This window comes from Ranitomeya variabilis, chromosome 5 (genome assembly GCF_051348905.1).
Source record: "Ranitomeya variabilis isolate aRanVar5 chromosome 5, aRanVar5.hap1, whole genome shotgun sequence".
Taxonomy (NCBI): domain Eukaryota; kingdom Metazoa; phylum Chordata; class Amphibia; order Anura; family Dendrobatidae; genus Ranitomeya; species Ranitomeya variabilis.
The window spans coordinates 81,319,655-81,439,143 of NC_135236.1; the positions used below are offsets into that span (position 1 = coordinate 81,319,655).

Genomic DNA, 119,489 nt, shown 5'->3' on the forward strand with positions numbered 1-119,489 from the left:
CAGCTTCAAGTCTCCTAAGTGGACTATTAAATATAGTAGAAAGGGAAAAAAAAATTTAGGAAATATTTAAAAAATTAGCAAAACACAAATGTTCAAATCACCCCCTTTTGCCCCATTGAAAATAAAACAAAAATATCCATGTTTGGTATCACCGCGTTCAGAAACGTCCGATCTATCAAAATATAAAGTCATTTAATCCAAATAGTAAACGGTGGAACCAGAAAAAAATAAAAATGCCAGAAGTATGTTCTTTTGCTGCCGTAACAAGAGGCAATCAAAATCATCATATGTACCCCAAAATGGCATCAGTAACAAACATCAGCCCAGGGCACAAAATATAAGCCCTCACCCAGCCCCAGATCCTGAAAAAAAGAGAATGTTACGGGTCTCAAAAATGCAGGCAAAATCAACATTTTTTTTTTTAACAAATTTCTGTTTTTTTTCACCACTTAAATAAATAAAAAAACTATACATGTTTGATATCTGCGTACTCGGAATGACCCAGGGAATCATATTGTCAGGTCACTTTTACCATATAGTGAACATAGTCAATAAGAAGCCCAAAAACCAATTGAGGAATTGCACTTTGTTGCAATTTTGCCGCGCTGTTATTTTTTTTTACAGTCCACTATGTGGCACAATTAATGGTGTCATTAAAACATACAACTCGTCCTGCAAAAAAACAAGCCCTCATATGGCCATATGGCCAGAAAAATAAAAAAGTTATGGCTCTTTGGTAGAAGGGGAGGAAAAAAAACAAAAACTGGGAAAATGCCCGGGGGTGAAGGGGTTAAAGCATGACACAGCAAAAAGTGAAAAAAAACGCAGCATCAAAAACGCTCTAAAAGAACAAAAAAAGCAGATTTTTTAGATATGCATTTTTTTTCCAACTATGAGACTTCAACTTGCAATGCTGAGATATAGGGCAGAGATGAAATAACATAGGGCGCCCCCTCTTGCCATACTCCTTATGTGCAGCGACCTTGACTGACCGTGGTTTCTAAGGGTTAAACGGCTTAGCACTAAATGGCTTATTCCCTGGCAGAACCTTCCCCTTAGGTCAGTATCACACGTTCAGATAATTCCGGTACCGGAGAAATCGGTACCAGAGTTATCCGTGTCCGTGTGCTCACGTGGCACATCAGTGTGGCACACATGCGGCAGCCGTGTGCCGCCCGTGTACCGACTGAGGACCACACGGACCGTGCGGGAGACAGTGCTACAGTTAAGCGCTGTCTCCTGCTTTTGGTGCTGAAGCCGGCATTCATTCCTTCTCCCCAGCAGTGTTCGCTGGAGAGTAGGAATGAAAAATCAAGGGTTTTTTAATTTTTTTTTTGTTTAAAATAAAGTTCGGGGTCACCTCCCACCTCCCACCCCCTGTGCGCCCGCCCGCTTGCATTGAAATACTCACCCAGCTCCCGCGATGCCTCCTCTCAGGGCCGGCAGCTTGTCCTGTGTGAGCGGTCACGAGGTACCGCTCATTACAGTGATGAATATGCGGCTTCACCCGGACTGGCTCGCTGCCCAAATGTGGGTGTTTGTGTGTTTTTCATTAGTAAGTGGATTGGCGCTTAAATGTCCTTATTTTGTTTTTTGGAATATTGGTCCTTTTATAGTATAGAACACCTCAAAATTAAAGGCGGTGATTTACTTCTTGACTGCAACAATATTCTTGCCAAGGTCTTAAAGGGGTTGTTTTACTTTGGAGATTTTTTCTAACCTTAATTGTATGTATTTTGTGTTTGGGCCTAAACATTATATTTGTAGTTGGGTTTCATGCTTAGTTAACTCATTCTGCGCCGAAGCATTAGAAGGCAAACTGTTGCAAAAAAATGTTATGAAACCAAATTGCCAACATTTTGCCAGATAAATGTGCGTTCAAGTAAGAAAATGTATCCCATAGTTGGAGATCCCCCTTAATTTGGAGTTTAATTCTAGAAATGAGACATCTAGGGCTTCAGTAGGCTGACATCTGCTTGGCATCGTCATCAAAGCCACCTCATCTGCCCCGTCTTTGTGATGGCAGCTGACAGGCTTAAAAAATAAACTTTAGCTGTAGAAATAAAGGAAGTTCTATATATCGAATGCAGTTGCTCCGAGATGACAGAAAACGACAGAGCTCAGTATTTCCTGTGTGCAGATTGTGTCACAGCCGGTGAGGAAACACTTCCTACCACAGACGCCGTGATGTGGAGCTCTCCGTGCCTCCCCGACACTTGTAAACAGCCTCAGAAGAAAGGATCAGTTCTCCATATTGCTGATATCTAGTTTAGTTGCTATCAAAGACCTATCCTGAAGTTCTGGAGCAAATCCTGCACTAAGGCCCCCACCTACTATGTGCCATTTGTAAGATCCTGGTGTCTTCCTGTGTCACAGGCTTTTAGGCCTTCTCAGGCTCCATTATCTTTGCACCTGCATCTTGCCAAACATTCTGGGTAGAGTTACCCTTTAAAAGAGTATTCCCATCTCCAAGATCCTATCCCAATATGTAGTAGGTGTAATAATAATAAACTTAGCAGACACCTCCAGTTAGAAATGTAGTATAGTTCTCCTGATTCACTATGTCGCTTATCCCATGTGTAAGGCATGCAGTAGCTTAGGTATCCATGGTTACGACGACCACTAACAGCTAACTAACTGTCACTATATGAGTGGTCGTAACCCAGGATACCTAAGCTACTGCTAAGCTTTTACGTTTTAGATTGTTATTGCACGAAAACCACTGACTTTTTGCAATATTATCACTATAACTAAAATTTACTACAGATGAGCAAGTCGATTTGATGCAAATGGAATTTGTGTTGAACTTTACCAGTAACTTTGAACTTTTTTTTTATTTAATTCATTCTAATACTACAAAATAAAATGCCCAACTTCATTTTGCACAAAAGTGAAGATTGCATGTCCAAGAGAAAGCTTATAAGACCATGTGGGCTTCCTCATAATGTTTTGCAGTTATCACATGGTACAGCACAGCCAATCAGGAGGAACAATTGTAGACTGAATAAAAGCCATTGCTGGGAATGCAGCAGTCATTTTAGGGAGAATCTGGATAGTGAGAGGATGTCATGGCTCATAGATTAGCTGTAGATGATAGGAGAGAAAGCTTTAAAACACTGAAGGAACATGACAGTGAAAAACAGCAACAATTCTTTTACCCATAGCCATATACAATCATGGCTGAAAGTATTGGCACCCTTGAAATTGTTCTAGAAAATGAAGTATTTCTCCTAAAAAATTACTTCAATTAGACATGTATTGTTATACACATGTTTCCTTTCTTTGTTTGTATTGGAACAACACAAAAAAATGAGAAAAAAAGGCAAATTGGTCATAATTTCATAAAAACTTACAACTCTCAACTGGAATTGTGGACCACTCTTTATTTGCAAACTGCTCCAGGTCTCTCATATTTGAAGGCGCCTTCCCCAACAGCAACTTTGAGATCTCTCCACAGAGGTTCAGTGGGATTTACATCTGGACTCATTGCTGCCACTTCAGAACTCTTCAGCACTTTGTATCCTTCAATTTCCAGGTGCTTCTTGAATGATGTTTGGGGTTATTGTCCTGCTGTAAGACCCATGACCTAGGACACAAACCCAGCTTTCTGACACTGGGCACTACATGGCGACCGAAAATCCTTTGGTAATCTTCAGATTTCATGATGCATTTCACACAGTCAAGACACCCAGTGCCAGAAGCAGCAAAACAACCCCAAAACATATTTGAACAACCACCATATTTGACTGTAGGTACTGTGTTCTTTTCTTTACAAGCTTCATTACATTTTCAGTAAACAGTAGAATTATGTGCTTTACCAAAAAGCTCTATCTTGGTTTCATCTTTCACAAGACTGATTCCCAGATGAATTTTTTATGTCTCTGTGTCAGCGGTGGGGTCCTCCTGAGTCTCCTGTTATAGCATTTAATTTCATTCAAATGTTGAGGGATAGTTGGTGCTAACACTGATTCACCATGAGCCTACAGGGTAGATGGAATTTCTTTGGAACTTGATTGAAGCTGCTTGTTCACCATCCAGACTATCCTGCATTGCAACCTTTCATCAATTTTTCTCTGCCATCCATGTTCAGGAAGGTTAGCTCCTGTGCCATGGGTTGTAATCTTCTTGATTATGTTGTGCTCCGTGGACAAAAGTACATCAAGATCTCTGGAGATGGACCTGTAACCTTGAGATTGTTGATATTTTTCAACAATTTTTTGGGTCTCAAGTCTTCAGTTTCCTTCTCCTCTTTCTGTTTTCCATGCTTAGTGTCTCTGCAAGAGAAATAGACATGCTGCAGTCTGGAAAGACGTGCCACATGTGCGTCTCCGCAGGTAAGCCGCCGGCGTCTGTGCACGCATAGTGGACATGGTATTTCTTGAAATCCCATCCACTATGCTGTAGTAACATCTGGCCGCTGCAGGTTGGATGCTGCGGATGTATGTAGCGTCCAACCTGCAGCGTTTACTGACCGTGAGAACATACCCTTACGTGTCATGGGTGAGTTTAAATAAGCGTCACATGCTTTAAACAAAGTTGGTTACCAACAATCCAGTCCATTTTGGGGGTTTTGTGTGAAATTATGTCCAATTTGCCTTTTTTTCCTGTTTTTTTTTTTTTTTTGTGTTCTTCCAATACAAACAAATGAATTAAATATATCTATAAAAAGCATGTGTAATTGCAATAATTTTCTGGGAGAAATACTTTATTGTCTGGATCAATTTTAAAGGACCAACACTCTCAATTCTAACTGTATATTTAAGTCACTTTGGCCTCGATTTATCATGTGCGGGTTTTAAATCACCTTTATCAACCCCTTCACGACCTTTGACGTACGTGCCCCTAACTTTGATGCTGGTTCGCATGCCGAGCCTACATCTTTCCTGGCAGATGATAGCTGATTTAATCAGAAATCATGTGCCTTTAAAAGCCACAAGTGGAGCAGAGCTTTTATCCTGTTAAATGCCACTTTCAGTCTATGACAGCGGCATTTAACACTTGCCGGCAAAGGTTACATCATTCCACTCGCCCATCTGGTTGCCATGACAGCTGGGGGTCTGCTAATGACCCTCTTGCCTGATCAAGGTTGCCATCGGGGCATTACTGCCATAACTGTTGTAGGGGGCCCAGTGAGCAGAAGCAAGGTGAATCCTGTGCTGCACTGAGCAGGGGGTTAAACACGATGACCCTTGAGGTATCTTCCAACTCATTCTATGCTAAGGTCTGGCCCCCCTCTTTTTGCTTCTGTTCACTGGGCCCCAGGGGCAGGATTCTGCAGATTTAGTAATTTAACGCGCGGCCTCAGAAATCTATTGCCCTGCAAGAAGCTGGTTTAGTATCTGCGTACTCGTACTGACCTGGACAATCATATTTCGAGGTCAGTATTACCATATAGTGAACATGATAAATAAAAAAAAAAAAAAAAAACAATTGTGAAATTTGACTTTTGTTGCAGTTTCAACGCTTTCTAAATAAAATAAATGGTGTCATTCAAAAGAATACCTCGTTTTGCAAAAAAAAAGGAAAAAGCCCTCATATATGTGTATAGAAAATTTTAAAAAATTATGGCTATTGGCCTTCTTTTTATCTTAATAAAGACCTTTTAAAAACTGCATTTTGTGATTACTTGTGTTATTTTTGTCTAATATTTACATTTGTTTGTTGATCTCAAACATTTAAGTGTGACAAACATGCAAAAGAAGAGGAAATTTCTTTTTCACACAACTGTATATAAAATCAGTTTGCGCAAACATTTAGTGATTGATAAATCAGGAGTAAATACATGGCAAGTAAATAAGAAAAATTACATTAAAAAAGCGCAAATAATATGTGTCAAACCAAAAAACAGGCAAAAAACACACAGAACTAGACATGACAAAAGGTGCCAAAGCAATGATGAATATGCCTTTAGGAGATTACTAAACCTGTGTTCATGTTAAAAAGCTTAATAAAGTCCTAGGAGACCTCGGAGCATTGTGTGTTTTCAAGGTATTTGCGATTCACAGCAAATTAAATTGCAGAAAAGAAATTGATTAATTCAAAACTTCAAAAATCTTGTTCATCTCTAGTATTTACTAGATAAAATTAGTATTTACTGTGCAATAAGAGGGTGGTAAATACATGTGTGGGTTATCTGAGTTTCTGCGTGTGATATTCTGCATATAGACCACTGCTGCAGTCAGTACCATGGACAGTAGGTGGGGGCTTGGTGGGTTTTACAGGGTGTAATTTTGTAATTTAGGAATGAGATATAGGTAAAGGGAACACTCAAATAACATATCCTAGATCTGAATGAATTAAATATTCTCATTGAATATTTTGTTCTGTACAAAGTTGAATGTGCTGGCAAAAAATCACACAAAAATCAATGGAAATCAGATTTATTAACCAATGGAGGTCTGCATTTGGAATCCCACTCAAAATCAAAGAGGAAAATCCAATTACAGGCTGATCCATCTTCAATAGAAATGCCTCAAGACATGGAAATGATGCTCAGTAGTGTGTGTGGCCTCCATGTGCCTGTATGACCTCCCTACAATGTGCAGGCATTCTCCTGAGGGATCTCCTCCCAGCCTGGACTAAAGCATCCACCAACTCCTGGACAGTCTGTGGTGCAACGTGACGTTGGTGGATGGTGCGAGACAGGATGTCCCAGATGTGTTCAATCGGATTCAGGTCTGGGGGACAGGCGGGCCAGTCTATAGCTTCAATGCCTTCATCTTGCAGGAACTGCTGACACACTCCAGCCACATGAGGTCTGGCATTGTCCTGCATTAGGAGGAACCCAGGGACAATTGCATCAGCATATGGTCTTACAAGGGGTCTGAGGATCTCATCTCGGTACCTAATGGCAGTCAGGCTACCTCTGGCGAGCACATGGAGGGCTGTGCGGCCCTCCAAAGAAATGCCACCCCACACCATTACTGACCCACTGCCAAACCAGTCATGCTGAAGGATGTTGCAGGCAGCAGATCGCTCTCCACTGCGTCTCCAGACTCTGTCACATCTGTCACATGTGCTCAGTGTGAAACTGCTTTCTTCTGTGAAGAGCACAGGGTGTCAGTGGCGAATTTGCCAATCCTGGTGTTCTGTGGCAAATGCCAAGCGTCCTGCACGGTGTTGGACTGTGAGCACAACCCCCATCTGTGGACGTCGGGCCCTCAGACCATCCTCATGGAGTCAGTTACTAACCATTTGTGCAGACACATGCACATTTGTGGCCTGCTTGAGGCCATTTAGCAGGGCTCTAGCAGTGCTCCTCCTGTTCCTCCTTGCACAAAGGCTGAGGTAGCGGTCCTGCTGTTGGGTTGTTGCCCTCCTACGGCCCCCTCCACGTCTCCTGGTGTACTGGCCTGTCTCCTGGTAGCTCCTCCAGCCTCTGGACATTACACTGACAGACACAGCAAACCTTCTTGCCACAGCTCGCATTGATGTGCCATCCTGGATGAGCTGCACTACCTGAGCCACTTGTGTGGGTTGTAGAGTCCGTCTCATGCTACCACAATCAACATTCAAAAGTTACCAAAACATTAGCCAGAAAGCATTGGTACTGATCCGTGGTCCCCACCTGCAGAACCACTCCTTTATTGAGTGTGTCTTGATAATTGCCAATAATTTCCATCTGTTGTCTATTCCATTTGCACAGCAGCATGTGAAATTGATTGTCAATCAGTGTTGCTTCCTAAGTGGACAGTTTGATTTCACAGAAATTTAACTTGCTTGGAGTTATATTCTGTTGTTTAAGTGTTCCCTTTATTTTTGTGAGCAGTATATACTGTATATATATATGCCGTATATATATATATATATATATATATATATATATATATATATATATATATATATATATATATATATATATATATACACAATACTGCTCACCATTATTGGTACCCCTTAATCTTTTTCATAGGCTGTACAATATCTTCTGAAATAAATGGAAATGTGCCAAAGTTATATCCTCAGGATTTTTTAATTAGTGATCCTAAGTAATACAACAATAAAACATTGTTTTTCAACTTTTACGTTGCAATTTCAAAGAAGAAATAGAATAAACAGCAAGTGCAGCAATAATGGCGCCTCTAATTAATACTTGGTAGCACACCATTTGGCATTGATGACATTCTCTAAACATTTCTTGTAGCCATAAATAAGCTTCTTGCACTTCTCAGCTGGTATTTTCTCCCACTCTTTCTTTGCAGTTTGTTCAAGCTCTTGAATTTTTGCAGGATTCTTTTTCCCAATGGCAGATTTCAGATCACACCAAAGATTTTTAATGGGATTGAGGTCAGGACTTATTGCTGGCCATTTTGAAACAGTCCATTTTTTCTTTTTCAATCATTCTTGTTCACTTTTGGATGTGTGCTTTGGGTCATTGTCTTGCTGGAGGACCCATGATCTTCAACTCAAGCCAAGTTTTCTTTCACTGGGTAGGACATTTTGCTTTAAAATCTCTTGATAATTTTCTAATTTCATGATTCCTGTGATACAATCAAGGTCTCCATTACCAGATGCAGCAAAGCAACCCCACAGCATTATGAAACCTTAATCATGCTTAACTGTAGGTAGGGTGTTCTTTTCCTTATGAGCTTCATTGCACCGTCTGTTGCTATTGCTTTGCATTGCCAAAAAACTCAATTTTTGTTTCATCTGTCCACAGAACATTTTTCCAGAAGGATTGTGGTTTGTCAAGGTAGTCTTTGGCAAAGATCAGTCATTCCTTTTTATGTCTTTTCTTCAGCAATGATTTCTTCCTTGGCCTTCACCCATAAAGCTCTGCTCGGTTTAGTGTTCGGCGTAAGGTACTTGTTGAAACCATGACCCCAATCTGTTCCAGGTTGGCCTTCAGGTCTTTGGATGTTTGACGTGGTGTTTTTTCCACTATTCACACCAACCTTCGAAGATATCTCTTGTCAATTTTCCTTTTCCCCCACATCCAGGGAGGCTCTTGATGGTTCCATGCTTGTCAAACTTCTTAATAACTTTGTGCATTTCTGAAACTGTGATACCAAGGTCTTTGTAGATGGCCTTATGCCCTTTGGGAGTCTTATGTTTGCTAATAGTTGCAGTTCTGATGTCCTCAGTCAGCTCCTTTGTCGTCACATTTTTGACATGCGGACATCCTCCTCCCCTATCACCTCTCCTTCCATTTCATCTCTGTTCCCATGCTTTGCCCTCCCCTCCCACGATGGACCATAGTTAATGGGAGAATAAAGAATGGTTCGGGTTTGTTATTTCTTTTATGAGACGTCTGTGTTTAATTCCCCCAGTTATGATAACCAGAGTTATTTGGAGTCACAGCTGGTTGTACGTTAACAAATTGCTCTCTGGTGGGAGCATTGAAGGCGGACATACCCCCTGGAGTCGGGCGGCCGGCATATCGCTTTAAAAAGGAGAAAAAGTTTGTCATTCATATTTTAATGAAGATGGTTAATAAATGCAGACCTCCATTCAGCAAAAGGTTAATGAATGATGTCAGTGCCTTATTTACACGAGGGATTCGGGGAAGTATGACCAGGGGTCTCCACAACATCCATTTTTTTTCTAAAACTTTTGTCAGTAATAGCAATATCCTCAATAATAAAAAAAAACTTGAGTACCGGTCACTGTCTCTCACAAGTCCAGCACACTCATCTTCCGCAGTAACCATTTCCACCATCTCCTCATCTATAGATTGCCCTATTTCCATCCACTTCATGACCCTGCTACTCTCCTTCCTGAATAACATGAGTGGACAAGTCACTGGCTTCCGCAAAATCAACACATTCCACTTCTAGTGCTGTAAAAATTCTCATGGTCTCCTACACAATATATGTCGGAATGGATCCAGTTGACTGTAGACGGTTTGTCATTGTCATCTGTTCTGCCTCCTGTCTTCTGTTAAGGGCACTGGTTAATATGGATCTACGGGAGCGGTTAAGGGCAGGTCTGTCTCCCTTTTCCTGCAGAGCAGGTTACCTGCAATTAGTGGGATAATTAAAATCGCCAGCGCACACACCTGTCACAGGAATTTAACCCTTAATGGAAAAAATTTGCAAATATATACTAAACCTGATTTTCCCCCTAAAGTCAATTACTGGATCAAACTCTCCAGCTGAATATATGGAGAAATGTAACTCTACACATGTCAGGACAGTGGTACCATGTCCAGCCTCGTCTGGTATCATGTCTCATAGACCATACATGTTTATCCAGCAGTGATAGAGTCATTAGGGAGTTTCCTTTTCTCAACCACATTAATATAATTTCCTCGGTATCCAGAAACCAGATTTGGACATATTGAGCATCACTTCTTTAGCAGATAGATGGAGAATGTCAGGCAGCGTAAAGATACTGGCTTAAGGGAAGTTATAGATAAGGGGGATCAGTTACTGGGGCAAGTGTCAGCTCTTGTGTCCCAGTTTCGGAGGTTGAGATGCCTTAATTGAAGACGATGACTTACGTTCTTTCTTTCCGTATATAAAGCTATACGTAGAATGTCAGCTCTCCAGCCCAGTCATTCATTACTGAAGCAAGAACAGTGTGGGAAGCTAGGATAGAGGCATGATGAGTGTCTCCTCCATCCATATAGGACATATTTGACCTTGGTGAGTGAAACCTTCCCAATTAATTCAGACATGAATTGTGCCAGGGGAGTTCAGGCTACGCCAAGGTGCCTTGTAGGTGAGTGCTACCTGTCAGCTCTCTTTCACTCATCATTATTGGAGAGACATGAAGCCCCAGTGGAGTCTCCACAATTGATCCAGTTCTGCTCTCGGCTGAGGCAAGTTGACCAGAAGCTTCAGGAGATGAGAGATGTCTACCAAGGTTCAGGTGAGAGAAAACCTATAGCGTGGATAGTATGTGGTTGGGATCAGTATGACATAGAAAATAAGTAATGGATCTGAATTGGTCCTTGACCTTAAATTCAATGGGGTTTTGTATGATAGTATCTTCTGACTTGTGACTTTTATGGTGGCCCTAGGGTCTCGTCATGAACAAAAGTACAAAGACCAATTTATTGAAATCTCCAGTTCTTAAGGAGTTGTCATGAATGTTCCTAGGCTAATTGGTCAAGGACTGTTGATCATTAGTGAATACCAAAATGTACTTTTCAGGTGCTCTTGGATTTGTACGCCATAACCCAACTTTATGTTATAGTCCTACAGATGCTCTATAGAGGGTTTATCTGAATGCCCAGCCTTGTGTAAAATTCCAGACATTTCTCTAATGTCTATGGGCAACTTTAGAGGTAAAAAACATAACAGGGGGGTGGTGAGTGTGATGATCATTATGGTCAATGACTTCATGACGGTCAATGACTTCCTATAATTAGGTCAATATGTAATGTCTTCCCCGTCTATACATTTTTATTTGCCGTAATTAGCTAGATGCACATTTCATTGGTCACTAATGAGTATTTAGGGGGATTTTATGTCCTATATTATAATAAATGGAAAGTGTAGATTGGCTGATGCCTAACTACAAGACATGTAGCTACTGGTGGCTAAAGTAGTCATCACACATGACCCCCAGTGCCTAGCATGACCTTAAGGTTGTATAAGTAGATACATGTATTATATATGGGAAATGGCATTTAGGAGCCCTGTTATTATTTTCTGTCAGGGCTCAAGAGCCTCAGTCTGTGTCTCTGCTCACTGTACTCTAATGGTGTACCAATGAATTTAATCGGAAAATGGCTTCTAAATTCTGGCATTTATTTTCCACTTGTTGCCAATTCTCTCCCAGGTCCTCCTTCTTGTGACTACGTTGAGCTCAAGTTATCCGAATTACTTCAATCAGTTGTATTTCTGCTCTTCAAATATCCAGCACTAAAATCTCACTGTGTACGAGAGGTGATGACCAACCTCATCAACAGAGTGCGAGGTATGAGCCAACGTGCCATGTACGCACTGGTGGCTTATCGACAGCCACTACAATTATTTACATTCCACTGTACTACTTTGTGATATACTTTCCTCCAGTACATCAGTATCCCCACTATCATTAATTTATCCGTTCTCTACAGTAATGTATTGCCCTCTGATGTAATACTTTATATCTTATCCTTTGCTCTATACTATAAAGTGTTACTAATGCTGTACCATTCTACGTATTAGTAGACATTGTTATAGATGGACTCTTATACCCTTATACACTGCTCTTTACTCAACTGCTCCAATATTTGGTGGTCTACTATATCATTATTTATCAGATTATGAAGTGTTTTGTAGCATATTGTTATATACAGCCTCTACTACTATATGTTATTATACATTTTATTGTACATTTTTCTGTGTTATTTTCATATCTACTATACCAGGGATGAGCAATTAATTTTCCTTAGGGGCTACATGAGAGACTGTGAATTTTATGGAGGACTAAATAAATAGGCTGAAATTAATTCATGTCGATATTAATATTAACATATTAATTAGAATTCTTATTTTACAGTATATTAACGTTGGGCATAATAATATGCCCATGTCGGTAAGCATGAGTTAAATGCCACTGTCAGAGATTGACAGCGGCATTTATCTAGTTAGCAGCTGTGGGTGGATCGCGATTCCACCCGAGGCTGTTGCGGGCACATGTCAGCTGACATGTGCCCATTTGGTGCGGGCTCGGCGCCGGAGCCTGCACCTTTCCGGGTACATGTCAGCTGATCGATACAGCTGACATGGGCCTGCAACAGCCGCGGGTGGAATCGTGATCCACACGCGGTTGTTAACTAGTTAAATGCCGCTGTCAATCTCTGACTTCAGCATTTAAATTGCACTTACCGGAATCGCGTCATGAATCCCGCCCATTGGTGACCCGTCACATGATCACGGGTCACTCATGGGTTTGCATGACAACTAGAGGTCTGAAGCAGACCTCTATGGTTCTCATTGCCAGATTGTGATGAGCGCTGCCCGGAGGTTGGTGCTTATAGCAAGTGAGCATTTCTGCTACACACAGACGATCTGATCATCACCTGTGTGTAGCGGAGGCAATTGAAGTAGTGCAGCTTCTAGTCTCCCATGGAGACTATTGAAGCATGCAAAAAGTAAAGAAAATAGTTTTTAAAAATATTACAAAAATAAAAAATATGTAAAGTTCAAATCACTCTCCTTTCAACCCTTTAAAAAAAAAAATAATAAAAAAATAAAACATACACATATTTGGTGTCTCCACGTTTAGAATCGCCCGATCTGTCAATATAAAAAAGGATTAACCCGATCGCTAAACAGAGTAACGAGAAAAAAGTAAAAACGTCAGAATTATGTTTTTGGTTGCGGCAACATTGCATTAAAATGCAACAACGGGCGATCATAAGAACGTATCTGCACCGAAATGGTATCAATAAAAATGTCAGCTAGGTACGCAAAAAGATAAGCAATCAACTGACCCCAGATCACGAAAAATGGAGATTGTATGGGTATCGGAAAATGTCGCAATTTTTTTTTCACAAACTTTGGATTTTTTTTTCACCACTTAAATAAAAAAGAACCTAGACATGTTTGGTGTCTATGAACTCGTACTGACCTGGAGAATCATATTAGCAGGTCAGTTTTAGCATTTAGTGAACATGGTAAAAATAAAAAAAAATCTGTGGAATTGCACTTTTTTGCAATTTCACCACACTTGGAATTTTTATCCTGTTTTCCGTTACACGATATGTTAAAACCAATGGTGTTTTTCAAAAGTACAACTTGTCCTGGAAATAACAAACCCACACATAGCCATATTGACTGAAAAATAAAAATGTTATGGCACTGGGAATTAGGAGAGCAAAAAAAGGAAAATGAAAACGAAAATAAACTTGGTCATTAAGGGGTTAAGAAATTGTATCACTTAATATTGAGCAGAATTAAGTATGCTGACATCCCCTTGTATACCGTATGAGCACCTACACAGCCCCCCAATATGAAGTATGACAGCATGCACCCCCTATATACAGCATGAGCACCCCTATGTACATTGTGAGCCCATACATAGCCCCCATAGCCCCCTATATATTGTATGAGCCCCCACAAGCCCTCCTATATACAGAATGCACCTGCACACAGCCCGCTATATACTGTACAGTATGAGCACCCATATATACAGTATAAGTCGCCACACACAGCCACCTATATACAGCATGAACCCCCACAGTCCCCCTACATACAGTAAGAGCCACCATATAGTCATTACATCTGCTGTCTTAGGTGCACAAGCTGATTGGTGGAAGAAAGAGCTGGCGGATCCATCCTCCATCAAAATATTCACCGCTATCTGCATCCTAAGGATTGGGATGCGGGAGTTGATGGTGGGTATGGTGCGGCACCTAGAGGAAACTGTTTTCAGGCCTTCAGCTGTCTTGGTCCGTGGGCTGCACTGGAATAGCCAGAGGGCCGGCTGTGGCCCGCAGACTGCACTTTGCCCAGGTCTGTACCATACTGTATCATTATACACTACTTTACTATATTGTTATAAACTTGAGAACACAGAGGCATGAGGACCCTGCGCTTTGTAACTCTCAGAGTCGTAGTCACAATGGGGATATGTGTTGTAGTTGGTACCAAAATTCCAACTAAGCACACGCCTGTGTTTGACAGAAGCAGTTCAGAGTTAGTGACGCAGCTGCAGAGAAAGATGGCTGAATTAATTATGTGCCCATTGCAGAATGACTAAAAATGTATGAGTGCGCTGGAAAAGAGGCAGTGACAAGAAAGACATTAGCAGGTAGTAAGGAGTCATCCCCTGTTGTGGAGGAGCCAAGCCAAGGGGAGATTACCAAAGCCAATGAGGTGCCATCTGAGTGAGCCATGCTGATATCGGTTGGATTGTTCTTAAATGTTGAAGTGTTGTGACTTTTCGCGCCTTTTTCTGACTTCTACGACCACGATGGGCAGGACCTTTCTGCTGTTCTGTGATACTGATCGCCATTACAGAGTCCATGTTCAGCACCATCTTAGACCACATAACGGTCGCCATCCTCCACGTAACTTGAGTATTCCCCTCATCACTCTGCTGTTCTAGCTGCGAGACTCGTTCCTGCCGACCACACCAAGTGCAACGTGATGCAAGGCGATAGCCGTGGACAAGTATGGCAGGTGTTTATCTTCTCTCTTTATCTGATACTATGGAACTCCCACTCGGGGCACTCTCTTCGTCTTACGTACTCTGTCCCATCTAGGTGTCCTCTCCCAGGACCTAGTTGTGGTAATTAACTCTGTCTCTCAGTCACTTTCTCATTTTCTGCTCCTCATCACGTTATTCTTTTTTTCCTGTCTCCTCTCATGGCAAGGGGACACCCACAAGCTGCTGCACTGCTCACCCTGGACCTTGAGTCTTCTTACGACGTACTCTGGGCCCTTTCTGTCTTCCTGACAGGAACCTGTGCCTCTCTCTTCAATCTAGCCCATTACACTCTGTGCTAGTCCCAGGCACTAACTCTCGCTCTCCATACTTGCGAGTATCACACAATAAGAACATTACTAATGCATGTTACAGTTCACATTACACACTATAACAATTTACATGTTTTCCAAGGGGGAATGTGTGCAATATGTCCATCTCCTTGCACTATATATATCTCTGAAGACAATTGAGGGGGATTTTAACTTCTCACCTGAAACTCCTAACAATGCTGCCTGTTATTATTGGAATACAACCACAACTAAAGGAAGCCAGTCCAATAATAACAATTTGTCAGAGCGTCGGTAGCATGTTCCTTATTGTGGTTCCAAAGAACTCACTGTACAAGGTTCTGCCCTGAAGAATGGTGAGAACCGTACTCACTGAAGATGGTGTGGTTCCAAAGCAGGACATGAGGCATTATATGTGTTTCAGGTCCATCCTGTTACTCAAGAACCCTGGACTTTGTTTGTTTAAGGGGATTAAAGGAGAATAACACTGGGAAAAATGGGACAATGTTATCCCACCAAGCAGTGGTTTGCATGCAGAATCTGTTTTGGCATCTCCATAACTTTTATAGACTTCAGTGAAGGAAGACATGCAGATGTTCAGCCGTTAACCCTTTATGTGACTATGGTAGAAGGTTGGGTAGGATTTGTTCCAGTGATGAGATGGGGACTCCATCAATCCATCTGTGCTCTTAATGCTTCTCTCTACCTTTTTTTGGTTACTACTACTATGTCATCTAAGGAACTTGTCTCAGCTTCTGGACATTTCTTAAAGTCCAGTAATAAATGTCAGAACAATTGGACGTCATTACTATCAACCGAAATCATACCAGAATGATAAATGCCACTCATGAACTAGGTTATCGCAGGTTAATCCATTGTAATTATCTCTGAAGGCTTTTCATCCATTCATGTTATGTGTGAGCTTGGCATTCCAGGTTACACCAGTCATACATGTGTTATGACATTGATGGATTTGTGGAAGGCGTTTAGTACTTGGCTAAAAATAATAGCGCAAAGCAGCGAGCTACACGGGCGATGCCAAGTATGAACCTACTGCTCGTATAAACTGTGACCTGAAGTCTTATCGAGTCCATAGCCTTATGTCAGATGTCAAGTTAAATAGACCAATTTAGGAAGTGTGATCTCTTTACAATCACCCCTTCTAAGAAACTAGATCCAAGCCTTAGCCTGATTTAGGAGATACCACTGATTTTAGAAAAAGGGTAAATGCCCTGTGGTCTTCATCATCTCGATGCCTCCTCTACCCCCTACAGAGTATAAACATTGCATGACATTATTACTAGGGCACTGTATGGCCTTATTGTTTATTCATTATTTAGTTCGGTATTTTTATCATTGAGGTTGCGTAATTTGAGTATTGTATTGTGATACTATATGGGCACTTTATAGCAGTATTATTTGGGCCATGTATGGTGTTATTATATAGGCATTGTACTGTATAACGTAATTGTTTTTGGCATTATATGTTTTATTTACAACTGTGACCACATAATATTGGCATTGTACTGTGTATTGTATTCTGATAATTATGGTTGTATATTTGGGCATTGTATGGTGGTGATACATGGTTACTATATGGTGCTATTATTTGTGCATTGCATGGTGGTATAATAAAGGAACTCTATAACCATATTGTTCTAGGATTATTCTGGTTGTTTTTGTGGCTGCTTAATTTTAGTATTATATGGTGGTATTATATTTGCACTATATGATGTATTATTTGGGATATGTCTTTTGGTTTTATTTAAACTTATTGTTTTGACATTATATACGGTACTTTTTGGGGGGCAGAAACTGTGGTCACATAATTTGGGCATTGTAGAGTAGTAGGGTGGTCTTATTTAGGCTATATATGCAGGGCTGGTTTTAGGCAAAGTGGGGCCCTAGGCAAAAGTTTAAAATGGGGCCCCAAATGCTGACATATTGCACATCACACAGAAGCATTTATGTTGTATTTACATGTGATGAGTTCAGGCCACTAAACGAGTGTGATCAACAATATTGAAGTCGTTCGCTTGTTTCCCGGCCTCTTTAAACCAACTGAGAAAGAATGATGGGAAAAGAACAATCACTATCAGATCAATCTGTCCCCATACAGTATCATGTTATCAGCAGCACATCTAAAGTTTACACCGGCGATGTGCTGCTGAGAACAAGGATTTCTGTTCCGGCATAAACATTCCAATCACTTGATGAATATGCAGCATTTTGCTTGTTTAGTATAATACACCCCATAGTCCTCCATATAATATAATGTGCCCTATAGTCCTCCATATAGTATAATACACTCCCTATAGTCCTTCATATAGTATAATACACTCCCTATAGTCCTCCATATATTAAAATACACTCCTCAGTCCTCCATATAGTATAATACACTCCTCATAGTCCTCATATATTAAAATACACTGCTCAGTCCTCCATATAGAATAATAATCACCTCATAGAGCTCTTTATAGTATAATACACTCCTCAGTCCTCCATATAGTATAATACACTCTTCATAGTCCTCCATATAGTATAATACACTCCTCGTAGTCCTCCATATATTAAAATACACTCAGTCCTCCATATAGTATAATACACTCCTCATAGTCCTCCATATATTAAAATACACTGCTCAGTCCTCCATATAGTATAATACTCTCCTCATAGTGCTCCATATAGTATAATGCACTGCCATAGTCATCCATGTAGTACAATTCACTTCCCATAGTATAATGCACACCATAGTTCTTCATATAGTGTAATGTATTCCCATAGTATAGTACAGTATAATGCAGCCCACATATAGTATAATGCTGCCACCCCACAGAGTATAATGCAGCCACCCCACAGAATATAATGTAACCCCCTGAGTATAATGCAGCCCCGCCATACAAAATAACGTAACCCCCATGGAATATAATGCAGCCCCCTCATATAGTATAATGCAGCCCCTCCATAGAATATATGGTAGCCCCCTCATAGAGTATAATGCAGCTCAGCATAGAATATAATGCAGCCCCTCACAGAATATAATGTAGCCCCTCCATGGAATACAATGTAGCCCTCTTCATATAGTATAATGCAGCCCCATAGAATATAATGTAGCCCCATCAAAGAGTATGATGCAATCCTCCCTCATAAAATCTAATACAGCCCTCCCCCATAGAATATAATGTAGCCCCCCCCCCCGAGAATGGCCCGACAGTCCAGTACTCACTCATTCATATATTTAAAAAAAAACACACAATCCTCACCTCTCCTCGTGCCCTGCGCTGCTCTCGGCTTGGCTCCGGTCTCAGTGGCTGCAGTCTGTCGGGTACGGGATGAAGTGACGTCAACGTGCACCCGCAGTGTCAGAGGCAGAGGGGAATGATGGGAGAGGGAGCATCAGCTGATGCTCTCTCCTCCATCATTGCTTTGAATTGTAGTTGAATAGTTGAATGCGATGGCGCTGGCGTGGGGCAGTCGGCGCTGGCAGCAGGCAACTGACTGGGGGCCACTGGGGGAGCGGGGGCCCTAGGCAGCTGCCTGGTGTGCCTGCCGCTAACGCCGTCCCTGTACATATGGTGGTATTATTTGGGCACTATATAAAGCTATTGTTTTGACATGATATAGTTTTGTTTTTTGGGACTTGTGGTCACATAAATTTGGCATTGTACAGTGGTATCATTTGGGTACTCTTTTGCGGTATTATTTTGCTCTGTATAGCCTTATTGATCTGGCCACACATGACTTATCACCTACCACTACTGAATCAGTCACCATTAGCCTTTTTGGCCAAGACACCTATAGCTTACAAACCTGGTGCCACATCTGCTGCCCATACAGGCTTCTTCACACGTTTTAGTTAAATTCCCAGTTGTAGGGAATTGGACAGTGATATTTAACAAATTCTCTAGTTTATGGGCACTACATGGCACACTATATAGAGGGGCACAATGCCAGTCTGGTTACGTCTCTGTTAATTTTGAAGTAACGATTTAGGTGTGTCATAATAAAATAAATTATGAATTAAATTATTTTCTACTTCATTTTTATTTTGATCATATTGCACAGATTTTTAAAAACCTTGACTTAAAGGAAAGATATCATCACAAAATGATCTACTGTTTAAATAATTTTTTTTGCTTTTTGTAATTTTTTTTTTGTTCATTTCACAATCTGTATTTAAAAAATGAAAAAAAAAAAACCTTGCAATTTTCATATTGGCCACTGGGGCTTTTTTGTTTTTGTTTCAGGAAATAACAAATGTACATTAGTGGCAATGATCAGACCCTATCTTTTGTAGTGAGGTGTGTAATGAGCCTGTGCAAAGGACAATGTGACAGGAGGGGGAGAAAGTCAGCCGTGACATCATTGTGATTGGGGCATCCTGTGTAATCAGCTCTGTATACACTGTGTTCCAAATTATTATGCACAAAGAGTTTATGAGTGATAAGGTTAGAATTTTTTTGTTTGTCATTTAAACTCATTGATGGTGATGTGTGTCAGGGCTCTTTATATCACTGAAAGCAATTGCAGATACCTGTGCACATTAGTTTGGCCGGTGTGTCCAAATAAAGGCAACTACTTAAAGGGAACCTGTCACCCCCTAGGCATTTGAAACTAAAAGAGCCACCTTGTGCAGCAGTAATGCTGCATTCTGACGAGGTGGCTCTTTTAGTTCTGGGAGCTGTAACTGCCGAAATAATCAGTTTTATAATTTGTCCAAAACACCTGCTCCTCAGTCAAGTGGGCCGGAGCAGTGAGCGCTGCCCGTCTGTCCTCATATGCAGTCCAGCTGACTGCGCCTGCACCGCCGCCCTGCCTGTGAATCCCAGCCCCGCAATGTGAATAAATCAGAAGACACTGCGGGGCTGGGATTCACAAGCAGGGCGGCCGCACAGGCGCAGTCACCGAGACTGCATATGAGGAAAGACGGGCAGCGCTCACTGCGCCTGCCCAAGGCAGGAGAAAAGAGCGCAGGCGCCGGCTATTTTCAAAACAGCGGTGAGGAGGCGGCGCCCGGCGCCAAGAAGATTTGAGTGACGGCTGTGTTGCGTCTGCTGCATGGGGGGAAACGCCGGCCTCCTTGACTGAAGACAAGGTATTTTGGACAAATTATAACACTGATTATTTCGGCAGTTACAGCACCCAGAACTAAAAGAGCCACCTTGTCAGAATGCAGCATTACTGCTGCACAAGGTGGCTCTTTTAGTTAAAAACGCCTGGAGGGGGGGTGACAGGTTCCCTTTAAGAAGGCTGTTCCACATTATTAAGCAGCCTACATTTTTTGCCAAAATGGGAAAGAAAAAGGATGTGTCGGCTGCTGAGAAGCAACAAATTGTGGAGTATTTAGGTCAAGGCATGACTACAATCAACATTGCCAAGACACTTCATCATGATCATCGCACAATCAAGAAGTATGTAGCTGATTCCCAGCACACACGTGTGCGTGCTGATAAGGAAAAATTGAGGACTCTTTCCAACAGGCAATTGGGTAAGGTTAAAAGAGCAGCTGCAAAAATGCCTTGTCATAGCAGCAGACAGTTTTTGAAGCTGCTGGTGCCTCCAACGTCCCCAGAACAACGAGATGCAGGGTCCTTCAGAGGTGCGTAAGCCATCCTGTTGACCACCTCTATCCACTGCACACAAGCAGAAACGGCTCCAGTGGGCCAAACGATACATGAAGACTGACTTCCAAACTGTTTTGTTCACCGATGAGTGCCGTGCAACGCTCGATGGTCCAGATGGATGGAGTGGAGGATGGCTGGTTGATGGACACCCCATGAAAACACGGCTAAGGCGCCAACAAGGAGGAGGTGGAGTAATGTTTTGGGCTGGAATCATGGGGAGAGAGATTGTCGGCCCCTTTATGATCCCTGAAGGGGTAAAGATGAACTCCATAATCTATGTGGAGTTTCTAAAACAACACTTCCTGCCATGGTTCAAGAGGAACCGTGCTTTCCGCAGCAAGATCATTTTCATGCATGATAATGCACCGTCTCATGCTGCAAAAAACACATCTGCATCTCTGGCTGCTATGGGCATAAAAGAGGACAAACTTATGGTGTGGCCACCATCTTCTCCTGACCTCAACCCCAGTGAGAACCTCTGGAGCATCATCAAAAGGAGTGTCTATGATGGCGGGAGGCAGTTCACATCTAAGCAACAGCTCTGGGAGGGGATTCTGTCCACATGCAAAACAATTGAAGCAGAAACCATCCAAAAACTGACAAATTCAATGGACGAGAGAGTTCAGAAGCTTCTTTCCAACAAGGGGTCCTATGTGCAAATGTAACATCACCTAGAATAAAGTTTTCACTTGAAAACTGTTTGATTTCATTTTGTAATAAGCTGATAATGCTTATAACTTCACAATTTACCATTTTTTTGTTCAAAATAATAAAAAAAAAGGTTGAAAACTCTGCTGTGCGTAATAATTTGGAACATGCATTTTGAGTGTTTATTTTTTTTTAAAAGATACTGTTTCCATAGGCAGTTAGTTCCAAAACATTGCAATTATACTAGAATAGTAGATGACTGAAAAATAACAATGACTGCAATTCAGAAAGGTAATTTAGAGAAAATATGAGGAAATGTTATTTGCATAATAATTTGGAACACAGTGTAGATATGTTACTAGTCATTATAATCCTGCCTCTTCTGATAAGGAACCCGCTGAAAACGCTTAGTGGAAGGACAAGAAGTATGTAAAATAGCCCTAGTGGCCAGTGTGAGAATTGCAAGATTACCATTTTATTTTATTAATAAAGATCGTAATATGGATAAAATAAACATTGTCAATTTTGTAAACTGATTTAAATAATAGGTCATATTGTGATTATTTAAAAAATAAAGTTTTAAATAATAAGGTTTTTATTTTTTCTTTTGTTTTTATTTGATCAGCTCTGTTAAAAGGGATTAAAAAAAACCAGACGATAGCGTGAATACTTTTCAATGCGCTACTTGTATTTGGAAATTCCCAGCCAAATAGGATGCACAGTTTTAATTTGCAGGCGGTAGAGTATTGGTCTCGACGCTAGATGCAGAGCACACACGCCTATGAGGGTGACTGCCGTGCTCAGCACTCTCACTCTGCACTTCCTGATGTGATGACTGCTGCCAGGAAGCTGCGGGTCTTTGTCACTACATCAGTAAAACCCGGGTTCCACAATTGGCAGTGGCGTCCACTCCAGCTGGGCCTGGGAAAATGGCGTCAGGCAGAGGAGGGGGTAAGAAACTGCGGCCTGCCCCCCATTCTTTATTCTGCTGTCTCTTTCCCTCGCTTATGGCTCCTGTGGTCTTATCTATGATTTCATGTATAACTTCGTGCTTCTTGCTGCAACCTGTTCCCCTCGGCTATTCACAATTTCGTACCCGTGCATTGTGTATCTATATATATATATATATATATATATATATATATATATATATATATATATATATATATATATATATATATATATATATTCTTTTTTGTATATATATATATTTTTTTTATATATATATATATATATATATATATATATTTATATAGCCTTTACTATGCTGAAAACTAGTGCATAGGTGAATATGTACAGTATAAGGGGGGCTTAGGCCACTTAAATGCAGGTGCATTTTGGTACCGTATTATGGCCACAGTACCCAGCAACCCATGAGTACCACGCACCGGTCATAGTACAATGTACTATATATGTCCTATAGATACATGGGTCTGTACTAGCAGTATACAGACAGACAGATGTATATTGCGTTACTATATGCAATGGCTACCACTTCCTATCTGACTTTTGGCCTGACATACGACGTATGTAAAGGGGTATTGTGCACATCGCTGCGATTACACCTCGTATCTATATTCTCAGGCTTATATCATATTCACGGTACGTGTCGTTGTCAGACTTTACAGGGTTACATCTCCTCTTAGTGATGTTTTAACCACATCCTGCTTTCGGCGTAATCTGACAGGTCAGTGACTTTATTTCTGTCTGTAGGGGACAGGATTAGAAATGTGTCTAAGCACCGGAGAGATTGACACCAAAGATATCCAGAGAGGATATAGGATTTAAAGAGGATTTATCACCAGATCAAAAGTGGGCAGTTTTTGCTCATTTTTTATTCCCACTGTTCCCGTGAGTATTCTGTTTTTTGTTTTTTATAAATCTACCATACGGTTCCTAAGATATGAGGCCATTTTGTTTAGTTCTAATTGTTTTGGTCTTTACATAAGGGGCGTGGCTGACAGGATTAGCCTCCCTTGGTAAGGCTCATGAAAATTAACAATAAATAAAAAGGCCCTATATCTCCAGAACCATACGTCGGATTTAAAAAAAAACAAAAAATGGAATACTCAGGGGAGCAGCGGGAATACAATTTGAGCAAAACACTGTCCATTTTTGAACTAGTGATAGGTCCCCTTTAAGGATTTTATGTAAAAAATTGTAGCTGTCATTGCACTATGCAGAGATTTATAGCTAATTGATGTGTCTCCTGCTGGCAAAGTGGCAAATACAGTGGTTTCGGGGTCAAGGAGAATTTTATATGTCGTGCTCTATACACTTAGTAGGAGAAGAGGATCATCATCGCGCTGCCGCCAGAAGAATTCCAGGAATAGTAAAGGTTCAACGTGGTTTATTCAACGCGTTTCAGGGTTCAGACGACCCCTTCGTCAGGACATACCACTTACAATAACGATATTCCCCTGAATAGTTGGCATCATGGCAAGGAAAACATTGGCCTGGGAAGTCTTCCTGTAGTCCAGGTGGTCTAATTTTTTTTCCGGCAGTCTCATGGACACTCTGAAAGACTTTGTCAATTGTGCATTTTTGGTATATTCCTTCAGGTCCTCAATTAACATGAGTCACACATCCCCATGTACCGTAACTTTAGAGCAGATTACAGCTGTGAAGAACATTAGAGTTAAAGAGAGACCATACTGTCAATGAAAATAGCATCCTTTATATTGCATATATACCATGGCCGACCACTACTCCTTATTGCTCCTCATTACCATGGACATCCTGGTGGGTAGGGATGATAGACTGGGCCCAGTCTTCTAGTCACTGGTGGGTCCAAGCGGTCAGAAGCCCAATGATTGAACATTTATCTTCCATACAGTGGTTATGTAATGACTCGTCAGAAGAGATTCACCTTGGAAAGGTTCTTCCATAGAAATATTAATCAATTGACAGCCCATATCATGGACTCCAGGCCTACTTAAAAATGTAGCACCAACCTAGACTATGTCTTGATAAATAACAATAGTATGCAATAAAAAAAAAATACAAAGACTAATAACGGAATTTAGTCTAGAATAGAAAATTATACATTATATTTAGGTCTCAATCTATCACAGATAAGATGAAAATTACTCAGGATTAAACAAAAGTCCATGTCCAGTCACAGCAACGTCTTCTCCTGATGAAGCTTATTAACACAGCGAAACGCGCGTCGCATACAGTCATTATTACCATATCTGTCTATGATGTCGTGGGGTAAGCTATTATTACCATATATTTTAAAAGTATATTTCATATCTATGTAACACAGGTAATTGAATGCAGCGACACAGAGGCACAGAGCAAGGGATAACAGGGGTAAACAGATGTTTGATTTAATTGTTACAGGGAGAAGTCTCCTCGCAGGGGTTAAATCAGATTAATGCTATGGATTTCAACAGAACAGAGTAACTTAAGGTGACAGTTTAGATGTGAGTCTATTTCACTTAGCGTGAGTCCGATGCTTGTCACTTCTTCTGGGATGAATGCTGGATGCCGGCTGAGGTCTTCCGGCTTCCCTGCCTATCAAATCAGTCTCCTCTCTTCTGGCGGCAGCGGGCGGTCACTGTTATGACCCGCTGAGCCCCTAGTCCGTTACGCTGCTCTGCAGCCAAGAGTCCTTCACAGCAATCTCCTGCTCGGCGTTCACTCCGCTGCACTCCTGACGACATTCCTGTGTCCTTTTTGCACCCGATCCTTATCACTGCCACGCTGCCTATATATACTCGAGGCACAGTGCAGGTCCTCACTCTCCCTTCTCTCCGGCGGGAATCCCCTCTCTCTTCCCGTCCAAACCCCCTTATACTCCTCTGGCTAACCATGCCCCCTCTCTGTTGGTCATGGGTCTCCTCCGTCCTCAATTTCTTTCCCCCCTGCAGCAATAGGCTCACCCCCAGCAATTCCCGGTGCCGTCAGCACCCACAGCCCAGTCTTCTCCCTTACAGTGCCTTGCGAAAGTATTCGGCCCCCTGGAGCTTTTTAACATTTTCCCACATATTATGCTTCAAACATAAAGATACCAAATGTAAATTTTTGGTGAAGAATCAACAACAACTGGAACACAATTGTGAAGTCGAACGAAATTTATTGGTTATTTTAAATTTTTGTGGAAATTTCAAAACTGAAAAGTGGGGTGTACAAGCTCACTCCAGAATTTCATTGTGGATCTCTGAATGATCCAATGTTGTCCTAAATGCCTAATGATGATAAATATAATCCACCTGTGTGTAATCAAGTCTCCGTATAAATGCACCTGCTCTGTGATAGTCTCAGGGTTCTGTTTGACGCACAGAGAGCATCATGAAGACCAAGGAACACAACAGGCAGGTCTGTGATACTGTTGTGGAGAAGTTTAAAGCCGGATTGGGATACAAAATGATTTCCAAAACTTTAAACATCCCAAGGAGCATTGTGCAAGTGATCATATTGAAATGGAAGGAGTATCATACCACTGCAAATCTACCAAGACCCAGCCGTCCCTCTAAACTTTCACCTCAAACAAGGGGAAGACTGATGAGAGATGCAGCCAAGAGGCCCATGATCACTCTGGATGAACTGCAGAGATCTACAGCTGAGGTGGGACAATCTGTCCATAGGACAACAATCACTCGTACACTGCACAAATCTGGCCTTTATGGAAGAGTGGCAAGAAGAAAGCCATTTCTCCAAGATATCCATAAAAAGTGTCATTTAAAGTTTGCTACAAGACAAGCCTGGGAGACACACCAAACATGTGGAAGAAGGTGCTCTGGTCAGATGAAACCAAAATCGAACATTTTGGCAACAATGCCAAACGATATGTTTGGCGTAAAGGCATCACAGCTCATCACCCTGATCACACTATCCCCACTGTCAAACATGGTGGTGGCAGCATCATGGTTTGGGCCTGCTTTTCTTCAAAAGGGACAGGGAAGATGGTTAAAATTGATGGGAAGATGGATGGAGCCAAATACAGGACCATTCTTGAAGAAAACCTGTTGGAGTCTGCAAAAGACCTGAGACTGGGACGAAGATTTGTCTTCCAACAAGACAATGATCCCAAACATAAAGCAAAATCTACATGGAATGGTTCACAAATAAACGTATCCAGGTGTTAGAATGGCCAAGTCTAAGTCCAGACCTCAATCCAATCGAGAATCTGTGGAAAGATCTGAAAACTGCAGTTCACAAACGATCTCCATCACACCTCACTGAGCTCGAGCTGTTTGCCAAGGAAGAATGGGCAAGAATTTCAGTCTCTCGATGTACAAAACTGATAGAGACATACCCCAAGCGACTTGCAGCTGTAATCGCAGTAAAAGGTGGTGGAGCGCCCCCACACCGCCGCAGGGCCGAGGGGTACCCGGAGCCGGGCCTCTAGGTCTCAGTCCTGGGGTTGTCACGGTGGCTAGACCCGGTCCGTGGCCCTGTCTGTCAGTGGGGGACGTCCGGTGCAATAAGTGATGTTGTAGCGGTGCAGTTGTGGGGTGCAGGTCGCGGTAAATAACGAGGACACCAGGTTGCAGTCTCTTTACCTCTTTATTGAAGCTCTCTGGGTCCTCAGTCCGGAATACGGCTCACCAGGCTGCGCAAGTCCGGCCGGTCCAATGGCACTTCCAGAGCTCTCCTTGCAGGTGGAAATCGGTGCCTTCCTTCTAGCGCTATGTGTTGCAGTCCTTCCCTGCTGTGCTTACGGAAAGTACCCCACAACTGTTGTGTCTGTTTCTCGTGTTCCCTCACAACAACTTAATTCGCAATGATCTTCCTCGTCCCTCCAGATACTATGGTAGGAACGCACCCGTATGACGGGGAGGCTCGGAGATCTTCCGGGACTCTATCTGCGCCCCTCTCCTGTTGGTACCCCCCTTTTGCCTTCCTGGGTGATGCGTGAGACAGTCCGCCTCAAGCTAACTGCCCTGCCGTAGGTCTGAGGTATGGCTTGAAACTCTTTACCTCCTCGGCGTTCCGGCCACCGGTAGTGCGCCTCAGTAAGGTGCTGCCTCTTTCAGCACAACCCTCACTGGTATCTCCTTTCGCTTGATTTCGTTTCTCACTCAGCACAATCTATCTCGCTTCTAGTCCTTTCTTGAGTCCCGCCGCTTCCAGGAGCCTGCGCGGACCCGTTACGTTCTTTCAATGCCAAGCCTCTGCCAGGATCCCACCCCTGGCAGAGACCCTACAGTCTCTCCCTTCACAACACCCCCTGCCACAGGGTGTTGCTCCGTTCAATCCCGTCAGCGTTCTCTCTCTAACTTCCTGCCTGACCCCCAGTTTACCCACTATGGTGGGGAGTGGCCTAATGAATAGCACCCTTAGCTCCCCCCGGAGGCCCAGCTGTGAAATGTATTGGTGACTGTGATACCTGCTCAGAGAACTCCTTCCGTGCCATCGAACGCAGCATGGCCCCCCTTAGTGGCTGAACCATGCTACTGCAACGACCAGGACTCTGGGGCGCTGCACTCCCCCCTGGTTAAACACAGTACTCCGGGACTGGGAAGAAAAACAACAATACAGGTTAGCAAAAAGACATACAATTTTGTTGAGTGCAATTAACAGTAAGTATACTTAAGTAGGCTTCCCTTTATGGGAGGTGAGGACACTTTTAACGTTACAAACATAATCAACATTATAAATTACAGAGCATAAATAACTTCTGTTACCCAACCGGGTATTCTACTTAGTGCAATTTTTGGAACAATAACTTAACATTGCCTTTAAGAAACTCACACTCTTAGTCTATCAAAGGCCTTCCTATAATCACATTATAAGGCATTTCAACTTTACATTCTCCTTCTTGTGAACCTGCAGGACCGCCTGTCCCTACGGCACCAGACCTACTGCCTCTCCTTTCTTTTACAGGACCGCCCTGTTCAGCCAGGGCCTACTGCCTTTCGCTACTATACACAGTATAGACATAACATTCCTTTCAGTTGAAGAACTCTGAGCCAGCTCTACTCGGCCCCTTTAAGGACTCACTCTCTAACCCCTACGGGTTCACTCTCTGTCCTTAGCAATAAAGTAACTTTTCAATGGGGACGCAGGGTTTACCTTCTATCCTCACCCTCATTATTACTTCTCTTACTTTCAACTATGCAGACCTCTACATCTACCCCTACGGGCTCTCTGCATCTTTCCTTTCTACAAAACATTATTCAGATTTCACATTTCAACAACTTCAACACATATAACTCGGCATGTAAAACAGTTACATTTTCTTTTTCAAGGCATCATTATCACATTACTGTTCGGTAACAGTATCTCTTTCAAATTTACTTCGTCACATCCCCTTTAAGAGGGGACCAAGTCTTTCTGAGGTAGCTCGTCTTCTCAGCCTACCAGTCTTATGCAAAGTTCCAGCCCGGGATCTTCACAAAGTGTCTTTAACTAGGACTAGTAGGAAAGGTTTCTTCGCAAAGTGTCTTTAACTAAAACCAGTAGAGAAGGAATCTTCGCAAAGTGTCTTTTGGCTCAAACCAATAGGGCAAATATCTTCGCAAAGTGTCTTTGGCTAAAACCAGTAGGGAGCACCTTTAAGAAGGTGCAAACTATTTACAAGGGAAGTTCGAATCATGCACAGTCCATGATTTCTGCAGTTCTTTTTTTTTTTTCTTTAAACTTGTGCAAAACTTTGAGAACAACAATAGTGGCCCCGGATCAACAAGGGGTCACCTTTAACCCTAGACGGGTTTAGTAGCAAACAGGAACAGTTAAAGGAATGAACAGTTAACTATTTACATTTTCCATCCAATGATAGTACTTTCAAAACTTTCCACGAGGCACCACCCGGCAGGTGGATCCCTGCAGTTCAGGGTTCAGATCCACTCCTACTGCCAGGTACACCCCATGTGTTCGGGTCTGTTGTATGACCAGATCGTGCGCAGCGATGAAGGTCTGGGTTCCCACTGCTCTCTGCGCTGGCTCCTCAGGAGTCTCAACCACCCGAAGAGGCACTCCCTTGGCCACTGCTGTGGTGGCGGTGATCAACCTGCGGGCTCCAGGTTCCGCAGCCAGGCAGGTGGAGGCGACCGGAGTGGCTTCAGATCGATCACACGGTGACACCTTGGCTACAGGGGCTGGCCTCTCCTGCTTGTACACATTCAGAGCAAACCACCCCTTCTCTCCAAAGTGCCGGGTGTAGGTAACGCTGTCCCCCGGGTAGAGGTCCCGATCCGGGTGACCTTCTCTGAGGTGCGACTCCACATCCCGGCGATTGACAAAGACCTCCGCATACAGCCCCGGTTCCTTGATAAAGCCCCAGCCTCCTCGGAGCTTGAAGATGGTGACAATGCCCTGCCTGCGCGGGGCCTGATGGGTGGTGGGGTCCTTGCGGGCCCGATCCTTAACCGCCAAATCTTTTTGATGGTAGGCCTCCCGTTTGGCCTGATGTATTCTCTCTTCCTCTTGCCACCGCTGTTCTAGCTGGGTCTGATATTCTTCCCAGCTTAGGGCCTGTACCATTTCTCCCTTCTGGGTCTCCACCCCGGGGAACCCCATGAGATTGGATCCAGGGTTCACCCAGCGGCACACCGTGCGCTCCGCACTGACCTCACACGGCAAGGGAGTAGGGGTGATAGGGGCTCGCATACGGTGTTCCATGCCCGTGGCTTCCTCCCATGGTAACAGGCGCTGAAGTCTATGGGTCCCCGGGAGAGGCGGTGCTGCTACGGGACCCACTAACACACCCTCGGCTGGTGGGGCAGGACCGGAGGACTCACCCACCGGTACGAATCCACTTTCCGCAACAGGTCCCGCTGGTTCCTCCGATGTCCGGGAACCCGCTGCCGGCACCGCCTGATGCGGGGCCTGGATTCTCACATTCAGTTGGAGGAGCCGGGTATATAAATCCTCCATCTCGGCTCTCAGGAATTTGGTGTTATCCACAGAGGACAGGTTGCTGGGCTCGTCCGGGTAGTCAGGGGAGACTTCCACTTCAACCCCGCTGTCGGGTTCGGAGCTGCTGGCCATAGCGTCCTCCACGTGGGTCGCTTCCTGGTCTTTTTCCCGTTCTCTCCTGCGTGAGCAGTTTCGTTTTCTCTGCCTCCGCCCCCCATTAAGGATCAGGAGGCGGATCTCTGCTGCTGACGGACACGTCCTCACTGCACAGAAATATTTAGACTGGGCGGCCATTACTGTTCGCGCTCTCCAGCTCGGCTACGCCCACTCCACGCCCCTCTTCTCTTCCTGCGCTCTCCTCAGCGCTGCAATGGCGGCGGATTTTGGCGGCAAATGGCACAGCACACAGTCTTGCAATAAAGTACAGTCCAAGCACAGTAAATCACAGTCTCTAGGCACACATGACCTGATTCTTCAGGCTTAAGTAGATCCTGTTCGTGACGCCAAGTTGGAGCGCCCCCACACCGCCGCAGGGCCGAGGGGTACCCGGAGCCGGGCCTCTAGGTCTCAGTCCTGGGGTTGTCACGGTGGCTAGACCCGGTCCGTGGCCCTGTCTGTCAGTGGGGGACGTCCGGTGCAATAAGTGATGTTGTAGCGGTGCAGTTGTGGGGTGCAGGTCGCGGTAAATAACGAGGACACCAGGTTGCAGTCTCTTTACCTCTTTACTGAAGCTCTCTGGGTCCTCAGTCCGGAATACGGCTCACCAGGCTGCGCAAGTCCGGCCGGTCCAATGGCACTTCCAGAGCTCTCCTTGCAGGTGGAAATCGGTGCCTTCCTTCTAGCGCTATGTGTTGCAGTCCTTCCCTGCTGTGCTTACGGAAAGTACCCCACAACTGTTGTGTCTGTTTCTCGTGTTCCCTCACAACAACTTAATTCGCAATGATCTTCCTCGTCCCTCCAGATACTATGGTAGGAACGCACCCGTATGACGGGGAGGCTCGGAGATCTTCCGGGACTCTATCTGCGCCCCTCTCCTGTTGGTACCCCCCTTTTGCCTTCCTGGGTGATGCGTGAGACAGTCCGCCTCAAGCTAACTGCCCTGCCGTAGGTCTGAGGTATGGCTTGAAACTCTTTACCTCCTCGGCGTTCCGGCCACCGGTAGTGCGCCTCAGTAAGGTGCTGCCTCTTTCAGCACAACCCTCACTGGTATCTCCTTTCGCTTGATTTCGTTTCTCACTCAGCACAATCTATCTCGCTTCTAGTCCTTTCTTGAGTCCCGCCGCTTCCAGGAGCCTGCGCGGACCCGTTACGTTCTTTCAATGCCAAGCCTCTGCCAGGATCCCACCCCTGGCAGAGACCCTACAGTCTCTCCCTTCACAACACCCCCTGCCACAGGGTGTTGCTCCGTTCAATCCCGTCAGCGTTCTCTCTCTAACTTCCTGCCTGACCCCCAGTTTACCCACTATGGTGGGGAGTGGCCTAATGAATAGCACCCTTAGCTCCCCCCGGAGGCCCAGCTGTGAAATGTATTGGTGACTGTGATACCTGCTCAGAGAACTCCTTCCGTGCCATCGAACGCAGCATGGCCCCCCTTAGTGGCTGAACCATGCTACTGCAACGACCAGGACTCTGGGGCGCTGCAGTGGCGCAACAAAGTATTAAAGGGGCCGAATAATATTGCACACTCCACTTTTCAGTTTTTGAATTTGCACAAAAATGTAAAGTAACCAATAAATTTTGTTCAACTTCACAATTGTGTTCCACTTGTTGTTGATTCTTCACCAAAAATTTATATTTGGTATCTTTATGCACGAAGCATGATATGTGGGAAAAGGTTGAAAAGTTCCAGGGGGCCGAATACTTTCACAAGGCACTGTATAGCTATGCACTCTATTTCAGAGATATGTTCCCTTTTGAGGTTCATAAGTGTGTTTTTTCTTGTTGGTCACATTTATCCAGTACAACATGTAATCCACATTATTGCTTGGTGGATACCAAAAATAATAAATAACACCTGAACAAGACTGAGGTGACATGGTCTGACTAGTAGAAATGTTTCTTTGGGCCCCTTCTCTTGACTATACAGAATATGTTTTTGTCCTATGTACGGTATCTCATACAAGATATGTATAAAAGTCATGCAGCGGTTGGGGTTGATCCTCGTTATTGTGTAATACCTGGAGCAAGCCATATTTTGGTCTTCTAGTAGGCCAGTCTAACCATGAATGTCCCATTCGATTTATTCCTTTACTTTATTCTTCATCCCAAAAATTATGTGTGGGAAAAACGGACCATTTGTGGTACCTTGCCTAGCACCTCCCGAGTCTGTCTACTACCTTTATCTTGATAACAGTATTAATTTTTTTGTGTCTTCTATAGATGTTAACGCACAGATTGGTCCTCCAGAGGGTCGGAAAAGATTTAGTGAAATATTTAAAGATCTAGATGCCCTGGAGATCAGCCTTGGGAATGAGTGAGTATGAACAGTACATTTCTGCCAAAGATTAAAATTTTTGCTTATTTCGATGGAATAGAGAATGAAATTACTAGTTTTGCTGATGCAAATGAATAAGAATTTTTGTTGATTTTGAAGCAGTTTATTAAGTGGATTGTGAAGTGGTTCTGCTTCAAATCCAAGCTAAAAATCTCTTTATGAGCATACCCCTATTTCTCAATTTCTGAATTATTTTCTTATCTAATATTTTTTTTACTAAATGTTGAGCTTTGATTTGATCATAAATTGTTCAGAAGATGAGAGCTAGGCATTACAGACTGTACTTACTGTCAGATTCACTGGTAACTCTTCAGGAGATTGCTATGTACAGTGAAGCATAGAGGCTGTAGAAGCCAAACAGTCCAAATTTTAATGAATCCCTAAAGTAATAGAAGTTCTTTTTAGCCCCAAAATACATGCATTTAGGAAGTAAAAGGTGTTCATATGTGTTAATACTGTATAATGCATGCCTTTCATGGTCAAAATGGGAATAAGTGCTTCTAAGTCACAACAACCAGAAATGTGGTTACAAGAACAGCCGAGCACAGCTGCACTACCCTGTTTGTGTAAGGCCTCATTCAGATGTCCAATATTCTCATTTTTCACGGATACCTGTGATAGCCTATGAGGCCATTCACTTGTCTGTAATTTTTTGCGAACCAATCGGTCCGCAGATGTTCATGGACACAAGTCTGACTTTGATCCAAGCATCAGATCAAAGTCGGCAATGCAAGTCTATGAGTCCGATTTTCCCAGACTGTCACTGGAGAAGGTGGAGAAACTTTTTTTCTTCTTCATGTACGAGAAAAACTGATCAAAATAATCAGTCCATTTTTCTTGTACATGAGAGGCCTAATTGGCATAACATCATGTTCCTTTAGGCAAGGATGGCCATGGAAAGCAGATGATCCAAGAGCAGTTTATAGGCACATGCCCTCTAATAGCTCATCATAGATTACCCCCATAAACTTTCTATGCAGTATAGTAAAAATATGGTGCTCATATCTACTTTTATGGTGGCAGTGGCACCATTGCTTACAGGGCACTTGTGTAGCATCCATGTTGTCTATATACTACTGTAAGTCCATCCATCTCTGGAAAAATGCTCTCCATGCTGCAAAATCAGACCCAACCTATGGACAGTTTGGACACTGTTTTTTTAAGAGATCAGACATGTTTTTCTAAACCTGGACATTTTCTTTAACTGCCTGTACCAATGAAAATGAAAAGATTTAGGGTTGTCTATCCCTCCCATGGACTAAATAGATATAGGTGTGTTTGAGTTTTCCTAGCACATATCTTTTTCCAACATTGATTAATTATCATATGACCATGTTTATCCCATTTAGGACCGTGGACATGTTCTTGAATGATTCCGGGCTTACAAACTCCGAGATGCAACAGGATGAAGAAGAACCACTGGTGAGACACGGAAATACTTGTCTGTTTTCTTTGTGGTACAGGAGGGCAAGGGAAGATATTTCCTTTCATGCGGTGCCATCATTGAAGGGATCAGACACGGAGGCCACAACTATTTGGTTACTTTACTTGATACGCTAACAGGCTGGCACTGTTAATGCACCTAATCACTCTACCCACTGGTAATGGTCTTTTGTAATGCTGTATTTATGTGATGTAGGTTGGCACTGTCATTAGTAGCACTATGACTGTATGTCTTATTGTGTGATATTATCATTAGGTGTCTGAGGGAGGAGTCGGCACATTCTTTAGTATGGTGGTCACATTGGATACGCTGATAAGTGATAGTAATTTGTGTTATGGGCAGGGGCTTATATATCATTGGTACAACCTGTGCAGCTGAGGTAAGGGGGCCCATTTCCACCTCCGAAGCAGGTGGAATTGTGCATTATGATGAGCTATTGTACTGCAAAGATTCCATATGTTGTTCTTTCACAGGGGTCCTTTTTGTCTGTGTTCACCGGTGGGTCACGTGGATACTGCATAAAATTAAAGAGAAGGTTTGGTCAGTGCTGAAGTGCATAGTCTATACAAGTCACCAACGCTCTGCTGATTCAATAACTGCAGAGTCCAAACCTCCTCTGGTATTAACATCAGCACAAAAACTGTGCCTCCATTGGTAGCTTCATAGCATGACTGTACGCGAGCATCAACATGCAACCCTTTGTCAAAAAACACAATGCCAATGTAATGCCAATTGTAGTCACTACTCATGGACAAGCCGTGAGGCTTAGTAGTCAAGAGGTCCATGGTCAAAAGCCAGTAGGGTACATCATAGACAGAGGGGTGAGACAAAGGCGTAGTCAGGTAACAGTCCAATGTCAGAATTTAAAGTACTAGCGAATCAAGACAAAAGGGGCTTGGCAAACGGATGGTCAAGGCAAATTCAAGGTTGAGCAGCAAAGATCAGAATACAAGACTAGGAGCATGGAACAAACACACACCTCTTGAGCAAAGCTACAATTGACAGCAGTCTAAGGCAGAGAGCTGGCTAAATAGACAGGTAATTACTCTGAACAGGTGACACATGAATGAAGCCCCGGCACTCCCTGCTCCTGTCACTTCAGACCTTTACAGCTCATTATGCCCCAGCATCCGATTGGACAACTGAGCTATCAATCACCATACTGACAGCGCAGCATGCAGCAGAACTGTCATCCACTGCATCCAAACATACTGATAGGAGGAATCGTGATAGCCAAGCAGCGGATGGAGTGATTTAAAGCAGCCACCATTGCATTTTAGAGCAGTGGTCTTTTGACATGTTTCAGTCCCAGAGTATAATTAAACAAATAAGACCATGACCTGAAGGAATCTATGGGTCTATGCATAATTCACTCACAAAGGCACCATATAGTCTCAGGGAGAGCTTATATACAGTACAGATATATATATATATATATTCTTATATCTCTATAATGTTGACTTCATTACTGTTTTGCATACAATTTCTTACCTTTTTTACGGTCCCGCCATGGGGTCTCACTCTATGCCCTTACCACATAATTCTGCATCTTGGAGACATTCTTTCAAGGGATCAAAATTCATGGTCAGAATTGTAACTTTTCATGTAGAGAGTGAAGAGTCATCATTTACCAACAGCTGTATCCTGGACTGCAGGAACTGTGAGGGAGCAAGACAGGTTGTGTATGTTTACCACAGACTGTGCTATAACTATGTATTTGTGCAAAGTTTACACACATATGTCCATGCATGAGCGTCAATAATTGTATCTATCCATAAAATTTGGGGAAGCAGTGGTCTGAACAGTAAAGTGAAAGCCCCACAGCAATAATCAAAATTGGTTCCTCATAATGTTGCCTGGTTTTCCCTTGTATGCCTGTTATATGCCCCCAAGTTCTCCTTCTCTTGCTTCCAATGCAGTTTCTCTGGAGAAGAAATTTGTGGTTTATTACCACTTGATATCAAAGTATATTAGATCAGCTAGGGCTGAGTCCCTGTCTACTAATACCCCTTGAGTTCCTCTCCCATGTATGTCTGTTCTTTGCCCCAAAAATCTCCTTCTGTTTCTTCCAATGCAGTTTCTCTGGAGAAGAAAGTGATTTGTGGTTTATTACCACTTGATAGCAAAGTATATTATATCAGCTAGGGCTGAGTCCCTGTCTACTAATACCCCTTACCTGCTGCATGGGCAACCTCTTTATTATGTACCCCTTTGTATAAACAAGAACTTCATGATCATACAGTCCTCATTTATATACATATATACCTTGCAAACATTTCAAAGTTAAATTGGATGCTATTTGAGTGTTATTTTGCTAAGTTATAATAAACTGAAGATTATTATATGATAACTAGGTGCGGTTATGATTAATATATACATCACATACAACTGACTTACTCAACTTCCTCTTCCCATTGGCCCCACTTTGATCTGATCTTATCAGTACAGTACAGGCCTGATAATTATTGACTGGATCACACTGCATCAGAGTAATCATTGTAGAAAGGATTATTTGACAGGAGCTTGTGAATGTGAACCTAAATGCACCACTGACCCCATTTATTAAACAAGCTGTGGTAGATAAGGCTAGGGCTACACATCGAAAGCAGTTCTGACAAGTTGTGCGATAAAAATGTTTGTCTGCGTTTTGCTGTTGCAGGACTATTTTCGAGCTCTAATTCTGCTGTTAATAAAACAGAAAATAATCGACTGCTTGTCGTGTGTGACTTGCATTGAAGTGTGTCGCGCGTGACCAGTGACAAAAAAATCCAACTCTTTTGGAAACATTTGTGATGCTGTGTTGCGGACGCAAAAGGTTGCAGATTACATTGGGACTGCATAAGCTATCATTAAATGCCATGTCAGAATCAAACAGTTTCAGTGTTGTGCTACATATAGTGGGAAAATAAGTATTTGATACACCGCCAATTTTGCATGTTTTCCCAACTTCAAAGAATGGAGAGGTCTGTCATTTTTATCGTAGGTGCACTTCAACTGTGAGAGACAGAATCTTAAAAAAAAATCCAGACAATCACATTGTATGATTTTTACAGAATTAATTTGCATTTTATTGCATGAAATAAGTATTTGATACAATAGAAAAACAGAACTTAATATTTGGTGGAGAAACCTTTGTTTGCAATTACAGAGGTCAGACGTTTCCTGTAGTCCTTGACCAAGTTTGCACACACTGCAGCAGGGATTTTAGCCCACTCCTCCATACAGATCTTCTCCAGATCTTTCCGGTTACAGTGCTGTTTCTGGGCAACATTGAGTTTTAGGTCCCTCCAAAGATTTTCTATTGAGTTCAGGTCTGGAGACTGGCTAGGCCACTTTAGGACCATGAAATGCTTCTTACAGAGACACTCCTTAGTTGGCCCACGTGTGTGCTTCAGGTCATTGTCATGCTGGAAGACCCAGCCACGACCCATCTTCAATGCTTTTACTGAGGGAAGAAAGTTGTTGGCCAAAATCTCGCGATACATGACCCCACCCATCCTCCCTTCAATATGGTGCAGTTGTCCTGTCCCCTTTGCAGAAAAGTACCCCCAAAGTATGACGTTTCCCCCACCATGCTTCTCCATTGGGTCTGTGGTTGTACTCATGTGTTCTTCCTCCAAGCACAGCAAGTGGAGTTGATACAAAAAAGTTCTATTTTGGACTCATCTGACCAAATGACCTTCTCCCATGCCTCCTCTGGATCATCCAGATGGTCATTGGTGAACTTCAAATGGGCCTGGACATGTGCTGGCGTGAGCAGGGGACCTTCTGTGCCCTGCAGGATTTTAATCCATGATCGCATAGTGTGTTACTAATGGTAATGTTTGAGACTATATTCCCACATCTCTTCAAGTCATGGACCAGGTCCTCCCATGTAGTTCTGGGCTGATTGCTGACCTTTCTCAGAATCATCCTTACCCTATGAGGCGAAATCTTGCATGGAGCACCAGACCAAGGAAGATTGACAATAATCTTGTGTTTCTTACATTTTCTAATAATTGCACCAACAGTTGTTGCCTTCTCACTAAGCTGCTTGCCTATTGTCCTGTAGCCCATCTCAGCCTTGTGCAGGTTTACAATTTTGTCCCTTGTGTCCTTAGACAGCTCTTTGGTCTTGGCCATGGTGGAGAGGTTGGAGTGTGATTGAGTGTGTGGACAGTTGTCTTTTATGCAGATAAAGAGTTCAAACAGTTGCAATTAATACAGGTAATAAGTGTGGAAAAGGAGGGCTTCTTAAAGAAAAACTAACAGTTCTGTGAGAGCCAGAATTCTTGCTGGTTGGTAGGCGATCAAATACTTATTTCATGCAATATAATTTAATTTAATTATGTAAAACTCATACAATATGATTTTCTGTTTTTAATTTTTAGATTCTGTCTCTCACAGGTGAGGTGTACATACGATAAAAATTACAGACCCCTCCATTCTTTGTAGGTGGGAAAACTTGCAAAATTGACAGTGTATCAAATGCTTATTTTAACTACTTTATCTGTAATCTTTTACATTATTTTTTTTTTGTCTGAAAGGTAAAAAGAGTAAAGGCATTATTTTTTATTTTGTACAAAATGTATGAATCATGTGCGCTATTTCAAAGAATGGCCCGAAGACTTGAGTATACTATAGGCAAAAGACACAATTGTCCTAAGGCCTCTGCTATATAGAAGCAAAAAGTAAAGAGGGCACCAGCTCACCTACTGCGGCATAGCGCGGAACTCATTTGGTCGCATGTGCAATAATAGTGTAGAAAAAAGTGTTGTTCCAGCTTCTTTAACCCCTTAACGACCGCCGATACGCCTTTTAACGGCGGCCGCTAAGGGTACTTAAACCACAGCGCCGTTAATTAACGGCGCTGTGGAAAAAGTGAATAGCGCCCCCCCGAGTCGGATTTTCTCTGGGGTCTCGGTTGCCGGGGGTAGCCGAGACCCCAGAGAACATGATTCGGGGGTTTTTTACCGACCCCCGAGTTGCGATCGCCGGTAATTAACCGTTTACCGGCGGTCGCAACAAAAAAAAAACAAAACGCAATTTGCCATTTAATTTCTCTGTCCTCCGATGTGATCGCACATCGGAGGACAGAGAAATGTGGTCCCCGATAGCCCCCCAATACTCACCTACCTCCCCCGGTGCTCCTCGTGGCTCCCGATGGGCGCCGCCATCTTTTTCCGGGGAAATAATGGCGGGCGCATGCGCAGTGCGCCCGCCGCCCGGCACCCGGATGTTCTTTGGGGTCTCGGCTGCCGGGGGTAGCCGAGACCCCAAAGAACATAATCGGGGTCGGTTTTTACCGACCCCTGTTTTGCGATCACCGGTAATTAACTGTTTACCGGCGACCGCAAAAAAAAAAAAAAAAAAAAGCGATGTCATTCTCTGTCCTCTGATGTGATCGCACATCAGAGGACAGGGAAATAGGGGGATTCGGGGACCCTGTTATACTTACCGGTGTCCCTGGGTCCTCCTGCTTCTTCTGCTGGCCGCCGGCTTCTTGCTCCGGTAAGAAAATGGCGGGCGCATGCGCAGTGCGCCCGCCATGATCTGCCGGCCGGCAGAAGAAAATTCTTCCTTTTTTTATTTTGGTCACTGTGAGATCCTATCACAGTGATCAAAATAAAAAAAATAGTAAATAACCCCCCCCCCCTTTATCACCCCCTTAGTAAGAAAAAAATAATAAAATAAAAAAAATGTATGAATTTCTATTTTCCAAATAGGGGTAGGGTTAGGGGTAGGGTTAGGGTTAGGGGTAGGGTTAGGGGTAGGGTTAGGATATGTGCACACATAGAATAGTTCTCTGCGGATTTTTCCGCAGCGGATTTGATAAATCCGCAGGACCAAAACGCTGCGTTTTTCCTGCGGATTTATCGCGGATGTAGCGCGGTTTTTGTGCGGATTCCACTGCGGTTTTACACCTGCGGTTTTCTATTATGGAGCAGGTGTAAAACCGCTGCGGAATCAGCAGAAAGAATTGACATGCTGCGGAATGTAAACCGCTGCGTTTCCGTGTGGTTTTTTCCGCAGCATGGGCACAGCGTTTTATGTTTCCCATAGGTTTACATTGTACTGTAAACTCATGGGAAACTGCTGCGGACCCACAGCTGCGGAAACGCTGCGGATCCGCAGCAAAATCCGCAACATGTGCACATAGCCTTAGGGTTAGGGCTTGGGTTAGGGTTAGAGCTAGGATTAGGGTTAGAGCTAGGGTTGGGGCTAAAGTTAGGGTTAGGGTTGGGGCTAGGTTTAGGGCTAAAGTTAGGGTTTGGGCTAAAGTTAGGGTTAGGGCTAGGGTTGGGGCTAAAGTAAGGGTTAGAGTTGGGATTAGGATTTCGATTAGGGTTGGCATTAGGGTTACTGTTGTGGATTCTGTTTGCGGGCTCCCTCTGGTGGTTACTGCTGGTACTGGGTGACTTTGGTGGGTTGCGGCCTTTGGTTTCCATCTGTCCATCAGAGGCTGGGTGTTTCCTATTTTACCTGGCCTCTCTGTCATTTCCCTTGCCGGCTATCAATGTGTTCAGATGTGCTCTGTTTGGTTCCTGCCTACCTGCTCCCAGATCTTTCAGGATAAGCTAAGTGCTGATTTTCAGTTGTTTGGTTTTTTGTCCAGCTTGCTTAGAATGTCTCTTTGTTAGCTGGTTGCTCTAGTGGACTGAGGTTCTCCCCATGTGCCATGAGTTGGCACATGGGTTCTTGTAATCTCAGGATGGTTTTTTTGATTAGGGTTTTTTGCTGACCGCTCAGTCCCCTTTTGTGTCATTCTGCTTTCTAGTTTTCAGCGGGCCTCTATTTGCTAAAGCTATATACATCATCTCTATGTATGTGCCTTCCTCTCATTTCACCGTCAATACATGTGGGGGGCAACTATATCTTTGGGGTTAATTCCTCTGGAGGCAAGTGAGGTCTTTGTTTTCTCTGCAGTACTAGTTAGCTCTTAGGCTGGTGCGTGGCGTCTAGAACCAACGTAGGCACGCTCCCTGGCTATCTCTAGTTGCGTTTGTCAGGCGTAGGGCAGCGGTCAGCCCAGGTTCCATCACCCTAGAGCTCGTCCGATATTTATTATACTTTGCTTATCCTGTGCTATCCCTAGCCATTGGGGATTCATGACAGTATAGCCGGCCCACAAAGTGTTAATTGTTTGGGCTGAAGCAGGAGGAAAAGAAGTGTTCAAGGAAAATTTTTTTTTTTTTTTTTTTTTTTCCTTCAGAGTTTTGCTGCCTAGCCCTTAATTGCTGTCTAGCTGCTTCTTACCTCCTCTTAACCCTTGAATGGCTCTGATCTTAGCTGTTTATCATGGATGTCCAGAGTTTGGCTTCCAGCCTGAGTAATCTCGCGGCAAAGGTTCAAAACATACAGGATTTCGTTGTTCACACTCCCATGTCTGAACCTAGAATTCCTATTCCAGAGTTTTTTTCTGGAGATAGATCTACCTTCCTGAATTTCAGGAACAATTGTAAATTGTTTCTCTCTTTGAAATCTCGCTCCTCTGGAGACCCTGCTCAACAGGTCAAGATTGTTATATCGTTCCTACGGGGCGACCCTCAGAATTGGGCATTTGCATTGGCACCAGGGGATCCTGCATTGCTCAGTGTGGATGCGTTTTTTCTGGCATTGGGATTGCTCTATGAGGAACCTAACCTAGAGATTCAGGCTGAAAAGGCTTTATTGGCCCTCTCTCAGGGGCATGATGAAGCGGAAATATATTGTCAGAAATTTCGGAAATGGTCGGTGCTTACTCAGTGGAATGAGTGCGCCCTGGCTGCAAACTTCAGAAATGGTCTTTCTGAGGCCATTAAGGATATTATGGTGGGGTTCCCTGCGCCTACAGGTCTGAATGAGTCTATGGCTATGGCCATTCAGATTGATCGGCGTTTACGGGAGCGCAAACCCGTGCACCAGTTGGCGGTGTCTTCTGAACAGGCACCTGAGACTATGCAATGTGATAGAATTCAGTCCAGAAGTGAACGGCAAAATTATAGGCGGAAAAATGGTTTGTGTTTTTATTGTGGTGATTCAGCTCATGTTATATCAGCATGCTCTAAACGCACAAAAAGGGTTGATAAATCTTTTGCCATTGATACTCTGCAGTCTAAGTTCATTTTGTCTGTGACTCTGATTTTTTCACTGTCTTCCATTTCCGTCGATGCCTATGTGGATTCAGGCGCTGCCCTGAGTCTTATGGATTGGTCATTTGCTAAACGCTGCGGTTTTAGTCTAGAGCCTCTGGAAGTTCCTATTCCTCTGAAAGGAATTGATTCTACACCATTGGCTATGAATAAACCGCAGTATTGGACACAAGTGACCATGCGCATGACTCCCGTTCATCAGGAGGTGATTCGCTTCCTTGTACTGTATAATTTACATGATGTACTAGTGCTTGGTCTGCCATGGTTACAAACTCATAATCCTGTCCTGGACTGGAAAACAATGTCTGTGCTAAGCTGGGGATGTCACGGGGTTCATGATGATGCACCTCCGATTTCTATAGCTTCATCTACTCCTTCGGAGATCCCTGCGTTTTTGTCGGATTATAGGGATGTTTTTGAGGAGCCTAAGCTCAATTCGCTCCCTCCCCATAGAGAGTGTGACTGTGCTATAGAATTGATTCCTGGCAGTAAGTTCCCTAAGGGTCGTTTATTTAATCTGTCACTGCCAGAGCATACTGCTATGCGGAATTATATTAAGGAGTCCTTGGAAAAGGGACATATTCGTCCATCTTCGTCCCCTCTGGGAGCAGGTTTTTTTTTCGTGGCAAAAAAAGATGGTTCCCTGAGGCCTTGTATAGATTATCGCCTTCTGAATAAGATTACAGTCAAATACCAGTATCCATTGCCATTATTTACTGATTTGTTTGCTCGCATTAAGGGGGCTAGGTGGTTCACTAAAATAGATCTTCGTGGTGCGTATAATCTGGTGCGGATAAAACAGGGTGATGAGTGGAAAACCGCATTTAATACGCCTGAGGGCCATTTTGAGTATTTGGTAATGCCTTTTGGACTCTCCAATGCTCCGTCAGTCTTTCAGTCCTTTATGCACAATATTTTCCGTGAATATCTGGATAAGTTTATGATTGTGTATTTGGATGATATTTTGGTGTTTTCTGATGACTGGGAGTCTCATGTTCTACAGGTCAGGAAGGTGTTTCAGGTTTTGCGGGCCAATTCTCTGTTTGTGAAGGGCTCAAAGTGTCTCTTCGGAGTCCAGAAGATTTCTTTTTTGGGGTACATTTTTTCTCCTTCTACTATTGAGATGGATCCCGTTAAGGTTCAGGCTATTTGTGACTGGACACAGCCTACATCTGTTAAGAGCCTTCAGAAGTTCTTGGGGTTTGCTAATTATTATCGTCGGTTCATTGCTAATTTTTCCAGTATTGTTAAACCTTTGACTGATTTGACTAAAAAGGGTGCTGATGTTGCTGATTGGTCTCCTGCGGCCGTGGAGGCCTTTCGGGAACTTAAGCGCCGGTTTTCTTCTGCTCCTGTGTTGTGTCAACCAGATGTTTCACTTCCTTTCCAGGTGGAGGTTGATGCTTCCGAGATTGGAGCGGGGGCGGTTTTGTCACAGAGAAGTTCTAATGGCTCGGTGATGAAGCCATGTGCTTTCTTCTCTAGAAAATTCTCGCCCGCCGAGCGCAATTATGATGTGGGTAATCGGGAGCTTTTGGCCATGAAGTGGGCATTTGAGGAGTGGCGTCATTGGCTTGAGGGTGCTAAACATCGCGTGGTGGTCTTGACTGATCACAAGAATCTCATTTACCTTGAGTCTGCCAGGCGTTTGAATCCTAGACAGGCTCGTTGGTCGTTATTTTTTTCTCGTTTCAATTTCGTGGTTTCATACCTGCCAGGTTCAAAGAATGTGAAGGCAGATGCTCTTTCCAGGAGTTTTGTGCCTGACTCTCCTGGAGACACTGGGCCTGCTGGTATCCTTAGGGATGGAGTAATATTGTCCGCCGTATCCCCAGACTTGCGACGCGCATTGCAGGAGTTTCAGGTGGATAAACCGGATCGATGTCCACCAGAAAGACTGTTTGTTCCGGATGATTGGACCAGTAGAGTCATCTCCGAGGTCCATTCTTCTGTGTTGGCTGGTCATCCTGGAATATTTGGTACAAGAGACTTGGTGGCCAGGTCTTTTTGGTGGCCTTCCTTGTCTAGGGATGTGCGTACCTTTGTGCAGTCTTGTGAAGTGTGTGCTCGAGCTAAGCCTTGCTGTTCACGGGCTAGTGGGTTGTTGTTATCCTTGCCCATCCCGAAGAGGCCTTGGACGCACATTTCCATGGATTTTATTTCTGATCTCCCGGTTTCACAGAAAATGTCCGTTATCTGGGTTGTGTGTGACCGCTTTTCTAAGATGGTTCATTTGGTGCCCTTGCCTAAGTTGCCCTCCTCCTCTGAGTTGGTTCCTTTGTTTTTTCAGAACGTGGTTCGTTTGCATGGGATTCCGGAGAATATCGTTTCTGACAGGGGATCCCAGTTTGTGTCTAGATTTTGGCGGACGTTTTGTGCCAAGATGGGCATTGATTTGTCTTTCTCGTCTGCATTCCATCCTCAGACGAATGGCCAGACGGAGCGAACTAATCAGACCTTGGAAACTTATTTGAGGTGTTTTGTTTCTGCTGATCAGGATGACCGGGTTGCTTTTTTGCCACTGGCCGAATTTGCTCTTAATAATCGGGCTAGTTCGGCCACGTTGGTCTCTCCTTTTTTTTGTAATTCGGGGTTTCATCCTCGTTTTTCCTCTGGCTAGGTGGAGTCTTCGGATTGTCCTGGAGTGGACGTGGTGGTGGACAGGCTAGATCACATTTGGAATCAGGTGGTGGACAATTTGAAGTTATCTCAAGAGAAGACTCAGCAGTTTGCTAATCGCCGTCGCCGCGTGGGTCCCCGACTTCTTGTTGGGGACTTGGTGTGGTTGTCTTCTCGTTTTGTCCCTATGAAGGTCTCTTCTCCTAAGTTCAAGCCTCGGTTCATCGGTCCTTATAGGATCTCGGAGATTCTTAACCCTGTATCTTTCCGTTTGGATCTCCCAGCATCGTTCGCTATTCATAATGTGTTCCATCGGTCGTTGTTGCGGAGGTATGAGGTGCCTGTTGTTCCTTCGGTCGAGCCTCCTGCTCCGGTGCTGGTGGAGGGAGAATTGGAGTATGTTGTTGAAAAGATCTTGGATTCTCGTGTTTCCAGACGCAAACTCCAGTATTTGGTTAAGTGGAAGGGTTATGGTCAGGAGGACAATTCCTGGGTGGTCGCCTCCGATGTTCATGCGACTGATTTGGTCCGCGCCTTCCATAGAGCTCACCCTGATCGCCCTGGGGGTTCTCGTGAGGGTTCGGTGACCCCTCCTCAAGGGGGGGGTACTGTTGTGGATTCTGTTTGCGGGCTCCCTCTGGTGGTTACTGCTGGTACTGGGTGACTTTGGTGGGTTGCGGCCTTTGGTTTCCATCTGTCCATCAGAGGCTGGGTGTTTCCTATTTTACCTGGCCTCTCTGTCATTTCCCTTGCCGGCTATCAATGTGTTCAGATGTGCTCTGTTTGGTTCCTGCCTACCTGCTCCCAGATCTTTCAGGATAAGCTAAGTGCTGATTTTCAGTTGTTTGGTTTTTTGTCCAGCTTGCTTAGAATGTCTCTTTGTTAGCTGGTTGCTCTAGTGGACTGAGGTTCTCCCCATGTGCCATGAGTTGGCACATGGGTTCTTGTAATCTCAGGATGGTTTTTTTGATTAGGGTTTTTTGCTGACCGCTCAGTCCCCTTTTGTGTCATTCTGCTTTCTAGTTTTCAGCGGGCCTCTATTTGCTAAAGCTATATACATCATCTCTATGTATGTGCCTTCCTCTCATTTCACCGTCAATACATGTGGGGGGCAACTATATCTTTGGGGTTAATTCCTCTGGAGGCAAGTGAGGTCTTTGTTTTCTCTGCAGTACTAGTTAGCTCTTAGGCTGGTGCGTGGCGTCTAGAACCAACGTAGGCACGCTCCCTGGCTATCTCTAGTTGCGTTTGTCAGGCGTAGGGCAGCGGTCAGCCCAGGTTCCATCACCCTAGAGCTCGTCCGATATTTATTATACTTTGCTTATCCTGTGCTATCCCTAGCCATTGGGGATTCATGACAGGTTACATTTGGGATTAGGGTTAGGTTTGGGATTAGGGTTAAGGCTAGGGTTGGGATTAAGGATAGGGGTGTATTGGGATTAGGGTTAGGTTTTGAGGTTAGGGTTGAGATTAGGATTAGGGGGGTGTTGGGTTTAGGGTTTTGATTAGGGTTATGGTTAGCTTTGGGATTAGGGTTAGGGGTGTTTTGGGGGTTAGGGTTGTGATTAGGATTATGGATCGGGTTGGGATTAGGGTTAGGGGTGTGTTGGGGTTAGGGTTGGAGTTAGAATTGGGGGGTTTCCACTGTTTAGGTACATCAGGGGGTCTCTAAACGCCACAGCCAATTTTGTGCTCAAAAAGTAAAATGGTGCTCCCTACCTTCTGAGCTCTGCCGTGCGCCCAAACAGTGGTTTACCCCCACATATGGGGCATCAGCGTACTCGGGATAAATTGGACAACAACCTTTGGGGTCCAATTTCTCCTGATACCCTTGTGAAAATAAAAACTTGGGGGCTAAAAAATTTTTTTTTGTGGAAAAAAAAAATATTTTTTATTTTCACGACTCTGCATTATAAACTTCTGTGAAGCACTTGGGCATTCAAAGTTCTCACAACACATCTAGATAAGTTCCTTGGGGGGTCTAGTTTCCAAAATGAGGTCACTTGTGGGGGGTTTCTACTGTTTAGGTACATCGGGGGCTCTGCAAACGCAACATAATGCCTGCAGACCATTCTATCAAAGTCTGCATTCCAAAACGGCACTCCTTCCCTTCCGAGCTCAGCCATGCGCCCAAACAGTGGTCCCCCCCACACATGGGGTATCAGTGTACTCAGGACAAATTAGACAACAACTTTTGGGGTCTAATTTCTCTTGTTACCCTTGTGAAAATAAAAATTGGGGGGCTAAAAAAATCTTTTTTGTGAAAAAAATATTTTTTTTTGTTTTCACGACTCTGCATTATAAACTTCTGTGAAGCACTTGGGCATTCAAAGTTCTCACAACACATCTAGATAAGTTCCTTGGGGGGTCTAGTTTCCAAAATGAGGTCACTTGTGGGGGGTTTCTGCTGTTTAGGTACATCGGGGGCTCTGCAAACGCAACATAATGCCTGCAGACCATTCTATCAAAGTCTGCATTCCAAAACGGCGCTCCTTCCCTTCCAAGCTCTGCCATGCGCCCAAACAGTGGTTTATCCCCCACATATGGGGTATCAGCCTACTCAGCGTAAATTGCACAATAAATTTTGGGGTCAAATTTCTCCTGTTACCCTTGTGAAAGTAAAAATTTGGGGGTGAAAAGATCATTTTTGTGGAAAAAATATGATTTTTTTTATTTTCATGGCTCTACATTATAAACTTCTGTGAAGCAGTTGGGGGTTCCTAGTGCTCACCACACATCTAGATAAGCTCTTTGGGGGGTCTAGTTTCCAAAATGGAGTCACTTGTGGGGGGTTTCTACTGTTTAGGTACATCAGGATCTCTGCAAATGCAACATGACACCTGCAGACCATCCCATCAAAGTCTGCATTCCAAGCGGCGCTCCTTCCCTTCCGAGCCCTGATGGGTGCCCAAACAGTGCCCTCCCCCCACATATGGGGTATCAGCGTACTGAGGACAAACTGGTCAACAGATTTTGTGGTCCAATGTCTCCTGTTACCCTTGATAAAATAAAAAATTGCAGGCTAAAAAATCAATTTTGAGTGAAAAAAAAGGATTTTTTATTTTCACGGCTCTACGTTATAAACTTCCGTGAAGCACCTGGGGGTTTAAAGTGCTCACCACACATCTAGATATGTTCCTTAAGGGGTTTAGTTTCCAAAATGGTGTCATTTGTGGGGGGTTTCCACTGTTTAGGCACATCAGGGGCTCTCCAAACGCGACATGGCATCCGATCTCAATTCCAGCCAATTCTACATTGAAAAAGTAAAACGGCACTCCTTCTCTTCCAAGCTCTGCTGTGCGCCCAAACAGTGGTTTACCCCCACATATGGGGTATCAACATACTCAGGAGAGGTTGCACAACAACATTTGTTGTCTAATTTCTCCTGTTACCCTTGTGATAATAAAAATTTTGGGGCAAAAACATCATTTTTGTAGAAAAAATGCGACTTTTTTATTTTCACGGCTCTACGTTATAAACTTCCGGGAAGCACCTGGGGGATCAAAGTGCTCACCACACATCTAGTTAAGTTCCTTATGGGGTCTAGTTTCCAAAATGGTGTCATTTGTGGGGGGTTTAAACTGTTTAGGCACATCAGGGGTCTCCAAACGCGACATGGCATCCGATCTCAATTCCAGCTAATTCTACATTGAAAAAGTAAAACGGCGCTCCTTCTCTTCCAAGCTCTGCAGTGAGCCCAAACAGTGGTTTACCCCCACATATGGGGTATCAACATACTCAGGAGAAATTGCACAACAACTTTTGTGGTCTAATTTCTCCTGTTACCCTTGTTAAAATAAGAATTTGTGGGCGAAAATATCATTTTTGTGTAAACAAATGCGACTTTTTATTTTCACGGCTCTACGTTATAAACTTCTGTGAAGCACTTGGGGGCTCAAAGTGCTCACCACACATCTAGTTAAGTTCCTTAAGGGGTCTAGTTTCCAAAATGGTGTCACTTGTGGAGCGTTTCCACTGTTTAGGCACATTAGGGGCTCTCCAAACGTGACATGGCATCCGATCTCAATTCCAGCCAATTCTGCATTGAAAAAGTCAAACGGCGCTCCTTCTCTTCCAAGCTCTGCGGTGCGCCCAAACAGTGGTTTACCCCCACATATGGGGTATCAGCGTATTCAGGAGAAATTGCACAACAAAATGTATGGTTAAATTTCTTTTTTTACACTTGTGAAAATAAAAAAATATGGTTCTGAATTAAAGTGTTTGCAAAAAAAGTTAAATGTTCATTTTTTCCTTCCACATTGTTTGAGTTCCTGTGAAGCACGTAAAGGGTTAATAAACTTCTTGAATGTGGTTTTGAGCACCTTGAGGGGTGCAGTTTTTAGAATGGTGTCACACTTGGTTATTTTCTATCATATAGACCCCTCAAAATGACTTCAAATGTGATGTGGTCCCTAAAAAAAAATGGTGTTGTAAAAATGAGAAATTGCTGGTCAAATTTTAACCCTTATAACTCCCTAACAAAAAAAAATTTTGTTTCCAAAATTGTGCTGATGTAAAGTAGACATGTTGAAAATGTTATTTATTAACTATTTTGTGTGACATATCTCTCTGATTTAAGGGCATAAAAATACAAAATTTGAAAATTGCAAAATGTTAAAAATTTTCACCATATTTCCATTTTTTTCATAAATAATCGCAAGTAATATCAAAGAAATGTTACCACTAGCATAAAGTACAACATGTCACGAAAAAACATTCTCAGAATCAGCAGGATCCGTTAAAGCGTTCCAGAGTTATAACCTCATAAAGTGACACTGGTCAGAATTGTAAAAATTGGCTCGGTCATTAAGTACCAAATTGGCTCTGTCACTAAGGGGTTAAATACAATTGTTTATTAGAAAAATATCAAAACCATGGCAAAAAAACAGGTTCACGTGTTGAGGGACGTAGTATACTATTATCACTGTCCATGTTCTGTTTTGTCATAGATCAGCACTCCGCTGGAAATAAATCGTACAACAAATGACCGCGATGTGATGCCCATATCCAGTAAGTACCATCTTAATGAAAAATGGTGATGTGGTCTTTCCCCAATATTCCTTTATATACAAGTCCCTGTTGTCTAGATATTTCTTCATCCCTGATTTGTCACTATCATCTGATTTCCAACACCCTGACTATCTTCATATACAACATCAATGGATAATGGACCAATATGATGTAGGAAGATGGAAAAACTTAAGACACAATGTAATGGAACATATTTGTCAATTGCTTTGTTCTAAACATTATGAACTGGACCTTCTGGGTGGCATGGTGTCTTAGGCTACTTTCACACATCAGGTTTTTTGCATCAGGCACAATCCGGCGAACGTTGGAAAAACCGGATCCGGCACAGATTGTGAAAAACGGATCCTGCTAGCATATCTAGATTACTGGATAAAAATAATATTGGAGCATGCTCAGTTTAAAAAAATGGAATCTGGCGCCGGAATCCGTCATTTTCCGGATCCGGCACCTTCCGGCTCCCATTCTAGCAAACAGCCAGAGAAGCGCCGGAGACAAAAAACGTTGCTATGGATGTTTTTTCCAGTAATCGGAAACGGCAGATTTGCCGGATCCGGCGAACACGGGATGAAACGCAATGTCATCCGGTGCAATCTGGCACTAATACAACATTCGCCGGATCCGTTTTTTTGAAATTTTGCCGGATTTAGCCTGACAGCGAAAACCTGATGTGTGAAAGAAGTCTAAAAAATAAGTCATTAGCAGTGCATGTGGATCACAGCACTTCGATTAGGTGGTACGCTAGTAGGGTCCTACTAAGTGCTAACTAAGTACTCCATAGTTAAATCAAAGTAATATTTATTAACAATCCAATGTGCATGTTAAATGTACATGCAACGTTTTGGCCAATATCTTAGACCTTCTTCAGAACCTGAATTGTATATGAAGAATGTCAAGCTCAAATACACAGAGGGCCAAAATTATAAGCTTGGACAAAGTCGCCGGTCAACCTTTATATTTATTTTTTTGAAAAGTCTCCAATTGAGGAACTTTTTCCTTAACATCAAATATAATGATGAACCTTTTAATATGGAAACACGCTTAAGTTTTGCTTAAATATTTAATCTGGAACAAGTAAAGCTTAAAGAGAATCTGCCGACAGCTTTTTGATACCCCATCTAAAGGCAGTATAATATAGGGCCATTGGCTCTGATTTCAGCGATGCTTGATATAATTTTGATAAAATCACTGTTTTATCTGCCATAAAATAGAGCAAAAAAAGAAATCATGGCATGATCCAAAAATATCTAAAGGGACAAAGCACCACTAGAAATGATACAAGTCAATAAAACTTTGATTTTATTGTACTACATTCAAAGTTATTTTATGGGGTAATGAATTAAAGTGACAATCCTAATTTGCCATAAATAAATTAGATTATACACGTATATCGAATAGCCAAATCTATTTTTGGCACATTAGCATTGTCACTTTAATTTATTAACCTATAAAATAACTATTGTAATGTAGTACAACAAAAGCTAAATTTTATTGACCTGCTAGAGAGAGGGGTTATTTCTAGTGTGGCTTTGCCCCTTTAAGCCTTTTAGATTAGACAACATTCCGTTCCCAGGTCATTTATTTCCATTTGTGGTTATTTAAAGCTGTATTAAATCATGACATGAGCTCACTGGCCAAATAGCATACCTGTGCCCAGCTTGTGGAGGAGATAGAGCGTAGCAGGCGCTATGCTCGCTGAGATATATGGGAGAGCACAAGGGGAGTGCATGCTGAGATGAATGGGAGAACACAAGGGGTGTGTGTGCTGAGATGTATGGGAGAACACAAGGGGAGTGTGCACTGAGATATACAGTATGGGAGAACACAAGGGGAGTGTGTGCTGAGATGTATGGGAGAGCACAAGGGGAGTGTGCGCTGAGATTTATGGGAGAACACAAGGGGAGTGTGCACTGAGATGTATGGGTGAACACAAGGGGAGTGTGCGCTGAGATATACAGTATGGGAGAACACAAGGGGAGTGTGTGCTGAGATATACAGTATGGGAGAACACAAGGAGAGTGTGCTGAGATGAATGGGAGAACACAAGGGGAGTGTGTGCTGAGATGTATGGGAGAGCACAAGGGGAGTGTGCGCTGAGATGTATGGGTGAACACAAGGGGAGTGTGCGCTGAGATGTATGGGAGAACACAAGGGGAGTGTGCACTGAGATGTATGGGAGAACACAAGGGAAGACTGCGCTGAGATGTATGGGAGAGCACAAGGGGAGTGTGCGCTGAGATGTATGGGAGAGCACAAGGGGAGTGTGCGCTGAGATGTATGGGAGAACACAAGGGGAGTGTGCGCTGAGATATACAGTATGGGAGAACACAAGGGGAGTGTGTGCTGAGATATACAGTATGGGAGAACACAAGGAGAGTGTGCTGAGATGAATGGGAGAACACAAGGGGAGTGTGTGCTGAGATGAATGGGAGAACACAAGGGGAGTGTGCGCTGAGATGAATGGGAGAACCCAAGGGGAGTGTGTGCTGAGATGAATGGGAGAACACAAGGGGAGTGTGTGCTGAGATGTATGGGAGAGCACAAGGGGAGTGTGCGCTGAGATGTATGAGAGAACACAAGGGGAGTGTGCGCTGAGATGTATGGGTGAACACAAGGGGAGTGTGCGCTGAGATATACAGTATGGGAGAACACAAGGGGAGTGTGTGCTGAGATGTATGGGAGAGCACAAGGGGAGTGTGCGCTGAGATTTATGGGAGAACACAAGGGGAGTGTGCACTGAGATGTATGGGTGAACACAAGGGGAGTGTGCGCTGAGATATACAGTATGGGAGAACACAAGGGGAGTGTGTGCTGAGATATACAGTATGGGAGAACACAAGGAGAGTGTGCTGAGATGTATGGGAGAACACAAGGGGAGTGTGCGCTAAGGAGAAGAGGAGTGAACTTCAGCTCAGGTGAATGCCGGTCAGGAAATGTGTCATAACTGGTCAACGCATTACAACAATGCGTGTCGTAAACACTCTTGTAGTATTTTAGTAACCAGAGAGAGTGGCAAACCGGAAACACGAGATTTGTAGTATTAGCGGTGCATTCATTGTCCACTAGCGGGCCAGCTCTAGTAGACATTTGGTATTTTCTCTCAGGCCAAATATAAAAGCACTGGATTTGGCCTTCGGGCTTAAGTTGGACATGTATACGCTAGTGGAAATGTGACATGCTTCACCTCTGCAGTCACACCATTGTTCCACTAGCGTTTTTCTATCAAACATGCTTCTCCTAAATAGAATCCGTGTTCTGAAGAAGGTCCAAGATAATGACCCAAATATTGTAAGTTAATTAGCAAGCAACTTGGATTGCTAATAAATATCACCTCAATTTATCTACGGAATGCCTCATTCTTCACATCTACTTTAAGTTGTTAGCATTGTCGCCTTGTAGACCTGGCACTCTTCACCAACATGTGCATGGAGTTGTTATATGTTTCTGTGTTTGCACTTTTTGTTGTTGTTGAAGTTAATACATCCACCTCTAAGTTGTGCATGTTTTTTGTGTCTAATTTTCCAGATGACGCAGATGAAATTCTCATACGTAATGAGGGAGGCGTGGAATTTGCACTCAACTATGCCAAACGCTGGTGTAAATACGTGCGGGAAGTGTTGGGGTACATTGAGAAGAAACTCAGCTATGGTAGATATAAAATACCTCACTGCAGAAATATAGTATAGAATCTGTCATCTCACTGGGTTTTCAGCTTTTTTTCTTTAATAATACTTTTGTGAATTTAATTTATCCATTCTCTTACTTCTATAAGTTTTCATTCAGTCCGAGTAATTAAGGTGGGGTTCAAATCTCGGCACATCCACCTTTGCTAAGAAGAAGGTACCCTCTGCTCGGGGTTGGAGCGTAGGTCAAGCATGCTTTATCTCTCTCTTTATAGATTTAATTAGGGACATGGACAAGCACGATTATTGGTCTGTTTGGGAAAATCCCATCATCACTAGTCCTGCTCTACAAGCAGACAAAGTCCCAGCTATGATGGAGGTTCCAGAAGTCACACTCTCACCTAAGATAGGCAGGTTGTGTAGTTGTGGCTGGACATCTACATAGTTTCCCAAAAATGCCACCAAAGGAGAAAACAAGAATTGCACAACGCTCATTCAAAGAAATAAATTGTTTGCATAATGTGAGGATGTTCTGGGTCCTCCAGGTGGTGTTCATAGCCATTTTCTGCTCAGAGAAATTGAATTGAGGTTTTATATAATTAACTCAGAATCTCCTTAAAGAGAATCTTTCACTGGATTTTTTTTTGTTTAAACTGAGTACTTCCTCCATTTGGTTCTGTTCCTCTGATTCTAAAACAGTTTTTATTTTTATTCAGTGCCCCTCCATTCCAAAGTTATTCCCCTTTGAAATAAAGATGTAAATTTTCTCTCCATCCAACTGGGCGTAGACCACAGAACTTTATTGTGGGTGTTTCCTTTTTCCTCCCTTTATGTTGACCAATCAAAACACAGCCACACCCACAGAGCCGTTCTGTGATATACACCTAGCTGGATGAAGGGACGATTTGCATCTTTATTACTGAGGGGGATAACTTTGGAACGGAGGGGCACAGATAACAAAGAAAATCTGTTCCAGAATTAGTGAAGGAGGTACTAATTTTAAATATTTATATAAAAAAATCCAGTAAAACATACTTTTTAAAGGGTATTAAAACAATGGATTTTCTAAGCCAGACTACCCACATTTTCTACTGGGTAGATTTTTTAAGTGACAACTTATTCTTCAGTACTATGACATGTTAGTAATTCTATGTAAAAGGGTGACTGAAAGATACACTGTATATCCAGCTCACTTTCAGCTAGTCTCACAGATCAGTGGCTGTTACAAGCACAAAGAAAAAAAATTGTTCCAGGACAAAGTCCTTAAAATATAAAAAAGTTTCTTCCTGTTTGAAAAATCCATTGAAATCCAAAAGCGACATAAGTCACCACACTTCACAACTTGATACCTCATGAGAAATGGAAAAACATCCTCTTGGTCTACGCATTTCAGATCACATTCTTAATCATGGCCTGAGGTCAAAATGTTAATCAATTTTTTGATTAAGAAAAATCTTTTTTACATTGACAGAACTTTGGAATGAGTGTTTTCTCTCTATTTAAAGGGGTTCTCCTGCAGTGATGTAACTAGAGTTCGATGGTCCCCCTGTGCAAGATTTGGACTGGGCCCTTCACCCCCCAACACCCCTACCCCAGCTGCCGCATTTTGGTCAACTGTATGGGACCTTTTAGCGTTCTAAATCCTATAAGGTCATACAAGTTGCACCTCCTTCCCCATTGTGTATTAATGGCCCCTATCTTGAGCTCCTTCGTGGTAAACATGTTCCCCATCGTGGGCCCATCCTAGTAAATGTGTGTCCCCCATCCTGGTATATATGTCCTTCATCCTGGCCCCATCCTGGTATATGTATATATGTCCTCAGTCCTGGTATATACAGCTTGTGGAGAAACGGGGTCAGTGGGTGTTCTCGTCCGCTGGCCCGGCTGTCTTTAGCAAGACTGCATGGACTAGGGCTCACATCCCTGAACACCCGCTCTATCTCCCAGTGGGCAATACACTACACAGACAACACAGGGTTAAGGTAAAACAGTGTGGCAATACTTTATTGAACGACAACACACAATAGCAAACAGAACAATCTCAGCAATTACCCCAAGATGGTGCACATTACAGGGCCTCACCCTTCCGCTGACTCGCCAAGATAATGGTAGATGTTATGTCAGAGCTCCCAGGGTCACTACTCCATCTGTGGTATGTACCAGGGAGGAGGTAACGACAAGCATAGGGAGATATCTTAGAGCAGTCCTGTGTTCTTCAGCCGGGTCCGACAGACCCTCGGCTAAGATCCTGAAGAGATTCTGGTTGGTAGCGCTGCGTTACTTCAGCTCAAATGATGTGATCTCTGAGGCTTTTTATACCCAAGGCAGGTAAGCTATTTTTAGAATTACCCAGTGCCCTTCAGTCCAACATCAAGATAAGGTAAACAATGGTGATGTGATCTTGTAGTACTACTTGACCATTCAGTCACAAAGCTGGTTCCAGGTTTCAATGCACACTTAGCATATCAGTACACATCAATAAACAAAGATAAACACACACTATGTACAAGTCACTATTACAGACTTAAGGTACCTTCACACTAAGCGACGCTGCAGCGATAGCGACAACGATGCCGATCGCTGCAGCGTCGCTGTTTGATCGCTGGAGAGCTGTCACACAGACCGCTCTCCAGCGACCAACGATGCCGAGGTCCCCGGGTAACCAGGGTAAACATCGGGTTGCTAAGCGCAGGGCCGCGCTTAGTAACCTGATGTTTACCCTGGTTACCAGCGTAAAATGTAAAAAAAACAAACAGTACATACTTACATTTGCGTCCCCCGGCGTCCGCTTCCTGCACTGACTGACTGACTGAGCGCCGGCAGTAGCAGGGCACAGCGGTGACGTCACCGCTGTGCTTTCACTTTCACTTTGCGGCGCTCAGTCAGTGTGGGAAGCAGACGGCGGGGGACGCGAATGTAAGTATGTACTGTTTGTTTTTTTTACATTTTACACTGGTAACCAGGGTAAACATCGGGTTACTAAGCGCGGCCCTGCGCTTAGTAACCCGATGTTTACCCTGGTTACCAGTGTAAAATATCGCTGGTATTGTTGCTTTTGCTGTCAAACACAACGATACACGGCGATCGGATGACCAAATAAAGTTCTGAACTTTATTCAGCGACCAGCGACATCACAGCAGGATCCTGATCGCTGCTGCGTGTCAAACACAACGATATCGCTATCCAGGACGCTGCAACGTCACGGATCGCTAGCGATATCGTTACAAAGTCGTTTCGTGTGAAGGTACCTTTACACAGTATGTTAGATATATATCATTTGGCAAGTCTGTCTTCTTGACCCACCAGCCATAAATACTTAAATTCACAAGCCAATGTACAGATAAAAAGTCTGTTCCTTTTGGTTTATAAAAACATGGTTGTCTGGGAAATTAACATACAATCTTGTTTCTTCACACAGCTCTGGCAAAAACTAAGAGACCACTGCAAAATGTTCAGTTTGTCTGATTTTTCTCTTTATAGGTAGATATTTGAGTAACCTGTCTTCGAATTTCCAAGCATTCAATTTTGTATTTTTTTTCTGACAAGGAGAAATGGTCAAAATGTAAAAAAACAAACAGTGCTTTCAGACCTAAAATAGTGAAAAGAAAACAAGTTCATAATAATTTATAAACAACAATACTAATGTTTTAACTCAGGAAGAGTTCAGAAATCAATATTTTGTGGAATAACCATGATTTTTAATCACAGCTTTCATGCATCTTGGCATACTTTCCACCAGTCTTTCACACTGCTTCTGGTGCAAACATTTAAGCAGTTCTTCTTTGTTTGATGATATAGAAAAAGTTCAGCACAGCCTAAAAGAGGAGGTGCATAGATATAGGTTCTCAAACCTTAATACGTGGAATAGTTACAACTAGCACACTCCATTGTGATGCAAAAAGGGGGGTGTTTAATATACATACAGTAGTCACAAACGTTTCGGTCTGCAATGGACCTTCATCAGTGTGCTAAATATAGCGTGAATGGTATATATAGTACAACCCCGGTAGGAATTAATTGAGTCGCATCAAAATGTAAGTTTAACTGGAAGAAAAATTGCACTGAAAACAGTTTTGAATGGTAGGTCAGTTCGGCTAGCGGGAGAGGAAGAGGCACGAGGGCCACGTGGTATCTTTGTAAGATGGCTTGTGACTATCCATCATCCTCTTGATTACATTCCAGAGGTTTTCAATGGGGTTCAGGTCTTGAGATTGGGCTGCCCATGACAGGGTTTTGATATGGTGGTCTCTTAATATTTGCCAGAGCTGTGTATATATCCCCATCCTGGTATATGTCCCCCATTCTGCCGCTGTTCTTTAATGCATAGAAAAAAAAACTGATTCTACTCACCTTCCCTCCACTCCCCCTATCATGTGGCAGCCTCTTCTAAAGGTGTCAGCTGACATCAGCATGCAAGCGACGTGAGCGCATGATGTCACTGCCATGTGTCCCTAGTAACGTGCATGTCGAAGTAAGCTGCTGGCCTCTGATTGGCCGGCAGCTTGTATAGCGGCGCTGCGTCAGAATTCATTTCAGCTGAATGTGCATCCGAGGACACACATCCAGTTGAAGTTTGTGCTGGTGTTGGTGAGCCCCTCACCTGCACGGGCCCGGTCGTGACCTCTGCACCTCTAGGCACATACAGTTCAGCAATGTGACACAATATTTTTCCAACATGTTGATTCTTCTTGTTTATAGAGTCTGAATTTGCTAAGAACACCATCCGATTGTGCGAGTCTGCAAGGAGCAGCCTTAATCAGCAGGTAAGGGTCTTAAGACCTGATTCATCATTGCTTTTCTGCCATTTTTTTCCCGTGAATTCAGCTAAATTGTCTCATTCCACAATAAAGAATGTGCAGATAAATGGGGTAAAAACTGGCAGGGGCTTCTGGACAAAATGCGGATTTAAAAATAAGCAACACACAAAACTTAATGCTTTTACTTTTTGTTTGCTACAGACAATATGTCCTGTGTGTAGTCTGATCCTGCACTTATATGCTAATAACGTCCATCTTCCTTCTTGCACTTCTGCACTATCCAATGTTGGCAACCAGAGGGGTCAGATGAAAAAAAATAGAACATGACTGCAAGATCAGACTACATAGGTTTTATTTGTAGTCTGTAACCTTGGAGACACATAGTTCTATATAGGAGCTGTAGACCAAAAATTTATAATAAATATTTAATTAAAGGAATTATTAATAGCTGGTCAACTCCTTAACAGCTGTCTTTCTTTTCCTAGTTATATAGGAAATCTATGCAGCCATTTTATTCTTGCATCTGTTGTATGGCCATATTGACACATGGATTTCATATAGTCTGCCTAGCTAAACAGATGTTCCAGAGCTAAAATTTGTATATATAACAATTAATTAAAACCATAGTTATTATGAGTGTGCCGTATTGGTGTAGCGTAAAACAGTAACAACTAGACAATGAGAAGGGGAGAGGAGGGATATGCAGCTGCAGTTTCCTTCCCTTGATGTGTCAGTTAAGAGATTCCATGGTAAGATATAGAAAAAACACATCCAATGACATGTCTGTCTACTGAAAAGTGTCACCTATCGCTAAAGATTTCTGCTTCTAACTAAAACACTTTTGGAATCTGAAAGATTTGGTAACGTTTGGGTAAAGGAGATCTGAGAATCTCTGCATTGCAGTATATTATATATGTGTATATCAGTGATGATTGAATAAGTAAGTACATTCACATTTGGTTACTCTGCGTTGGGACTATTACAGACATGCATGCCGATGCAGGATGTCTACCTTCTACTTTTGGACCATGAAACCCACACTGGAAACTCAGCCCTGGAAACAGTGGCTCTGCTACAGATGAAAAAGTATTGTCAGGTAAGTGGCTGATAAATGTAGCGCTTGGCTCCGCAGTACAGGTAATGGGCATAAATACAATGCTAGAGAGGAATGAAGGAACACTTAAATCCCTCATTGGATGACAAACAAAAGATTAAAGTTGTAAATCTTTAATCTAAATTGCCTAGTTTGTTGAGAACAAAACCAATGGAAACTAAAATCATCAACCATCTGAGCACTGATTCCAAATCTCCACGAAAATCACAGTAGAATATTGAAATCACAAGCAGATACAATTTGCGTGAATCATCAGAGCAACTTATTATGTCTGTGTATGCTCCTGCTGAGACGACAGATGGTGTCCTGGGGGATCTCACAGAAATGGATCAGGCCGTCAGTGAGCTCCTGGACAGATGTGCTAAATTGGATTTGGATCTTGGGAACACAATGGCCAGTCAATGTCATCAATGCCTTCATCATCTAGGAATTGCCTACACACTCTCTCTCATGAGGCTGGGCATTGTGCTTCACCAGGAGGAATTCAGGACCATTTGGATCTTGGGAACACAATGGCCAGTCAATGTCATCAATGCCTTCGTCATCTAGGAATTGCCTACACACTCTCTCATGAGGCTGGGCATTGTGCTTCACCAGGAGGAATTCAGGACCATTTGGATCTTGGGAACACAATGGCCAGTCAATGTCATCAATGCCTTCATCATCTAGGAATTGCCTACACACTCTCTCTCATGAGGCCGGGCATTGTGCTTCACCAGGAGGAATTCAGGACCATTTGGATCTTGGGAACACAATGGCCAGTCAATGTCATCAATGCCTTCGTCATCTAGGAATTGCCTACACACTCTCTCATGAGGCTGGGCATTGTGCTTCACCAGGAGGAATTCAGGACCATTTGGATCTTGGGAACACAATGGCCAGTCAATGTCATCAATGCCTTCATCATCTAGGAATTGCCTACACACTCTCTCTCATGAGGCCGGGCATTGTGCTTCACCAGGAGGAATTCAGGACCATTTGGATCTTGGGAACACAATGGCCAGTCAATGTCATCAATGCCTTCGTCATCTAGGAATTGCCTACACACTCTCTCATGAGGCTGGGCATTGTGCTTCACCAGGAGGAATTCAGGACCATTTGGATCTTGGGAACACAATGGCCAGTCAATGTCATCAATGCCTTCATCATCTAGGAATTGCCTACACACTCTCTCTCATGAGGCCGGGCATTGTGCTTCACCAGGAGGAATTCAGGACCATTTGGATCTTGGGAACACAATGGCCAGTCAATGTCATCAATGCCTTCGTCATCTAGGAATTGCCTACACACTCTCTCATGAGGCTGGGCATTGTGCTTCACCAGGAGGAATTCAGGACCATTTGGATCTTGGGAACACAATGGCCAGTCAATGTCATCAATGCCTTCATCATCTAGGAATTGCCTACACACTCTCTCTCATGAGGCTGGGCATTGTGCTTCACCAGGAGGAATTCAGGACCATTTGGATCTTGGGAACACAATGGCCAGTCAATGTCATCAATGCCTTCGTCATCTAGGAATTGCCTACACACTCTCTCATGAGGCTGGGCATTGTGCTTCACCAGGAGGAATTCAGGACCATTTGGATCTTGGGAACACAATGGCCAGTCAATGTCATCAACACCTTCATCATCTAGGAATTGCCTACACACTCTCTCATGAGGCCGGGCATTGTGCTGTACCAGGAGGATCTCAGTACCATGGCAACTGCATAAGGTCTGACAATGGCTCCATACTGGAGGATGTTATAGGCAGCATAGCATTTCCTATGGCGTCTCTAGACTTTTCATGTGTCACTGGTGCTCAGTATGAACCTGCTCTCATCTGTGAAGAGCATGAGGCACCAATGATGGACCTGCCAATTCTGGTGTTCCTTAGTGACAGTCAACCAAGCTACACAATGCTGGACTGTGAGATCAGGTCCAACTACAGGTCATTGGGCCGTCATGCCACTTTCTTGGAGCCTGTTTCTTGCAGTTTGGTCAGAAACATGCACATCAGTTAATGTGGGAGGTAATTTTGTTGGGCTCTGGTAGTGTTTCTTCGGTTTCTCCTCACATAAAGTAGGAGATACCGGTCCTGCTGTTGGGTTGATTTCCTACTATGGCTCTATCCAGTGTCTCCTTATTTAATGGCTTATTTTTTGGCATTTGCTATATGCTCTTGAGATTGTGACGGAAGACAGAGCAAACAGTTCTACAATGGCTTTCACATACCATAGAAAAGAAGCAGGACAAAGTCACAGCTGTATGTCCTCGGGTTGATGAAGCTGCACACACACCAGGGATTACGAGTGCCACTTCCAAAGAAAAAGAATCTGTATGTCCAAAGAAAAGAAAGCGGATTGGCACATACCGTCCCGTGCAACAAAATCCTTTATTGTGGCATCATCATACAAACAGCAGCATTTAGTGAAAAGATCGTCGTCTGTATGTGCTCCATTGTTTTATCTGCCTGCTATTGGTATGATGATGCCACAATAAAGGATTTTGTTGCACGGGATGGTATGTGCCAATCCGCTTTCTTTTCTTTGGATCTATAATGGCTTTTATGGCTGTACCAACTGTCCCATAATGGCTTGTATGGATGTGTCAACAGTCCTACAATGGCTAGTATGGATGTGCCAACAGTCCCACAATGGCTTGTATGAATGCCATCATGGAGGAGGTGGACTACCTGAATGGGCTGCAGGTATTGCCTTTTGCTTCCTATAATAACAAGGACACTAGAAAAACAGAAAACTATAGAATGAGTCAGCAAGGTTAAAGAAAGGGGAATTGTCTGAGGCCACCACCTGTAATACTATTCCCTTTGTGGGTGGTTGTCTTGCTGTTACTCTCCAGTGCGCCTGTCGTCATTTGCACCAAAACTGGTTAAATTAATTCATAATCGCTTCTGCTTCTTATGTGGACAGATTAATGTCTCTAGGGTGACTTGGGGTTAGACAATGTTGTGCAAGTGTTCACATAATTTTTTGAGCAGTGTATATCAGGATGTTTGGCTTACAAAATGGTCATGTGAGACCGAGAACTACTGTGGACGTATGTATCTAGTAGAGTCCCTAAGACTATATACTACAGGGAGACATAAATAACGCTTTTAGGACCCAAAGTCAATTTTTTTATTCTCAGATGTATAAAATCATCAAAAACCTCTGTCTGCCATTGTGTGAAATTGGAGGCATACGGAGATATGGAAAGACTCCACAGAGTTCAATGATTGTAGTATAACGACTACATGCAACTCATAGTTCAGCGCACACAGCCCAGGGTTCAGCTCATTTTTCATTTATACAAAATTGCAAAACATAAGAGAAATGTTTTATTATATATTTTTTCTATCCATCCAGCGATGTCAGCGGGTGATCAAGCGACGAAAGAAAGTTCCAAACGATCTGCTACGACGTACGATTCTCAGCGTGATGTCTGATCGCAGTAGCGTGTCAGACACAGCGATATCGTAACGATATCGCTAGAACGTCACGAATCGTGCCGTCGTAGCGATGGAAATTTCACTGTGTGACGGTACCCTTAATGTCTTAGGATTCTGTATTGATAAATATGGTTTGTGTTCCAGCCTTTGTTAGCAAAGAAGACAGAGATTGAGAAGTGGAGAAAGGAGTTCAGGGAGCAATGGCTCAGAGAACAGAAAAGAATGGTGAGTGACCACGTCATGACCTTGACTATGTACCGACAGTCACACACATTAGTCTCAAGTTGATCATGTCCAATGATAATTTGAAGTCCAGCACACGGAGGTTTAAAATCAAATAATCTTTATTGTAAATCCATTTAAAATATAGGAGGCGCAGGACATTTTTCTGACGCGTTTGAGTCAATCCAAATTTTTTTTTCAACTTTCAAAGTTTCCTTCTTATTGACAGTTTTTCACAAAAGACATAGGTCAAAGCAAGGACCAAGAACAAAAGGAAAAAAAGACGAGTATCGTCAAAATGTTTCTCGCTAGTGTCAGTCCAAGCAAAATTGTGCTAATGTCACCAACGTCTCTTGGATTCTGCAAGTGCAAAAATTTCTAAGACAGGAACATTTTCTACGGATGGAATTGTGGGGTCCAGTATTCAGATCATCATCTCTGGGGTTGGGGGTTTAAGGCTGCCACATGTGAGTCTTTGATGTGTCTATCTGAACCACTTTTGGAAAAGTCTTATCTTCTTGAGGTGGCACCAAGACTGGTTGCTCCAAGCTGATCTCTTTTTCCTTCTCGATTTCCCCTTTCCAAAGGCTGATAAGTGGTGGATAGAAGTCAATCCAACTTTTAATCATCTACGATTAAGAGTTAATTTGACTTGAAACGCTTCAGAAAACTTTTCTGTACCCGCTATATTTTAGATGGGTTTACAGTAAAGATTTGGGGATTTTGGACTTCAAATTATCATTGGACTTTATCAAGTACATGTGGAGCCTCACCAGTATTGTCCTACACCGGCACTTATCACTTGCAGGCTGGATCAATACATGAATATCAATCAAGGGTGAGCTCTATCTAACAATACTATTGATCTACACAAAAAGTTTATCATATCAGATAATTTCAACCAAAACGATAATTTGTCAGGTGGAATTTTACACCTTGCGCTAAAAACATCAATCCCCAATCATATGTCTGTGGTCAGTTCTGAGTTCTCCACTGAAGACAATCCCTACTTGATAGAAGGGCTGTTTGACAATAAGAAGATCTCATAGCATCTGCTGAGACCCCAATAATTAGCATTGATCTGTTGGAAATCCTGTAGCGCCACCCCAGGGCAAAATGGACCCTACACATGACCCAATCAAATCAATTGAGTTGCCTGCGTACTGCAGAACAGGAGAGATTCTCCAGAGCGAGAGATCGTTAATGTATCTACTCTCCGCTAAATAGGGGACTGTCTGATATTAACTCAATATTTCCTACCTTAGTCCTTAAATAGCCAAGGGCTTTACAAGAGCATGTAGTTATGGTTGTCAACCAGACAAGGCCACCATAAGTACCTATCAGCAGAATCATGCTGTCCTAACTATGTGCAGCATTAAAAATGATTTAATCAGACCTACATGTCCTATGCCAGGCTTAAACTGATGTGCACTGGCTTAAAATGTTCCAAAGTTATTAAGATGCTCATATCTGGCAATAAATGTGGTGCATTTATCCCCACACAGTCTTTAAAAGGAAATAGATAGTTGCATATTATAGTGCAAATATGACGTGTGCCAAAATATTTGACTTTTTTTTAACACATACAGTGGGGAAAATAAGTATCTGATATACTGTCGATGTTACAAGTTTTCCCACCTACAAGGAATGGAGAGGTCTGTAATTTTTATCGTAGGTACACTTCACCTGTGAGTGACAGAATCGAAAAATAAAATCCAGAAAATCACATTGTATGATTTTTACACAATTAATTTGCATTTTATTGCATGAAATACGTATTTGATAGAATAGAAAATCAGAACTTAATATTCGGTACAGAAACCTTTGTTTGCAATTACAGAGGTCTGACGTTTCCTATAGTTCTTGACTAAGTTTGCACACACTGCAGCAGGGATTTTGGTCCACTCCTCCATACAGATCTCCAGATCTTTCAGGTTTTGGGGCTGTCGCTGGGCAACATATAGCTTCAACTCCCTAAAAAGATTTTCAATTGGGTTCAGGTCTGGAGACTGGCTAGGCGACTCCAGGATCTTGAAATGCTTCTTATGGGTTCATTGCTTAGTTGCCCTGACTCTGTGTTTCAGGTTATTGTCATGCTGGAAGACCCAGCCACAACCCATCTTCAACGTTCTTACTTAAGAAAGGAGGCTGCTGGCTAAAACCTCCCTTCAATACGGTGCAATCGTCCTATCCTCTTTGCAGAAAAGCAACCCCAAAGCATGATGTTTCCTCCACCATGCTTCACGGTTGGCACGATTTTCTTGAGGTTGTGCTCATCCTTCTTTCTCCAAACATGGCGAGTGGAGTTGATACCAAAAAGTTATATTTTGGTCTCATCTGACCACATGACCTTCTCCCATGCCTCCTCTGGATCATCCAGATGGTCATTGGTGAACTTCAAACTGGCCTGGACATGTGCTTGTGTAAGCATGGGAACCTTGCATGCCCTGCAGGATTCTAATCCATGATGGCGTAGTGTGTTAGTAACGGTAATGTTTGAGACTGTGGTCCCAGCTCTCTTCAGGTCATTGACCAGGTCTTCCTGTGTAGTTCTGGGCTGATTCCTGACCTTTCTCATAATTATCCTTACCCCACGAGGCGAGATCTTGCATGGACATTTATCAATAAATGATCCATCAATCTTAATGTGCTAAGCATACTATCATATTCCGTCCGTTACACTGCAACATCCATAAGGGAGTGAACAGAAATGCACAAATTCAAAATGATCATAAAATTGTATTTTATTAAATTCTTTTAAAACTAATGAAAAAATGAACAATAACAAAAAACAACCAAAGTAACATCAGATGTGAGGAACACATAAGGCTACAAGCCCCTTTAAACACACCAATTGCAATGAGTAACAAAAATACTAGAGACAGCCTGCACTGAATGATTTAGGAGGCAAATCAATGCAACCAGGCAGAAAATCAGTGGAACATACTGCACCTAGCTGATATCTATAAGCATGGCCTGGCAATAATCCTAGTTCCTTGTGCTTGAATATCAAGGTGTCACTGGTCCTTGTATGCCTCAGCAAAAATTATGAACTCCTCAAAATTGAGTATGACAATATAAGCTGAAATAGTGACAGATATACTCACAATGTGTGGGGCTGGTGCAGTGTCCCTCCACCCCGACGTGCGTTTCGTCCGATGCAGTTTTCTGCTATCAGTGCAGGGGTTAAAAAGGGTTTTCCCACAGAAAAAGGTTAATTTTTTATCAATAAATCTTGGAATAATAATAAGTTCCGCAATTGGAAGTGTTTAAATAAAATGTTCCTGTGCTGAGATAATCTTATAAATGTGCCCCTGCTGTGTACTGTGTAATGGCTATGTATGACTGTACAGGGACATGGTCTAATCATACCACAGCTCCTGGGCGGGGCGGGGGGAGGGTGGGGGTGTATAGACATTACAGCATGGGATCAAATGATTCAGAAATGAAATGAAACAGGCACAGCCATTACACAGTACACAGCAGGGGCACATTTATAAGATTATCTCAGCACAGGAACATTTTATTTAAGCGCATCCAATTGTGGAACTTATTATTATTCCAAGATCTATTGATTAAAATGAACTTTTGTTCATGGGCAATAAGAATTGTCAGTGTTAGTTTTATACTGCCTGGTGTGGAGTTGGAGATGTTTGTTGAGGAGGCGTTTCGTAGTGTTGTTCTAAAGACTGGTGTTTGGTGATTTGTCTGTGTACATATCCTCATCCTCTCCTATTTGGTTGTTCCTTTCTTTTACTTCCCTGTGTTCCACTCTGTTGTTTGTGAGTGCATATTTGTATGATTGGTATTTTCATTTATCCCTGTATGTCTTCCCTTGTTAGTCTGGTTTATGTATTCTTATATACAGCTACTCCCCACTTTCCTGGGTATGGGAGAGGACAGATGAAGGCTGATTCAGGAGTTCATCAAGGTATGTGGCCATGACATCTTCATCATTAAAAGTAATCTGGGGAGCAGGGATTGCTAGGTCGCCCCTAGCTTTTGGAATAGGGAGGGAGCCCCTAGCCCCGAGATATCAAACAACAGTGATGTGACACACAGAATGACAAAGATTGACAGTCATCTTGTGTTTGGAGTGCCTGCTAGGACCGTGGGGTACTCGGTACTGGGCCGGTTCTTTTCTTAAAGGGGTGGTCACTGTGGCAGTGACCCAGTCCGTGGCCCTGGGCTTGTAGTAAAAGAGGGTTAATGAAAATGGGAAATAAAGTCTAAAGAGTAGTAGTGTTCGTGACACTACCTGTGGTACTCTGCCAGGGATGGACGACGCTGCTTAAAGGGGTCCACTGGGGATGATGGTATTGCAGCAGAAGTGGTATAGCTCCCCACCTGTAGAGTTTAGTCCCCAGGGCTCCCGGTGCAGTTGGTAAGGATGATAGATGATGAAGTGCAGGAAAGAATTAGAAGACACAAGATTGCAGTCTCTTTACCTGAACTGCATCAGTAAAAGTTCACAGTCATCAGTACACGTTACAGATGGTCTTTAGAATCCAGGCAGCCTAGAAGCGATTCGGAATCCCCCTAGCCAGGTGGGGTAGGAAGCCTTCCTTACTGCGCTGTATTCTCAGTCCTGAGACTTCATACAAAGTCCTCTCTCTCACACTGTCCCTTTTAGGTGGACACTACCCGCATGGCAGGCAACTCGAGCCTTTTTACAGGGGTCCCACTCTTGTGGCGACTCCGGGCTCTATCTGCTGCTGTGCCTACGGGTGAAGTGGTGGCCAGGAGACTTGGAATCTCCTGCCCGCTGGTTTCGGCTTTGGAGCATACAGTTTTCCACAACCTCGTACTTCCGGCCTCCGGTTTCTGCGCTCGATCCTGGAATGAGCCCAATCGCAGCTCCACTCCAGCTTCTCTCTCCTTCTTTGCTCCTTCTCCCCTCATTGTCTCCTACAGACTGACTCTCCTGTCAGGAGCTGCAGAACCGCATGTCTGCTCAGCTCCAGCTCTCCTTACAGACTTCCCTAAACTTCTCCTGCAGCCAGAATATTTAGGGAAGCCACCCTCAAACCGGATCTCGAGCTCCCCCTTCTGGCTTGGAGTCAGAACAGTGTTGTATGTACATGTTACCTGTTAAAGGGTTCCTTGTCGCTTCCAGGCATGGCAGTACCCTCCCCTTGAGGAAGGCAATACCACTGTAACAACTGGCTTCCTGGGGTGTTACATTTTTCTTCCATTTTCTAATAATTATGCCAACAATTGTTGCCTTCTCACCAAGCTGCTTGTCTATTGTCCTGTAGCCCAGTCCAACCTTGTGCAGGTCTACAATTTTGTCCCGGGTGTCCTTTGACAGCTCTTTTGTCTTGGCCATGGTGGAGAGGTTGAAGTGTGATTGATTGAGTGTGTGGACAGGTGTGTTTTATACAGGTAATGAGTTCAAACAGGTGCAATTAATACAGGTAATGAGTGCAGAAAAGGAGGACTTCTGAAAGAAAAACTCACAGGTCTGTGAGAGCCAGAATTCTTGCTGGTTGGTAGGTGATTAAATACTTATTTTAAGCAAAAAAAAGGAAATTTAATTATTAAAAAATTATACAATGTGATTTTCTTGTCTCTATTTTTTGATACTATCTCTTACAGTTGAATTATGCCTAAGATAAAAATTACAGACCTCTCCGTTCTCTGTAGTTGCAAAATCGTCAGTGTATCAAATACTTATTTTCCCTACTGTAAGTGGTAGAAAGCTGTTGGTAAATTCCCTCCCCCCCCCATACTGTACTTTTAAAAAGAACCAGGCAAAGGGAGAAGAGTCCCCTGGACAACTCTCCTCTCCCTTCTCCCAACCTGTCCTGTCTCTTCTTGATTGACAGCTCTCTGCCTTTACACCAAGAGATTTCTTAATTACACATGTTCTCCATATTAGGAAACTATAAACTTTAATGCTTCCCATTCTGACACAATTTTCTCTTTCATCACAGGCAGATTCTCTGTCCTCATTACGTAAGGCCAAACAACAGTATATACAACGCTGTGAAGACCTGGAAAAGGCCAAGCAACTGAGCGCCAAGATAGAAGAAGAGCAGCACACGGGCACCTACCCAGGAAGTGCAAGCAAACTTTTGGAGAAACGAAGGAAGTCCCGTGAGGAGGCTCAAATCAAGGTAAGGATAGTAAATGGCAGAAGATCGGTTTACTGATAGGATGACTGCAGTTTACAAATTAGTAGAAATTGATAATGCACAGATACACTATATAGCCTATAGTATGTGGACACGCCTTGTAATCAATGAGTTCCGGTGTTTTTACCATACCCAGTGCTGCAGTCAACAACAAAGCCATGTAATCATGATAGAAAAACTACTTACCTGCCCTTTTGCTCTTACCAATCGTAGCTGGCAGATGACACCACATAGCTTCTGACGTTGGCAGCAGTGAAGGTGGTCTCTGCTCTTGAACACCACCCAGTCTGTTTGATTGACAAGGGTGGAGGCGCTAGTACAGTTCCTGCTGCCTGACCAATTGCTAGGGTTGGTCAACGGATTTAAGGGCAAGTCCGCTTGCTAATGGATGCTCATGCCACTGTAAGGTGCACAGGGCGGTAGTCGTGGGTGAGTGGCTGCTGTTTTCCCACACTCTGACACCCTACACCCTGATTCCCTTGTGCTGTGCGTGTAGTGCAGAGGCATATGGCAGCTCATGTCACACCCTTACACACCTCACTCCTAAAATATGGTCGTCCTGTAAGAAACCAAAATATTCAGACATGCATAAAACCACATTTAAAACATTTTCTTTCTTAGTAGACAACATGTGTGCTTTTTCTTGTTGACCATCACTGACCCTGCTCCTGGAAAAGGACTAGTCCTGGTCCCACTCAGTTGGGACACTGGAACAATAAGTTCAAGTTCTTTATAAAACCGACCCTTTGGCCCACACAAATAACAATCCCCCAATCATCCATGGGCACAGTCCTTCTCCTCTACAACCTGGCATGCACATCGGGTCATCTGTTTTTCTCACACATCCTCATGACCCCGGTCCCACTGTTCCTTGGACCCGACACAGAGTGTCCACTTTCCAAACACAGTGGCATGTTGGCCAAGTTACAACTGCTCCGAAAGTCCAGAAGCACAAAGGCAGCTTAATCCTTGGGTCATCTGTTTCCTCCCTCTTCCCCCTTTTGTGAACCATGGTCTCTTTAAGAAGTGCAGTGCTACCCATCAGTCCCTGGGGAAAACTTAATGGTCAAAATGGCATAGAGTCCATGGGGATAACAGGACAGAGTCTATGGGGCTGTTGCACACAGTCCATATGGTCACAGGAGTAATAGTCCCTTTAAGAATTCACAGTTGTGCAATGCAGCAGGGTGTTGCGCAAAAGCAACTTGGAGGGGGAAACAACACACAGAAAATAAAACATTCGGCTGTACTGGCCAACACTTGCTGTCTCCGGTTATTCAGGGGCTCCTGCCCTTCGGGACGCAGAATAGTCCAGTTTGATGTGCAACAAGCACTTACGTCCGACACTTTATATTTCGGCCACCATTTTAAATACTCCTCCAGTGGCCATATTCACACCCAGGTTTTTCTGGTTCTGGTCTTTCCGACATAAGTAACTGATGGGGGGCCCTGGGACATGTGAACTTAACGGCTCCCTCGACCCCCGGGGGTACTTTTTCCGGCTTTGCAGTTTCTATAAGACTCGTCCTGTTTCCCTCACACATCTTCCCTTCTGGATCCCCATTGTAGGAAGACAATAAGGCACGTTTCCCAATGCCTAGTTTGGTCCGTAGGCTCCTGACGTCACAGGAATATCCACAGAAGACAGTTGCCGACGTTCTCATACTGGGAATCAGTTCATACTTTTCGTGTTCTCCTGCCCTCTGGCCTTGAACTCCTGCTAACACATTATCTATTTCAAATCTAATCACCAACTCTCATCTGTCTAACCAAAACCAGGAAGTGCTCCCTGACCCCTCCCATGCTGGGGCTGATCCTGAACATTTAACTGTATCCTAACCTGTGCAATTTACCATCTATTTCCAATATTTAGTATGCCCACAACTGAATATTTCCCTTCCTAACTTAATCCCCATGTCCTATGCTATACCTATGTCCTATACTTAACCCTGTACTTTCCCTATATGCTATACATAAATCACATTATACATTTACCACAGTACACTACATTAACCGTGCACATTAGTACCTATAAAACTCGATGCAATGCACATATTAATATACTTACAAAAATCAAATAAAATCACACACTTTGTACAAACACTGTTATGAGAGGGAGAGGCATATGACAGCCCCTGCCACACCCTTACACCACCCAACTGAAAATTCCTGCATGCAATATATACTTTCCAGTTGTACTGTATGTACCAGGCCAATACGGTGTGCTTTTATTGAATTGACCTCTTATTCTGACCCACCTTTGCTCCAGTGTTATCACTTGATGCCCTATTGGACTGGTCCTTTGACTTGGTGACTGCTCTTTCTGCAAAACGCTAACGCCTTACTGCCTTGGCTTGACCTTGACTTTAGCAACAATTTTGTGTTTGACCCCCATCTCTCATATTCTAACCCAACACGTTTACCTACGTGCTCACGAGACTCAGGGGAAGTGGTAAGGGGAACGATTTTCTTCTACGTGAAAAATAGACTTTTCTTTTCAGCGTACTTTGGATGAATTCTTGGTCCCTGTGTCAGTTTTTACCGTTTGGCATCCATGTATCTTGTATGAAGAAAAAAAATGTATTCACTTCTCCCATCCATTAAACAGTAAAATACATACAGCACACAGTTAATATCCATATTTTTTAACAGGTACACAACACAAATCAAAGTAAGACATTGTGCACGCCAGTCTTATTGAAGGGCTCACTCGCGTGCAATGTGCCGAATTCAGTAAGAGGTGCATGCCACTTTGCCACAGTTTGCCACTTTTCAAAGCTTTTCTGCCAGATTTTTGGCTAATCTCTGATAAACAAGAAAACCTTGATGAAACCCGGACTGATTTTCTCCTGTGACTACCGTCTGAATGAGCCCTCCCTACAGATTACATGTGATCATTGGGGGTCCCAGTAGGGAGAAACTTTGTGATCAGCCGATTGTCGTAAGACCCTTCTACTGAGAACTTGGTTGTGTGATTGCCTTTGGTTGACTATTTTCGAGTGTATTAATGTCCCACTTCCTGGGCTTTCTCTTCCCATCTCAGGCACACGAGGCTGAGGTTATGTACAAATCCTGTGTGACAGACGCGAATGTCCGCAGTGACCAGCAGGAGAAGGTCCGCCAGAGAATAATATCACATATCAGGAAACTCATTAACCAGGGGGACCAGGTGATGAAAGAGGTATGTAATGTAAGGCCAAAAGTATGGTGTTTGAAAAGGTAATGTGGAAAGTCTGCAGGAACTGAGCCACCGCATCCCAAAAATGTGGTACATGGAGTTCTTGCAGCGATTTCTTATTGATGGAGGCTACCAAAAACATCCCAAGGCCTCCTGAATTCATGGAAGAATCATTGAGACATTGCAGAATCTTTATGGAGCGAGGAGTTGCCAAATTATAAAAAGTTGGCAGCTATGATTTAATGAGATCTTGTCATTATGATGATTCTATTCAAATATGAATATCAATATAATGCCCTAATTAAATGAATCACAATTAATAATAAAATTATATCCACCCTAAACAGGGACTATGAAGCAGTGGTCAAAAATGTGTGACTTTTTAGCTCCTGTAAAGCTATAACTCTTGAAGCATCTGTACCCCTCCACAAAATTTGTAACCAACCCACCACCCTCCATGTGCTATTTAAAATACTGATGTATTCTTCTGTAACGGTATAGAAGCAATGGCAGGATGGAGAAAACAGAAAGGGAACAAAAAAAGTTAGTACGCCACGATGAAGATCCTAAATATATGTCAGGGTAGTATGTAAACAGGTCACGGTATGCAACACGCAGAAGAGGACAAGGACGCAACCAACTTAACTGTCTCTTTTTCTAATGTGGGTATAGGGTTGGGGGGTATTAACAAAAGGGAAATAGTAGGAGCGCAGAATATTTACAGTATTCAATACAATGTTGTTATCAAACACACAAGAACTACAGTGAATTCTCTATGATATCTGACTAATCACTTATGAGAACAATATTCACAATCTTGAGGGTATTAATGCAATGTTCCCCTTTAGTGATACAGGTCCTAACAGGAGGTCTCTGGTTCTTCCCACTAGGACGCAAGTCCTTCTGACAAAGTCAATCAATGCTTTCTGAGCCCCTCTCCCACTGGCCAGTCCCCGTCCCATCTGCTGCACTACCCTAGACTGAACCCTGTACCATACGTCAGTGCTGGAAGTGACAGCCCGGCTAACTTGCGCTTCCGATTCACTGCTGCGGATGCCCACTTCTAAATCGGGATCCTCATCGGGTCTTCAGTGTTTGACCTGCGACAGTTGTCTTTCGGGCCTGGATGGAGGAGGGCTGGGTTCCGGGTCTTGACTGGCATAGTCTGATTCGCGGGTCTTGACTGGCGCAGGTCTTGAGCCTCAGGTCTCGATCCCCGTCAGCAGCCGGGCAACAACTTGCTGGTTCAGACCTCCTTTCAGGCTATGGCGTCTCGGCCTCAGTGTACCTCTCCACACACTTCCTGCTCGTCTCACTGCTTGGTGCCAAATCTCTTCCCAACTTGCCGCTCCAGCTACTTGTACCGAGGAACTGCATCACAACAGTCGCCTGACCCGGTTTCTCGTCTAGGCTTGTTCTTCCCGAAACTCATTCTTTTCCTGTTGGTTCTGCAGGGTTCTAGTTAGATAACAATTGGTAGCCTTGAGACATGAATGCTGCATAGCGCCAAGGAACCTTATCTTATATGGTACACTCTTACAGGTATCTACAGACACTTGTGAGAACAGGTTCTTCTTTATTTTACATGTCTTAAAATACAGTGTGTTTGGGGGTTGTACTTCCCCTTTATCAAGTGATAGAGATACACGCAAATCCTGAGGTTCTTGAGCCTGATACAAGTGTCTTACAAATTTCACTTGTTCTCCGGCATTGGTTTCCACCACTTTGGTTTTCACTTCTTATGTAGCCGGGAACTTTTAGATCTCCTCATACACCAGGATCTGGGTGCATTAGCTATCTCTTAAATGCTACAGTTGGACCCCTTGTCTATTAGCGGTTAGTAAGATATGATGGGAGTTGTAATTTTGAAACAGTTTAAGTGCCACAGGTTGCAAATCACTAGTCTGAAGCATGAAAAGCTTAAGATATGACTGAAATAGAGGAACATCCTCCTAATTAGTTTCCAACCATGATACCACACTATGGCTGCCTTCCTCCTGGCACTCTAGAAAATTGCAGTTACTGAAGAGTAGGAAGAAGTGTTATATTTCTTTTAAAGAAGACCAGGTCAAAAGTGTCTAGTTTTTGCGCTTATTTTATTCTCGCTGCTCCCCTGAATATTTCATGTATTTTCTTGTTCAAATCTGCCATACGGTTCCAGAGATGTGGGCCATTATATTTAGTGCTAATTTTCATTGTCTCTACCAAAAGAGTGTGTCTCAAAGAGTAATAATGCAGAGCAGCCTAAAGACACACCCCAGAGGATCCTGTGAGCCAAGCCAAGTAAAGACCAAAAGAAGTAGTACTAGAAAAAAGTCTTTGTTTTTGGAAGCATCCCTAAAAGACAGTGTCCTTCATGGGGGACACCAACAACTACCCTATCCCTACTGTCATATTGATGGTTCTGTCATGTCGGACGCTGTTCAGACCAGGTCGTTCGACAGACAGCGGTAATTCCGCTTTTGACCACTATGTGCTCATTGGCGTCGGCTAGATTTTATCTAGCTCAGAGGCGTAGCTAGGGTTTCAACTTAGGGGGGCGAAACATCTGAGTGGGCCCCTAACCAGCTAACCCCGATTACAGCTACGGTTGCGCACTCTAATTGTGAATATAGGGGAACCTCAGAATATGACCGCACTGTTATTGATAATAAATCTATATACAAAAACGAATGTTGACTTTACCGCCATATTGTGACCATATGCAACTTTGATGGTCACAATACTCTGAGTGCCCCTATAACAACGATGCTTAAGTGCCCACTTAACATTTATTAATGTCCCCTAAGTTCCCCCATGTACTCCTCCATTATACACAGTATGGTGAGCTTAAAGCTTCCCTATACACAGTCTAAGGCCCCCACAGCTCCCCTATACACAGTATGATGTTCTCACTGCTCCCCTTTACACAGTATGTTCCCACTGCTCCCCTCTACACAGTATGAGCCCAATGCTCCCCTATACACAGTATAATGCTGACAGAACTCCACTATAGAAAGTATAATGCCCCCCAGAGCTCCCCTATATACAGTGTAATGGGCCAACAGCTCCCATATGCACAATATGCCTTCACAGTTCCTTATACACAGTATGATGGGCCCGCAGCTCCCTTATACACAGTATGATGGGCCCGCAGCTCCCTTATACACAGTATGATGGGCCCACAGCTCCTTTATACACAGTATGATGGGCCCACAGCTCCCTTATACACAGTATGATGGTCTGCAGCTCCCTTATACACAGTATGATGGGCCCGCAGCTCCCTTATACACAGTATGATTGGCCCGCAGCTCCCTTATACACAGTATGATGGGCCCACAGCTCCCTTATACACAGTATGATGGGCCCGCAGCTCCCTTATACACAGTATGATGTGTGCACAGCTCCCTTATACACAGTGTGATGGGCCCACAGCTCCCTTATACACAGTGTGATGGGCCCGCAGATCCCTTATACACAGCGTAGTCACTATTTTGTGGCACTGCTGCAGTGCCGCGGCTCAAACTTGTGAGCGCAGCTTCTGACTGGCAAGAAGTGAGAAGCTGTGTCACAGGCGCTCAATGTAAGACTATGAGGCTATGTGCACTTGTTGCGGATTTACCGCGGATTTCCTGTGTTTTTTGTGCAGATTTCACCTGCGGAATCCTATACAGGAGCAGGTGTAAAATGCTGCGGAATCTTCAAAAAGAATTGACATGCTACGGAAAATACAACGCAGCGTTTCCGCGCAGTATTTTCCGCACCATGTGCACTGCGGATTTCGTTTTCCATAGGTTTACATGGCACTGTAAACCAGATGGAAAACTGCTGTGAATCCGCAGCGGCCGATCCGCACCGTGTGCACATAGCCTGAGAGTGAGAAAGAGGCCAGAACGAGGCTCCCATAGATTCACATTGATTAGTGACCTCTGCGCTGCTCCAGGAAACACTGGAGCCTCGGACAGGACACAAACTGCAGGAGACGGAGCCGAGCGGAGACTAAAACAGATGAAAACGCCAGAAGGCGAGTATCAGACAGAGGGCAGGGGACGGGGATTTTCAGCACCGCTCCAGCAATGAAATAAAAAATAATGCTGGAGTGGTGCTGTAAATGTGATGCAGCTCTTGGTTACTGTATGCGGGCTCCTTATACTAATACTCATAAAAGACCCAGGTGGTCCGTATCAAAAGCCCCCGACCCCCCCATCTCCAGCCTCCCCAGACAGCAAATATTATGTGATGGAGTACATATAATATCATAACAAAACATTATAATATTCAGCCCCCAGTGACCTGTCCCCCTCCCCCACTTCAGCCCCAATGCCCCCATCATCTCACATCCACCCCTCAGTGCTCTGACCCCCCTCACCCACCTTCTGCCCTCACAACCCCCAAATGGTCTCACATCCACCCCCCCAGTACCCTGTCCCCCCTCACCCACTTTCAGCCCCCCAATACCCCAACGGTCTCACAGTCACATACCTGAATTGAATAAACATAATAAGTTCCATCCCCACTGATAAAGTTTGCACTGCTGGCAGGACCAGGAAGTGAAATGCACGGTGTGCACTAGGACCCAGCGTGCCTGAGCCAATCCCAGCGTGCACAGAGTGAAGAATGCTGCAGCCGGGGGAAAAGCTTCATGATCAGGTCAGACGGGCGAAACCATTCACTGCAGGAGGGAGACTCTGCAGCCGCCACTGTGCTAATAGCCAGCTTGCAAAATCTCTGTCAGACGGGAGCAGACATTATACTGCTCTGCTCCTATGCGGTGTTCTGCCTCGTCACAGAAGTGGCCCTGGCTCCCAGTGGGCCCCTTCATGTGACAGGGCCCGGGGCGACGGCCCCCTCTTCCCCCCCAGTAGCTACGCTACTGATCTAGCTGTTCCGGGGTTAATTTACCTGATCCTTGGATTGGAAGCTGGGCCATGCCCATGGCCTTTAAATAGTTCTCCTGAACATTGGGCGTCGCCGATTATAGCTTCTGTCTTGTGCGTTGTTATCTCGGTCTGGAGTGGAGAGCTGGTTGTTGGAGATTCGTTGCTGGTGGTGTATTTTCCTTTGTCTTATTTACTCCTTCCTATATTTGTATTTATTTTGCCCTGCACATTTATAGTGTATTCCTGAGTGACTGCGGCGTGGTGTATATTTTCCTTTATCCTTGTCTGTGCTAACTGTGGGTATTGGTGTATTACCTCTTCACTGGGTGGTGGGCGGAGGTTTCAGCCTAGGGTTGAAACAGGAGTCAGGGTGAGGTTATAGGCCTGGACATGCACACCATCAGTGTAAACTCCAGGTAGAGGGTCAGTCAGGATTTCCCTAGTCTGAGGGAAACTGCAGGGGCCCGGGTTATTAGCTCTCACTCACCTAGTCTCCCCGTGACATTTTCACACAGTTGCTATTTTTTGAGTGACCTAGTCACTAGGATGGCATGGTTGGGAGACATTGACTTAAGGGATTACTAATAAAAAGAGGTTTTGTAGAGCCAAGAAGCACAAAACTTTTTTTATTATTGTACAATATTTTTTCATGAATACTGGGAATTGACATAACAATAGCAATCATAAAAAAGCAGCAAAAATCACTGTGACAATACTAGCTGTTGCAAATCTAGTATAAAAGGCAGAAGTATATGAGGCCTTAGTTTCTATCTAAGGCCCTGGATAGGGAAGGGATGAGGATAGCACTAGTCATCCCCACTACAACTAAAGACAGCAAGGGTGAACAAGCGAAGGGATACACTTAGCTTGAGAAGACCACCGATATATCATGCCAGCAATCCTCCTAGAGAATGCCTTGAAGACAACTGCTAGTACTTCCAAACACAGAGGAAAATTGAGCTACCACCAGCGCTCTGCTGAAGGAACTGAGGGTATTTCAACCTTCAGCAAGGGTGTGTCATTAGCAGCAGAAGGTGGAGGTGACTGATAGGTCCTAGAGGGAGAAGGACATCACTCTACAACAGAGATGTAAACATGAAGACGGGGCTTGCAGAGCTAATTGTAATGACCTTCTACGGCCGGATCCAGGATGACTGTCTTTCACACCTGACATACCCGTGACACACTGTGCATGCATTGTCACTTGCTGTAGTCAAACCTAGGACAAGCTTGTTTGTATTTTAATTTCTTGTGCTTGTGCCACCAAATCTCTAGTAAAGCTGCCGCAATCCCACTGCCTGCCCGAACTATTTCCATATGATCTTCAGAGTTGTCGTCAAGGAACAAAACATGAAAATACTCTTGAGCAGAATTTGATAGTCCTTCTTATTACAGTGATTACAGTGAAACCTTTTTCAAGATGAACACAAATAGTCTTCTCAAAGAAGAAGGACTTTGTACATACAGTATGATATAAAAATATTGTCAAAGAATCAGGTCTAGATCATGGGTGATCTTCTCAAAGAGGTGATCTTAGATCTAAAGAGAAAAAGTCCAGGTCCAAATTACCGTATTCAAACAATTCCATTCTTGATCATAATGGGGTTAGGAGACTTAAGCCCTTCCATCCTCTGTGGGCTAATATTCTGTTTTCTGTCCCAGCTCTGTAACTAAATACCATAGCTAAAGCAAATGGGGCTTGTTGGCACTTGCCTTGGGCAGCCAGTATTGTTCTGAATTTTGAAACTTGGGGCATCCTGGAGAAAAAGGGGGCATCATTTGTGAACCGTGCCCGGATCATTGGCAATGGGCATTACTGGGAGGTTTGGGAATGTTCCTGGGGTCATGACTTAAACATCTCTATTCACGTATTTATTCTCTGTTTATTATTGTGAGTGCAAATGATCCCTTTTGGGACTTGTAGGACACTGTAGATAGCTGGCGCCCCATCACCCTAGAAATCAACATTCGTCACACCTTACCAGTGATGGCTATGTGATCTTCTCACATGGATCTATGTCAGCAGAAAATTTTTGGCTGAAATGTTGCTTTAACGACACCACATGACAGAGAAGGAAGTGTCTATCTGTACAGAAATTACATCCTTCCCTAAAAAAAGATCATTACCATGTTCTTTAGTAATTTTGCTCTTAGGATCTATCTAAACCCTATTTCTGATGCACATTGCTTACAGCTCTATGTATTTAAGGGAATCTTGTTCGCTTTAAGGCCTATGTGACAACAGTAAGGAGGGCCAGTGTTGTCACCCATGTATTAGTTACAGCAGTTCCAGAAATTTCAACGGTTGATATGTGGATTGGTCTTAGGTTATATATCATCAAATCATTAATTAGTATCTTGTCTTATACATATGCATTGGAAGTGAGTATCATATCAGGGGGATCTGGTGATAGTTAAAACCGGATCTGGTATCCGAAATCATGTATCATCAAATCATACTGTGTCCTGTGTATATGCACTGTGAATCAGTATCATGCTAAGGGGATCCGGACATACATATTTATAAGTAATCTTGAGGAACACTTTTTTATGCCTTAAAGCACTATAGCACCTTAATATATTTTTTGCCCTCAACCGCCTGATAAGGGACAGGGTAGAGGATAGCCGTCGAGGAGCGGGGGCGCCATTGGCGTACTGAAATAGGGTGTCAACCTCCGCTGACAGGTAGGGGCAGGATAGATGCAACCAGAGATCTGCCACCTTATTAATGTGGACTAAACAAATGATTGGGGTTTTCTATGTATGATTAAGGCTACTTTCACACTAGCGTCGGGCTCGGCCCGTCGCTGTGCGTTGGGCCGACGTTCCCGACGCTAGCGTTGTCTCCGCCGCACAACGGGGGCAGCGGATGCATTTTTCCAGCGCATCCGCTGCCCCATTGTGAGGTGCGGGGAGGTGGGGGCAGAGTTCCGGCCGCGCATGCAACGTTTTTTGCTCCCGACGGTCCACCACTGCACGACGCATCCGTCGCACGACGGGTGCGACGTGTGGCAATCCGTCACAATGCGTCGCTTAATGTTAATCAATGGTGAAAAAACGCATCCTGCAAACACTTTTGCGTTTTTGCGGCAAAACGACGCATTGTTATGGAATGCAGTTAACGCTAGTGTGAAAGTAGCCTAAGACAGTCTTATCCCATCTTATTAGGGCCCGTTAGGGGTAGGAGGGACAGTCGACGGTGAGCGGGGGCGCCATTTGCGCAGGTGTTAGTGTGCCAACCTCCGCTGGTAGGTAGGGTGCATATAGTGGAGTGCAGGGTTAGGCACCACCCTGGTCTTTCCTATGGTATGTTGTTGTCTTGGTGATGGTTTGTGTAGTGCACCAATTTTGGCTTATAGACTATAAGAACGAGCTCACTGATGGATTCTTAGAACTCATTCTGCAACCTGCAATGTGCAAGGAATCAAATAGCTTTAAAAGCCAAACCGTGCAACGTTTTTAATTAAACCAAATAGCAAAAATTATTTTTAGCCTAAAATATAGTCACTTAAAGAGAGACTGTAAAACCAAACTGATAGTATAACTAAGCACATTACCTTGTAGGGGATGTAGCCCCTTATAGAAATCTCACTCTTAGTGTTATGAGTGCTGACTTCTTTCTGAAGAAACTGAAGTTTATTCATATATACTAATTACGGAGCTTGGTGCACCCTGGGTGCGGCCAAGAGGCCTGGCGCACCATCTGCTTCTTCATGCCCCATCTGATTGACAGCACCGACTTTCCGAGAGCAGGCGCTCACGGTAGAGAAAGCTTGTGCTGTCAATCAGCAGTGATGAACGTAGGACATGAAAAACCAGTAGGGGGAATGGTGCACCAAGCCTCTTGGCCACACCCAGGGTGCACCAAGTTCCGTAACTAGTATGTTTGATTAAACGTTCTACAGAATGAAGGCTGTAATTAGAACACTAGGGGATCTTTCACACATCATTGTTTTTGGTATTTTTTGCACATTGATCACACACCCAATGTGCCTTTTCTCAAGACATGTCCTACTTTGAACCCTGTTGCAAATCAAGCCCATCAATGTAAATCAATGACCCCATGAAAAAAATTGGATATCACTGATGTGTCAGCCGTGCGCTCTCCATACTTAATAAAAGAAACTAAGAAATTGTCTTTATTCGTATGAGAAACAGAGATGCAAAAAGGGATGGTAAAAACTGACACGAGAATCAGAAATGGATCCAGAACCCAGCTGAGTCCATGTTCGGCAGGTATTGTAATGAGCGGGACACGTACACAATAGCTGCCGATCATGGAAGCATCTTGGCGGGAGTGCTAGATCTTACCACCATCACCTTCGATGCGGGCGACCCCCGGAAAGCACCTTTCAAGAAATAGTTTTGTTAAATTTGCCGAGCTGCAGTAATATTACATGTTTTTCTTAACTATATTTTGAATGAATATGTGTAAGTGAAGCATGCGCCTCATTTTAATGCTTTTACTGTAGAGAACTTTTCTTGCATCTCGTTCCTTCCATCTCCAGAGCTGAACTTTAGCCTGTTTTCAAAACCTGGTACTGCAGAGATATTAACCTATAAACCCCCTTTTTTTTCCTATTTTCTGGCAGGTGACGCAGAACCTTATGCGTATGAAGCGCTCGCAGTGTGAATCTGTGCCCTCCGGATACGGCAACTTGCTCAGCCTGTGCGAACCATATGAAGTTGGAGATCGATATCTTCAATTTATCTTGACTCTACCAAGAAAGTACATAGAGCCTGAAAAATACACTTTTGTGGAGCACACCCCTACAAGCCAAAGGTCAGGTCACCATATGGTTATTCCTGTATATAGCTTCTAGCTAGTTGGGGGGGACATGGGTTAGTATTTCGGTACCATTCCCCATGGGTTAGAATCAGGATCGGCCCGCTCACAACAGTAACTAAAATGTGCAGATGGATGGGGAAATGACTGCTATGTGATCCATGACTTATGGAAATTACTATTAGGTGTCAACTAGAATAATGCTACAGCAACAGCGACATCTACAGGCTTAACTGATGTACAGCAAGTCCGCACAATTTAGAGTAACGTGTCTCTTGGCACTGACAAGTTGCCCACCATGGGTGCTCGGCTTACAGCACTAGTGAATAGGAAATAGGGAACTAATATAGGGAATTGGAACACAACCTGCTGGGTTCTACTACAGATTGCAGGGGATCCCAGGCTCCCATCGAAAAGACAGTGTTAGGGTACCCAAATCCAAAAAATAGGTTAAACCGCACCCTATGTCCCTTATAGCCTTCCTAGGCCTGTGGACGCAAGTCCTTGCCAGGGGGTCAGCCCAGCTAAAAAGTCTAATCCATAATGTAAAAAAGAGGACAGCGCCACAACGGTCAGTGATAAGAAAAAAACTTACAGCTTTAATCTGCCAACTGCGGCGACGTTTCGGTAAACCTGCGCTCTGCTCTCACTGTACGGCTGCACTCAGAGCAGGAAGCAGACGGCAAGGGACCTGAAGGACACCGACGGGTGAGTATGTACTGTTTGTTTTTTTACGTTTACGCTGGTAACCAGGGTAAACATCGGGTTACTAAGCGCGGCCCTGCGCTTAGTTACCCGATGTTTACCCTGTTACCCGGGGACTTCGGCATCGCTCCAGCGCCGTGATTGCAACGTGTGACCGCAGTCTACGACGCTGAAGCGATGATTATATGACGCTGCGACGTCACGAATCGTGCCGTCGCAGCCATGAAAATTTCAATGTGTGACGGTACCCTTAGGTTTACCTGGTGAGGTGGATCCTCATAGCCCAAGTTCCATGTGGGCACACGGGTAACGGGCAACGGTGCAGCATGTAGGTGAGGCACACGGGAAACAGGTTGCAGAGGTCCTGGAGACCACAGGTGGATAAGACACTAGGACTAGGTAGCAGAGGTCCTGGAGACCGCAGACAGCTAGCAGAGATCCTGGAGACCGCAGACAGGTAGCAGAGATCATGAGAGCGCAGACAGGTAGCAGAGGTCCTGAGAGCGCAGACAGGTAGCAGAGGTCCTGGAGACCGCAGACAGGTAGCAGAGGTCCTAAAGACTGCAGACAGGTATCAGAGGTCCTGGAGATTGCAGACAGGTAGCAGAGATCCTGCAGACAGCAGACAGGTAGCAGAGGTCCTGGAGACCACAGACAGGTAGCAGAGGTCCTGGAGACCACAGACAGGTAGCAGAGGTCCTGGAGACCGCAGACAGGTAGCAGAGATCCTGGAGATCGCAGGTGGACAGGTAGCAGAGGTCCTAGAGACTGCAGACAGGTAGCAGAGCTCCTGGAGACTGCAGGCACACTGTACTCTGGAGCACTTAGAAGTCTTAACACCAAAACACAGATGTTCGTCTTGTTGGGCCTTATATAGGCTCAGGTAGATGATCACACTGGATCACACAATGCCATGTGCAAAGCTGACATGGACTGTGACAGGTGTGTAATGGAGCGCCCCCAGACGCAGGGCCGCGGGGTACTCGGTACCGGGCCTCCCTGTCTCAGTTCTGGGGTTGTCACGGTGGCTAGACCAGGTCCGTGACCCTGCTAAGGGGCGTCCAATGAAAGGTGTAGGTGGTGGTGCATGGTGCAGGTCGCGGTGAATAACGAGGACACAGGGTTGCAGTCTCTTTACCTCTTTACTGAAGGCTTCAAGATCCTCAATCTGGAGTTAACAGGGCTGTCTGAGAACGGCCGGTCCGATGGCACCTCCAGAGTTCCCTTTGCAGGTGGAAATCTGTGCCTACCTTCTAGCGCCTGTGTGTTGTAGTACTTCCCTGCTGAGCACCACGGGATAGTCCTCACAACTGTTGTGTCTGTTTCTGATGTTCTTTCCCACAACTTATGTCTGTTCTGATGTTCTTCTCCGTCCCCCAGATGATATGGCTAGGACGCACCCGTATGACGGGTAGGCCTGGAGTTCTTCCGGCGCCCTAGTGACGCCCCTCTCCCACAGTTGCCCCCTATGTCTGCTTAGGTGATTTAGGTGACACAGCCAACCTATAATTAACTGTCCTGCCGTTGTTTGAAGTAATGCTTGGAGCCCAATACTTCCTTGGCGTTCCGGCCACCGGCTACGCGCCTCAGTAGGATGTTGCCTCGATCTTACGGCACGACTCCTACTGGTATTATCTCCGTTTTGCTATGATCTCGTTTCTCACTCTTCACAATAAACATCGCTTCTTGTCCTTTCTTGAGATACCGCCGCGATGTAGTGCAGGCGCGGTTTCTTAACGTTCTGTCTTGTTCGCCAGGCCTCTGTCAGGATCCCACCCCTGACAGGGACCCCCCCCCTGAATCTTCCCCTGCAACACCCTCTGCCACAGGATGTTGCCTGGTTCCAACCCAGTCAGCTTCTGTCTAACTTTCTATCCAACCCCCAGTTTTACCAAATTGTGAGGAGTGGCCTAATACATAGTGCCCTTTGCTCCCCCTGGAGGCTAGACTATGAAGTGTATTGGTGTCTGTGATACCTGGTCAGGTGAACTCCTTAGGTGCCATCAGCCGTACAATCACTCCCCTTAGCGGCGGAGCATCAGTACTGCAACGATCAGGACTCTGGGGCGCTGCACTCCCCCCCGGTTAAACCCAGTACTCCCGGACTGGGAAGAAAACAACAATACATGTCAGCAAAAGACATACAAATTTTTGAAATGCTTCCCTTTATGGGAGGTGAGGACTCTTAAACGTTACAAACAAAACATGGTTAAATATTTTAAATAACACACTATAAATAACTTTTTTTACCCAGCCGGGTATTCTACTAAGTGCAAATTCTGAACAATAATTTAACTTTGCCTCTAAGGATGTATAAGCTGGATCCACTAAAGGCTTACTATAAAACTCCTAAAATATAAATTAACTTTTCTTCATTTCTCTCTTCTAAGTGCAACACCTTCTTCTGAATTTCTGATTTGTCTTACGCAGGACCGCCTGTCTATCTGCCCAGGCCTACTGCCTCTTTTCTTAGCACAGGAACACTGAACCATCTCTCTATGGCTCCTAGGAGGACTCACCCACTAACCCCTACGGGTTCACTTCCTGTCCTCAATTTCTAGCAACGTTATCAAACATTTTCTATAACTAACTAGCTGGCTACATATAATTTGCTATGTAAAACATTATTACTGTTCACTTTCTCTTAAGGCAACATTGTAGACTAAGTGCAACTGGTGAACATCCCCTTTAAGAGGGAACCAAGTCTCTTTGAGGTAGTGCAACTGCTTAAGTTGCAAGTCCGTGTAAGGCAGGAACTCCTGTACTGTCTCCAAGAACAGTTTCTTCGCAAAGAGTTCTTTTTCTTGTAAAACCAGTAGAGGGCACCCTTAATAGGGTGCAAACTATTTACATTACAGTTTGTGAACCATTCACCGTCCATGATTCGGTAGTCTTTTCAAAATAAGGGGGTGTAACGGAGCAAAAAGGAAAACAAAAGCAAAAATAAAAAGTAATAGGGATCCCGGGTAAACAAAGGGATCCCCTTAAGAACAACCCTGGTCGGGTACTAGCAGCAGAAGACACAGAAGATGAACAGTTAACTATTTACAGTTTGTAGAACTTTAGGGCTTCATTCTTACTGATCAGGAGGTGGCCTCCTTGTCCCAGACAGGGGTCTGGGTGGCCACCGTTTTAGTTCCAGCGCCAGCTTGGGCACCAGTTACCTCCGCGGCCAGTCTTCTGGCCACCACAGCGGTGGTGGTAGCAACAGTGCAGGTGGTGGTCTTTACCACGGTGCAAGTTGGAGTAACCGCCGTGGTCTTGGTAGTAACGGTGGATCGGTCGCAGGAGGGCGTCTTCACCACAGGGGACTGTTTTGCTGGCACCTTGGTTGGGGGTGTCATGGGGTCCTGTCTCTTGTGGACATTCAAAGCGAACCACCCCTTCTCCCCAAAGTGCCGGGTGTAGGTGACTTCGTCCCCTGGGTAGAGGTCCCGGTCCGGATGACCTTCCCTCAGGTGGGACTCGACATCCCTTCCGGTTAACAAACACCTCGGCGTACAGGCCCGGCTCTTTAATAAAGCCCCAGCCTCCACAGAGCTTAAAGGCGATGACGATGCCCTGACTGCGCGGGGCCTGATGAGCGGCGGGGTCCTTCACGGCTAAGTCTTTTTGGTGATGGGCCTCCAGCCCGGCCTTGTACGCCTTCTCCCGCTTTTCCCACTGCCGCTCTAGCTGGGCCTGATATTCTTCCCAGCTGAGGGCCTGCACCATCTCTCCTTCTTGGGTCGCCACCCCAGGGAACCCCATAAAGTTGGACCCGGGGTTCACCCAGCGGCACACCGTGCGCTCGGCATAGACCCCGCCCGGCAGGGTGACTGGCGAGATCGGGGCCTTAAGAAGGTGCTCCACGCCGGTGGGCTGGTCCCAGGGAAGGAGGTGCTGGAGTCGGTAGGTCCCAGGGGGAGGTGGCGCTGCAAATGGGCCTATCAGCAGGTCCTCTGCTAATGGGGCAGGGTCGGCGGGCTTACCGGCCGGTGCAACGTCCTCCCTCGCGGCTGGTTCCACTGGCGGTAACATCGGTGGAGACGTCGGCAGCAATTCGATCAGCGGTGCGGGGACTGAGGTCGGGGACCCCTCCGCTGGCGTCTCCTGGGGTGCGGCCTTGGCTTCCACCCGTAGCTGGAGAAGCTGTTCAATTAAGTCCTCCATCTCGAGTTGCAGGAGACCCACTTCGGCTGCGGAGACGGGACCGCTACGCTCCTCCGGGTAGCTGAGGGAGTTCTTCACTTCAACCCCACACTCTGGGTCTGAGCGGTCGGCCATCGCATCCTCCACGTGGGTCGCTTCCTGGTCTTTTTCCCGCTCTCTCCGTCGTGGGCGGTTTCATTTCCGTTGTCTCCGCCCTCCATTAAGGATTAGGAGACGGATCTCAGCTGCTGACGGACACGTCCTCAAGGTACAGAAATATTTAGACTGGGCGGACATTGTCTTTCGCGCTCTCCAACTTGCCTACGCCCACTTCACGCCCCTCTTCTTCTCCTGTGCTCTTCTTAGCGCTATGATGGCGGCGGTTTTGGCGGGAACTTTTGGCGGCAAGTGGCAATCCACAGTCTTTGCAATAAGTCACAGTTCAAGCACAGTAAATCACAGTTCCAAGGCACACATGACCTGATTCTTCAGGCTTAAGTAGATCCTGTTCGTGATGCCAAGTTTGGAGCGCCCCCAGACGCAGGGCCGCGGGGTACTCGGTACCGGGCCTCCTTGTCTCAGTTCTGGGGTTGTCACAGTGGCTAGACCCGGTCCGTGACCCTGCTAAGGGGCGTCCAATGAAAGGTGTAGGTGGTGGTACGTGGTGCAGGTTGCGGTGAATAATGAGGACACAGGGTTGCAGTCTCTTTACCTCTTTACTGAAGGCTTCAAGATCCTCAATCCGGAGTACGGTTAACAGGGCTGGCTGAGACCGGCCGGTCCGATGGCACCTCCAGAATTCCCTTTGCAGGTGGAAATCAGTGCCTACCTTCTAGCGCCTGTGTGTTGTAGTACTTCCCTGCTGAGCACCACGGGATAGTCCTCACAACTATTGTGTCTGTTTCTGATGTTCTTTCCCACAACTTATGTCTGTTCTGATGTTCTTCTCCGTCCCCCAGATGATATGGCTAGGCCCCCCCCGTATGACGGGTAGGCCTGGAGTTCTTCCGGGACCCTAGCGTCGCCTGTTATGACCCCAATGGCGAGGGTCTCAGAGATATCAGCAAGTCTGCAAAGTACAAAAATCCAGCTCATAGGGCAGTGGTAACTGGGTTGACGATATATCTACTCCTAACGCCAACCCTAGAAGTAGCCGGGGAACATGCCTACGTTGGTCGCTAGATGTCTCGCGCCAGCCGGAGAGCTAACTACCCCTAGAAGAGGAAAACAAAGACCTCTCTTGCCTCCAGAGAAAGGACCCCAAAAGTAGGATACAAGCCCCCCACAAATAATAACGGTGAGGTAAGAGGAAATGACAAACACAGAGATGAACTAGGTTTAGCACAGAGAGGCCCACTTACTAATAGCAGAATATAGTAAGATAACTTATATGGTCAACAAAAACCCTATCAAAAATCCACGCTGGAGATTCAAGAACCCCCGAACCGTCTAACGGCCCGGGGGGAGAACACCAGCCACCCTAGAGCTTCCAGCAAGGTCAGGATACAGATAATATACAAGCTGGACAAAAAATGCAAACAATAACGAATTGCAAAAAGCAAAAAAGCAGACTTAGCTTAATCAAGCAGGAACCAGGATCAGTAGACAAGAGCACTACAGATTAGCTCTGATATCAACGTTGCCAGGCATTGAACTGAAGGTCCAGGGAGCTTATATAGCAACACCCCTGACCTAACGACCCAGGTGAGCATAACAGGAATGACTGACAAACCCAGAGTCAAATCACTAGTAGCCACTAGAGGGAGCCAAAAAGTAAATTCACAACAGTACCCCCCCCTTAGTGAGGGGTCACCGAACCCTCACCAAGACCACCAGGGCGATCAGGATGAGCGGCGTGAAAGGCACGAACTAAATCGGCCGCATGCACATCAGAGGCGACCACCCAGGAATTATCCTCCTGACCATAGCCCTTCCACTTGACCAGGTACTGAAGCCTCCGCCTGGAGAGACGAGAATCCAAGATCTTCTCCACCACGTACTCCAACTCGCCCTCAACCAACACCGGAGCAGGAGGCTCAGCAGAAGGAACCACAGGCACAACGTACCGCCGCAACAAGGACCTATGAAATACGTTGTGAATGGCAAACGATACCGGAAGATCCAGGCGAAAGGATACAGGATTAAGGATCTCCAATATCTTGTAAGGACCAATGAATCGAGGCTTAAATTTGGGAGAGGAGACCTTCATAGGAACAAATCGAGAAGACAGCCATACCAAATCCCCAACACGAAGTCGGGGACCCACACCGCGGCGGCGGTTGGCAAAACGCTGAGCCTTCTCCTGTGACAACTTCAAGTTGTCCACCACATGATTCCAGATCCGCTGCAACCTATCCACCACAGAATCCACCCCAGGACAGTCAGAAGGCTCCACATGTCCCGAGGAAAAACGAGGGTGGAAACCAGAGTTGCAGAAAAATGGCGAAACCAAGGTGGCAGAACTAGCCCGATTATTAAGGGCAAACTCAGCCAACGGCAAGAAGGTCACCCAATCATCCTGATCAGAAGAGACAAAACACCTCAAATACGCCTCCAGAGTCTGATTAGTTCGTTCCGTTTGTCCGTTAGTCTGTGGATGAAAAGCGGACGAAAACGACAAATCTATGCCCATCCTACCACAAAAGGATCGCCAGAACCTGGAAACAAACTGGGATCCTCTGTCCGACACAATATTCTCAGGAATGCCGTGCAAACGAACCACGTTCTGGAAGAACACAGGAACCAGATCAGAAGAGGAAGGCAGTTTGGGCAAAGGAACCAGATGGACCATCTTGGAGAAACGATCACATATCACCCAGATGACAGACATGCCCTGAGACACCGGAAGATCCGAAATGAAATCCATAGAGATGTGTGTCCAAGGTCTCTTCGGGACAGGCAAGGGCAAGAGCAACCCGCTGGCACGAGAACAGCAAGGCTTAGCTCGAGCACAAGTACCACAGGACTGCACAAATGACCGCACATCTCTTGACAAGGAAGGCCACCAAAAGGACCTAGCCACCAGATCTCTGGTGCCAAAAATTCCCGGGTGCCCTGCCAACACTGAGGAATGAACCTCGGAAATGACTCTGCTGGTCCATTTAGCAGGCACAAACAATCTGTCAGGTGGACAAGAGTCAGGCCTACCAGCCTGAAATCTCTGCAACACATGTCGCAGATCTGGAGAAATAGCTGACAGGATAACTCCTTCCTTAAGAATACCCACAGGTTCAGCGACTCCAGGAGCATCAGGCACAAAGCTCCTAGACAGAGCATCGGCCTTCACATTCTTAGAACCTGGTAAATACGAAACCACAAAGTCAAAACGGGAGAAAAACAATGACCAGCGGGCCTGTCTAGGATTCAGGCGTTTAGCAGACTCGAGGTACATCAGATTTTTGTGATCAGTCAAGACCACCACACGATGCTTAGCACCCTCGAGCCAATGACGCCACTCCTCAAATGCCCACTTCATGGCCAACAACTCCCGATTGCCCACATCATAATTTCGCTCTGCCGGCGAAAACTTCCTAGAGAAAAAGGCACAAGGTCTCATAGTAGAGCAACCAGGGCCTCTCTGCGACAAAACGGCCCCTGCCCCAATCTCCGAAGCATCCACTTCAACCTGAAAGGGAAGTGAGACATCAGGCTGGCACAAAACAGGCGCTGAAGTAAACCGGCGCTTCAACTCCTGGAAAGCCTCCACGGCAGCAGGAGCCCAGTTAGCCACATCAGAGCCTTTCTTGGTCATATCCGTCAACGGTTTAACAACGCTAGAAAAATTAGCGATAAATCGACGGTAAAAGTTAGCAAAACCCAAGAACTTCTGAAGACTCTTAACTGACGATGGTTGAGTCCAATCATGAATAGCTCGAACCTTGACTGGGTCCATCTCCACAGCAGAAGGGGAAAAAATGAACCCTAAAAAGGGAACCTTCTGTACACCAAAGAGACACTTTGAGCCTTTAACAAACAAAGAATTTTCACGCAAAATCTTGAAAACCATCCTGACCTGTTCCACATGCGAGTCCCAATCATCAGAAAAAAACAAAATATCATCCAGATAAACGATCAAAAATTTATCCAGATACTTCCGGAAAATGTCATGCATAAAGGACTGAAAAACTGAAGGTGCATTAGAGAGCCCAAATGGCATCACCAAGTACTCAAAATGACCTTCGGGCGTATTGAATGCGGTTTTCCATTCATCTCCTTGCTTAATGCGCACAAGGTTGTACGCACCACGAAGGTCTATCTTGGTGAACCACTTGGCACCTTTAATCCGGGCAAACAAGTCTGACAACAACGGCAAAGGATACTGAAATTTGACAGTGATCTTATTCAAAAGCCGATAGTCAATACAAGGCCTCAAAGATCCGTCCTTTTTAGCCACAAAAAAGAATCCCGCACCAAGAGGGGAAGAAGAAGGACGGATATGCCCCTTCTCCAGAAACTCCTTGATATATGAACGCATCGCGGTATGTTCAGGTACCGACAGATTAAACAGTCTTCCCTTAGGAAACTTACTGCCTGGAATCAAATCTATTGCACAGTCACATTCCCTATGAGGAGGCAGAGCACTGGATCTGGACTCACTGAATACATCCTGATAATCAGACAAATACGCCGGAACTTCCGAAGGCGTAGAAGTAGCAATAGACACGGGCAGGGAATCTCCATGAATTCCATGACAGCCCCAACTTGACACTGACATTGCCTTCCAGTCCAAGACTGGATTATGGGTCTGTAACCATGGCAACCCCAAAACAACCAAATCATGCATCTTATGCAGAACAAGAAAACGTATCACCTCCCGATGTTCAGGAGTCATGCACATGGTAACCTGTGTCCAAAACTGCGGCTTATTTTCTGCCAATGGCGTAGCGTCAATACCCCTAAGAGGGATAGGATTTTCTAATGGCTCAAGAACAAAACCGCAACGCTTGGCAAATGACAGATCCATAAGACTCAGGGCAGCACCTGAATCTACAAACGCCACGACAGGATACGATGACAGTGAGCAAATCAAAGTTACAGACAGAATAAACTTAGGTTGCAAATTACCAATGGCGACAGGACTAACAACCTTAGTAAGACGCTTAGAGCATGCTGAGATAACATGTGCAGAATCACCACAGTAGTAACACAAGCCATTCTGGCGTCTATGAATTTTCCGCTCATTTCTAGTCAGGATTCTATCACATTGCATTAAATCAGGTGCCTGTTCAGATAACACCATGAGGGAATTTGCGGTTTTGCGCTCCCGCAACCGCCGGTCAATTTGAATCGCCAGGGCCATGGAATCATTCAGACCTGTGGGAATGGGAAAACCCACCATCACATTCTTAATGGCTTCAGAAAGGCCATTTCTAAAATTTGCAGCCAATGCACACTCGTTCCACTGGGTCAGCACGGACCATTTCCGAAATTTTTGGCAATACACCTCAGCCTCGTCCTGGCCCTGAGACATAGCCAGCAAGGCTTTTTCTGCCTGAATCTCAAGATTGGGTTCCTCATAAAGCAAACCGAGCGCCAGAAAAAACGCATCAATATCAGCCAATGCCGGATCTCCTGGCGCCAGCGAGAAAGCCCAATCCTGAGGGTCGCCCCGTAAAAAAGAAATAACAATTTTCACTTGCTGAGCGGAGTCTCCAGAGGAACAGGGTCTCAGGGACAAAAACAATTTACAATTATTCCTGAAATTTCTAAACTTAAATCGGTCTCCGGAAAACAGTTCAGGAATCGGTATCTTAGGTTCTGACATAGGATTTCTGGTAACATAATCTTGTATGCCCTGCACACGAGCAGCAAGCTGGTCCACACTTGTAATCAAGGTCTGGACATTCATGTCTGCAGCAATCACAAGCCACTCAAAGGTAAAGGGGAAAAGAAAAAAAAAAAAAAAAATGAGAGAGAGAAAAAAAACTCAGAACTTTCTTTCTTATAATCCCACTTCATCAATGCATTTAACATTTAGTAAGGGCCTGGCAAACTGTTATGACCCCAATGGCGAGGGTCTCAGAGATATCAGCAAGTCTGCAAAGTACAAAAATCCAGCTCATAGGGCAGTGGTAACTGGGTTGACCATATATCTACTCCTAACGCCAACCCTAGAAGTAGCCGGGGAACATGCCTACGTTGGTCGCTAGATGTCTCGCGCCAGCCGGAGAGCTAACTACCCCTAGAAGAGGAAAACAAAGACCTCTCTTGCCTCCAGAGAAAGGACCCCAAAAGTAGGATACAAGCCCCCCACAAATAATAACGGTGAGGTAAGAGGAAATGACAAACACAGAGATGAACTAGGTTTAGCACAGAGAGGCCCACTTACTAATAGCAGAATATAGTAAGATAACTTATATGGTCAACAAAAACCCTATCAAAAATCCACGCTGGAGATTCAAGAACCCCCGAACCGTCTAACGGCCCGGGGGGAGAACACCAGCCACCCTAGAGCTTCCAGCAAGGTCAGGATACAGATAATATACAAGCTGGACAAAAAATGCAAACAATAACGAATTGCAAAAAGCAAAAAAGCAGACTTAGCTTAATCAAGCAGGAACCAGGATCAGTAGACAAGAGCACTACAGATTAGCTCTGATATCAACGTTGCCAGGCATTGAACTGAAGGTCCAGGGAGCTTATATAGCAACACCCCTGACCTAACGACCCAGGTGAGCATAACAGGAATGACTGACAAACCCAGAGTCAAATCACTAGTAGCCACTAGAGGGAGCCAAAAAGTAAATTCACAACAGTACCCCCCCCTTAGTGAGGGGTCACCGAACCCTCACCAAGACCACCAGGGCGATCAGGATGAGCGGCGTGAAAGGCACGAACTAAATCGGCCGCATGCACATCAGAGGCGACCACCCAGGAATTATCCTCCTGACCATAGCCCTTCCACTTGACCAGGTACTGAAGCCTCCGCCTGGAGAGACGAGAATCCAAGATCTTCTCCACCACGTACTCCAACTCGCCCTCAACCAACACCGGAGCAGGAGGCTCAGCAGAAGGAACCACAGGCACAACGTACCGCCGCAACAAGGACCTATGAAATACGTTGTGAATGGCAAACGATACCGGAAGATCCAGGCGAAAGGATACAGGATTAAGGATCTCCAATATCTTGTAAGGACCAATGAATCGAGGCTTAAATTTGGGAGAGGAGACCTTCATAGGAACAAATCGAGAAGACAGCCATACCAAATCCCCAACACGAAGTCGGGGACCCACACCGCGGCGGCGGTTGGCAAAACGCTGAGCCTTCTCCTGTGACAACTTCAAGTTGTCCACCACATGATTCCAGATCCGCTGCAACCTATCCACCACAGAATCCACCCCAGGACAGTCAGAAGGCTCCACATGTCCCGAGGAAAAACGAGGGTGGAAACCAGAGTTGCAGAAAAATGGCGAAACCAAGGTGGCAGAACTAGCCCGATTATTAAGGGCAAACTCAGCCAACGGCAAGAAGGTCACCCAATCATCCTGATCAGAAGAGACAAAACACCTCAAATACGCCTCCAGAGTCTGATTAGTTCGTTCCGTTTGTCCGTTAGTCTGTGGATGAAAAGCGGACGAAAACGACAAATCTATGCCCATCCTACCACAAAAGGATCGCCAGAACCTGGAAACAAACTGGGATCCTCTGTCCGACACAATATTCTCAGGAATGCCGTGCAAACGAACCACGTTCTGGAAGAACACAGGAACCAGATCAGAAGAGGAAGGCAGTTTGGGCAAAGGAACCAGATGGACCATCTTGGAGAAACGATCACATATCACCCAGATGACAGACATGCCCTGAGACACCGGAAGATCCGAAATGAAATCCATAGAGATGTGTGTCCAAGGTCTCTTCGGGACAGGCAAGGGCAAGAGCAACCCGCTGGCACGAGAACAGCAAGGCTTAGCTCGAGCACAAGTACCACAGGACTGCACAAATGACCGCACATCTCTTGACAAGGAAGGCCACCAAAAGGACCTAGCCACCAGATCTCTGGTGCCAAAAATTCCCGGGTGCCCTGCCAACACTGAGGAATGAACCTCGGAAATGACTCTGCTGGTCCATTTAGCAGGCACAAACAATCTGTCAGGTGGACAAGAGTCAGGCCTACCAGCCTGAAATCTCTGCAACACATGTCGCAGATCTGGAGAAATAGCTGACAGGATAACTCCTTCCTTAAGAATACCCACAGGTTCAGCGACTCCAGGAGCATCAGGCACAAAGCTCCTAGACAGAGCATCGGCCTTCACATTCTTAGAACCTGGTAAATACGAAACCACAAAGTCAAAACGGGAGAAAAACAATGACCAGCGGGCCTGTCTAGGATTCAGGCGTTTAGCAGACTCGAGGTACATCAGATTTTTGTGATCAGTCAAGACCACCACACGATGCTTAGCACCCTCGAGCCAATGACGCCACTCCTCAAATGCCCACTTCATGGCCAACAACTCCCGATTGCCCACATCATAATTTCGCTCTGCCGGCGAAAACTTCCTAGAGAAAAAGGCACAAGGTCTCATAGTAGAGCAACCAGGGCCTCTCTGCGACAAAACGGCCCCTGCCCCAATCTCCGAAGCATCCACTTCAACCTGAAAGGGAAGTGAGACATCAGGCTGGCACAAAACAGGCGCTGAAGTAAACCGGCGCTTCAACTCCTGGAAAGCCTCCACGGCAGCAGGAGCCCAGTTAGCCACATCAGAGCCTTTCTTGGTCATATCCGTCAACGGTTTAACAACGCTAGAAAAATTAGCGATAAATCGACGGTAAAAGTTAGCAAAACCCAAGAACTTCTGAAGACTCTTAACTGACGATGGTTGAGTCCAATCATGAATAGCTCGAACCTTGACTGGGTCCATCTCCACAGCAGAAGGGGAAAAAATGAACCCTAAAAAGGGAACCTTCTGTACACCAAAGAGACACTTTGAGCCTTTAACAAACAAAGAATTTTCACGCAAAATCTTGAAAACCATCCTGACCTGTTCCACATGCGAGTCCCAATCATCAGAAAAAAACAAAATATCATCCAGATAAACGATCAAAAATTTATCCAGATACTTCCGGAAAATGTCATGCATAAAGGACTGAAAAACTGAAGGTGCATTAGAGAGCCCAAATGGCATCACCAAGTACTCAAAATGACCTTCGGGCGTATTGAATGCGGTTTTCCATTCATCTCCTTGCTTAATGCGCACAAGGTTGTACGCACCACGAAGGTCTATCTTGGTGAACCACTTGGCACCTTTAATCCGGGCAAACAAGTCTGACAACAACGGCAAAGGATACTGAAATTTGACAGTGATCTTATTCAAAAGCCGATAGTCAATACAAGGCCTCAAAGATCCGTCCTTTTTAGCCACAAAAAAGAATCCCGCACCAAGAGGGGAAGAAGAAGGACGGATATGCCCCTTCTCCAGAGACTCCTTGATATATGAACGCATCGCGGTATGTTCAGGTACCGACAGATTAAACAGTCTTCCCTTAGGAAACTTACTGCCTGGAATCAAATCTATTGCACAGTCACATTCCCTATGAGGAGGCAGAGCACTGGATCTGGACTCACTGAATACATCCTGATAATCAGACAAATACGCCGGAACTTCCGAAGGCGTAGAAGTAGCAATAGACACGGGCAGGGAATCTCCATGAATTCCATGACAGCCCCAACTTGACACTGACATTGCCTTCCAGTCCAAGACTGGATTATGGGTCTGTAACCATGGCAACCCCAAAACAACCAAATCATGCATCTTATGCAGAACAAGAAAACGTATCACCTCCCGATGTTCAGGAGTCATGCACATGGTAACCTGTGTCCAAAACTGCGGCTTATTTTCTGCCAATGGCGTAGCGTCAATACCCCTAAGAGGGATAGGATTTTCTAATGGCTCAAGAACAAAACCGCAACGCTTGGCAAATGACAGATCCATAAGACTCAGGGCAGCACCTGAATCTACAAACGCCACGACAGGATACGATGACAGTGAGCAAATCAAAGTTACAGACAGAATAAACTTAGGTTGCAAATTACCAATGGCGACAGGACTAACAACCTTAGTAAGACGCTTAGAGCATGCTGAGATAACATGTGCAGAATCACCACAGTAGTAACACAAGCCATTCTGGCGTCTATGAATTTTCCGCTCATTTCTAGTCAGGATTCTATCACATTGCATTAAATCAGGTGCCTGTTCAGATAACACCATGAGGGAATTTGCGGTTTTGCGCTCCCGCAACCGCCGGTCAATTTGAATCGCCAGGGCCATGGAATCATTCAGACCTGTGGGAATGGGAAAACCCACCATCACATTCTTAATGGCTTCAGAAAGGCCATTTCTAAAATTTGCAGCCAATGCACACTCGTTCCACTGGGTCAGCACGGACCATTTCCGAAATTTTTGGCAATACACCTCAGCCTCGTCCTGGCCCTGAGACATAGCCAGCAAGGCTTTTTCTGCCTGAATCTCAAGATTGGGTTCCTCATAAAGCAAACCGAGCGCCAGAAAAAACGCATCAATATCAGCCAATGCCGGATCTCCTGGCGCCAGCGAGAAAGCCCAATCCTGAGGGTCGCCCCGTAAAAAAGAAATAACAATTTTCACTTGCTGAGCGGAGTCTCCAGAGGAACAGGGTCTCAGGGACAAAAACAATTTACAATTATTCCTGAAATTTCTAAACTTAAATCGGTCTCCGGAAAACAGTTCAGGAATCGGTATCTTAGGTTCTGACATAGGATTTCTGGTAACATAATCTTGTATGCCCTGCACACGAGCAGCAAGCTGGTCCACACTTGTAATCAAGGTCTGGACATTCATGTCTGCAGCAATCACAAGCCACTCAAAGGTAAAGGGGAAAAGAAAAAAAAAAAAAAAAATGAGAGAGAGAAAAAAAACTCAGAACTTTCTTTCTTATAATCCCACTTCATCAATGCATTTAACATTTAGTAAGGGCCTGGCAAACTGTTATGACCCCAATGGCGAGGGTCTCAGAGATATCAGCAAGTCTGCAAAGTACAAAAATCCAGCTCATAGGGCAGTGGTAACTGGGTTGACCATATATCTACTCCTAACGCCAACCCTAGAAGTAGCCGGGGAACATGCCTACGTTGGTCGCTAGATGTCTCGCGCCAGCCGGAGAGCTAACTACCCCTAGAAGAGGAAAACAAAGACCTCTCTTGCCTCCAGAGAAAGGACCCCAAAAGTAGGATACAAGCCCCCCACAAATAATAACGGTGAGGTAAGAGGAAATGACAAACACAGAGATGAACTAGGTTTAGCACAGAGAGGCCCACTTACTAATAGCAGAATATAGTAAGATAACTTATATGGTCAACAAAAACCCTATCAAAAATCCACGCTGGAGATTCAAGAACCCCCGAACCGTCTAACGGCCCGGGGGGAGAACACCAGCCGCCCTAGAGCTTCCAGCAAGGTCAGGATACAGATAATATACAAGCTGGACAAAAAATGCAAACAATAACGAATTGCAAAAAGCAAAAAAGCAGACTTAGCTTAATCAAGCAGGAACCAGGATCAGTAGACAAGAGCACTACAGATTAGCTCTGATATCAACGTTGCCAGGCATTGAACTGAAGGTCCAGGGAGCTTATATAGCAACACCCCTGACCTAACGACCCAGGTGAGCATAAAAGGAATGACTGACAAACCCAGAGTCAAATCACTAGTAGCCACTAGAGGGAGCCAAAAAGTAAATTCACAACAGTCGCCCCTCTCCCACAATTGCCCCTATGTCTGCTTAGGTGATTTAGGTGAGACAGCCAACCTATAATTAACTGCCCTGCCGTAGGTTTGAAGTAATGCTTGGAGCCCAATACTTCCTCGGCGTTCCGGCCACCGGCTACGCGCCTCAGTAGGATGTTGCCTCGATCTTACAGCACGACTCCTACTGGTGTTATCTCCTTTTTGCTGTGATCTCGTTTCTCACTCTTCACAATAAACATCGCTTCTTGTCCTTTCTTGAGATACCGCCGCGATGTAGTGCAGGCGCGGTTCCTTAACGTTCTGTCTTGTTCGCTAGGCCTCTGTCAGGATCCCACCCCTGACAGGGACCCCCCTGAATCTTCCCCTGCAACACCCTCTGCCACAGGATGTTGCCCGGTTCCAACCCAGTCAGCTTCTGTCTAACTTTCTATCCAGCCCCCAGTTTTACCAAATTGTGAGGAGTGGCCTAATACATAGCGCCCTTAGCTCCCCCTGGAGGCCAGACTGTGAAGTGTATTGGTGTCTGTGATACCTGGTCAGGTGAACTCCTTCAGTGCCATCAGATGTACCATCACTCCCCTTAGCGGCGGAGCGTCAGTACTGCAACGACCAGGACTCTGGGGCGCTGCATGTAACAGAACGGACAGCCTGTAAAGCCGTTATATACAATAGATAGCTGTTGGCCAAATGCCGATTCAGCAGCTATCTCTCCCAACTCTGCCATACACTGAAACGCTTGGCTCGATCGATTGCTCCTGTTCCTTGAGAGTTGCTGCTAGACTCCTCTGGTGGGGTCTTACCTCTTGGGAAACAAAAGGATCAGCAGCACAAAATTGGACATGCCGGATCCTTTTTTTTCCTTGACATCATCTGCTGAGAGAGAGTCACGCGGGCCCATACACATTAGACAGTTGGCTCGTCAGGGGTGTAACAGAGAGGAAGAGGATTACACCTCCAAAGATGATGCTATAGTGACTTTATGCTGGGATGTGTTATACTAATGCATCCGTTATGTATCAATGTTGGATGCAACTGTTAATAGTATTATTATGAGTGTCATGGCTTCCAAATGTAGAGCTCAGTCGAGTGGAGGAGAGTGAAGTCAGTCGGGGGAATGTGACAGACTAAGCTGAAGTTTGTGTGTGTGAAAGGAAGGAGTCACAGCGAACTCAGCTTCCATGTTGCAGAGCCTGTGATATGAGAGCTGTCGGTTAGTGGGGACCCTAAGATGGCACTGGAGGTGATGAGACGGAGGTGACGTGTAGACCAGACCTAGAGATAATGAGTTTGCCATGCTGGGGCACGGGCACTGCACCAAAGTAAGCTGCAGGTAGTAGGAAAGCAAGCTGAGAAAAATGCAGGACCCCTACAAACATGCTGTATGTAATGCTTCTCACAACATGCGTGCCGCCACCTGTAACCACAATGTGTGTACCTGTGTGTAAAGCAGAAGATGCCGTCAACAAGCTTTGTACCTGCTACCAATTCTATATACTTTCATCAGTTCCACCAGTAAAGTGCGGTTTATTTTCATATACTGGTGACTTCAGTGGCTCCTTCCTTACCAAAATACTTTCCTTATATGAATTGATAAGCTGCTATCAAATATTGTTTATGCCGCTTATCTTTAGCATAAATTATGATTGGTTGAAATGTATCCTGTCCGTAGTATCCACCATTGTCTGCGGATTGTTAGAAGGATCTACCAACAAAAATATCACGAGTGCTGCCTTGACCTCAAAGGGAATGTGTTATCAGAAAATGTCGGTTAGTTCACTAGTAAAAATGTATTTAATCAGTCACATATCTATTATTGTATACTGCTTTCTTTTTATCTACAGTCTCATTATAATATTATCCTGTGATCATTTTGCAGGTTGTCACCTACTGGCAAACGGAAAAATGCCGTGCAGCTGGTCCGTGTGTCGTCTTCTTTGTCTGACCTCAATGTCAAAATGGATGAGACAGGAACAAAGATATTGCCAGGTGTTGTGTAGAATTAGTTCCATGCTTACATATATACTATATATATATACAGTGGTCATAAAAAGTGTACACACCCCAGTTAAAATGGCAGACTATTGTCTTGTTAAAAAAAATCACACCAAGATGAATAATTTCAGAACTTTTTGCACCTTTAATGTCACCCATAATCTGTACAACTTTAATTAAAAAATAAACGTATTTTTGGGTAGGAATTTATCAGCATGGTACATCTAGAATCGGCAATCTTTGCCCACTTTTCCCTAAAGAGGCATGAAGGATTTATTGCAAAATTGACTGATATTTTGAACTGTTCCCTCTGACTTGACTAAAGCCCCAGTTGCAGCTGCCAAAACATAGCTCCAAAGCATATTGCTGCCTCCCCCATGCTCCACTCTGGGTATGGTGTTCTTTTGTTGATGCATAGTGTTGACTTTGCACCAAACAAACCTTTTGGAATAATTGACAAAAAATTCAACCTCAGTCTCATCAGACCATAACACGTTTCCCCACATGCTTTTGGCAGGCTTGATGTAGATTTTTGCAAAACACATCCGGGCTTGGATGTTTTTCTCTGTAACAAAATGTTTTGCTACTCCATCCCACAAGCCAGATATATGAAGAATGCGGATGATTGTTATCACTTGGAGTACACAACCAGTAGTCGCCATAAATTCATGCACCTCCTTTAATGTCCTTTTGATGTCTTTTCATCAGGGATGTCCAGTTCTAGGTAACGTCACTGCTGTGCCAAATTTATGCCACTTATTTTTTTTAAATCAAAAACGGTTTTATTAAGGTATAACCATAACAATATAGAAAGTACCAGATCACATGAGTACAGTGATTTTAACAAAAATTTTAAAAATGCACATTAGCATACAGCATATGAAAATAGCATTTACTTCAGCTCCTGGATATAAATGAAAATAACCCCTTACCTCAACCTGCTTATTCCCACCCCAACAACTCCCCACCCTTGTTTGCAATGCAAACCAATATAAGTACATGTAAATAAGGGCCATTTATTCAGTGCACAAGAATAGAGACGTTATCTCTCCAGGGGTGCAAGGATTATTCAAGAATAAACATATTAAAGATCAAATCCCTAGTGAGTGCTTCAGATACACTGTTGGGCATTTAATACAATTTCCCCACTGCTTTCCAAATTTTTCTGTGGCACCCCTCTTAAAGAGGTTGCCCACTACTTTTACATTGAGGGCCTATACTTAAGATAGGTCATCAATGTCTGATCGGCCGGGGTCTGGCACCCCCATCGATCAGCTGTCATAGGTGACAGCGGCCACCACCAGCCATAACTACCTACCGGCTGTCTACTTGTAGTGGCAGGGGCTTGTTATTACACATCCGCCTCCTATTGATTTGTATAGGAGGAGGATGTGCAGTATCCTACGGCGGCCACAAGTAGACGACCAACTCCGCAAGAAAGTACTTCCGTTGCCGTCACCGATAACAGCCGATCGGCAGGGGTGCCGGGCTCCAGACCCCGGCCGATCAAACATTGAAGGATAGGCCATCAATGTAAAAGTACTGGACAATTTAATGCAAACCTAATGCCACTGTAAAATAGTAGTGTTTAGGTTCTGGACCACTTCCTGTATTGTAGGTGGAGTGTTGGACTGCCAATGTTTAGCGATAGACTTTCTTGTGTGGTAAAGAATTTTTTCTATGGCCAGATTCAATGAAGGAGAAAATCTACTATCTCTTACATCCCCTAAAACACAAGATTTGGCATTCAGAGGCAGTTGAATCTTGCATACCTCTCACAGCAGCCTACCCATGTTGTCCTATAGTTCCCAAGTCTGGAACATGACCAGAACATATGGACCAAATCTGCCCCTTCTTCACTACATCTTGGACACTGATCATCCAATCTGAGGTTAATTTTCAGTATAATTTTTGGAGTTCTATATGCTCTATGAATTTGGCCACAGAAGATGGAAAAAAAGTAAAGATCTTGCACTTAATTTGTTTTTCTTTTAATAATTTCCATTTTTTCACTTTATCTAAGGAGAACGAGGCTCTTGGGGAAACAAGATTGCATCCAGCGACTGTGAGATTGTTGGGGGAAGCAGTGATCCCAGATCTCTAGATTCTACTTTAGAGAGTCCAGGTAATGGAAATTTCTAGCCACCAAGCAACACAGAGAGTGTCCTGACTCTCAATAAAGGTTTTGGATATCCACAACCTATGGTAGCTTTGATTCATCCAGTTTGTGTCATTATTCAGCCATTGTGAATGTAGCTGGTGCAAATCGATTCTCAGAACCCGGTCCATCCGCCACGTTGGTAATCTGTAGCCAGAAGACGGGAGCCTTGAGAACCCTCTCCTACATCCCAGCATCTGCAGCTCCTCTTTTAATTAGCGTGCGACTTCATCATTGTAGCGTATCTCACATGTAACATCACACCTGCCAAATGGAAAGAAAAGCCTCAGATTCCGTCAGGTAAGAGGTGGTTCTCATGGCTCCCATCCAGCAACCACAAATTACTGATTTGGCTGATGGACCGAGTCCTGCAAATCGATTTGCCCCAAATCTAATTGTGAATGTTGGCATTCATACAGAAGGCTTTTATCAAGAAACAGCTTTGCATGACTGTATTGTTGGGGTGTTGCGATAAAGGGGTTGCCCAGATATAGTAAAACATGACTGCCTTCCTCCAAAAACAGCTCCATACCTGCCCATGTGTTGCGTCTGGTATTGCAGCTCAACACTTTTGAAGAGAATGGGGCTGATCAGCAGTACCACACTCAACCTCCTGGATAAGCACTTAACGTGGTTATTTCTCTTGATAAGGTGTCACCAAACTTCTCTTGAATCCTGTGATCTTTGTGATTTACACCTATAACTCCATTCATATCTATTTGTTCTTGCTTCTCCTTAGTTCACTTTGTGAGGAAAGTGGCCAAAGCTTCATCTACGGGGACCATGTCTTCTGATGATCTTGATGAGAGAGACTCTTTCCATGCAGAGGATGTAGGTGAGTAATTCAGGAACCATCATGCCGCAGGTTTTCTATTGCCCATCTAGTATCTTCCTCACCATCTTCATGACTCCGTAGACTCCACAGATGCCTCCTCGGAGAACGGCATGCATCTCCACTTCTCGGACAAGCTGGTCATATCCTCAGCTGCCCAAACCCATCGACTTCGACGCACAAGAGTTCCAAGCAAATGCAGAGAGTGTGAAAACTTCATGGTTTCAGGAGTTGAGTGTGAGGAGGTGAGATGTCCATGGAGTAGAAGAAAAATGTCTCATATGTTTAAGAATTATACAACTATACATTTAATCCTATCTCTTTGCTGCAGTGCTACTTGACGTGTCACAAGAAGTGTCTGGAGAGCTTATTGATCAAATGTGGTCATCAGAAACTTCCACCCAAAGTACCTCTGTTTGGTGTCGATTTTAGTCAATTTCCAAGATACTTTCCTGAGGAGGTTCCCTTCATCATCTCCAAGTGTACATCCGAAATTGAATTGCGGGCTCTTGGGAAACAGGTAAACGCTTTCATCATGGCATACTAAACGTGGTCATAATCACTTCTCCTCTTTCACATTTATTTGGTTCTTCGAAATTCCATCTTGAAGGGGTTGACCAAATTCTGAGTTAATGGAATTTTAAGAGTAGAGAACGGCTACAAAGAGCATCTCCCTCTTTGGAGTACCAATCCTGTCCACCATTATACAAACAACCCATTGATTTGCTTTTACATTGTGTAATACTTATTTTCCCCTGTGACAGCTCTGCAGAGAAATTAAACATTTAGACTCCTATTCATCAAAGTATTTTATGCCAGGAAACTGACGTAAAACACTTTGAAAAGTCAGAAAAATGTTAACAATTTTGGCGTTTTCAGTTTTGGGCACCTCTGCCAAAAATGGTAGAAGACGGAGAGGAACAATGATCTTTTGTGCAGCACAAGTCCTTTTCACCCAACAAACAAGCGTTTTTCCTCATTCAAAGAGTGATCGGCAGTGTGTTTACCCTGAAAAATGATCGTGAAAGCAAATGGGCCATTACTCACAGATTACAGCTAAACTCTTGGGGTTTTAGAGAGGGGATATTTTGTAATCAAAACCGAGAAACTCTCCAGATTGGTTCTTCAATATGTTACCTTAACAAATGAACACCCTGTGTATTAAAAAACAAAAGTTGATTGTGAGCCTCAGCCTGCTAATGAATGAATGTTTTCATACTTTGTATGTTCCAGGGCCTTTATCGTATCAGCGGGGCCAAAGCTCGGGTGGAAAAACTTCTTCAGGCATTTGAGAATGGCAGAGAACTTGTGGATCTGTCGGCACATTCCCCTCATGATATCACCAGTGCCCTCAAACACTTCCTAAAAGATGTACGGTACACCAGTATTATGCCGAGATGGTATAGGCGACCCAGCACATGACTATAGAGATGAAGTCTGTACAGTATAGATGGTGTTCCCTACTCCACACTGTATATATAGACCTCGGTCATATATATACAGTATGTTCTGATATCCATGAATTTACATGGATAGTATATACCTCACAGTCTGTATGTAGTACGTTTCAGCTGCCATTTACAGCCAGGAAGCATTATATCACCATGGAGCTCAATGTCTTTCTCCTCCAGCTTCCAGACTCTGTGGTCTCCCATCACCTGTATGAGAAATTTATGGCCTTTTCAAGAGACTTCCCTGATGACAAGGAGCCAGAGATTCGACAGGAGGCCATTCAGCAAATGAAGGATATTCTCTGTCAGCTGCCAGCCAGTAACTACAACACACTGCGCCACTTGACGGCCCACCTGTACCGGTGAGGGAGATAAGGGCCACACTGCCCCCTAGAGATGATGTCATGTTACTGTAGACGTGTATGCACTAAAGCAGGGGTGGGCAATTAATTTTGCCATGGGGCCGCATGAGAAATTGGGATGGTTTTAAAGGGCCGGACTAATATAATTACCGTATTTTTCGGACTATAAGACGTACCGGACCATAAGGCGCACCCCAAATTTGGGGTGAAAATTGCAGAAAAAAAGATTTTTTATAAGATGGGGGTCCGTCTTATTGTCCGAATTTACCGTATCTTACCTGAGGGCTGGCGGTGGCAGAGCAGGGTCACAGGAGGCATGGTGTTGGCAGAGGTGGGGTGATGCGGTGTGGCGTGCACCTGAGCAGGGTCCCTTCCTGCTTAGGTGGGCGACGCCACGGCCTGGTGTCCATGGGGGGGTTGCAGCAGTGGTGTGGCAACGGCAGAGGTGCGGTATGGCGTGCGCAGGGTCCCTTCCACCGGTGAGGTGACGCAGCGGCCCGGAATGCAATGTGAGCAGCAGAGCCGGGTTGAATATCGGTGGCGGCGGCCATCTTCCCGAGGCCGCGCGTGCGCAGATGGAGTGCTCTGCTTCACGGGGCTTCAGGAAAATGGCCACGGGAGGCCGCGTGTGCGCAGATGGAGATCGCGGCGGCCATTTTCCTGAAGCCGAGATCTAAATCTGCAAACTCAGCTTCAGGAAAATGGCCGCCGCCATCTCCATCTGCGCACGTGTGGCCTCCCGCGGCTATTTTCCCGAAGCCCCGTGAAGCAGAGCACTCCATCTGCGCAAGCGCGGCCTCGGGTAGATGGCCGCCGCCACCGATAAACCGGTGATCAACCCGGCTCTGCTGCTCACATTGCACGTGACGTACAGGGCCGATGCGTATGAGCTCGGGGCCTTCACTCCAGCCGCCAGCGGTCCTCCTCAGAAGCATCTGGCAGCTGGCCAAGCAGTGCCGGGGGCGGCTGTCAGAAGTGACAGCTAGCTGGCAGGCTGTTTAAAATCATCAGGCGGGCCGGATGCGGCCCGCAGGCCGCATCTTGCCCAGGTCTGCACTAAAGGCTCCCTACCTACACACAACATGGCATGTCTGGAGCCAAGCTGTGTACTCTGAAGCCCCCTATAACGGCAGTCTGGATGTGTAATCTGGAGCCCCCTATAACAGCAGTCTGGAGGTGTAGTCTGGAGCCCCCTATAGCAGCAGTCTGGATGTGTAATCTGGAGCCCCCTATAGCAGCAGTCTGGATGTGTAATCTGGAGCCCCCTATAACAGCAGTCTGGATGTTTAGTCTGGAGCCCCCAATAACAGTAGTCGGAGGAGTAGTCTGGAGCCCCCTATAACAGCAGTCTGTATGTGTGGTCTGGAGCCCCCTATAACAGCAGTCTGTATGTGTGGTCTGGAGCCCCCTATAGCAGCAGTCTGTATGTGTAGTCTGGAGCCCCCTATAACAGTAGTCTGGAGCCCCCTATAACAGCAGTCTGTATGTGTGGTCTGGAGCCCCCTATAACAACAGTCTGGAGGTGTAATCTGGAGCCCCCTATAACAGCAGTCTGGAGCCCCTCTATAACAGCAGTATGGAGGTGTAGTCTGGAGCCCCCTATAGCAGCAGTCTGGATGTGTAGACTGTGGAGCCCTATAACAGCAGTCTGGGTGTCTTGTCTGGAGCCCCCTAAACCCTCAGTCTGTATGTGAGGTCTGGAGCCCCCTATAACAGCAGTCTGTATGTGTAGTCTGGAGCCCCCTATACCAGCAGTCTGGAGGTGTAGTCTGGAGCCCCCTATAACAGCAGTCTGATATTATAATCTGGAGCCCCCTATAACAGCAGTCTGGATTTCTGGTCTGGAGCCCCTATAACAGCAGTCTGGAGGTGTAGTCTGGAGCCCCCTATAACAGCAGTCTTGGTGTCTGGTCTGGAGCCCCCTAAACCAGCAGTCTGATATTATAATCTGGAGCCCCCTATTTTTTATGGCGCACCACTTAATAGTAATCCTTTCTTTCTGAATTCCACAGCGTTTCTGAAAGGTTTGAGGACAACAAGATGAATCCTAATAACTTGGGAATTATCTTTGGCCCCACACTGATCCGTCCCTCTCCCGATCAAGACAAACCTATGACCTGCTTGATAGATTCCGGAAACCAAGCCCAAGCTATAGAATTCCTTATTAATAACTATGAGAAGATATTTGGGATGGATGAGCTACCTGCTGCCGGGCGTCATGAAGTGTCCGAAGACCCTTCTGAGGCTGAAATGGATGTGTCCATGATATCTGAGGTAAGAAATCTATAACAAAACCTCTCAAAAAGGTCACCTTTTTTAGGAGATCTCTCCTTTTTTAGACCAGACTTTTCTGGTGGACCTTCTATTCCCTTGTGTTATATATACAGTATATTGACCTGTTCTTTGAGAACACCAGGTGTGACTCAAATTTTGGGGCAGATGTTTCAAAGTTGTTTCACTGTATATCAAACTTGCCACCTTTCCTCGGACTAATAATGGGGAGACGTCATGGACCCCTCAAGCATTTACAGATTTTTTAGAACAGAAGTTGGGGAGTCCTCATTGACTTCCGGAAGAGGTTGCAAAACCCTCAGGTGCCTCAGAAGCCTCCCCTGTATCCTGCGAAACCATTTTGAAAAGTTGGCAAGTCTACTATTTGCCTAGCTCTGGTAATCTCTAAATTCTAGGTGACATAGAATCCCCCTCCTCTTTCTTACCTCTGCCTCATAGTTCAAGTACATAAAGGGGTCCGCATTATTTAAATGTCGGCTTATCATTTGGTACATCTATTTGGTACTTTTTTTTTTGCTGTTTTGGGGGGTAAAGTCACAAAAGCTAAAAAATAATTTGTTCATGTGCTCTGTTCTGCAGGATCCGACAGTGAGCACCGATTACGGCGCTGATATATCAGGTAAGATACATTGTCAATCCAGCTGGGAAAGTCACCACCTATCCGTAGGGTGGCTGATAACTTGCTGATTGCGGGAGGTCAAACTGCTAGGACCCCCACCGACCCGGAGAACGGGGCTTTGAAATATGCCAATACATTCTTAGTATTGGTGGGAGTTCCAGCGGTCGGAACCCCAGAGATTGTCAGGTTCTCATGTATTTGTTGTATAGGTGATAATCATTCAACCTTTAGTGCTCACAAAGCCAATTTAGTATATAAAAGTAAAATAAAAAGAGATATATTAGGAAAATTCTAACTCCTCACTCACCATTTCAAAGATTTATGAACGTTGCTCGTCAGCAGGTTTTTGCCACCTAACCTCAGAGCAACATAATATAGAGACAGAGATCCTGATTCCAGCGTTGTGTCACTTACTAGGCTGTGTGCTGTAGTTTCAATACAATCAGTGCTTTATCAGCAGAAGATTATCACTGCCTGACTAGGTCTCATGTGGAAGACAGTCAGGCTAATCTATAACCCCACCCCCACCACTGATTGGCAGCTTAAATACACATGTACATAGGAAGCTGACAATCAGTGGTGTGGGCGGGGTTATACAGGGCTCAGCATTTCAAGCACTGCAATTTCTGCATCAGACAAAACAGGGATTCAATGAAAACTGCACCAAGCAGTTCAGTAAGTGACACATCACTGGAATCAGGGTCTCTGTCTCTATTATTATTATTATTATTTATTTATATAGCACCATTGATGCCATGGTGCTGTACATGAGAAGGGATTGCATACAAGTTACAGATATCACTTACAGTAAGCAAACTAACAATGACAGACTGATACAGAGGGGCGAGGACCCTGCCTTTTGCGGGCTTACATTCTACAGGATTATGGGAAAGGAGACAGTAGGTCGATGGTTGCAGTAGCTCCGGTGTTGGTGAGGCGGTATCTCCGGTAGTGATGAGGAGGCAGCGGGGTCAGTGCAGGCTGTAGGCTTTCCTGAAGAGGTGGGTTTTCAGGTTCCGTCTGAAGGATCCGAATGTGGTTCATAGTCGGACATGTTGGGGCAGAGAATTCCAGAGGATGGGGGATATTCGTGAGAAGTCTTGGAGGCGATTAGGTGAGGAACGAATAGGTGTGGAGGAAAGAAGGAGGTCTTGGGAGGGCCGGAGATTACGTGAGGGAAGATATCGGGAGATTAGTTCAGAGATATATGGAGGAGACAGGTTATGGATGGCTTTGTAGGTCAGTATTAGTAATTTGAACTGGATACGCTGAGGGAATGGGAGCCACTGAAGAGATTTGCAGAGGGGAGAAGCGGAGGAGTAGCGAGGAGAGAGATGAATTAGTCGGGCAGCAGAGTTAAGGATGGACTGGAGAGGTGCAAGGGTGTTAGCAGGGAGGCCGCAGAAAAGGATGTTGCAGTAGTCGAGGCGGGAGATGATGAGGGCATGCACAAGCATTTTAGTAGATTGACGGTTGAGGAAAGGACGGATTCTGGAGATATTTTTGAGCTGGAGGCGACAGGAGGTGGACAGAGCTTTGATGTGCGGTTTGAAGGACAGGGCAGTGTCAAAGGTTACTCCGAGGCAGCGGACTTCCGGTACGGGGGGAAGCATGATGTTGTTGATTGGGATAGATAGGTCGGGTAAGGAAGATCTATGGGATGGAGGAAAGATGATGAGTTCAGATTTGTCCACATTGAGTTTGAGGAAGCGAGAGGAGAAGAAGGAGGATATGGCTGATAGACACTCTGGGATTCTGGACAGCAGAGCAGTGACGTCTGGGCCAGAGAGGTAGATCTGAGTGTCATCAGCATAGAGGTGGTACTTGAATCCATGGGACTTTGAGTTGTCCCAGGCCAAGTGTATAGATTGAGAAGAGTAGGGGTCCTAGAACAGAGCCTTGGGGGACTCCAACAGAGAGAGGGTGGGATGAGGAGGTAGTGTGGGAGTGGGAGACGCTGAATGTGCGGTTGGAAAGGTATGAGGAGATCCAGGAAAGGGCGAGGTCTTTGATGCCAAAGGAGGAGAGGATCTGTAGTAGGAGGCAGTTGTCAACTGTGTTGAAAGCAGAGGACAGGTCTAGAAGGAGGAGTACAGAGTATTGTCCGTTAGCTTTAGCGGTAAGTAGGTCGTTAGTGATTTTGGTCAGGGCTATCTCAGTTGAGTGATGGGGGCGAAAACCAGATTGTAGATTGTCAAAGAGCAAGTTAGCTGAGAGGTAGGAGGAAAGTTCAGAGTGGACGTGCTGCTCCAGGAGTTTGGAAGCGAATGGGAGCAGTGATATTGGGCGATAGCTGGACATAGCAGTTGGATCGAGGGTTGGCTTTCTAAGGATAGGTGTGATTGTGGCATGTTTCAAAGCAGAAGGGAAGGTGCCAGAAGTTAGTGATAGGTTGAAGAGGTGGGTTAGGGATGGGATAAGTGTGGTGGTGAGGTTGGGGAGGAGGTGGGATGGGATGGGGTCGAGCGCACAGGTGGTGAGGTGCGATTTGGAGAGGAGACAATTAAGCCCCCCTTCAGTGATGTTGGATAGGGATGTTATGGGGTTTGGGCATTGGTCTGGTATACAAAAGTCGTTTCGTGTGAAGGTCCCTTTACTCCTTCACCATGTTTACCTATCCCCTTACAGTGTTTGCTTCACTAATCCTCTCTCTCCTTCGCTATCACAAACCCCAGCACTCTCTAACCTAATAATCATCCCCTCTTCCCTCTTACCTCCCCACCTGTCCTCCTCTGCTGACCTGCTCCTCAACCTCAAATCTGTCCTAATGAAACATAAAACAAGCCGGCCGTTCTCCTTCTCCCACGCTCTCCCTTTCTCTGCTTCTCCTCACTGCTGGAGACATATCTCCCAACCCTGGACCCCCACAGCTCATACCTCCCATTACTACCCCCTCCTATCGCTCCCTATCTAATGTGAACTACCGCAATCTTTCCAACATAAAACCCATGCCCCTGATGCCCACCCCCCTGCTCCCCCTCTCTGGAGCACTCTGGAATGCCCGCTCAATCTGCAATAAGCTTCATGTGATTCACAACCTTTTTCTCTCTCACAAGCTTGCCTTCCTTGGCCTCACAGAAACATGGCTAACACCCTCTGACACCGCCTCCCCTGCTGCGCTGTGTTACGGAGGCCTCCACTTCACCCACACCCTTCGCCCCGGCAACAGACATGGTGGAGGAGTGGGTCTTCTCCTTTCTTCAAACTGCACCTTTAACCCAATCCCACCTCTTCCCTCCCTTACCCTCCCCTCTTTTGAAGTCCACTCTGTCCGCATCTACTCTCCCTCCAACCTCCAAGTGGCCATCATATACCGACCTCCAGGCCCGGCCACTGCCTTTATTGACCAATTCTCCACCTGGCTCCTTCACTTTCTCTCTGCTGACATTCCCACCAACATAATGGGTGACTTCAACATCCCCATTGATACCCTTCAGTCAACAGCCTCCAAACTTCTGTCCCTTACTTCATCCTTTTGACTTACTTAGTGGTCCTCCGCAGCCACCCACACAGACAGACATACACTAGACCTCGTCTTCACCTGTCTCTGCTCTCTATCTAACTTCACCACCTCCCCTCTCCCTCTATCCGACCACCATCTACTCACTTTCTCATCCCTGTCCTCCTCACCGGTCACTCATGTCCAGCAACATGCGCACCTCCGCAGAAACCTTGCACACCTAGACACCCACACACTCTCTGACTCCATCCTACCACTTGCATCCATATCCTCACTCCACGACAGACAGTGCCGCTGCTTTCTACAATGCCACTCTCGCATCAGCTATTGACACAGTTGCCCCTCTCGTCCATGGCAGAGTGCGACGTATCAATAGACAACCTTGGCACAATAACACCACTAAAAAGCTCCGGCAAGTGTCCAGGGTTGCAGAGCGGCGTTGGAAGAAAACACACTCGCAAGATGACTTCACTGTATTTAAACAAGCAACACTCCCTTTTAAATCTGCTGTCAACTCTGCTAAACAGGCCTACTTTACAACCCTCGTATCTTCCCTATCTTACAACCCCAAACAGTTATTCAAAACCTGTAACTCCCTCCTCCGCCCCCCACTGCCCTCTCCAACCTCCCTCATCTCTGCTGAGGACTTTGCCACACACTTTAAAAATCAGATCGACCAGACAAGGCAAGTCTTCATTGTTCAACCACCACAACCCTTTTGTATACCAGACCATACAAAAGTAAAAAAAACAAACAGTACATACTCACCTGCGCGTCCCCCAGCGTCTGCTTCCTGACACTTACTGAGCGCCGGCCCTAAAGTGAAAGTGAAAGCACAGCGGTGACGTCACCGCTGTGCTGTTAGGGCCGGAGCTCAGTCAGTGTCAGGAAGCAGACGCTGGGGGACGCGCAGGTGAGTATGTACTGTTTGTTTTTTTTACTTTTACGCTGGTAACCAGGGTAAACATCGGGTTACTAAGCGCGGCCCTGCGCTTAGCAACCCGATGTTTACCCTGGTTACCCGGGGACCTCGGCATCGTTGGTCGCTGGAGACCTTAAGATGGGTTAATAGAAAAGCTAGGTCCAAGTAATAAGAAGTGCTTACACAGCAGACATACCCAAAAGAGACAGATCATAGAGTGGGGTCCTGACTCCTGCCGTGACTAACTGCCGTTGAAATAACTGCGGCGTCTTTATGCTTAGCTGCGTAATGCTTTGCTGCAGGAATGCACGTGCCTGACCCCATACTGCTATCAGATTCTATAGCAAAAACCTGCTGACAGATTGCGTTTAAGGAAATTCAAGAAAATCTAAGAGTGGACTTATCTGTAGTTCCATTCAATGATAGGATGAATCTTACACTTTAAAAAGGTGAATAATTGAACATATTTACCAAAATTTATAAAAAAATAACAAAAGGCTCGATTCATCATTTGTAATTTTTTTAAATCAGTTTAATTTTTTTGACTTGTGGTTTTCTCTGATGCAAAGCCCAAAATTGTCTTTTTTTCTATCTTTAACTGTTTTTGCAATCACTTACCTGGAAATGCCACACATTTCCCAAAATGTAGCAAAAAATTACGCCAAAATGACTGGAGCACATAAAATCCCTCCAAATCTCAATGATAAATGTCTACCAGTGTCTGTCCATTTTCACCAACTCACCGTACAGGAACTGATAGATCTCCTCATTTTCCTTCATTCTAGATTTTGATGGAAAAGATGGTGAAAGAGCTTATCTGGAAGAGGAAGAAGATGACAGCCTGTCTGAAAGCTTAACATATTCCAGGGGTCATTTCAGCCGTATGCCAGTCAAAGGATCGCGTGGAGAACAGGTCCAAAGATCAGATAGTGACCCTGGAACTGAAGTGTGAGAATGAAGGAGCTCTTCATGTAGGAAGGAATCAGTAACGAGAACTGGAAAATGTCTAAAACATGAAAAGGTTTCATCATTCTTCACTCAAGGAATCATCTTGTGTCCTTCAACGTAGATCCAGACTATTTTCCTATAACGTTTTTCTCATATATACATGTGAAAATAAATACTGAACTCATGTGCCCGGTATGGGATCTGCCAAAGGTCAGCTAAATTTTGAGATACAAAGTTCTTGGTTGAAGGCCCACCTCAAGATCTTCTGAGGAGATTTGAGAGGAGTCAAGAGAGTCAAAGACTAGCAAGGTGTGAGGTACTATACATTAGGCTGGGGGTAAAAATCCAAGAGTTACCGTATCTGGATTTTCACTTTGAATATTTGAATATTAAAAAAAAACAAAAAACTAATAATAATTGTAAGGAGAGGGACAACACGAGGACTTCCCAACTTACGAATTTAATGGAACAGCCCTGGTTTTTCTATGGTTTTTGGAGCTTTGAGAAGATCATGTTTGACCTTCAATCACCTGTTGTACCCGCAGAAGTTTGCTTTATTGGGTTACGGATATGGTCTGCTGACATGGAACCGGGTGTTTTGTTTCCAACTGTATGGATTCTCTCTTGAAACAGTAGACTCTAAAGATGAGCAAAATTGTGAAAAATTGTAAATCGTCCAGGCAAAATTGTAATAGTGTAGGAAAGAAGAAGCAAATTTCCAGCAACTGTTTGAGTCTCAATCATTTTGGAGGTGACTTTTGCAAAAAACATTGGTGTCAAAAACAGGATTAACAAATATACCTGGAAATAAATATCTAAAGAATGCCAGTCCCACCTCTGGAACATGCAGCTTTCTCAAGAAAAGGACCCCATTAGAGATCGTGCCAATCGATTCGCAGGAACTGATCCAGAAGCCATGTCAGTAACCTATCACAACGGGAGCCCTGACGGTATCCTTGGCTCCTTTTTTCATTAGCAGACCCGGCAAAACGTCATGTGACGCACGTGTAACATGCCGGGTGATCGAAAGAAGAGCCGTGGAGGCAAACAGGTAGGAGATTGTTTGCAGGGCTCCTGTCTGATGGCCACAGATTACTGATGTTCCGCTGATCTGAGTCCTACGAACCGATTCGCACCATCTCAGGACCTCATTTGTTAATGAAGAGATGGTCACACATTCTATTTTTTTTTTTAAAAACTCTAATTGAAGTGAATGGTGGCATGAAAAGAGCCCCAGTTTTCAGGGTAGGACCAACATCTGTCAGACACTTATCATCTGGATATGCCATTAATGTCTGAGAAAGGAATGTTACTTTAAATTAAGTCCCGCCACCATTTTATTTCTTCAAAACACAATTATTGTAGATGTTGTATGCATGGCTGGTACTTCCAAGGGGATGGGTGAGTAAGAAAGCATTTTATCTGGGAAGTCAACCATGGAGGTCAAGTCAAAGTCTTAATGGACGACCATATAATGTCCAGTCACATCAACTCTACCAAAAGCATCAGTCTCCAGTAGCTCTTGATGCAGTGTCCTTTTAAAGAATATAGTACCGAACACGTGTCTTTTTCACTAGCTTTGCCCAATACCAGTGTGAATGGATATAACTTCTGTGGGTACAAAAACAGCCAGACTAACATTGCATTCATGGAATATTTTTTTTCTTATTTATTTCAGCAAGGAAATGAGCATTTACTGCTCCTTATTTTATATTTTCCTCATTTGTACAGAGCTGATTACATATATGGTGTTATGTATAAAGACATTTATGATTAAACCATTGTGAAATTATTTCTGACAGCTTATGGACATGCTGTCACGGTCTTCGGTAAGGAAGGGGGCCTCAAACTGTCCCTGAAACTGAGACTCTATACCTGTTCCAGTGGGTCCTCTTGATGGTAGAGACGCTCGAGTCTCTGAACTCACTATGCCCCTGTTAATGTGCAAAGCTGTCCCCTCCTCCAGGATGCCTGGGACAGGTATGTTAGTGCATATAAACGTAAGGCAAACAGGGATAACAAAAAGCAACTTACATACAATAACACTCACCAAGGGTAGAGGGGAAAAAGGGAAGGATAGGAAGGTACAAAACAAATGGAATAGGATAATGGGGAAAGCATACATCCAAAAACAGCATTCAATAATCTCCAGCAGCAACTATGAAATCCAACTTCAGCACACGAACTCTAGCAAGCCAGGAAGCAAAACTTTCACAGGCAAGGATGAGAAGGTCTGGCCAGGTTTTATAGAGGGAGAAAAGGAGCAGATCAGGAGCAGCTGTGACATGGAGCTGCATGTCTCTAACCAGCAAACAAAGAGTTGTTAACCTCTTTAGCGCCAAAGGAAACAAAGTCCATTTAATATGAGGAACAAAACACACAGGCTAAATGGAAGACCTGATTCACAGTACATAAAGATCGTTTAACCCCCAGATCTCCCAGGAGGACGTGACACACCCATGACACATGCACTCCTGAACATTGAAATTGCAACACCAAGAGGAAAAAGTTATGGAATTATGGAAATCACAGGATAGATCGACATGGTACTGATGTGCAAATGATGGAAAAAAAGAGTTAAAAACATCTTGATTTATTCAGTATCGAGTATGAGCACCACAAGCAGAAATCCCTGCACTTACACACCTTGGCTGCTATCAGTGAGGTTATGAATGGTCGTTTGAGGAATGTTCTGCTGCGCTGAATGCATATGGGCACATCATCAAGATCCGTTGCTGGCAGCTCCCTTTGCAATTGCCGACCCAATGATGTCCCAGATATGCCCAATTGGAGACAAGTTTGGAGATGCTGCTGCTCATGGTAGCATGTTTAGGCCACTCAGGCTGCTCACAGTAGCACGAGCAATGTCTGGTATGGTGTTGTGTTTAAAAACAGCTCCTGGGACACTTTAGAATAATGGTCATACCACTGATTCCATGACCAAATCAATGGAAGGAAGAGCTGTTAATATGCCTGGAATGAAGACTAGAGAGGCCTGGCCACTGTACATTATGACACCCCATTTCATAATCCTGGGAATAAGACCAGTGGGACGTTCCCTCAGTAAGGTCTCTTCATGCCGTGGCCCACGTGGTTTCATCAGATTCAAAGTATTGCACCTAGTGATCCATTCTGTACTGCCGATGAAATCAGACATCATACCAAATCTAAGGTGTCAAACATCAGAAGTTTACAAGACATTGGGCTACGAGCCAGATGTCCAGCTTCAGGTGTCCACTGACCTCATGCCACCGCTCTCAAAGGCTGTCACGGGGTAGAGCAAGATGGCAGCAAGGAAGGTCTGTACTTTTTATTGACGAGTCCCATTTTTGTCTTGGATGCAGTGATAGCCAGAGATTGGTCTGGAGACCATGTGGGCAACGTCATGAAGAGGGAATGTGAAAATATACCTGGAGTTGTTTTGCAACATAACAATGTCAGGACTCATGTTGCTCATGCTACTGTGAGCAGCCTACGTGGGCTAAACATGCTGCCATGGACTGCAGCGTCTCCAGACTTGTCTCCAATCACATCTGGGACATCATTGGTCGGCATAGCAAAGAGAGCTGCCAGCAGCGGATCTTGATGATCTGTCCAAGTGCATTCAGTGAGGCAGAACATTCCTTAGACAATCATTAATAACCTCAATGATAGCAGCTGAGGCTGTAAGTGCAGGAATTTCGGTATTTGGTGATCATACTGAGCAATGAAAAAAAATCAGTTCTGAAAATGTTGTTTCCATATTTCGATATCAGTAGCATGTCTATCCCTCCTGGGATTTCCATAACTCCACACCTTTTCCTTCTTGGTGTTGCAATTTCAATGTTGAGACGTGTATATAGGATGATACAGTAATCTATGCATTCAATCTGGTGATAACGCACCTATAACTAGCTGGTATCATTAATGGGGGCTTTATAAGTTCACCAACTAAATTCGAAATTACAGCTAAAAAAATCTTGTAACGTAACAAACAGATGAAAGGTCACCATATACAACGTCCATTTCTCGAAAAGGATTTATAGGAATATTCACTAAATGAACAGAACATTGGGACACCTGCACATTACACCGACGGGAGCTTTTACGTCCTCCCATTCTAAATCCATAGACATTAATATGGAGTCGGTCCTACAACAGCTCCCACTCTTCTGGTAGTCTTTCTACAAGATTTTGTTGGTGTCTGTGGGAATTTTTGTCCATTCACCCAGAAGAGCATTTGTGAGGTGACGCTGATGTTGGGCAGAGGCCAGGCTCATAACCAATGCTCTAGTTCATCCCAAAGGTGCTGGATGGGTTGAGGTTGGGGCTCTGTGTGGTCAGTCATGTTCTTCCACACCAAATTCACCCAACCATGTCTGTACAAACCTTGCTTTATGCCCTGGGGCACAATCATGGGGAACAGAAAATGTTTTTTCCCCAAACTGATTCCACAAAGTTGGAAGCTACAATTGTCCAAAATGTCTTCTATGCTGAAGGATTAAGATTTCCCTTCACAGAACTGAGGGGCTCAAGCCGACCCTGAGAAACAGCCCCGTAAGATTATCCTTACTCTAGAAAACTGTACAGCTGGCAAAGTGCAATCAGGCACCAAACTCAGTACATCGGATGCCAGATAGAGAAGTGTGATCGGTCATTGCACAGAACACGCTTCCTCCAGAGTCCTTTGGTGGCAGATTAACACCACTCCGTTCGACTGGGGGCAATGGGACTGAAGAAAAAAACTGAATTCAGTGACTAAGACGTGTGCCCTAATACTTTTGTACAGTATTTATTAAAAGGGTTTGGGGGCTGAAAAAAAAAAAAATTCTGCGTTAACTCTGTGACTGTCAGATCGTAACATTGTGGGATGCTTTCCCCCCCGAGAGGGTGGTGATGTGACCGGATGTCTTCGGTCTGCATACTTGTGGTCACAAGCCGACCTTAATCTTTTCCTCTTCTCCCAATGGAACATTGTGCAAAGCGGCTGAGAATCCAGCCGACAGGTGACCACAGGTATGGAAATCGCCACCTACACGGGGAATAGTCCGTGTGCGCATCATGGCCATCAATCACGCTGACTGCAGACTTTTCAGTCTGGAAAACTCCTTTAATATAAAAACCTCAGTGGTGGTGATCAGGTGCCTCTGGTTGAAATACAACTGTCAGGAATCTACAGTATCTGCGACCCTACTACAATTACACGTCCAACCCCAGGGTCGAGACCGTTTGTCTGCAATTATCAGGAATGTGTCTTCAAGGCAAGTACATCTGGATGAGAAGATGAAGTGATGTGGAAGCTAAAATGGTTATTCCCATCTCAGGTGTTCATGGGAATATCTGTCTCTATACTGCGAACACAGGAGCAAAAAGACTCTGCAAACAGCCGAGCGGGGTCAGCTATGTTTTGTCTAGCACACCTATTCACTTCTTTGAACGTTAAGGATACAGCGGCTCTTTCTGTAGACCCAGCTGTGAGATTTGTGGCCGTTTCGCACAGTGCGCCTTGTCAGGGTATTGTAGTCCCTGACAAGGCTTTGTACTTTGCGAAACGGTCTTTAGGCTTTTTTTTTCCCCATGTTCCTATACCGCTGATTTAATAAATTCTCCATTTATTCTCACATCTTGGTGAGCGATTTTCTTCTCTGTACATTTCTGT

At 44.6% G+C, this 119,489-nt stretch overlaps 1 protein-coding gene across 2 annotated transcripts; it reads left to right on the forward strand.

The window, feature by feature from the left end:
* The first annotated feature begins 10,271 nt into the window (after positions 1-10,271).
* GMIP (GEM interacting protein) lies at positions 10,272-115,037 on the forward strand. Of its 2 annotated transcripts, XM_077262667.1 has the most exons (22): positions 10,272-10,812; positions 11,728-11,865; positions 32,834-32,927; positions 34,298-34,370; positions 50,072-50,132; positions 53,676-53,798; positions 58,472-58,536; positions 59,516-59,626; positions 63,221-63,301; positions 69,235-69,417; positions 72,479-72,616; positions 82,065-82,255; positions 100,692-100,801; positions 102,831-102,932; positions 103,705-103,800; positions 103,882-104,042; positions 104,129-104,317; positions 105,031-105,168; positions 105,429-105,610; positions 107,623-107,884; positions 108,482-108,521; positions 113,689-115,037. In XM_077262667.1, exons 1-22 carry the CDS (start codon positions 10,617-10,619, stop codon positions 113,853-113,855), a joined length of 2,901 nt encoding a protein of 966 aa, XP_077118782.1. In that variant the 5' UTR covers positions 10,272-10,616; the 3' UTR covers positions 113,856-115,037. The 2 variants fall into 2 exon arrangements, with proteins under 2 accessions (XP_077118782.1, XP_077118783.1); XM_077262668.1 differs by lacking the exons at positions 10,272-10,812; positions 11,728-11,865 and adding an exon at positions 22,466-22,597.
* The last annotated feature ends 4,452 nt before the right edge of the window (positions 115,038-119,489 follow it).

What these genes read in the sequence shown, in the direction of transcription:
- GMIP (XM_077262667.1), top strand. Translation starts at nt 10,617, where the DNA reads ATGAATTGTGCCAGGGGAGTTCAGGCTACGCCAAGGTGCCTTGTAGGT. An exon ending in TCAGAGAACAGAAAAGAATG is followed by an intron (nt 63,302 to 69,234) that starts GTGAGTGACCAC and finishes CTTTCATCACAG; the next exon opens with GCAGATTCTCTGTCCTCATT. An exon ending in CAGGAGTTGAGTGTGAGGAG is followed by an intron (nt 104,043 to 104,128) that starts GTGAGATGTCCA and finishes TCTTTGCTGCAG; the next exon opens with TGCTACTTGACGTGTCACAA.